Genomic DNA, 118,351 nt, shown 5'->3' with positions numbered 1-118,351 from the left:
CTATTTTTTTGTTGCAGTTCGGCCGGGGCCGGGTTTGAACCCGCCACTCTCGGTATATGGGGCCAGCGCCTTACCTACTGAGCCACAGGCACCGCCCATTTCAAACTTTTTCATCATTAGTATATATATTGTGTAGATCTGTGATCAGTTATCTTTGATGCTACTACTGTAATTGTTTGGGGGTGCCACTAAACACACCCTTACATATAAGACAACAAACATAATAAATGTTGTGTGTGTTCTCACCATTCCACAGACTGGCCATTCCCCCCTCTCTCTCCCTCTCCTCAGGCCTCCCTATTTCCTGAGACACAACAATATTGGAATTAGACAAATAACCCTGTGACGACTTCTGAGTATTCAAGAGAAAGGAAGAGTCCTAGGTCCTTTACTTTAAATCAAAAGTTAGATATGAACAGGCTTAGTGCAGAAGGCGCGTCGAAAGAGAGGATGTAACTCATTCTCTGTGCCAGTTAACTAAAGTTGTAAATGTAAAGGAAAAGTTCTTGAAGGAAATTAAAAGTGCTGCTCCAGTGACCCACATGAATGATTAGGAAGCAAAACAGCCTCATTGCTGATATGAAGAAAGTTTTAGTGATCTGGATAGAAGATCAAACCAGCCACAACATTTTCTTAAGCCAAAGGCTAAACCAAAGCAAGGCAACTCTCCTCAATTCTTTGAAGGCTGAGAGATGTAAGGAAGCTGCAGAGGTTGGTTCATGAGATTTAAGGAAATAAGTTGCCTCTGTTACACAGAAGTGCAAGACGGAGCAGTAAGAGCTGATATAGAAGCTGTGGCCAGCTATCCAGAAAATCTAGTTCAGATCACCAGGGAAGGTGGCTAACTAAACGAGAGAGCTGCCGTGTAGAAGGAACAGCCTTCTGTTGGAGGAAGATACCATCTGAGACTTTCACAACTGGAGAGAAGTTGATGCCTGGCTTCAAAGCTCCAAAGGACAAGACTCTGTCACTAGAGGCTAATGCAGAGTTGAAGCCAGTGTTCATTTACCATTCAAAAAAAAACCAAACAAACAAAAATTGGCTCAGTGCCCATGGCACAATGGTTAAGGCGCCAGCCACATGCACTGAGACTGGTGGGTTGGAACCTGGCCCAGGCCAGCTACACAAGGACAACTGCAACAAAAAATAGCTGGGTGTTGTGGTGGGTACCTGTAGTCCCAGCTACTTGGGAGGCTGAGGCAAAAGAACTATGAAGGCCAAGAGTTTGAGGTTGCTGTGAGCTGTGACACCACAGCACTCTACCAAGGGTGACATAGTGAGACTTTGTCTCAAAAAAAAAAAAAAAAATCCTAAGGCCCTTACTAATTGTGCTAAATCTACTCTGCCTGTAAATGGAACAACAAAACCCAAATGATAGCACATCTGTTTACAGTATGGTTTACTGAAAATTTTAAGCCCATTGTTCAGACCTACTTCTCAGGAAAAAAGATTTCTTTCAAAATATTACAGTATAGTTCAGTAGTGTTAAGTATATGCACATTGTTGTGCAACCATCACCACCATCCATCTCCTGGACTTTTTTGTCTTGTTAAAACTGAGAGTCGGGGCGGCGCCTGTGGCTCAAGGAGTAGGACGCCAGTCCCATATGCCAGAGGTGGCGGGTTCAAACCCAGTCCTGGCCAAAAACCACAAAAAAAAAAAAAAAAAAAAAAAACTGAGAGTCTATGCCCATTAAAAAAATAACTCCCCATTCCCCCTCCCTTCAGCCCCTGGAAGCCACCATTCTACTGCTGCCTTTATAAATTTGCCGCTAAGTACCTCACATAGGTGGAATCATATAGTATTTGTCATCTGTGAATGGCTTATTTCACTGAACACAATGTCCTCTTCAAGATTCATCCATCCCTTTCTCAGGCTGAATTATACTCCGCTGTGTGGTTCTGCCATACTTTATTTATGATACATCCATTGATGGATACACAGGTCGCTTACACCTTCTGGCTATTGTGAATAATGCTGTTACAAACATGAGTGTCCAAATAGCTCCCTACTTTAGAGAGAGTGCTACAGAGCTCACCCTCTGGACCCTCTGGACAGAGACCCTACTTTTTTTTTTCTTTTGGATATATACCCAGAGGAAAAATTTCTGGATCATATGGCCATTCTATTTTCATTTTTTTTAGCAAGTGCCACACTGTTTTCCACAGGGACTGCACCATTTCACATTATTCCATCTACGTTTTAGACATCTGCTGATTAGTGAAATTTCCCACAGACTAGCTTATGGCTCTGAGTGTTCCACTTCCCTTGGCCTTGGACTTTCATGTTTGAAACACCAGTAAATTGTCATGGAGAGTAGTACACAGCGTGCACACTCCTGAAACCACCCTACATGTCTGGCCAGCAAGAACTTGACTACACACGGAAACAGCTGCCAACCACACACACATACTCAATTCAATCCAAACTAAATTTGACCCCATTGCAACTCCCTCTTAGTCAAATCTCCCAAATCCCTGTGACTGCTTCTGACTGAGAGCAGGTCTTATGAGAAAAAAACACAAGTCTTAACCACAGTTAAAATATCTCAATTTTCCAGTTTATAAAAACATATGCCTATGTGAATATCAGATAAGGTACCTCCCAGACCTTCAAAACAGGTACATGAAATTGAGGGGCCATGCCGCTTAAAGTTTAGTAGCTTTATTATAAATTCGCTACTGTGTGGCATGTTTTTGAAAATATTTAACTTGGAAACATAAGCTTTATGAACAAACTTTGAAATTCCATTCTGTATGCATTTGATTTAATTTGCTTTGGAATGGGCCAGGCGTGGTGGTTCACGCCTATACTCGTAGTACTCCCGGAGGCCAAGGTGGGTGGATTTCCTTAGCTCACAGGTTCCAGACCAGCCTGAGCCAGTGAGACCCCCGTCTCTAAAGAAATAGCCAGGCATTGTGGCAGGCGCCTGTAGTCCCAGCTACTTGAGAGGCTTAGGCAAGAGAATCGCTTAAGCCCAGGAGTTTGAAGTTGCTGTGAGCTGTGATGTCACAGCACTCTACCGAGGGTGACAGTGTGAGACTCTGCCTCAAAAAAAAAAAAAAAAAGTTAAAGCCCTAACCTTCATGTGATCCTTTAGGGAGTGGGACCCTTATGATGAGATTGGTGCCCTAAAAAAAAAGATGGGGTATAGATGTTGACTCTACTGTGTGAAGACACAGCAAGCTCGGAAGCAAGGGATCACCAGATGCTGTGTCTGCCGGCACCTGGGCCTGAGGCTTCCCAGCCTCCTGATCTGCAAGAAGTAACTTCAAGTTGTATAAACCACACAGGCTGTGGCTTTCTGTTACAGCAGCCCAAACGGACTGAAACATGTCATTTGACAGCATCCTCTCAAGTGCTGTTTAACACGGGCTCCCTGCCATTTGCCAGACCTGTGCTAGGCTCAGACATTGAAGCAGAGGGAAGATGCCAATCCTGGCCCCAGCAGAGCTCACATTTGATTAGTGGGGACAGACAGCAGGTGAATAAAAGAAATCCTCACGTAGTGTGATACCAGGTAATGAGGGTGGTGAGGAAGAGCAAAGCCAGGTGAGTCTTCACAATTTCCCAACACGCCAGGCCCAGGAAGTCACAAGTAGGTGAGTTCTCACCTGGGTCCACATAGGCTCACATCCTCCCTGGCAGCTGGGGCATGGGTCCAGCCCTCTGTGGTCCCAGTGTCCAGCTGAATCGTAGCCACTGCTGCCTGACGCCTTGACCTGGGGGAGAGCACACAGCTGTCCTGCTGCTAAGGTGTCCCACGGGGAAACGGGGACACTGGCTGATTGGCAGGGCTGAATCCCAAGGGGTGGGGTGGGGGGAGGCGTTCTGACGCTCTGGCTAGGCCACCACTCCTCATCTGACTCCTGCCCAGAGTTTTGAGTACTAAGTGCTGTCTGAGGAGCCCCTCCTATGCGGGGACCGAGGGTAAGAAGAGCTTTGGAATACGTTTTCTTTGGGCCTGGAAATCTGAATATTCCTGGGCAGAGCCGCTTCCTGGGTAGCTGGGAACCCCTAGCCGGCCCTGAACAGGGGAAAGGTGTAGTGTTGATTGTTGGCCACGAGATGACGGCCAAGCGGCCCTCGGGCAGCACTGCCACCTGGTGGTCATCGGTGCTCACGACATCCTGGAGGAAAGTAAGATGTGGCCCAGGAGCCCGTCCGAAGGCCTACGCTCCGGTTAGGTCTGACCACACTGTCTCCTGCAGGTCGAGGAATATTACTGCACAGTCCTGCCGCTGGGTGACAGGTGGTGGGGACCCGGGGATGGGGTTCATACAGAAGAATCACAATTTTCTTTCTTTCACTTCTGAGATGAACTGTTCCAAAGAACATTCGCCTTCCTAATCAACTTATTCCAAAGCCAAAAAAAAATTGTTTTTACAGTCTTACTTTGTGGCCTTCGGTAGAGTGCCCTGGCGTCACAGCAACCTCAAACTCTTGGGCTTAAGTGATTCTCTTGCCTCTCTTGTAGTCCCAAGTAGCTGGTTGTAGTTGTCATTGTTGTTTGGCAGGCCCGGGCTGGGTTTGAACCTGCCAGCTCTGGTGTATGTGGCTGGAGCACTAGCCACTGAGCTACAGGCTCCAAGCCAGGGCTTTAACATTTTTACATCAATTTGGAGGAGGGGAGCATAAATATTAAGTCCACAGAATCACCTTTGCTGCAATTCAGACATCCAGCCTGGGCTGTGGCATTTTATACTCTGTGCCCCTAGTAATAGTCACGCATAGTGTCTTGGAGGGTCACCCAGCCTGGAAATGGGTGTCCTTTGGCCCCAGGAAAGGGATGACCTGATTGGCAGTGCCTAAACTCCAGTAACTTGAGAGAAGAAAAACTGCCCCACTACGATTGGTAATTTCATAACCAAACTGGATCCTGAAATGTTTTGAAACTCAAAGATTCTTTGTCCTCCTGTATTAGTTTCCTAAGGTGGCTGTAAAAAAAAAAAAAAAATGCCACAAACTATGTAGCTTAAGACCCAACAGAGGGCCAGACTCAATGGCTCACATCTGTTATCCTAGCACTCTGGGAGGCTGAGGCAGGTGGATTGCTTGAACTCAGGTATTCGAGACCAGCCTGAACAAAAGAGAGCCCCATCTCTACTAAAAATAGAAAAACTGAGGTAAGAGGATCTCTTGAGTCCAAAGAGTTGGAGGCTGCTGTGAGTTATGACATCACAGCACTCTACCCAGGGTGACAGCTTGAGACTCTGTCTCAAACAAACCCAGAAACTTATTCCTACAGTTCTGGAAGCCAGAAGTCCAAAATCAAGGTAACAGTAGGATTAAGCTCTCCTCCATCCTCCCCCTACCCCATGTCACATGAAATAAAAGATCTAAGAATGCATAAATGTTCAAACCAATGAGGCCAGTGCCCACATATAGAAATAAGCATCAGTGAGTGACACTGGCTCATCTTCACCACTTGATGCGGACGTCTCAAAGCTTCTTGATGGCAAAGCCTCTGCCAGGTCCTAAGGCCAAGATTTTCAGCCTGAAACCTCTCAGGGGGGGGAGTCTTCAAGTCTGGGAAGAGGAGCTCGGCCTAAGAATGGGTGTGGAAGGCTCCCCCTCCATGTCTTCTGCCAGGGATCCCCACCTTTTCCCAGGGCAGCAAACAGCCTAGGGGCCGTACTGAACTAAAGGTTCAAATGAGTAGAGTGGCCTTGTTTATTCATTCAGTAAATATCTCCTGAGCACCTGCTGGCCTGGGAAGACAGCAGCAGGGACTACCAAGTCCTCCTGTGCAGCTCCCTGTAGAAATATGTGGTTCTTCTGGCTCACCCATCATTTGCTGCTGGTTGATTCCTCATGGTACTCTCAGAGGAGTGCTTTCTTCTAAAGATTTAAGGCTCCTGCCTGGGCCTTAAATTATAATATAGTAACATATATTTCACATTCAGGTTATACTTTTTTCTTATTAAAATGTATTCAGTGTGTTGGCTTGGCGCCTGTAGCTCAGTGGCTAGAGTGCCAGCCACATACACCGGAGCTGGCGAGTTCGAATCCAGCCCGGGGCTGTCAAACAACAAGGACAACTACAACCAAAAAATAGCTGGGCAGTGTGGCAGGCGCCTGTAGTCCCAGCCAGCTACTTGGGAGGCTGAGGCAAGAGAATCGCTTAAGCCCAGAGATCGCTTAATTGTTTAAGTTACATAGTGAGACTGTATTCAGTGTGTTTTGCAACCATGTATTAAGATCGCTTCATCGTTTAAGCGACATAGTGAGACTGTATTCAGTGTGCTTTGCAGCCATGTATTTTGCCTTTGTAGAATCACTTAGATAGAACAGTGAGGTTATCCTTCAGTTCAGAAATCACTTCAGAAACATGGGATACCCAGACCCCAATGTCACATGCTTTGACATTTATCTGCTAATATTCTCTTTTTTTTTGAGACAGAGCCTCAAGCTGTCACCCTGGGTAGAGTGCTGTGGCATCATAGCTCACAGCAACCTTCAACTCCTGGGCTTAAGCGATTCTCTTGCCTCAGCCTCCCAAGTAGCTGGGACTACAGGCGCCCGCCACAACGCCCGGCTATTTTTTGGTTGTTGTTGTCATTTTTGTTTGGCAGGCCCAGGTTGGATTCGAACCCGCCAGCTCCCGGGGTATGTGGCTACCACCTTTGCCGCTTGAGCTACAGGCGCCAAGCCTATCTCCCAGTATTCTCAAACCCAGTCCCTTCTTTCCCTCTACCACTTCCCTGACCTGGGCCACATCCCTTGCCTTGATTATGCAGCCTCTGAGTTGATTTACTTGAATCCAGTTTTGCACTCTCTGATCTCTTCTCCCATCAGCCAGGGAGGTCTTTTAAAAGCATTTAGCCTTCCAAGGGCTCTCGATTGCACTCAGAAACAAGCGTCAGGTCCTCCTTTTCATGACCTATCTGGCCTATGTTGGCCTCTGACCCTTCACCTCCTCCACTTTGCTCTCTACGTTCTCCTTTCTGTCGTTTCTAGAAGGGCCCACGCTCCTCGCTTCAGGGCTTCGCATCAACCGTCCGTTCGGCGCCTCCACACAGCCGCTTCTCACTGCTCTTCTCCCCGATTGGGTTCCGAGTAGCGCCCAGCACACAGTAGGCGCCCGAGACCTGCCGCACAAACGAACAAAGGCCCCCACAACCCGCCCAAGCGCAGGAGATCGCACTTCAGGGTTTTCTAGGCGGACATGGAGCACTTGTTTGCCATTTCCGCATCGAGCTCCCCGCAGCCATCCCGCAGGAGTCATCAGAAATCTCTTTCTGGGGCGGCGCCTGTGGCTCAAGGAGTAGGGCGCCGGTCCCATATGCCAGAGGTGGCGGGTTCAAACCCAGCCCTGGCCAAAAACCAAAAAAAAAAAAAAGAAATCTCTTTCTGGGAAGCTTGGAGACAGGACAAAGCTACCGGAAACCTCAGCCAGGCTCCCGACCCGGAAGTCAATTCACTGCAGGGTCCTCTCTTAGAGCGGGAGACGCACGGAAGTTCGTATAGCCCCGCCCCCGAGCTGTCATTGGCCGAGATTTCCGGAAAAGGGCGGGAAGTGGCCAAGTCCTGGTTCCGTATTGGATAAAATCTACGGCACTGGCGATGAAACTTGTATTCCTCCGGAAATTTCATTGGCGAAAAGCTTAACTCTACCCTCGGGTTCTGGTTGGCTAAAGTCGTGGTGTCCTACTGTCCTTCCGCGTTCTCCTCTGGCAGGTGGGAGACTCAGGTTCTTGCCCTGCCATTCGGACTCACCAGGTTGATTTTAAACAAAACCCCAAGGACATAGGAATCGTTTACCGCGAAGCCCTGGGACATCCCCTCGAGTGTTTGTCCTCTAGGAGGGTGGAGTCTCGCTAAGCCCTGGGCGTTGGGGGGACCAGCAGAGAGAGAGCCCGGAACAAATCCTTCGCGGAACCATTAAAGCGAGGCCTCCGGGGCATTTTGAGAGACGGACCGTGGCGGGCAGGGATGGCGGCGGAGGCGGCGGATGCGAGGCTGGGGACGGCGGTCCCCGTGGAGTTGCGGCGGGAGCGGAACATGGTGTGCGTGGAGTACCCGGGCGTGGTGCGCGACGTGACTAAGATGGTGTCGACTCTGGGCGGCGAGGAAGGAGTCTCCCGCGTAAGAAACTGGGAATCTCTGGACCCTCGGGGGAGGGACCAAATGGCTGGGCAGCGGCCGAAGGGGCGGACCATTGTGTGTGTGTGTTGGGGGGGAGTGCAATTTCCTTGGCAACGGAGAGTGTAGCTGGCGTGGGGAGGCGGGTTGGCCTCGGCTTTGCTTTCCGCGAAGGCGGCAATTGCGGGAACGTAAGGAAAGGACTGTAGGGGAGATTCTTGGAGCTCGTTTCCATCCCATGTGCAAATAGGAGCCTCAGCCTCAGCATTTGTGCCTTGGGCACAGTTCCAGGTTGCTTCCCTTACATTCTCTCCTCTTTAGAACCCTACCAGATAGGAACTGCCAATGTCTGCCTTTTACAAGGGAGTGGAGACGGCTTGTAGGGTAACTGGGACGAGGTTCTGTGTTAAGTTCTTTACATGTACCAAATCTTGAAATGTGTCTTCTTTATTTTATTTATTTATCTTGAGACAGAGTCTCATTTTGTCGCCCTCGGTAGAGTGCCGTGGGTCATAGGTCACAGCAACCTCAAACTCTTGGGCTTGGGACTACAGGCGCCCGCCAGAACGCCCGGCTACTTTTAGAGACGGCGTCGTGCTCTTGCTCAGGCTCGTCTCAAACTTGTGAGCTGAGGCAATCCATCCGCCTCGGCCTCCCAGGGTGCAAGGATTACAGGGTGAGGCACCGCGCCTGGCTTTGAAATGTGTCTTCTTTAGAGAGATTTTCCCTGATTGCCTTAACTAGAGTGTTGTCTTATCAGTATATGTCTCTTCATCCCGTTAATTCCTACCTGACACTATGTTTTAACTAATTTATAGTCTGTCTTGTTCCCTTAGCCCTGAGATTGTAAACTCCCTAAGAGCAGAGACCTTTCTTGTTCACTTCGTACTCCTATTGCCTAGTTCTATAAAATTTGTCGAATATACTACTGAATCTTCACAGCATTGTAGTGAGTTACATTCTGGTTTTGCTCCCATTTTTCAGATAAATGCACAGGTAAGAAAGATTAGGTCAAACGACTCCTACACTGTACGGTGGGTATTTGACCACATCTTTGTCTTCTGAGTTTTTAACTGCTGCTTCCTTGTCCTTTATGAATATTGAAAAGCTTTGAAGTCATATTTAAGGACAAGATGTCAGTAAATCCCTAGGCATTCATGGTTTTTTTCTTTTATACTGATTGATCCACTTGTGGCATTGATAGAATACTTACTTTCACAAACTACCCAACTGCCTTGTGCAACTAGGCAGCAATTGTGAGCCCAGGAAGGGACTTTCATCGTTCATTCATTCTACTCGGGTTTCTTGAGCACCTCCTTTGTGCCAGGCTCATGGCTGGGTTCAATTCCTACCCTATCAGGTCTCAGGTGTGTGTTTCATGATAAGGGTGAATTCCAGATGACCTCCATTTTTTCCTTAGCTCCTGAGCATTTCCTAAAGGCCCCACCCCATCCTGGGTTTTGGGGAGCCAACAGACTAGCACATTTTGTCCAGTGCACATTGGTGGCTCCTTCATACTTACACATCTGACAGTAATTTCATCTGTCTTAGTGCAAGGCAAGCATTCATTCATAAGTAAGTGCCATGTGTTGAGTATTTGCTATAAGTTAAGTACCAGGCTGAGTGATTTATGTGTAATCATTGTAACAATCCTAGGAGGTAGGTACCATTCTTAGGGTGTTTTTTTTTTTTGGGACAGAATCTTACTTTGTCACCCTCAGTAGAGTGCTGTGGCATCACAGCTCACAGCAACCTCCAGCTCTTGGACTTAGGAGATTCTCTTGCCTCAGCCTCCTGAGTAGCTGGTATTACAGGTGCCCACCACAACACCCAGCTATTTTTTTGTTGTTGTTGCAGTTTGGCTGGGGCTGGGTTTGAACCCGCCACCCTCGGTATATGGCGTCAGCACCCTACTCACTGAGCCACAGGTGCCACCCCATTCTTAGGGTTTTTACGCTGGATAGAGTGCCATGGCATTGCAGCTCACATCAACCTCCAACTCCTGGGTTCAAGTGATTCTCCTGCCTCCACCTCCCAAGTAGTTGGGATTACAGGCACTCTCCATAATGCCCGGCTATTTTTTGGTTGCAGTTGTCATTGTTGTTTGGCGGGCCAGGGCTGGATTCGAACCCGCCAGCTCAGATATATGTGGCTGGCATCTTAGCTGATTGAGCCACAGGGGCCGAGCCATTCTTAGGGTTTTTAAAGAGAGGGACCCAAAATGGTCTTTGGCATTCAGCCTCATATGCTTGAAAAGCTGTAGGTAACAGCTAGAGCCAAAATGGTTATGAATGATGGATTTACTCTCCCTTGGACCTAGAAACATTTGCATATGGGACTGAATACCAAGATCCTTTGGGGTGAGTAGTTTCTAGAGTAGGTAGCCCTAGACAAGTTTCTCAACTGGTCCCCTCCCAGCCTCAGTTACCTCAAAGTAGACTTGAGTGAAAACACCTACCATGAGTGTTGCCAGAAGACTCAAATGAGGCCCCATACTGAACAGGCACTTGAAAATGGGTCTTTTATTGCCTTGGAGTTGGTTATCTTCAACTTTATAACCTGTATTTGTCCTTGTTTTCTCTACTACATAAAAACTGAGATATTTGAGTTTTTTAATTAAAAGGAATTAAAAGTTCAGAATGAAAATTAAGCCTCCTGGCTCTTCCTGGGTCACCTGGTTTGCCAACAGGCTTTTGGTAAGAGAATATCAGCTCTTTGCTGGCTGCTTAGCTGATCACTGTCTTAATTCTGTCTTCTTTCGTCTTGACAGATCTACGCAGACCCCTCTAAGAGGCTAGAGCTGTACTTCCGGCCCAAGGACCCTTATTGCCACCCCGTGTGTGCCAACCGCTTCAGTACCAGCAGCTTGCTGCTCCGGATCAAGAAGAAGACGAGGCGGCGGCAGGGGGTGCTAGGCACTGAGGCCCACCCCGAGGTCACGTTTGGCGTGGAGATTCTGGGCATCATCTCCACCGTTTATAAGTTTCAGGGTAACGGTGAAGTCTGCTCTTGCAGCATCTGGTTATTTCATGGCTTGGAGCCATGTAGGTCATTTATATCCATGAAGTTGGGCCAGGCTATGCCCAGGCTTGAGGAGCAGGGACTGTGGGTAGCAGCAGAGCAGAGGCCCCAGCCAGGAGGCAGCCTTTCCTCCTCCACCTCCAGTCGTGGGCTCACTGATTTTCGAGAAGCTAGGAAATCTATGAGAAATCTCTTACTTGTTAATAAAACTGGTCAGTAGACCTCCAGTTTTTTCCTCTCCTGTTTTAAAACCTTCTCTTTGTCTTAGCCATCACTGGTTTTGCTAGCCCTCTCCCAGCTCACCTGAGCTCCTCAGGAACTCATGCTCCTTTGAAGTCTTAGCAGACTGGACATCTCCCGTGTGCTGTTCAGTCAAGTTTGCCACCTACAGGGAACCCTGGTGAGGAGGCCGTTAGGTGGAGAGGGGCTATTAGATGGCAGTGTGTGTACCTGAGCTGTCCAATTCCTCTAGGTAGCTAGCCTGGCACCCTCAGCCTCAGTCTCTGTGTCTGCACAGTCGGGACTGTGGAGTCCAGAGTCTGTCAGGCCCTGGGGAGATGCAGGGAGATGATGCCTGTTAAGGCCCAGGCCCAGGTGGTTGGTGAATTACTCACCTTAGAAACGCCTGCAGTTCTGAGGCAGGATCTAAAGGGAATATGATTGAAAAAGGAAAAGGGGGAGCGGTGCCTGTGGCTCAAAGGAGTAGGGTGCTGGCCCCATATGCCGGAGGTGGTGGGTTCAAGCCCAGCCCTGGCCAAAACCACAAAAAAAAAAAAAGAGAGAGAGAGAGAGGAATGAAAAGGGGACCTAGAGGAAAAGGGGGAAAAGAAAGTGAAAAGAAGGAAAGATAGGACTTGGGGTCCCACAGGGTAGGCATTTAAATGTCCATCATTCTGATGGGACATGGTGTTCACCAAAGAGGGTGGTTCTTTGTGGGACAAGGGACAAGTTTTTCCAAGTGAATGATAAAATTTCCTCTAGCCAAGGCAACAGAGTGAGACTCTGTCTCAAAGGAAAAAAAAGCAACCCCACACTTGGTATCATATTTCCATCTGAGTGAGCTAGTTACCTTGCTACTCCCTGTGTCCCTGGGTATCAGCCTCAGCCTCACCTGGGAGCTTGTTAGCAATGTGGAATCTCAGCACCTGCGTTCAGCAAGATCCCAGGTGATTCCTGTGCATGTTATGTCTTCAGAGGCAAGGACCCAGACTTCATCCTCACCTATAACATGGCTCCCTCACCCCCCAAAATAGTTTCTGTATAAATAACGTGGAGTGTGCTGAGCCAGGTTCACAGAAGCATTTGGAAGGGTGTAGTTCCAGCACTTGCCTGGCACCCTCCAATGTAAGGCCCAATGAGCAGGTCCATAAGGGGATGTGGGCATTGGTGCGTGGCAGCTGCCCATTCATGGATGGGCCTTCCTGGTCACAGCATCTGTCTTCCCACCTCTCTTTCCAGGGATGTCTGATTTCCAGTACTTGGCCATGCACACAGAAGCCGGTGGCAAGCACACATCGATGTATGACAAGGTACTCATGCTGCGACCTGAGAAGGAGGGCTTCTTCCACCAGGAGCTGCCACTCTACATCCCTCCACCCATCTTCTCCCGGCTAGACACCCCAGTGGACTACTACTACCGCCCAGAGACACAACATCGGTGAGGCCCCCTTTCACGCTTGTGGCATTAAGGTCAGAGCGAGGGCCCTTTTGTCAGAGGGCCTGAGTCCAAGGCTGGACTCTGCCACTCACTGGCTGGGCAGCCTTACACATGCCACTTAGCTTCTCAGCCTCGGGTTCTCCATCCTGAAAACGTGGTGGCAGCAGCAGTGCCTACTGAATAGAAGTGTTAGGATTGAATTTATTTTTTATCTTTGTATTTAGAGACAAAGTCTCTCTGTTACCCAAGCTAGAGTGCAATAGCATGGTCATAGCTCACTGCACCTTTGAACTCCGAGGCTCAAGGGATCCTCCTGCCTAAGCTTCCCGAGTAGCTGGGACTTACAGATATGTGCCATCACACCCAGCTACTTTTTCTGTTTTTTGTAGAGATGGAGTCTAAATGAGACTAAGACTCAAACTCCTGGCTTTAAGCGATCTTCCCATCTTGGCCTCCCAAAGTGCGGGGACTATAGGTGTGAGCTACTGTGCCCCACCAGGATTGAATTTAAAAAGCACACGTAGTTCTCAGCACAGGGCCAAGTGCAGAACAGCCCCTTCATAGGTGGTGGCCTGCGATCACCAAATCAGCTCTGTTCCCAACGACTCTTAAGGTGCAGAGGATGTGGCTGTCGGACTTGAGGGTTCTTGCAGAAAAATGTCCTTTTGGTTTAGTCCCCTTGTCATTGCTGACCAGTGACTCTGCCTGTTGTTTTGTTTGTTTGGGGTTTTTTTTGTTTGTTTTTTTGAGACAAAGTTTCACTATATCACCCTCAATAGAGTGCCATGATGTCACAACTCACAGGAACCTCCAATTCCTGGGCTTAGGTGATTCTCTTGCCTCAGCCTCCCAAGTAGCTAGGACTACAGGCACCCACCACAATGCCCGGCTATTTTTTCTTTTTTTTTTTATTGTTGTTTGGCAGGCCCTGGGCCAGATTTGAACCCACCAGCTCTGGTGTATGTAGCCTGCGCCCTAGCTGCTGAGCTATGGGCACTGAGCCAACAACTGTGCCTATTACCAGACATTACTTAAGAAAGGCCTCCTGTAAATATCCCCCTCTGACCCCAGGCCTTTCCCACTTCCTGTGCCCCCTCCTGGACTGACCATCCCCAAGCCTGGCAGAGATTTCATGGCCATCTTTTTTTTTTTTTTTTTTTTTTTTTGAGACAGAGTCTCATTACGTCACCCTTGGTAGAGTGCTGTGGCGTCACAGCTCACAGCAACCTCAAACTCTTAGGCTTAAGTAATTCTCTTGCCTCAGCCTCCCAAGTAGCGGGCACTACAGGCGCCTATCACAATGCCTGGCTATTTTTTGTTGTTGTTGCAGTTGTCGTTGTTTAGCTGGCCTAGGCCAGATTCAAACTGCCAACATATGGCTAGCACCGTAACCACTGTGCTATGGGTGCTGAGCCTCGTGGCCATCTTTGTAATCCACCCTGCCTCAGCCTGTCTCCTTTTGCCTCACTCAGCTGCAAAACCTCAGACCCAGTTAACCTCAACAGCAGAAGGCTATTGCTGTCTCCTGCTCTGCCCTGTGTGGCTGGAGGTGGCTTCAGAGAACCCGATGTCATGCGCCTCAGGGTGTCTGTGACTTGCTGCACAGATCTGGCCTGTTGTGTTTGTTTCGGTCTCTGCTCCCTCTTGTGTATAAGCACTAAGGACAGGCACTCAATAGCTCTTGAATCAGTCTTCGTTTCTTCTCCACTAAGGGTTGTGAGAAGCCAGATGGATGTGACTCATGGCCCGTTCCCCTCCCAAGTGCACATCCCTACCAAGACCACGTGTAATTCAGATGAAACCAGTTCTTTAATTTAGAAGCTCTTGATATAATTAGAGCCCCCAGTGCCTGTGGGAAAGGCAGGCCTGGGCATTGTCAAATGCTGGCTTTATGCTGGAGACCAGCCACATGCTGACATGAAGGAATAGGATTCCCTTTGTGTAAAAGCCAAGACTGAATAGTGGGGAAAAAATGAAGAAAATGAGTTTGGAAGTACCCAACCTGAGACCAGTGGTGTGCACAGCGTCACTGCCCAGTGTCCCGCACCCCATGGGTCTCCACCCTGCCGGCAGTGCACACACGAGGAAGTGCCCGCACTGCCCCCCACCACCTTCCCCACTCCATGGCCTTGGTCAGTGCTGCACTGTTCTCTTTATGTGTTTTACTTTTTTAAATTATGTGCAAGGAGACAATTTTTAAAAAATTTTCTCATTTTGATGTACACTCCCCAAAGGTAGTGACTGGGCCTATTTTGGCGTCTGTCATACCCCAGTGCCCAGAGCAGGGCTGGCCTGTGAGAGGCAGTCAGCATCTGTGGGCCCAGAGAGGTTTGGGGGTGCAAGACTAATAGGCACAGATGAGTATAACGAAAAGACTTTGAAAGTCAGGTGGCGGTGTTTGTTGAAGAATTGTTCTGTAGCACATTTTAAGTTTCCAAAAATGCAGCCTTTGGGCAAGTGGGCTCTGTGGCCTGCCACAGCACACGTCCAGGATGCCTGCCTTGCTGTGAGGAAAAGGCAGGTATTAGACTAGATTTTGTAGAATAAAAATAAATTGTGGTTTGATAACAGAAGCCTAGAAAAGTGCAGAAGATTGGGCTCAAAACATTTATCTCTGAGTGGGTGGGAGGACTTTCTCATTCCTCATTAAATATTTCTTCAAGTCCCAACCAAGTGTCTATTTTGGCCCAGGGCACTCTCAGGACCTTTGTGTCTGTGGACCACACAGCAGGTGAGGTGCTGCTCAGGGTCCAGGCAGCCGGACAGAGCACAGGAAAGAGGCAGGTGGACAGGGCTGAGGGCAGCCATTGGAGGAGCTGACATCCAAAACAGACCTGAGTGGGAACGGAGCTGGGCTGGAGAAGATCCTGGGAGAACGTTCCAGACCAGGGGACCTGCAGGTACAGAGGAAGCATCAGGAGGCTGGTCCCCCCAGAGCAGAGGGGGCCAGTGAGAGTGGTAGGGTGAAGGTCTCACAGACCATGGTAAAGGGCTTAGATTTCTCCTTGGGAGAAAGCATATTGTTCTCTGCCCTTCAGCAACGTTCTGGAGCATTCAAAAACATGCCTTGAAGTGTGGCCTCCGTGCGCCCCCTCACGTGCTTCTGCCTCAAGCACCGTTCTGCTCTCATTCTCTCCCTGCTGGGCTCAGTGGCCTGTAGAGACCAGCAGTGTGCACCTCTAGCAGGGCAGGCCCGTGATCCCAATGCACCTGTGACACCAGTGTCATTCTGAACAGATTGGATGGGACTCCTTAGTGTCGCCCAGACCCTGTCCTTGTTCATTGTTTCCTGGTTGTCTCAAAAGCATCGTATGTGCCAAACAGGGTCTCCACATGTTTTTGTTTTTTGTTTGTTTGTTTGTTTGTTTGCAGTTTTTGGCCGGGGCTGGGTTTGAACCCGCCACCTCTGGCATATGTGGCTGGCACCCTACTCCGTTGATCCACAGGCACTGCCCACCACATGTTGTTTTTGATTGATGTTTCCTCGGTCTGTTTAGTGTGTAAATTCCCTACCATCCCAACCCCCTTTTGTTTCTGATTATAAGAGTAAGTTAATGGCCATATGTGACTAAAGAGTCAAGTCATGTCACTGCCACGCTGAAAATCCTTGCTTGCAGAGCTTTTCTGTAGCACATTATGCTTAGTGCGTGTTTTAAGCAGGGGGCTGATAATTCCTTTTTTAAGTTACTTTTTTTTTTTTTTTTTTTTTGAGACAGTCTCACTTTGTCACCCTGGACCCTGGGTTGAGTTCTATGGTGTCACAGCTCACAGCAACTTCAAACTCCTGGGCTCAAATGACCCTCTTACCTCAGCCTGCTGAGTAGCTGGGACTACAGGCGCCCGCCACAACACCTGGCTATTTTTAGAGATGGGGTCTCACTCTTGCTCAGGCTGTTTAAAGTTACATATTTATAAAATGTTTTGATTTCCACCTCCACAAGAAATTTACTTTTGTCAGAAGCAAACAGAAATACATAGAAAAAAGAAACAGCACCCTTGGCACCGCTGCGTCTGGCACTGGTGACAGCATCTGAGTCCCCTGCTGTGTCCCGGGGCCAGCAGACACCTGTTCCCAAGGCTCTGGGGTGGGAATGAAGGGAGGGCAGCTCCCCTTGGCCCTCCTCCTCCCCAGGTGGGTTATTGGCTTCCCAGCATGTGGAAAGAACCTGCCTTTTCTCCCAGAGCTGCTGTCTGCTGCCTTCCTGGCTGCCTCCTGAGCCTCCATCTGGGGAGGGCGAATGTACCCAGTAGGCAGAAGAGAAGCTGGGAGGCTGGCCTGAGGGTGTCCTTCTGCGTGAGAACATTGAGCCCTTCCTGTTCCTTAGGAGAGCCCTCAGGGTGGGCCCGCTGACTTGGCTGCTAGCACCTGTGGTCCCTGCCAGCAGTTCTCTGAATGCTTAGAGCCACAGTGACGCACGGGGGCCTCAGCCCAAAGCTGCCAGCAGTGGGGGTGCAACAGAGGGGTTGTGGGCCTTTCCGTCAGGGGCAGATATCAGTAGGCTCCCTGGCTGTCCTCGAGGGTGTCTTTGGAAACAGCATGGCATTGCCTTGTCTTGAGCGGTATTCATACAGGCACATTAAAAAGGGCACTTGATCCCATCTTTTGAATTTTGTTTCCCTTTGTGAAAAATCACCTTATTATTCTCCAGAGGATTGCAGAGGGAATATGCACTCATGTGGAAAATCAAGGACTAATTTAAAAAATACTAATCACCTGGGTCGAGTTGTGTCCTGTCCAGGTCATACTTTAAATGTACTTCAGAAGGACTTGGGGGCTGGGGGTAGAGTGGGGAAACGGATCTGCCTCTGGGTGGGAGTTGTTGGCGCTGATGACCAGCTGCGGTTTCTCTGTCCCAGTCTCCTGCTTTCTATGTCTGTTGACTGATGTTCAGTGGTAAAGAGGGGCCATTGCAAGTGTTTTGGGAGACAGCTGCCCAAGTGTATTCTGTGCCAACACAGAGCTAGGGTGCTAGAACCCTTGCTTTATGTGTTTGTTTTCTTAAGATTTTTTTTTTAGTACATTTTTACATTCACAGCAAAATAAGACGAAGGTACAGAGAATCCCACGTACCCCTCCCACGTGTATGCCCCACCAGAAGGGTGCACTTATTACAATGACACACCCACAGTGAAGTGGCTCTGGGCAGGTTCCCTCATCCCTGTGGCTGCCGTTCCTTTATCAAAAATTATTCCTTCTCCAGAGGAGCATTCTGAGGGTTAAATGCGTTGAGTCATGTGAAAGTTAACATCAGCAAGTGTAGTTGTCCTATCTTGTTAGCCACTCATGTTCTTTGTGTGGCAGTGATGTGAGTGACTTCCCATCTCTGGCTGATGGACATTTAGATTGTGTCCAGCTTCTCACTGGCTACACAATGTTGCGTGTGGCTTAGTGCAGTTCTGAGGCCATCAGCTTCCTGACAAGTGCTCTTTTCCATGCCCCAGCTTCTGGCACCTTTGGCCTTGCCTTGGTTTCTTAGCTGCCATTGGCAGTCACATGTCGTCCCTTCCTTGGTCGTCAGCCTGGGAATTACGGGTTCCTTCAGCAGCTAGCTCTGTAATCCTTTCCCTCACCCAGATTTCCAGGGAGAAAGCACATAAACTTGGGCCACTGGGCACCCTGCCTGGTCTGGCCCGGCCTGTGCCTAGGATCGTCCTCAGTGGTCCTGTTCTTACCAGCGCTTCTGGCCCTCAGGGAAGGCTACAACAATCCCCCCATCTCAGGAGAGAATCTTATTGGCTTGAGCAGGGCCCGGCGCCCCCACAATGCTATCTTTGTCAACTTTGAGGAGGATGAGGTACCCTCGAAACCTCTAGAAGCTGCAGTGCACACGTGGAAGAGAGTCTGCACCAACCCCATGGACCGGAAGGTGGAGGAGGAGCTGAGGAAGGTGAGTCTGGGTCAGTACCCACCTCGCCAATACCTCCCCAGCACGAATCACTGGTGTTTACCCAGCTGCTCCCCGTCGCAGGCTGTGGGTTAACTGTGCTTAAAGTTTTCAAACTCTTTCCTCAGTATGTAGGAAATTTTCATCCCCAGATGTTACATCCGAAAGCCCTGTCAGCATAACCCCTGCTTTCCCAAGCTTGAAAATACTACTTAGAATTCTCAAGTCCCTTTGGTGGTAGGTAAATAAAATGAGTGCATTGTTCAAATGTGACTTAAGGGTGGCACTCTGGGATCTGCCACGCTTTTGTTTGTCCATTCGCTGTTGGCAGCAGACCTGGCAGGGCACCTGCTGTGTGCCAGCCCCAGCTTGGTCTTCCCCGTTGTTGGAGGAGCTGGACTGCCGGCACCTGCCTGCCCCTCTGGCTTGCAGGTGCTTTGAAGTCTGAGGCTGGGACCTCTGGTAGTTGTGTCCCCTCAGGCATGGATAACAAGTTCACAGGTCGTGTCACTGCCAGCTAAGTCTCAGGCTCAGGCTCTTTCCTGGCTTAAGCTGAATTGTGCACTGTTCCTGTGGGGAAGCTCATTTCTGCCAGAGACTGTGGATATCTTGCTGAATTTCTACAGTCACTGGTGGGCACTCTCTGGACACAGTCCACATTCCTAAACTGACTCACAAGTCCCCTTTTGTCCTGGCCTCCATACTCTGGCCATGCTGGCCTGCAGTCCTTCTGGGCCAGTCTGTCCCCTTCAGCCTTGGTCCCACCTCAGGCACCTGCCCTCTAGTTTGGGGGTCTTGGAGCTCTGGCATGCCCCCCTCAGCCCCGCTTGCCTACTCTAGTGTGAGCTGTGTCAGGATAGGTACCATGTCCATTGTGGTCATTGTAAGGCCCCCAGGCCCCACACTTGAATGTGCTTGGCATCAGCCCAGGCCTCAGAGGGCAGGAAGAGGGGAATCTGAGTATAGCAAGTCCTGGGGGCTGGGCCCTCCCTGCTCAGACCCTGCCCACCACCCACTCCTCACATGCTGCGGAGTCTGGGGCAGGAGAGCAGAAACTGCTGGTCTCAGCTCAGCCTCTGCTGTTGGCTCTCCCCAGCTGTTTGACATCCGTCCTGTCTGGTCCCGGAATGCCGTCAAGGCCAACATCAGCGTCCACCCTGACAAGCTCAAGGTCTTGCTTCCCTACTTGGCCTATTACATGGTAAGTGTTGGCTGCCCACTCACCTTGGTTCCCACCAGTGTGGGCCTTGATTCCTGATGTGACGTCTTAGAATGCAGTGAGAGCAGAGGTCCCCTATCCTACCCCCATCCTAGTACCCCAAGATAGCTTGTTAAAGTCAACTACAAGATTTTCAGCTCCCTGAGTCCCAACCTCCTAATAACATATTAGATGATTTTAGGATAAAGGATTAATTATCTGATTTGTAGTAAAGGGATTATTTTGTAGAGGATGGGCTGGTAGTGAGAACTTTTTAAGACCAGCACTGGGTAAGCACTGGTGCACATCAGATCCTTTATTCCTACCTGGAGGGAGTCACAGGGGTTCCTTTTAACACTGAGGACAAGCCCAGGCTTAGAGAGGGGGCATGACATGCCATGCCTTACAGCTGTGAGTGGCAGAACCCAGGCCCTGCCCACAGTAGCCACCCCAGCTCCTCCCACCTATGTTGAGTGAGTTTGGAGGGCCCAGAAGTGGGATAAAGAGGGAATGTTGTTACTAGGGTTCCCAGCGGAGCTGACAGGAAAGGAATCCTACCTGCGAAGGGGCCTGCACGGGGCATCCAGGGAGGCCAGCATACAATGTGGCCATGAGGGCTGGCGGTGGGTTTTGGGCACGAGAATCAGTCCTCCCACCCTATTGGACTCCAGACTCTGGAGGGCCTCCTCTGTCACTTACCATTTGGTTTTTAGACATAAGTACTTTAGAAGCACCAATTGGAGATGAAGACCATCCAACAGGATGGTAGTAACACTAGGCACTTACTGTGTGCCAGGCACCATGGGCATCATCTCATGTAATCCCCCCAAGACTGTGGGATAGCATTCACTTGTCACCTCCATCTGACATGATACCCAGGATTAGAAAGGCCAAGTGACCTCGTGGCAAAAGCCTGAGCATGGCAGAGCCGGGTGGGTATCCTGAGCATGTCTATGCTCTCAGGCTGTCCTGCTGCTCCAGCATAGGGCTCTGCTCCCACCTGGGGCCTGGGCTTTGATGTCACTTCATGCTCCCACCTGCTCTGTCCCCAGATCACAGGGCCCTGGCGAAGCCTATGGATTCGATTTGGGTATGACCCCCGAAAAAACCCAGAGGCCAAGATTTACCAAGTCCTTGATTTCCGAATCCGTTGTGGACTGAAATACGGTAAAAACTACTGAAAATTTTGCCTTCATCTTTCTCTCTTTATATTTTTCCATTCCTAGCACAATCTTTTGTCATAACGACCTATTTATTTGGGGAGAATAAAGCCTCTCCCCCAGGATGAGAACATGTTGGATGCAGGATAGTGCTGAAACAAAGGCTCAGCTCTGTCCCGGCCCCAATGCTGACGCTCCGTTTCTGAGCCACTTTTTGGGTCAGGTGCCTCACAGTGACCTGTGGTCCTGTGATGTGAGCTGGCACTAGTGAGCATCTTAGCCAGGAGAGCAACGTACTCCACAACCAGCCCTGCCCTGTGTGGGCATTGCTGGCCCGCCTTGGTGACTTTTGCCCCAGGGGTGTGCTTGGTGGCTGGAGTCACCTTTCTCAGGAGCTGGCCCCAAGAACACAGCTCTTACCCTCAACATGAAGCCAGGGCTGTCTGCAGACGGGCCCTGTGCTCACCTGCCTGCCCGACATGCCCAACCTCATCTGCAGGTTATGCCCCCAATGAGTTGCCTGTCAAAGCAAAGCGCAGCACCTACAACTACAGCCTCCCCATCACCATCAAAAAGACTAGTAAGTGCCCCAGGACTATTCAGGGTCAGGAGTGATTTGCCCTCATGCTGTTGCCAGGGAAGGGGGCATCTGACAGCAGGTGGGGAGGCTCTTCCTGGGGTCCCTCCCTCCAGGACACTGCCAGAGGAGGGTGGGAAGGTGGGAGGGCAGAGTGGGGTGGTCGACAGAGATACCCCCATCCCCACCTCTATGTGCCAAAGCACTGCCATTGTCCCCATGCAGCCAGCCAGCTCGTCACCATGCATGACCTGAAACAGGGTCTGGGCCCATCCGGGACAGCTGGAGCTCAGAAATTGGCCCCCAGCAAGTACAAGCTCAAGGTGGGTGCCCCTGAGCCCCAGGAGGGAGCAGTCTCTGCCTGGTTGAGGGAGAAGGCTGAGGGTGGATGCGAGGCTCCTCCCTCTTGAGTCTGGGTGCCCTGTGGGTGACATCTGGGGAGCTCTGAGGCTGCTTCACACATGCCGTGCCTTGGCCCCACCCCCACCTTTGGGAGGGTGAGAACCTGGGGTACAAGCCACCCGGCGCCATGGGTGTTAAGGACCATCTGGGCAAAGAAATGGTGACACGTCTCTGAGAGAAACCTGACACCAGCAGCTGCATGTGGCTGCCTTTCATGAACCTGGGCCCCACCAGCCGCATGACATCCCTCTAGAATGATGGGACTCAGGCAATCGCACAAACAGACCAGCTGGGCATGGGCTGGGCTGGGCAGGAGCCTTGCAGGCTTTCTCCACACTCGGGCTCCTGTGAGCCCACCACAGTCCTGGGAAAGGCCAGGAAGAGTGTGTCCCCCAGCCTGGAATCACCTGCTTGGGGTAGTGGGTGGCGTACAGCAGAGACAGGCTGAATGAGGGCTGCACTGTTCCCCACACCATCAGTGCTCCTGGGCCTGTGCCTGCACTCTCAGGAGTTACAGACCTTTGCTGTCTTTGCAGTGTGGGGTGATCATGTCACAGCTTGCACAGCCTCCCTTCTCAAGGACTCTCACACTAGAGGCTGTCACCCCTGCCTCTAGAACGCCTGCCTAGGTTGGGAGAGGAGAAAGCCGACCCCGTTAAACCAGATGTCAAGGCAGCATGGCGGTGGGTGTATAGGATGACCCATAGTGGCAGTCGGTGAGGAGTGAGCAGGTCAGACCCTGCAGGAAGGTGCCGAGCAGAGCCTGGCACAGGGCTAGTGCCAGCCCAGCTGTGAGCGCTGTGGTTTGTCATGCAGGTAGCACCAGGTCCCTGGTGTCTCTGGGAGGGCCCGGCTGCTTCCTCCACCCCTCCCAGAACCTCCTGGGGAGTCAGAGCTTGTTTTCTTCACATCTGTTCACCAGCTTTCTGGCCTGTCTGCCCAGCCTGGTGCTGGCGACCAGCCAAGTCCTTGGAGAAACCCCATGGGAGCCTACAGTGTGGGGTCTCCAGCACAGCCTGCCGCCAAGAGCTCCTGCAACTGTCCTTGTCTGTCTCCCTCCGTTCTCCAGGACACTGTCTACATCTTCCGGGAGGGGGGCCTGCCACCCTATCGACAGATGTTCTACCAGCTGTGCGATTTGAACGTGGAAGAGTATGTACGGGAGGCCTGAGACACTGGGCGGCCCTGGGGACTCTGGGGACTGCTAGGACATCGCCAGATCAAATTGTTTTCTGCGACTCTTCCACTTCACGTCAGCCTTCATCTGTCTGCCAGAAGGCTCAGTTTCTGGGAGGCTGGTGCTGCCAAGAGCCCTGCACGGTGGCCCTGACCGTGGGCTACACTCTTGACAGCGACTCTGCCCAGCAGAGGCCATTCCTGCTGTTGTATCTTTGCCCCTACCCCGCACTGCCCACATGAAGGTCTATGAGGCAGGTCCTAATCCCAGGGCTGATCAGATCCCAGAAACCTTTTCTCTGCTTGTTCTTAGTTGAGTTTAAAAAGCTGCAGGGGTTTGGCATGGGAGGAGGGCAGGAGCCTTTAACCAGGGCTTGAAACCTGGTGAAAACCATGACACGGCAGAAGCACATGAGCTCTGCCCAGTGCAAGAGGTCCCAGGACCACGCATGCTCAGGAGCCCAGCCAGGAGCTCCCAGCTCTCACATTGTGTCCTGTGCTCAGCCTGACAAACATCACGTTCAGTGCTGTTTTTCTCAGCACAACTCCCTGCCTGGACCAGATCCAGCATACCCAGGCTTTCTACCTGTCCCTCTCTCTACGAGTCCCTCTCCTTCCCCAGGTTGCAGAAGATCATTCACCGCAATGATGGGGCAGAGACTGTGTGCACAGAACGGGATGGATGGTGCCTCCCCAAGACCAGCGATGACCTGAGGGATGCCATGTCCCTCATGACCCTACAGACCATTCGCTCCAACAGGCCTGGTGAGAACCACTCGGGACCCACTCTGGTGACAGCAGGTGTCCCTAATGGAGCTATTTTCAATAAATTGTGCCCAGATGGGTTCATCTTGCCCCTGCCCTGGTGTGAGGGAAGCCTGTGAGTTAGGGCCCAGGCCTGAGGTCTATAGCAAGAGCTGTAGGGGCAGGCGCTGGCCGCCGAGGAAGTGAGAAGGGTGGACACTGGCTGGGCTGTGGTGCCGGTGAGGTTGGGCAGAGCTACGGCCCTCTTGGGTTCCACCCAGGCTAGGGCTGGGAGCTTGGACCAGCGACACACACGGATCCAACCAGAGCAGGGGCTCTCAGCCTTGTTTGGGACAGAGCCTGGGCTGCCTTTTGATCATCAACATTAAGGCCCCAATTGAGGCAATGAACCTTCTTCCCAGGAGTAGTAGTGTGTATAGTCTTGGGGAATCCATGGGCCCTGAAGCTGCCATGGCTCCTTTGGGAGAGCGGTTGTCAAACTGCAGCTGAAGTACTTGTTAGACTACAGACCCCCACCTGTCCCTGGCCGACACTCCCCAGATAGCTGTGGCGGCGAGCAGGCCCCTGACAGCTAGAGGCCTGCGTCGGTCACCCCAGCTTGTTTCCTGTGCCCCAGCTCTTTTCTCTAGCCCAACCAAGGCTGATGGTGGGAAAGAGCCGCTAACATACGAGTCTGGGGAAGATGAGGAAGATGAAGAAGAGGAGGAGGAAGAGGACTTCAAGCCGTCGGACGGCAGTGAGAATGAGATGGAGACAGAGATTTTGGATTATGTGTGACAGGGCCTTGGGACAGAGGCCAGGCCTCCCTGACCAGGCCAGACAGGTGACCAGCCTAATGAGGAAGCCATGGCTCTCCTCTGCCACCACAGAAGCCACAGTGACCTAGGAGGCCCTCTGAGGAGAGCTGGGGTCTCAGCAAAGGGTACCTCTGACCCGGCCCTGGCCATGACCCTCTACCCCGTGCTGCCTTCCCATCCTGGGGACATCACTGAAGTTGTGCCCTGGCTCTGTGCACAGGTGAACCAACCCAGTATCCAGTGGCTGAGCCAGAGATCAGCTTGGGTGGGGGGGTGGGTTTGGGGCAGGGCCGGTTTCAGGTTGTGTCTCCTGATGCTGGTGGCAGAGATGGTTTGAGGAACCTGGTCTGTGGTCACAGTGGCCAAAGACAATCTTTGTCTTCAGATCTCATCTATTTGGGGTCTCTTTGGCAAAGGCCATGCCCCACTGGAACTATCCTTATTAAATCAGTGTTCCTGAGGCCTCTTGGTTTCTCATTGGGAGCGTTCAAGCCACAGGGAATGTCCCCCCACAAGGTTGGGCTCCTTAATGCCTTCATTTGCTCCTTGATGCAAGCAGTGGTCTCTTGCTGGCCCATGCCCCCCACCTCCAGTAGGGCAGGGTGAGGGCAGTCCGAAGTACCTCAGGCCTAGACTCGGTTTTTCTTTGAATGGATACATTTTCTGCAGGTTCTGGGGAAGCCCTGCTATCTCACAGCCTTGGGTTTCACACCCACAGAGGCTGCTGGAGCCCAGCCTGTCTCCTCGCACACCCTCGGGGCAGCACTGCTTTTTGGGGGTCACCCCATCACTCAGTGTGACCCCAGGTCCTTTCAGCAGCTTGGCAGACATCAATCCTCAAACCAACTGTCTCGGGCAAGCCTTGGCTTGCTGACCGGCTCCTGGGCAGTCCCCTCCCCAAACAAAATTGGAAAACCCAGTGGCCCAGTCAGCCTGAAGTGGCCAGTCCAGGCTACTGAGGACCCACATTGCCCTTGGCTGCTGTGTCCTTGAGTCTATGGCCAAACACTCACCCCAGCCCTGTGTGCAGTTTGATTTTTTTTTAAAGACTAGTCAAATGCAATAGAAGAAAGGGACAGTGGGACAAGAGGTCTGCTCTGTAGCTGATTGAACATTCAGTGGAGGGAACTCGCTGCCTTGGGACCAGCCATGTCATTCATTTGTTGGGCAGGTCATTTGTCCGATGGAACGTTCCCACTCCAGATTGGCTGGCTGCCTCCACATTGGTGGTGGTGAATGTGCTTCTGTCTCCCCTACATTTACTGTGACCTGGAGGAGGCTCTGTCAGATTCAGGTTCAAGGCCTCTTCCTAGGCGGTATATCCGGTCGGGAGGCACAGGATGTCTGCTGTGTCCCTTCGGTCTAAAACTTTGACACTTCTAGCCTTTGTGGAAGGCCATGCCCTGCACTTATCCAGTGCTAGCTGCCGCTAATAATTACCCCTACTGCTTCCTTAGGGGTCGCAAAATGCTGGTTGTTAGAATTCTGCTGTTCCTTCTGCATTTGTTAGCTGGAATTCTATAAAGGACTCTTCCTCATCATCTGTTTGGTGACCCTGAAATATCATTCGGACAGGAAAGGTGGGGAAATGCCTATTTCTCCCTTTATCTGTTTCCAGAATAATGAGTTGGTGCCCTTTTAAGTGGGTTGGGGCCCTGGGTGGTGAACTCTCAGATCTGTACCTCTCTGTCACAGGTTTTGTGGTGCCCAACTTGTCCATCTTTGGCCAGACAGCAGCCTCGTGTCAGCTCCTACAGTCCTTTGACACCACCCTTGGGCTTTTGGTGCCTTGAGTTATGGCCGCCAGGATGGCCCAGTCTCTTGCTCTCCCCAGGCAAGATCCCTGACTCCTCCTTTCTAGCTGTGAAAATAGCATGTGGGGACCCCAGTCTGGGTGGGTTTTCTTTACTGCCAGGGCTTTTTTTTTTTTGGTTTTTGGCCAGGGCTGGGTTTGAACTCGCCACCTCCAGCATATGGGACTGGCGCTTTACTCCTTGAGCCACAGGTGCCGCCCACTGCTAGGGCTTTTGAATAGAGCTAGGAAATATGTACTCTTCTACAAAGAGAAAAATAAACTAAAAATTCATACAGATGTTTTCCAATTAAAGTGTAAGAGTATAGGATTTTATTTCTCCGATTTTCCACTTGTTTTCTTTTTTCACCTATGCTGAAAATCTCTGTTCCTGACAGCACCAGTATCACTGCTTATTTTCTTTTTCTTATACATTCATATACTAGTTTTAAAAATGAAAGGTATTGTAATAAATCATAACTATTTAAATAAAGCATGTGAATTTAAATAAATTATAAATTATATAATGTAATGTATGCTAAAATCATCAGACGGTACTAAGGACAGATTGCCTTGCTCTTTCTTCTGAGGTAGATTTGCTGCAGTTACACCACTGTGCCTCCTTGTCACTGAAGTCCCCATTTTCTCTGTGTGGTTAGGCTGTCTGTCTACACAGACAGCAACTTATAAATGGATGTTTCTTTATCTGACAGTGAAGTTCAAGTGTTCCTTCTAGAGTGGTAAACAGAAATGTAGCCTCTGACACTTGCTGTGCACACTTTTCCTGTGGGAAGGCACTAGGCAAATAGGAATTAGGCCCAGGCGCACAGCTGGGGTGCCGGCCCTGGGGCTGGGACTTTGATTTGCAGCTCTGCTTTGTGTGACATCAACACATGTGCATTTGCCCTCATAGAAAAACTTTCCTTTAGCAAAACTTTTTTTCTAGCCCCCTAAAACCAATTTTTTAAAAAGATTTGCCTAAGCTCTATGTGCTGTTTTATCCATTGAGCTAGTTTCTCCTTAATCATATTGATCTAAAACTTCAACACTTCCAGCCCTTGCGGAAGGCCATGCTCTCCACATATCCAGTGCTAGCCGTGGAATCTGTCCGCAGAATATTTGCATACCACAAATGCGTCCCAGGCCCCTACAGCCTATCCGAACATCTAACTGCTCCATGAACCGAGATTCAGGGCTTCAGCCTAGACTTTCAGATTAGACTTTGTCTAACCAAATCACGACAGGAGAGTTGGCATGTGACAACTGCACACTGCTGCTAGTTTTGCTTGTTTTCCCATCTCTGCCTTTTGTGAGATATGAGGAGTCAGCCTGAGGCTGTAGTGGAACAGGTGCCCCACGTTCCCCACCAAGATGGGACTGGGGCCACGGGTCAGCCATATGGACGGACAGGCTCCATGAAGGTCCTGAGACCTCACATATTCGCCAAATCCTTTTTGGTTGAAATCAATGCCCCCAAAAGTCGGTTCTCAAAAGCACGATCCACTAATGGAGACATGAAACAAATGCATCTGGGGAGCCGGCTGGTGACTTTCCTTACTGGATGAACAATGTTGGTATCTCTGGAGTGTCTGTGGGAACGGCCATTCACTCTTCATTTAGTGCTCGTTGACCACGCCCTCTGTGCAGGGCCATGTGGCGTCCCTTGTTAAATAAGTAGCCACCCGTATTGTTAAAATGTTGGCCTCAGTGGTGCTGGAATGACTGGAGCACACATAACAAAATGAATCACAAAAATTAACTCGAGAGATCATGGACTCTCTTGAGTCCCTGTAAAACGCAAAACTATGTAAGTTGCTCTTGTGTTTTCTTACAGAAGATAACATAAGATAATATGCCTATGGCCTCAGTCATGTGGCAATGCCTTTTTAGACACAACCCCAAAGGCCCTATCCATGAAAGAATTGATAAACTGCATGTCATCAAAATTAAAAATTTCTGTTCTCGGGCGGCACCTGTGGCTCAGTCGGTAAGGCGCCGGCCCCATATACCAAGGGTGGCAGGTTCAAACCCGGCCCCGGAAAAACCGCAACCAAAAAAAAAAAAAAATAGCCAGGCGTTGTGGCAGGCGCCTGTAGTCCCAGCTACTTGGGAGGCTGAGGCAGGAGAGTCGCTTAAGCCCAGGAGTTGGAGGTTGCTGTGAGCTGTGTGAGGCCACGGCACTCTACCGAGGGCCATAAAGTGAGACTCTGTCTCCACAAAAAAAAAATTTCTGTTCTAGCTCAGTGAGTAGGGCACCAGCCCCACATACCAAGGGTGGCAGGTTCGAACCCGGCCCCAGCCAAACTGCAACAAAAAAATAGCCGGGCGTTGTGGCAGGCACCCGTAGTCCCAGTTAACTCGGTAGGCTGAGGCAAGAGAATTGCTCAGCTGTGTGCTGTGAGCTGTGTGATGCCACGGCACTCTACCGAGGGCGATAAAGTAAGACTCTGTCAAAAAAAAATTCTGTTCTGCCAAAAACGCCATCAAGAGACTAAAATGCCACAGACTGGGAGAAAATACCTGCAGAAGACAAAGCCAATAAAGGGCTGCTATCCAAAATACATGAATTCTTAACATTCAACAATAGAGAAACCTGATTACAGTGGGGCAGTGGCTCACCCCTGTAATCCCAGCACTCTGAGAGGCCAAGGCAGGTGGATTGCCTGAGCTCACAAGTTCAAGACCAGCCTGAGCAAGAGTGAGACGTGTCTTTACTAAAAATAGGAAAACTAGCCAGGCATTGCGGCAGGCGCCTATTATTAGTAGTCCCAGCTATTCAGGAGGCTGAGGCAGTAGGATCACTTGAGTCCAAGAGTTTGTGGTTTGAGCTATGATGCCATGGCACTCTACCCAGGGCGACTCTGTCTAGAAGAAAGAAGAAGAAGAAGAAAAAAACAAAACCTGGATTACAGAATGAGTCAAAGATCTTAACAGACATCAAAGAAGATAACACTAGTAAGCATATAAGAAGATGCCTCGCATCATATGTCATCAGGGAGATGCAAATTAAAGCACTGAGCCGCTGCACACGTAAGCATGGCCCAAATCCAGAAAACGAACAGCACCAAATGCCAGTGAGGATGTGTAGCAACTGAGCTCATTCACTGCTGTTGGGAATGAAAAAAATGGCACAGTCTCTTCGGAAGACAGTTGGCAGCTTCTTAACAAATAAAACATACTCTTACCTTATGATCCAGTAACCACACTCCTTAGTATTTACCCAAAGGAGTTGAAAGCTTGTGTCTACACAAATAGATGTTTATAGCAGCTTTTTTTAGAGGTAGGGTCTTGCTGTGTTGCCCAGGCTGGAGAGCAGTGGCCCAATCATAGCTCACTATAACCTCAATCTCCTGGGCTCAAGCAATCTGCCTGCCTCAGCCTCCCAAAGAGCTGGGATTAAAGGTGTGAGCCACTGCTCCCAGCATTACAGCAGCTTTATTTATTTAGAGACAGAATCTCACTTTCTCACCCTGGGTAGAGTGCTGTGGCATCATAGCTCACAGCAATCTCAAACTGTTGGGCTCAAGTGATCCTTTTGCCTCAGCCACCCGAGTAGCTGGGACTACAGGTGCCCATCACAATACCCAGCTATTTTTAGAGATGGGGTCTTATTCTTGCTCAGTCTGGTCTCAAACTCCTGAGCTCAGGCTATCTAGCCACCTTGGCCTCCCGGAGTGCTGAGATTATAGCTGTGAGCCACAGCACCTGACCCTAGCAGCTTTATTTATAATTGCTGAGACCTGGAAGTAATCAAGATGCCCTTCAGTAGATTAACGGAAAAGTAAACTCTGGTATACCAGACAATTGAATTTTATTTTTAAGACAAGAGTTTCAGTCTATCGCCCTCAGTGGTGTGCTGTGACATCACTGCTCACAGCAACCTCCAACTCCAGGGCCTAGGTGATTCTCTTGCCTCAGCCTCCCAAGTAGTTGGGACTACAGGCGCCCACCACAACACCCAACTATATTTTTGCTGCAGTTTGGCCGGGTTCAAACCCGCTACCTTCAGTATATGGGGCCGGAGCCCTACCCACTGAGCTACAAACGCTGCCCAAAAATTGAATATTTTTTAGTACTAAAAGGAAATGAACTGTCAAGCCAAGAAAAGACCTAGAGGAAGCTTAAATGCCTGTTACTAAGTCAAGAAGCCAGTCTGGAAAGCCTGCATACTATACAATTCCAACTATACGGCATTCCCAAAAAGCAAAACTGTGGCGATAGTAAGGAGATTGGTGGAGGTCAGGGGTCAGAGCTGGGAAGGGATGAATGGGTGGAGAACAGGAATTTCCAGCAGTGACACTGTTACAGTCATGGCAGGTGCATATTTTATTTTCATCCATACCCATAGAATATCCCAAGCCAAGAGGAAACCTAATGTAATCTGTGGGCTGGGTGATGACGATGTGTCAATGCAGATCCATCACGTGTGACAAGTGTCCCACTCTGGTGAGGGATGCTGGTCCTCATGGGGGCTGTGCATGTATGGGAGCAGGGAGTATACACGAAATCTCTGTACCTTCCTCTTATTTTGCTGTGAACTTTAAACTGTTCTAAAAAAGCACATATTAAAAAAGTAGGGCCATGGGGCAGCACCTGTGTCTCAGTAAGTAGGGCGCCAGCCCCATATACCGAGGGTGACGGGTTCAAACCCAGCCCTGGCCAAACTGCAAAAAAAAAAAAGCCAGGCATTGTGGCAGGCGCCTGTAGTCCCAGCTACTTGGGAGGCTGAGGCAAGAGAATCGCTTAAGCCCAAGAGTTTGATGTTGCTGTGAGCTGTGACACCACAGCACCCTACCAAGGGTGACAGCTTGAGACTCTGTCTCAAAAAAAATAGGGAGGGGGAGGAGGATGGGCCGAGGGAGGGTAATTGGTGGGACCACACCTACGGTGCATCTTACAGGGTACATGTGAAACTTACTAAATGTAGAATATAAATGTCTTAGCATAATAACTAAGAAAATGCCAGGAAGGCTATGTTAACCAGTGTGATGAAAATATGTCAAATGGTCTATAAAACCAGTGTGTGGTGCCTCATGATTGCATTAATGTACACAGCTATGATTTAATAATAAATAAATTAAAAAAAAAAAAGGTAGGGCTAGGTGGGGTGGCTCACACCTGTAATCTCAGCACTTTGGGAGGCCCAGGGAGGTGGATCACTTGAGGCCAGGAGTTTGAGACCAGACTGGGCAACATCACAACGGCGGCAAACCCTATCTTGAAAAATAAAACACAACAAAAAAGTAGGCCGCCTTTCCTTCTCCCCTGCCCCAGGCCTCTCCCTAACCTCCTCTTCCCCCTTTCCTTGCCAGTCACTGTAAATAACACTGCAGTGACTATCCTGGAGCATAAAAGTTCCTCTGCCCACCCCGCCCCAGTTCAGAATTACTGCCTTTATTAGGAACAGGTTCTCAGAATTAGAATAGTTGGGCAAAGGTGGCTTTCAATGCATTTCCTCCTGGGCAGCACCCCCTGAAGCTACTCCTGCAGGACCCCTTCTCCCTAGCTTCTCCCTCCTACCCTACCCCTCGCTTCTCCCCTTTCTGCTCTACCCGCTAAGCCCAGAGCAAGTCTGGGCACAGACCAAGGGGCAGCTATGGGTCTGTAGGTCCAGGTAGCCTTCGAGACAGCTGAAGGGGTGGTGTGGGTGGACTGAGTCCAGAGTGGGAAGCATGGGCTCCAGGTCGGAAAGAGGCTGCCAGGGTAATCCATGTTCACAGAAAATGCTTGTGGCCTCCTGTGCTCCGACCTCAGACCTCTGTGTGCACTTCTCTCTCTCCCTCCCTTCTCCCCTCACCCCAGACCTCCTGCCCTCTCCATGTCTCTCTCTCCCCGAGTGTGCCCCAGGGCCTTTGCTTGGGCCCTTTCTTTCCTTCCGGAAGCCCTAGAATCTGGGCTAGAGTTTCTCACCCTCCGACCACCTCCATGCACCCTCAGAGCTTCTTGTCCTCCCTGCCCAAGACTCATCACGCTGTGGTGATATCTCCCCCACGCCCTTCCAGCAGGACTGCAGTGGCCCTCAGAGAAAGCCCATAGGGATAAGAAGGGCCAACCACACTGGTGCCCAGCAGCATGTAGCCCTCTCTGTCCCAGAGGTCACATGCTCGGTCCCCTATAAACTGCCACTGCTGAGCTGGGGACAGGCAGGGCCTAGAGAGGGAGCATGGCTAAGGGTCACAGCAAGTCCTTGTAAGTGAGCCAAGCCCAGCCAGGCCCTGGCCCTGGCCCTGGCAGTTCCCCTACCCGTGCCACCTGCCCCTGCTCCCAGGAAGGCAGTAACCCGCACAGGTGCACTGTGGGAACCAGGCGCTCAGGAGCAGCCGGCCCTGGGAAAAATGGACCATCCCTGCAATGGGTGGCACGTGTGTCCCAGAGCACATGTAACACGCGCGTGACCTTGGCTCTGGCTCCATAAATACCTGTGGCCTGGAGGGAGGGCCACCCGGAGGCAGACACACACCATGGGGCGCCTGGAGTTGGTCGTCTTGGGCCTCACCTGCTGCTTGGCAGTGGTGAGCACAGCAAAGGTAAGTGAGACCTGGACAGAGGGGGCAGAGGCCCCTCTCTCTCCCACAGAACCAGAGCGGTCATTGTGTAGCTGGGGCCTAGAGGCAGGAGGGACACAGATAGAGCCACCGGCCTAAGCGAGAGAACCCAGCACCATCCCACCACGACTCTGTGCAGCCCTGGGCTCTGCTTATTCTCATCCATGGTGGCCAGATAAAATACAGGGTGCTGAATTAAACTGAGTTTCAGTTAAACTACCAATTGTTGGTATAAGTTTGCCCTTATATTTAAAACTATATTTTAATACAATATATTGTATGCCCAATATTTAAAACATACTAAAACCCATTTTAGTCACCATTTATCTGAAATACAAGTAAGACTGGTTGGGTAGCACCTGTGGCTCAGTGAGCAGGACACTGGCCCCCTATACAGAAGGTGGCGGGTTCAAACCCAGCCCCGGCCAAACTGCAACAAAAAAAATAGCTGGGTGCTGTGGTGGGTGCCTGTAGTCCCAGCTACTCGGGAGGTTGAGGCAAGCTGGAGGTTGCTGTGAGTTGATGCCACAGCACTCTACCGAGGGCCACAAAGTGAGACTCTGTCTCTTAAAAAAATAAATAAATAAACAAGACGGGGCCTCTTGGATTTTTATTTGCTAAGCCTGTGATTCCACCAGTAGCTTACAGCCCTCTCTATCCCCTAAGTCACATGCTCAGGCTCCAGTGAACTCCCTCTGCTAGGCACCCCCTGGTGTCCATGTCCCCACATGGTGTCCACGTCCCCATTTTACAGAAGGGGAAAATGGGCCCAACACAGACAAGCATCACATCCCCACCCTTTCCCTTCCTGAGCAGAAGCCTGAGACCTGGACTATTGCCCACCGGGGTTTGAGACGAGCTTCCCATCTCCCCCGCCCCCAGAGGGAGTTAACCCCACCTACCTGGGGCATCTGTAAAATCTGCCCTTCTGCCCTGCGAGGGACACAGCACACAGTGCCCAGTGGGACTCGCACAGGGGCCCCCAGCCCTCACCATGCTGTTCTCCAACCTGCTATCTCTCTGGCCGGGGGCCCCCTCTGCCCAGCCAGACTCTGGTCTTGCCACCTAGCCATTGAACCTGGGCTCCTTCTGCCATTCAGGGGAGGTCACTCTCCTCAGATGAGTTCTTTCTGGGGTGCTGCTCATCTCGATCACACAGAGACACTTCTGGGTGACTTCCCTGTCCTCTAAAGGCTGACCTGGCCCTCTGCCCCTTTGGAGGATGGGGGACTGGATCAAAGAGGCTCAGATGCCCTGCAGGTGCTGCCTGAGGCACCTGTCCAGTTACTTCTGGCTGTGTCCTCACTCCAGTTCCGCTGCCCCACACTCCTACCCTCCTAGGAACACAGGGACTTGGGCTCTATGTGGGGAGACGGGGAAGGAGAAAGGAAGAAGGCCACTCGGGCGGGGTGTGAAGTGCCCAGGACACACTGGGTGGCCACTACTGCCAGCAGTTGGACAGGCCTTGCATCCGATGCCAATAGGCCACAAGGGAGACACTGTTGTCACACACCTTACAGGCAGGGAAACTGAGGCTTAATGTCACAGACAGTCATAACCAGCACCCAAAACTCCACCACTTACAGAAGGACTCCTGGATGGTAACATTAGCAATTGAACCACTCCCTCTGAGATTCAGGAGACAGACACCCCTGGGGGTTGAGTGGGGCTAGTAACCAGCTCCTTAAGCCCGAGGACAAGTGGCAGGGGGTCCTGCCTTGGTCCCAGGGGAAGATTTGTCCCCTTTGAAGTCTGTTCAGGTCGCCCCTCTGGATTTAGGTTGACAGGCCCGAGTCTACCCCGCCCTTCTCTCTCCCAGCTGGGCGCTGTGTACACAGAAGGGGGTTTTGTGGAAGGCGTCAACAAGAAGCTCAGCCTCTTGGGTGACTCTGTGGACATCTTCAGGGGCATCCCCTTTGCTGCCCCCACCAAGGCCCTGGAGAACCCCCAGCGACACCCTGGATGGCAAGGTGGGTGCCATGGGTGCTGGGCCTGCCCTGAGCTAGAGGTGGTGTGAGGGTCTTCACTCCAGCCCTTCTTGACACATGCCACAGGGACCCTGAAGGCCAAGGAATTCAAGAAGCGATGCCTGCAGGCCACTATCACCCAGGACGACACTTACGGGGATGAAGACTGCCTCTACCTCAACATCTGGGTCCCCCAGGGCAGGAAGCAAGGTCTGTTGCCCCCTCTTCCCAGGAGAACCCAACCCTGCTCCTGACTTGTGTCTGAGGCCAGCAAAGCTGAATTTGCTGGAAACCCCCCCAAGATGGAGGGGCCCCATCTTGGTAGCACCCCACGTGCCACCCCACCAGCCACGGTCCCAGCAGGTGGGGGTTGCAGGGTGCTCCCGAGAGGGCCGGGTGTTGGGGGTCATTGGCTGCTCCCCCATCTCAGTCTCCCAGGGCCTGCCCGTTATGGTCTGGATCTATGGTGGTGCCTTCCTCATGGGGGCTGGCCACGGGGCCAACTTCCTCCAGAACTACCTGTACGATGGGGAGGAGATTGCCACCCGCGGCAATGTCATCGTGGTCACCTTCAACTATCGTGTTGGCCCTCTCGGCTTCCTCAGCACTGGGGACGCCAACCTGCCAGGTGTGTGGCACCTGGGCACTGGGGGTGGAGGGGGACAGCAAACTTCTAGACCCTGAGAGCTGAGAGTGCTGAGCCCAGCTGGAGGATGCTCCTCGGCCCCTGGACCCCAAACAACGCCCGACAGTCCCACAGAAAGGTCAGGAGGCTGGAGGCTGGAGTTGAGACCTGAGGCACAGGAGCCCCTCGGCAGCTATAGTGAAATCAAAGAGGCTGTGGAACAGACAGTGGACAGACGGAGGCAGACACTGCAGGCACAGAGAACAGGAGATTCTGCAGCAGGGAGGGGACACTAGGGGGCCTGGCCTCCCCCTCCCCTACCCTGCCCCAGACCCCTGGGGGTCTGCCATTCACCATCATGGGCTCTGCCGGGCTGTCCACTCTGTTGAGGACCTTTCCATCCCTCCCTCGTGGACTTGTGCCCACTGTGCACAAGCCCCAGGCCACAGGTCTCCAGCACCCTCCAGCCCTCTCCCATGAAAGTCCTGGATGAAGGGCCATCTCCCTGCTCTCAGGTAACTACGGCCTTCGGGATCAGCACATGGCCATTGCTTGGGTGAAGAGGAACATTGCAGCCTTTGGGGGTGACCCCAACAGCATCACTCTCTTTGGGGAATCGGCTGGAGGTGCCAGTGTCTCTCTGCAGGTCTGGGGACCCCTGGAAGGGAGGGCCTGCCCCAAGGGTTTGTGAGGGAGCTTCTAGGGTGGGGTGGAAGGAAGGAGGGAGGGTGGGGCTGTCAGAGTGTCCTCAGCTGAGCCCGGTGTGGGCTGCAGCCTTGGTGACAGGACTTTTGGGTGTTGCAGACCCTCTCCCCATACAACAAAGGCCTCATCCGGCGAGCCATCAGCCAGAGCGGTGTGGCGCTGAGCCCCTGGGTCATCCAGAAGAACCCACTCTTCTGGGCCAAAAAGGTAAGTGGAAGAGAACAGGGAGGGTGGGGGGATTCACTTTAGATGCCAGAGAGGGGGCCTTCCTCATCCCCTTTCTCCACCCCGGACCCTTCCTTCTTGCCCCCACATTGTTCTGTGCCCTGCCTACCTTGTACCCGCTCCCAGGTTGCTGAGAAGGTGGGCTGCCCCGTGGACAATACCACCAGGATGGCCAAGTGTCTGAAGGTTACTGACCCCCGAGCCCTGACGCTGGCCTATAAGATGCCCCTGGCAGGCATGGAGTGTGAGTAGGCACTGCCAGGGGGGCATACGGGGTCTCAAGGGGTGGGAAGGGCACTGTCACCCACTTGCCAGCATCTGCAAGCAACTCACTGCCACCTTCCCCCAGGCCTCAGTGGACGCATCTGTAAGAGGGAGGGTCATTCTTTTCTTCTTATCCTCCCTGAGTCATGGACATCTGCCTTTGGGGAGCTGCTGAGTGTCTGGAGCCATGCCCCCCATCAATGCGCGCGCGCACACACATACAGTAAACGGTACATAGTTTCTGGGAGAGTCATAGACCCCAGGCCAAGAGGGAGCCCGTGTGCTACACGGCTGCTCATGCACTCACTCAGCAAACACCGGCTGAGCCTCTGCCCTTCCTGCCTGGCAGGCTGCAGTGATCTCTTGCTTGTTCTTCTAAGGCGACGTGCAGGGAAGGCCCAACACCTGACTCCTGACCTACTAGAAACTAACCTGTAAGAGCTATGAGAGCTGACAGCCCACAGTACAGGCCAGGGGAAAGAAAAAGAAACCGGGCTGTGGCCTAAGGAGAGCCAGAGTGCCCCCTGGGTCAGGCAGCCACCTGGGCCTGCGGGCCAGTCCATGGGACGGGAGGCAATGCAGGCCTCACACCGTCTTCAGCCAGAGACTAGAACCGGCTCTGAGAGAGCACCTCCTTCTCAGTTCCCTCGCTTGCTTCTGGGTCTTCCTCCATCCTGATTTCAGTCCAGCAAGAAAGGGAGAACAGAAAGGGGTGACACTGAAGCAAAGGGACAGACCTGGCCCCTAGACAGTGGCTCTCTACTTGGGGGCTTGTGGTAGAGTCTGGAGACACTGTTGATTGTCACAAACTGGGGAAGCACCCAGGCTGAGAAACGCTGGTCTGGGTCAGAGAAGGGAGGAGGTCTCCACCTGCAGTCCAGGAGGCCAAGGGGAAGGCCCCAGGTGGACACTGGGATATGCGAGAACCTTCTGGCTCTCCCCCCAGACCCCATGCTGCACTATCTGGGCTTTGTCCCTGTCATCGATGGAGACTTCATCCCCGACGACCCTGTCAACCTGTACGCCAACACTGCGGACATCGACTACATAGCAGGCACCAACAACATGGATGGTCACATCTTTGCCAGCATTGACATGCCAGCCATCAACAAGGACAACAAGGATGTCACGGAGTGAGCAGGGTCATAGGACCCGGGGCAGTGTGTGGTGCAGGGCTGCTGGGAAGGACTGGGCCCGGAGGTGGAAGGCATCAGCAGGGGATGGGGTTGAGGAAAGTCACACTGGCTGGGGAGGGTGTGTGGGCACCATAGCTCTAACTATGGGGAGAGTGTCAGCGCCCACCTGGTCCCTGCAGGGAGGACTTCTACAAGCTAGTCACCGGGCTCACCATCACCAAAGGGCTCGCAGGCGCCAGGTCCACCTTTGATGTCTACACCAAGTCCTGGGCCCAGGACCCATCCCAGGAGAACAAGAAGAAGACTGTGGTGGACTTCGAGACGGATATCCTTTTCCTGGTGCCCACAGAGATTGCTTTGGCCCAGCACAGAGCCAACGCCAGGTGAGGGTCTGTGAAGGGGTGGCTTCCTGGGGACTGCCTGGGAATACTTCAGCTCCCTGCTGTGGCCTCATTGTGGGCAGCTCATGGGTGGCTGGGTTGCCTGGGAAAGTGGTGCTCAAGTCCCCACCATGCCTGCACCACCCACGTTGCTGAGGCCTGGAGAGACTGAGGAGGCCCTCTCTGCACCTGCCACTCTCCCATGATCCCACCCCCGTCTGGCCCCGCAGCCTTGGTCCTTCCCAGTGGGCAGTCTTGGATCTACCTCCTACCTCTCATACTGTGTAGATGGAGAGGAGACTGGGTGACAGTCTCTGTCCAGTGACTCTTTTGGGCCTCAATTTTGCCAACTTACAAAAATAATTTAAGCCCATAACCCACATTAAAGACCTCCATATAATAATAGCCAGTTAAAGTAAAAAAATTAAAAAAAAAGGCAATTAGAAATGCTTGACACATACACTGTTGTACCTGCAGGGAGTGGAGTTATAGGAAATGCCGGCACACTGAGTTCAAATTAAGGGGCCTTTATTGGGCTGGCCAGTCAAGAGCAGCCTCACACTGCAAAGTCTCTTGACCACCTCGAAGCAGGGGTGCAAGGCTTTCATATGGCACATCAAGTGGAGGATGGGAAGCCCTAGCATAAGCAGAATTTTACAGAAGCTAATATCTGCAAGGTTAGAGCTATGGGGAAAGGGCTTACGGGGGGGGGGGGGTGGCTAAAAACTGCACACAGATCAGACAGACTTGTGACAGGATTGTGGTTTTCACAAGACTTTTTTCCAGCTGTCACAGGATTTTGCCGCTCTCAGCTAAATTTCCTTCCTGTTTTTGCAGGGTCACTGCTTGCTCAAGGGGCTATTTTGGTTACTAAAGGGCGGGGGGCGGGGGGGTTGGTAAGCCCCTTAACAAAATGGAGTAAGTCTGGTTCACTTGCTCAAAATGGATGGAATTAGGGCATCACAATAGGAAGTTAAAATTATACCCAGAAGTCTAGGATGAAAGTTTTTCAGCAACTAAATAAGAAATTTAGCTTTGAGCTTCCTATCAGTCAAGGTGAAAAGAGAAACAGGTGAGGGCATATACCTTGTCCAATCAAATGAAGAATGCAAATTCATTTGGAGAGAAAAATACCTTCTTGATGCTGAATTATAGGAGGAAGATGCCTCAAAATGTTTCATAGAGGTGAGGTGCAAATACAATAGAAATCTTAGGTCCCACAAGTGCATACATTTGGCCCATGGCTTCCCCAGACCTTTCCCTGCTCCTCCCCCCCCCCAGGCCTCCCTGCAGGGTTCCTCTCTGAGAGAGGCAGCCCCAGGTGAGCACCCTGCCTACTTGGGTGGTCTCTCCCTGCCCCTTCAGGAGTGCCAAGACCTACACCTACCTGTTTTCCCATCCCTCTCGGATGCCTGTCTACCCCAAGTGGGTGGGGGCAGACCACGCCGATGACATCCAGTATGTCTTCGGGAAGCCCTTGACCACCCCCCTGGGCTACCGGACCCAAGACAGGACTGTCTCCAAGAACATGATCGCCTACTGGACCAACTTTGCCAGAACTGGGTAAGGCTGGGGTCAAGCCCAGGGCCGAGGGTCCAGTGCCACCAGGTCCTGAGGCCTGGGTTCTAGTCCATGTTCCCTCATTTGCCAGCTGGGAGACTCTGGACCTTCCTGAGTCTTGGGATCCCTGTCGGCCTATGAGGATGAGAGCTCTGGCCTGAGCCCCATCACTGTGAGGGGCTGTGATGCCCCAGGTTAGCACAGAGCTGGGCCAAGGGCATAGGTCTCCAGCCTCTTCTTATTCTGCAGGGACCCCAACATGGGCCACTTGGCTGTGCCCACCCACTGGGATGCCTACACCGTGGAGAAGGGCAGCTACCTGGAAATCACCAAGAAGATGGATGGCAGCTCTATGAAGCAGAACCTGAGAACAAGCTACCTGCGGTACTGGACCCTCGACTACCTAACGCTGCCCACAGTGACAGGCAACGGGGCCGCCCCCGTCCCCCCCTCGGGTGACTCTGAGGCCGCCCCCGTCCCCCCCTCGGGTGACTCCGAGGTCGCCCCTGCCCCCCCCTCGGGTGACTCCGAGGCCGCCCCCGTCCCCCCCTCGGGTGACCCTGAGGTTGCCCCCGCCCCCCCCTCGGGTGACTCCGAGGCCGCCCCCGTCCCCTCTTTGGGTGACTCCGAGGCCGCCCCCATCCCCCCCTCGGGTGACTCCGATGGGGCTCAGATGCCTATAGTTGTTGGCTTCTAGTGTCCTATAAGCCTCAGCCCCAAGAGGGTACAGGGAGGGCGCCCAGGGGCCCTCCTCCCCTCCTGAGTTCTTGCTTAATAAAACTTCATCTCTCTGTCTGGTATTTTTCTTTGCTCCCAAGAGGGAGCTGGAGGCAGGAGGGGCTCTCAGTCATCCTCATGGCACCAGGCACTGCTCCCAACATATTACCCCATCACCTAGGTCAACCCCCAACCTCCAGGAGGCAGAAAGCACTATCCTCATTTGAGAGAGGTGAAAGCAGCTTCAGAGAAGTTCAGTGGCAGAGCCAGGACCCTAAAGTGACCTCCGCCCTGGGCTGCTGGCTGTTCCCAAATGGTGGGCAGGGCTGTGGAACTGCATTCAAGAGAGACAGGCGAGGAGTAACATCCGTGTTCCATCTGGCCTGGGGAAACTGGAAGGGACACAGAATCTGCTCCTCCAGCTGGACCCAAGTCTAAGACAGGCTAACATGTCACACCCGAAGGTCAGAGACAGAGGACGTCCCAGGAGCAGGGCACTGGGTGCCTGGCCCCAGCTGGCCAGTGGGGCCCTGAGCACTGCCCAATAGCTCTGTCAGAGTTGATGTGGCAGGTGACAGAGGTCAGAGCCAGGGCTCAGGTGCCCAGAGGTCAGGCACGGCACCAGCTTGACCTCTCCGGGCCTGTGAGGAGGGGCACTGTGAACACCCTCATTTTAGATATTTATAGGTATTTATGGAAATGTAGGCCTGAGAGGGGTTCACACTCCCAAGGTCCCTAGAACAAGGATTCAAACCTCAGGTCTGCAGCTCCAAATCCCATGCTCAGAATAAAACTGGGGGTCCTACCTGCTCCTTACTCACTTTCCAAACAGTCCTGTGGGGGTGGGGTAGGGCTCAGAGATGACAGAGAAGATTCTAGAATCCTGAGTAGCTTGGCCTGGTTTGTGTGGTGGGGACAGTAGCACTGAGCCACTCACTCTGCCCCTCTAGCTTACAGAGGCCTAAAGGTCAAGTGCTGGGGCCCACACAGCAGAGCTGAGCCAGGCCAGACACTGCCCCCCAAGGAGGCGGTTGTAGAGGCTGAAAAGTCCAAGGTCACGGGCTACATCTGATAAGGGTAGCTGGTGGGGCTACATCTGGTGAGGGTAGCTTCTTGCTGGTGGGGACCCCCTGCAGTGTCCCCAGGTGGTGCAGGGCATTACACACAGTAAGGGGGCTGAGTGTGATAGCTCAGGTCTCTCTTTCTCTCATAAAGCCACCAGTTCCCCTCCCAAGACAGCCCTGGGATGCCATGGGCTTCCTGGTTTTGTCATAGGGTGTCTGGTGTAAACAGGGGACTCCCTGTCAAAGACAGACTGAGACAAAGTCTCTTTGCAACATGGGTCTCTCCTGGTGACTGTCCCTGTTCTTTTGGGATCTCAAGCATGCAATAATGTGTCCCTCGCTTCCTCTGCTACACTGGGACTCTAAAACCTACGCAGTGTTTCCCTCTGCCGGTCTGGTCTCAGGGCCACCAGCATTGTGGGGAACCTGGGGCTTTTCCTCCCTGCCCTGGACCAGCCCTGGGAACTGGCATTCTCTCTTGCTCGGGGAACACACAGTACAGAAAACTGCATCTCCGGAGGCTGGGTCACATCAGAGGGCCGGGCTGTAGGTATCCAGAGTGTGCTCAGACTCTGGGCTGCCCCCAGAAGGTCTCTGCTACGGTTAGAATAGCCCCCTACCCCCTCCAAACTCTCTCTGAACTTTAATTTTTTTGAGACAGAGTTTCACCTTGTTGCCAACGGTAGGGTGCTGTGACATCATGCTCGCAGCAACTTCAAATTTTTGGACTTAAGCAATCCTCTTGCTTCAGCCTCCTGAGTAGCTGGGACTACAAGTGACTGTCACAACGCCCAGCTATTTTTTTTTTTTTTTTTGTGATTTTTGGCCGGGGCTGGGTTTGAACCCGCCACCTCCGGCTTATGGGACCGGCGCCCTACTCCTTGAGCCACAGGCGCCGTCCATCGCCCGGCTATTTTTTTGAGACAGGGACTTACTCTTGCTCAGGCTCTTGATGAACTTTAATTCCCAATGCAGCAATGTGGAGAGGTGGGACCTGTAGGAGGTGACTGGTTGGTGAGGGATGTGTCCTCGTAAATGGGTGAATCCACTCATGATTAATGGGTTAATGGATTAATAGGTGAATGGATTCAGCTGCTATCTTGGGAAAAGAACTGGTGGCTCTATGAGAGAAAGAGAGACCTGAGCTGTCACACTCGGCCCACTCACCATGTGATGCCCTATACCACCTCGGGACACTACAGGGGTCCCCACCAGCAAGAAGACCCTCACCAGATGTAGCCCACGACCTTGGACTTTACAGCCTCTACACTGTAAGAAATAAATTCCTTTTCTTTATAAATTACTCAGTTTCAGGTATTCTGTCATGGGCCACAGAAATGGACTAAAACAGCTCTCTGGCAGAGGTGAGCCTTGCTGTGTGTCTGGGTGACACCTACAGTCTTCAGAACAGAGGGACAGCTCAGAGTGGACCTGTCATGCTTCTGGCTCTTGTGTTTACAGACTGTATCCAGGGTGTAATGTCATGAGAACTCACAGAAGACGTTAGAGGTTGTTCAGGGTCCTGAGGGCCAGGTGCTGGGCCTAGAGCACTCCATCCAGGGAAGCCCAGATGGGCACTCAGTGGGCTCAGGGCAATGGCTGTCTGCCACCCAGCCGGGACATATCTCAAACCTTGTTGGCAAAGCTGTGGGCTGTGTGCCCGTGGCCCAGAAGTCTTGGTGGCCTCCTACTCTGCCCCATGCTGTGTTTCTAACTCCCCACCATGTCAGAACAAAGCCTAGGCTGTGGACAGAGAGAACACAGTCGCCCCAGGTGGGTCGCGACCTCTTTGTAACAATGAAAATACATCCTGCATATCAGATATTTACATTATGATTCATAACACTAGCAAAATTACAGTTATGAAGTAGCAACGAAAGTAATTTTACAGTTGGGGGTCACCACGACATGAGGAACTGTATTAAAGAATCGTGGCATTAGAAAGGTTAAGAACCACTGCCTAGGGGCTCAGGCCCAATATCCTTCTAGGACAAGTTGGTACCAACATGCCCTGTAAACTGGTAATCTCCTGCGACAGTGGACCTCAGAACCATACAACCCCAGACGTCACTGTGGCTGTCAAGGGGGGTGGTCTTTTGGCATCTATCCTGGCACACCAGCACTCATGAGGCCCTGGCCAGGGTGAGTGACCACAACATGCCCAGCACAGGGGTTGGGGCCTTTGGGGGCATTTCCTGGTGAAATCAGTCATACAAGAGGTGGCAAGGTGATGGGAATTCTGATTTATAGGTAACAGGGCTGCTTCTGGAATGATCTACCCACTGCAGCCTGAAACATAGCATCACAAATCTTTCCCTAGACACAGGGCAAGCAGGAAAAGGAAGTCTGGGTCAGGAGCAAGGATTCTAGGATCCCAAGCTGAGGGAGAGGGCCCTGAAGAGATGGAGGCCAAGGTCCTGCCTCTCCACTGGCTAATAATCTTTCTCCGGCCTTCTCTTCTCCACACTGTACATTTTATCTGTTTATAATCTTATTTATTTATTTTTATAGAGACAGAGTCTCACTTTATCGCCCTCAGTAGAGTGCCGTAGCATCACAGCTCACAGCAACCTCCAACTCCTGGGCTTAGGCATTCTCTTGCCTCAGCCTCCCGAGTAGCTGGGACTACAGGCGCCCGCCACAATGCCTGGCTATTTTTTTTGTTGCAGTTTGGCTGGGGCTGGGTTTGAACCCATCACCCTTGGTATAAGGGGCCGGCGCCCTACTCACTGAGCCACAGGCACTGCCCTATAATCTCTTTTGGTCCTGACTAAATTTCAGAGCTTGACTTCTTGAAATCTAGAAGTTCCTATGCGGGGGTCAAAAGAAACCCCAGCAAGACAAGCAGAAGCCATTCCTCTTGCTCCACAGCTGTAGTAAGGCAGCCTTCAACTTGGGTTGGGAAATGGTCCTTGCAAATGTCATTTTAAAAAAATTATGGCTGGGTGGCGCCTGTGGCTCAGTGAGCAGGGCGCCGGCCCCATATAGTGAGAGTGGCGGGTTCAAACCCAGCCCCCGCCAAACTGCAACAAAAAAAAATAGCTGGGTGTTGTGGCGGGCGCCTGTAGTCCCAGCTACTCGGGAGGCTGAGGCGGGAGAATGGCCTAAGCCCAGGTGTTGGAGGTTGCTGTGAGCTGTGTGACGCCACGGCACTCTACCGAGGGCCATAAAGTGAGACTCTGTCTCTACAAAAAAAAAAAAAAATTATGGTAAACTATATATAGCTTTTGTCTAATTTAACTTTTTTTTTTTTTTGAGACAGAGTCTCACTTTGGGCTGTGGCATCACAGCCCACAGCAACCTCAAACTCATGGGCTCAAGTGATCCTCTTGCCTCAGCCTCCCAAGTAGCTGGGACTACAGGTGCCCGCACAACACCCAGCTATTTTTCTAGAGACAGAGTCTCTCTCACTCTTGCTCAGGCTAGTCTTGAACTCCCGAGCTCAAGCAAGCCACCTGCCTCAGTCTCCTAGAATACTGGGATTACAGGCACAAGCCACCTTGCCCAGCCTAATTTAACTATTTTTATGAGTAGAATTAAGTGGCATTAATTCCATTCTCTGTTATGCAACCATCACCACTATTTCCAAAATGCTTTAATCACCCCAAACAGAAACTCTGCAACCATTAAACAATAACTCATCCCCACACCGTCCTGCCACTGATAACTTCTATTCTACTGTTTCCATGAATTTTCCATGAATTTTCCTATTCAAAATGCTTCTTAGAAGTGGAATTAAACATTTCCAAGGTTCATGCCTGTTGCCACATGGATCAGCTCCCTATCCCTTTCTATGGCTGAATGAATGTAAGTTGCCAGTATACAGTGGAGCATAGCATTATCTCAGAGTCCTTTTTACTGTGAAATTGGTAGTAATGTTTTCACTTTTCTGCCCTCGGTAGAGTGCCATGGCATCACACAGCTCACAGCAACCTCCAACTCCTGGCTTAGGCGATTCTCTTGCGTCAGCCTCCTGAGTAGCTGGGACTACAGGTGCCCGCCACAACGTGCAGCTATTTTTTTGTTGTTGTTGCAGTTTGGCCGGGCCGGGTTTGAACCCCCCACCCTCGGTATATGGGGCCTGCGCCCTACTCACTGAGCCACAGGCACTGCCCATAATGTTTTCACTTTCATTTCAAATTTTAGTAATGTGATTCTTTTTTTGTGTGTGTGTGGTTTTTTTTTTTTTGGCCGGGGCTGGGTTTGAACCCACCACCTCCGGCATATGGGACCGGCGCCCTACTCCTTGAGCCACAGGCGCCGCCCCTTTTTTTCTTTATCTTTGACCTTGGCTAAAGGTTTGTCAATTTTGTTGATCATTTTAAAGAACCAATTTTTGGTTTTGCTGCTTGTATTGCTTTTCTATTCTGTCATTTATCTCTGCTAAAATCTTTATCATTGCCTTCCTTCTGTTACCTTTTGGTTTAGTTTGCTCTTGATCTTTCTGCCTTTTTTTTTGCAGTTTTTAGCCGGGGCTGTGTTTGAACCTGTCACCTCCGGCATAGGGGGCTGGCGCCCTACTCCTTTGAGCCACAGGTGCTGCCCCTCTTTCTGCTTTTTTAACGTAAGCGTTGGCAGCTATAAATAGCTGAGACTGCTTTTATTTATTTATTTATTTTTGAGACAGAGTCTCAAGCTGTCGCCCTGGGTAGAGCGCTGTGACGTCACAGCTCACAGCAACCTCAAGCTCTTGGGCTTCAGAGATTCTCTTGCCTCAGCCTCCCGAGTAGCTGGGACTACAGGCACCCACCACGACACCCGGATATTTTTCAGTTGTGTTGTTCTTTGACAGGCCTGGGCTGGATTCAAACCCGCCAGCTCCTGGTATGTGGCCAGCGCCCCAGCTGCTGAGCTGCAGGTGCCAAGCCCAAGACTACTTTTAATCTCATTGTAGGCCGCTGCGTTTTGGTGTGTTGTGCGTCAGTTTCATTTTCTCGAGGTATCTTCTGATTTCCCGTGACTTCTTTTTTGATGCATTAAGAGTGTGTTAAGCGCAATGCAGTTTGCCTTCTGCTGTTGATTTCTGATTTCATTCCCTTATAGTTGCACATACTTTGTATTTTAATCTTTGAAGATTAAAACTTGGTTTATGGGGCGGCGCTTGTGGCTCAGTGAGTAGGGCGCCGGCCCCATATGCCGAGGGTGGCGGGTTCAAACCCAGCCCCGGCCAAACTGCAACAACAACAACAACAAAAAAATAGCCGGGCGTTGTGGCAGGCACCTGTAGTCCCAGCTGCTCGGGAGGCTGAGGCAAGAGAATCGCGTAAGCCCAAGAGTTAGAGGTTGCTGTGAGCCGTGTGACGCCACGGCACTCTACCCGAGGGCGGTACAGTGAGACTCTGTCTCTACAAAAAAAAAAAAAAAGACTTGGTTTATGGTTTAACATATGGTGTATGTATCCTGGAGAATGTTCTGTGTATTCTGCTGTGGCTGGTTTAAGTGTCCAAGTCCTCTACTTCCTTTTGGACCTTGTTTGGTTATTCTATCCATCCTTGGAAGTGAGGTAGGAACGTCTCTGTATAATTCTTCAATTATGTTGATGCTTGCCTTACATATCTGGAGGTTATTAGGCATGTCTGTGTTTACAATTGTATCTTCTTGATAAATCTTTTATCAATATACAGTATGTTACCTTTTTGACTTAAAATCTATTTTGTCTGATAACATAACCATTATTAAAAATACATCATTTTCATGGAATAATTTTTTCCAACATTTTACTTTCGACTTTTCCCTATCTTTGTATTAAAAATGAGTAGGGCTGAGAACAGGGGCTCCCGCCCGTAATCCTAGAACTCTGGGAGGCCAAGGCAGGACGATCACTTGAGCTCAGGAGTTTGAGACCAGCCTAAGCAAAGCAAGACCTCGTTGATACTAAAAGTAAACTAGCTGGGCATCCTGGCAAGTGGCTATAGTCCCAGCTACTCGAGAGGCTGAGGCAGGAGGCTGGCTTGAGCCCAGGAGTTTAAGGTTGCTGTGAGCTATGAAGCCACTGTACTCTAGCCTGGGCAGGAGAGTGAGACTATCTTAAAAAAAAAAACAAAAACACCAAGTATCAGAGGATGTTGCTGTGCCCTGTGAAAGCACCTTCCCAGGGGTTCTCTGAGGGACTTCCTCAGTGCTTTAACCAGTTTGATGACACTGGAAGGGACATGTGCCCTGTGGAAGGGGGACTTGTCTGCTCCCTGAGTGCGCCCAAGGAGGGCGGCTGGCACTTAGTCCCTTCTTCTGCACTAATAAAAGTCCTGATTATCCTGCCAGATTCCTCACTTGAACATGGGATGTGAGAGTCTCTATCTCATTTAAATTATGATAGACAATCAAAGAACCACAATGACCCGGTTGTAGTAGAAACAGAATTTAATATAATATTCAAGTCTAGCATTTGCTATTTACAACAAATAAATATTGCCCCTCCCCAATCAGTAAACATTTTTTTCTTTTTAAATTTTATACAAATATTCAATCGCCCTCCTACCCCAAACCCTCCTTCCCCAATAACCCCCGTCTCGCGTGGTCTTGTGAAGCCCAGGATGCAGCGGGGATGGCACTTGCAGTGGCATGAGAGTCAACATGGAGGGGACTCAGCCGGGGCTGTCCTCACTCACTGGGTGAAGAGCGTGGTCCATGAAGAGGGCTGCTCTCTCCTCTCCTGGGGGAGGGCTGGGCTGAGTGTGGGCACAGCCCCCTCACTCTCAGCTGGCCCTGATGATGGAATCTTTGGTGCAGCCTGAGAAAGGCTAGAGTGGTGGGAGGAGCGGCCGGGACGCGGCAGAGGTCACAGGCCAGTGCCCGAGGGCACGAGGAGAGAACTGCAGTGGTCAGACCTGGTGGGTGAGTGGGTGCTCTGGGGTGCCTGTGGCACAGGTGGCAGTGACCTGCACCTGTAAGGTGTCAGGGAAGTGTACAGAGGCAGTGCCCGGGGCAGGGATCATGGTACCAGGGCACCGTGCCCGTCGGCACCACTCCTTGGCAACAGTCAGCTAGTCCTCTGGTTCCAGAGAGCAGAAGGCACCTAAGGCAGCGAGGGGTCCACGGGAGGCCAGGTCAGCCTGACAGTGGCAGGCGTCAATCCCAGCAGCAGGTGGGGTTCAGGATGAAGGTGGAATCCAGGGGTGCCCTGGGCTGGCGGGTGGGCGGAAGGTGCCCAGCTGGCCTGGGTGGCTCTAGTCTATAAATTCTTAGCTCCCGGCCAGCCAGACCCCGGGGAGATGTCCTCAGAAGATGCCCTTGGCAATCTTGAGTCCTTTCTGCTTCATGCGAGGGAGCGTTGAGCTGGCTCCATGCTTGACCTTTGCCCCTTTGGTGAAGGTCCGCTTCTTCAAGACAAAGTTATAGTTGGCAGCAGAGTTCATGGCGTAGAACACGTTGGCGTTTTCAGGGATCTTCAGCTCTGGTGGGGAAGGGGTAAGGGTGGTCAGTGCTGTCCCAGGGGCCCCGGCCCCACAGGCCACTCCCACCACCTGAGAGTCCCTATGAGGACAGACCTGAGTCCCAGGACCAGCTCAGGACCAAGAACCCCCCTTGGTGACTCCCACCTGAGGACAGGGCTGCTAAGGCCCTGATAAGACTAATGACTCTTGTTTAAAAAGGGCTCTGACTCCAGAGCTCTCCACTTGGTCTGCAGCTGGCAGTGAGTCATCCTACGCTGCCCACACTGCTGTCCAGCTGGAACAGACTTTCTAGAGTCTAGACTGCCTCCCCTCAGTCCAGGGCAGCCTGCACACCTCGTGGGGACTAGGCACCCGGCCAGCAGGTCCTCCTGGTACCTGCTTCCCACCAGCCGCCTCGAGCCTGCTGGGCAGTGGTGCTGGACTGTTGCCGTGCATCGTATGGCCCTCATTCCTTAACTTCTCTAGGCCTTAGTCCTCCTCTACCCTCTCTACCTAACCAAACTGGTGTAGGACACTGCAAGATGACTTAAAATACAACTTCTACGCAGGCAAGAGTCACTGCTAACTGTCTGGGCCAATGGCCGGGAGTGGTGTTCAGTCTGTTGGAAAGAATGCAGAGGGTGGTGCCCGTAGCTCAGTGAGTAGGGTGCTGGCCACATACATCCAGGCTGGTGGGTTTGAACCCAGCCAGGGCTAGCTAAACAACAACCACAACAAAAAAATAGCTGGGCATTGTGGCAGGTGCCTGTGGTCCCAGCTACTTGGGAGGCTAAGGCAAGAGAATCACTTAAGCCCAAGAGTTTGAGGTTGTTGTGAGCTGTGACGCCACAGCACTCTACTGAAGGCAACATAGCGAGACGCTATCTCAAAACAAAAAAAATGCAGAGCGATGACCATATCATAGTTAACTTTTACGGTGCACATTTACCTTGTGCTTCTCTGTTACATGTACAGGACTGAGCCACTGGCTATTTTATCTCCATCTTGGGGATGAGAAAACAGGCACAGAGGACATCTGCTGAGCACGCCCTCCCTCTGGGACGCCTTCCTGTTCCCTGGGTCTAGAATACTGAGCTGGCTCCCTTGCAGGCTCTGCTTTGTTCTCAGCATCACACACTCATGGATTTTCACATTTGGTGCTTTAGTCCATGGTAGTTGCAATTCTTTCCAAAGCACATTTTTGCTGTCTCAGCCAGAAAAATGTACTTTCCCTTCTGCCATCTGGCTACCCTGCCCCAATGATGCCTTCTCTTTTTGCTCCTTACTGATGTTAGCTTATGTGTGTGTGTGTGTGTGTGTGAGAAAGAGAGAGACAGACAGAGAGCGCATCTGTTGCCTAGGCTGGAGTGCAGTGATGCAAAGGTCCAGGGCTTACGCGATCCTGCTGCCTCAGCCTCCCTTGTAGCTAGCTGGGGCTATAGATATGCTCCATCGGCTATGGGTATGTATCATCACACCTGACTAATTTTTTTGTAGAGGGTCTCACTATGGTGCCCAGGTTGGTCTCGAACTCCTGGCTTCAAGTGATTCTCCCACCTGAGCCTGCCAAAGTGCTGAGATGGAAGGCATGAGCTGCTGCACCCAGCCTGATGTTATCTTTGAACTGCTTGTTCATGGAAGGCCATACCCAGGGAGGTCCAGCAGCCACTGAAGCAGTGAGGAGACACCAGGTCCACTCAGGGCTGCTCTGTCACCATGCCCACCTGCCCCTGCGGGTAGGTTTTCTGGGGCCAGGGCTGCAGTGTTGGTGACGCGCCCCTCCCCATCACCTGTCAGGTTCCCCAACTTACTCCGATCATCTGAAATAATTTGCACCAGCTCGTAGTCTTCTGGCTCATCCTCATCCAGGTTGTGTTTGTCCATGGCCTTGCGGATCACGGCTGGAGCCTTATCTTGGCTGGTCACCTGGATTGGGGCCGGGGACAGGCCACGAGTGGTCAAGGACTCTCTGGAGACCCCCCAGCACTGAGCACAGAGCATCACAGCCTCTGGCTGGGTGCTGGGCCCAGGGCCTCTTCATCACCTTCCCACCCTCCCTGAGAGAGGCTTCTACAAAATGAGAAGGTCTCTCCCAGGGGATTCCTCTAAGAGCCTACTGTCCCCTCCCACACCACCTTGGGAAGCCGCTTGGCCCCAGGGGCAGAGTAATAGCCCCAGTGAGCCTAGGGGACAGACAGGGACTGGTCTGTGCCCTGGGGGTAAGAGAGGAGGTGGCCGGGTGCCCCCTGATGGTCAGCACAGGCTGGACCCTAGTTGCTTCAGCCTTGAGGACAAGAGCACACATGGGACTTAGACCTGGGGTCACAGAGGTGACAGGTTAATGACAATGATGCTAGCTTCTGGCAGTGTGAGGCTCAGAGTAGGATCCTATGTGATGGGGCATCTGACCCAGTGAGTATGTGGGAGGGGGCACAACTGGCTCACCTACAGTAGAAGACGTGGAGGATGGGGAGACCCCCACCCAACACCCACCCACACTGTAATCCCCACTGGCTCCATCCCCGGATTCTGTGCAGATACCAGTGCTACTGGTCAACTCCAGGCCTCCAGCCTGCTGCGGACACTACTGTTGGGGCTGGGATTGCTCCAGCAGCCTCCTACCCACCCTCTCTGCATCTCTGACACCAGCTTTGCCCCCTCAGAGAAGCCACCTCTGCTCTACCCTGCAGCGGCTCCTGTCTCCCTCTGTGTGAAGGTCAAGGTCCTCACAGTAGCCACGCAGCCACCCAGCCCAGGCCCCAGACTTGTCCCTGAACGCATCACTTTGCCACTCCTTCACCTCCTGGGCATGGGGACCACTACCCCCTCCCTCCCTGACGGCCAGCCTCCCTGCTGACTGCCATCTCTTTCATCTCTGCATCTGGTTGACATTTGTCCTTCCCACCCACTGTAAGGTCGAGCTCAGCATGGTGAGGACGGCGCGGCGCCCTCCCGCTTACCAGGATGCTCTTGTACATGTTGCCATTGTCCACATCCAGGCTGACACGGATAATGCAGCAGTCGCCCACCTGCTGGTTGTAGAGCGGCAGTGAGGAGCCGTGGCCGCACACCCCGGAGACGGAGCGCTTGTGGGTGCGTGTGGTGGCCACGGGGGTGGTGGAGGCCGAAGAGGACGAGGTGCTGCTGGAGGCAGAGCTGATGCCTGAGGTCTCCGGGGACGACTGGGAGGCTGACTCCCAAAACTGTGGGGGATGGCGAGTCAGCAGAGGCCTGGAGCCAGCTTAGGGGGCTCCTAGAAACTGAGTTCAGGAGGCAGGCGATGCGTGGGGACCTGGCGCTGGGCTGGGGAAGGGTGTTGGGAGGAAGGGTGGGCAGTCACCTTCTTTTCCTGGCCGTCGGGGGACTCCGGGACAAAGCTCATGTTGATCTCCTCCACGTCGGAGCTGGAGGAGCCGGCCGAGTGCACGCTGAGCGCATCGGCAAGGTCTCCGCTGCTGAGGTAGGGGCCGCACCTGAGCTGGTCACAGGACTTGGAGTGGGAGCTGCCACTGGTACTGAGCTCTGTGCTGGGCACCTGGCGGCTGGATGAAGGGCCTGTTTACTGGAGAGGCCTCCCCAAGGACACCCCACCTCTATGCTCTGTGCTCAAGGCACTGCGACTAATACTTGCTTGGTCCCCAGACCCTCTTTGCCCTAAACAAGAGATCACTCAGTATCACCCCATTTCACAGAGGGAGAAACCAAGGCCCCGAGAGGTGAGTGATGCACCCCCCTTACAAGGCTGGTCAGCAGTGGGGTGGGACCCCAGGGCCAGCCTGCTTAACCCCCCAATCCTGTGATCAGCCCTGCAGCTTCTGAGCCTATGGTAGTTGCCCACCCGCCCCAGCCAGGGGCTTACTCGCTCCACCGTTTGACAATGGCCGCGTTCTTCTTGGTCTTAAGGGTGTTGCTGGCTGACTCAGACGGGGGCTCCAGCTCACACGACAGGTTGTAGCTACAGGCAGAGGGCAGCTTTGTCTACCAGGAGCTATGCTCTGCTCCTCCCAGCACCTGCCCAGAAGCTGGTGTCTGGGTGCTCCAGCTGACCTCGCATGGCTGCAAGCTCTCTGGAGCTGCTCCAGGGAGGGCCCATCCCTGCCATCCCAGTCCCTGCCGCGGCCCCACCTCTCAGCCTCGCTGAGCCGCGCCACGGCCCGGAACCAGGTCCGGAAGTGCTCATCAGGTGCGATGCTGTAGTTGTTGCAGGCCGACTGCAGCAGCTTGATCTGGGCAATCACTTCGAACTCCTGGGACCAGAGAGGAGGTCAGATGGTGACAGGGTTAGGACAGGGTACCGGGCAGGGCAGGGGCCAGTCTCAAGATCTGTGCTTAGGCAACACTGGGGTCCCTGCTCCTCTCATTTGGGCCTTCTTGTTCTCAGAGCTGGGTTCCAACAGTTACCCCCACGAAGAGTCTTAGATGGCAACCTCCTAAGCTTGCCTTCCCCTTCTCTCTGTATCCTAAAGGCCCCAAAAACCTAAGAGGGAGGTAGGGAGCTAAGCGTCCTGCCCAGGTAGGTCTGACTCCCACCCCTCCCCATAGCGAGGGCTACAGAGCTGCTTACTTTCCTCCTCTTCTCGAAGTTGATCAGTCTCCCCTGGAAGGCAGATAACCAGCATCCATCAGAAAGCGCCCTGACCTTCCCCCTTTGCCCTTCCCAATGCACTAGGAGTGCTGCAGGGGGTGGGGTGCACGCGCTCCTGGGCACAGGGCGGGACCTGGGCCAGAGGGTCAGGGACCTTGTGGTCAAACCCTCTCTGAGGATGGAGAGACTGAGGCTTCAGACAGGAAGGCACTATTTCCTTTGCTGCCTGAGCACCCTCCTGCCCACGGCCTGGGGCTGTGTCCCACTGGCCAAACCCCCCTGCACTCTGCTCAGGCAGCTCTGGGCATCACCAGCACACAGGGTTCAGTAAGGGCTTCCTCCCCCAGCCCCTCAGGCTCACTCACATACAGATAGTCCTTCATGGCAGTATCCAGCATCACCAGGTCAGTGAGGAACGTGCCCAGATAGGGAACAGTGCCCTGGATGACACCCTGTAGAACAGGGGCGGAAGATACCTAAGTTCCAGCCCCCTCCCTTGGAAGCTTCCTGGCCTCAGACCACAGCCCCCACCCCTCCATCAGAGCAGCCTGGGAACCTGCACCCTTGTCCCTGAGGTCCCATCTGGCCTCCATGGGTCCTGGACTCCCACCAGCTGCTTCCCAGTCTGGCTCTGAGATGAAAGGCCTGCTGCACCTTGAGCCTGCTTGCCAGGGCCCTGCTTGGGGGTTGCAGCTGGTACCCCAGGACATAAGCTAGTCAGGGCAATCCTGTCAGGGGTGGAGGCCTCATAGGGTATGCCAGGCATGGTAGCAGGGAGGGCTATGCCCCTCCCTGGCCTCAGGCACACTCACCGTCTCCTTTGGTCGCTTCTGGGCTCTCTTGGGGTTCATCTCCAGGGTGGCAAACTTGGAGGTCCCCTCCTGCCAGGTTGAGGACAGGGTCAGAGAAGCCCTCTTCTCCTCAGCCCTCACCCCTGCACACCCTGACCTTGGGCCCATCAGTGCCTGCCTCACCAGGGCTCTGTTCCAGGGGCCTCATTAAGGCTGTAGCTCTACCCTCACCCCTGTGCAGCAGAGTTCTGTACAAAGCACAGGCACCTTCCTTTTCTCCCTTGAACTTCATCACTTCTGCCAGGTCAGCACGCAGGGTCATCTGTCCTCCATTGGTCAGATAAGGAAACTGAGGCCCAGAGAGGCCAGTGACTTGTCCAGGGCCCCATGGGGTCCAAAGGGGTTGGAGCTCCTCCCTCCTGGCCAGAGACCCTGCTCCAGCTGCCCCTACCCCTATTGGCCACTGACCAGGGTCTGGTGCTCTGGCCTCTCAATTTGTGCCAGGGCCCTGGCCAGGCTGAGCCGTGGAGGGAGTGACCAGGAGCCTCCGCAGCCCAAGATGGGCCCATGGCCAAGTTGCAGGACTCCTAGCCCCACTCAGCCCCTGAGCTGCACCCCTGCAGAGAGCTGTATTTTTCCACGCAGGAGGGGCAGTGGGTGGTGACCTTTTGCTCTAGCTTTCATGTGGAAGCTTCTGAGGTTGGGTCACCATGAATTCATTAGTCCCTGATATTTCCCTCAAGCTACCTGAGACATCTATAGTGGTGAAAGAGGCACCATGGTGAGGACCCTACACGGTCCTCTGTGCGTGGTCAGCGTCTGCTCTAGGGGCAAGGGAGGCATCAAGTGTCCCCACATCTACCTCCCAGGTCCAGCCCTTCCCCTTGGGTGTGCAGTGTGGACAGAGCAGCGCCGGGAGCCTGGCTTCCCAGGGACAGGTTGTGGGGTGTGGGGAGGGAAGCTGGGTCCCCTTCCACCCATCCCACAGGCTGCCGGGTGCTGACGTCCCAGCAGGAAGGGAACCGGGGTCCCACTGGCCCTCCAGCTCACCTGCCTCTCCTGGAACCCTGGCCACCCAACACTGCCCCCACTGGCCCACGGCCCAAACAGATGAGGAGGGCCTGGAACCTTTCAGAGAAACTCGCAGGGAGACACTCATGCTGCCCACCTTGATGAGTAGCTCTCTGCTCAGCGAGTAGTTGTTGTCATCCGAGAAAATCTCTGACAGTTTCTGAAAAATCCGGAAGCTGTCCCTGCAGGAAGGGCAAAGGAGAAAGATGGGAATGGGGGAGGGGTGTGAGTGCAAAGAACGCAAAGCCCCCAAACGGCCTGGATGATCGGCTGTCAAATGGGCTTTATGGGTGACTGAGGGGCCTTCACGTTGACGCAACAGGGTCCCATTCCCATCCCTACTGAGAGGCTCCTTTCACCAGCATTGACTATAGCTGGGCAAAGAGTTCTGCAGTTATGTCAATACCAGAAAGTCTGTGGTGTGGCTCAAGCCAGTATCTGACACATGAGGCACAACAGGCCCTGGAGGGGTCCCTGCACTGGGGGGTGATGCCGGCAGTGGGAGGCCCCGGGGCTGTCTGGAACCCTGTGCCCACCTGGAAACCTCCTCCCACATCTTCTTCAGCCGGTGGATGGAGTTGCTCTGCAGAGCAGACAGGATGGCGTAGAGTGAGGAGAAGTTCTTGAGGACCCGGCACTCCTGGGCAGGGAAGAGAAGCAGCTGTGGCCTCCCTTGCTACTCTCCTCACTGCAGGTCAGACGGACCCCCTGGAAGCCCCGCCCACCACAGGGGATGCCTGGGACCCACGAGGCTCCAGAGGGTTTTATCTCAACCCAAGGGAAGAATGTGAGGGGGAGGCGGCCTCCAGCTGGTGGGAGACGAGAGTCAAGGCCAGTGCGGCCCTGGGGCCTCCTGGGGGCTTGGACTATAGACACGCCCCAAGGGCAGACACGGGGTCACTGGGTCCCTCCTGCAGCATACCCTGGCCACCTCGATCCAGTGCTCCACCACCCGGGCCCTGTCTGAGGCCTTCATGCTCCGGTCCCCGAGGCAGGTGGTAATGACACAGTTGGCTACATTGTTGAACTGGGTGACAGTGGCACGGATGGTGGGTGCCAGGTGCTCTTTGCCCTTCTTGTCCCTCTGGGACCAGATGGAGCCCAGGCAGTGGTAGGGCACCACCTTCTTGAACAGCTCCTAATGGGGAGGGTAAGTGTCACTGGCCCTGCTACAGTGGGCTGGGCAGTACTCAGGAAGTTGAGCCCTGTGGGGGGGTCTCTGGGTTGTGCCCCCTGTCTATGAAGGGTGCCCAGCACGTGAGTGATCTAGGCTGAAATGCTGGCAGGAATGCGAGGTGACATTCCCCTGCCTATCCTCACCAAGCCCCAACACTGAGAGGTGGCTGACATCTGCATGTAGCAGGCGGCACCTTCTGCCCTGCGCCTCAGGCCTATGTCCCCATCCTGACGCATATTTGCTGCGTTTGCTACAACTAGGACCTCTGTCTGGTGTCTGCCATGGGCTCCAGTACACACCCAAGCCTAGTGAGTGCTGAGGCTGGTGAGGCCTCCTGAGCATGTGGGGCTGACCCTGGGGCCTGGGTGCCTCAGTGAGCACCCACCACCCCTGACGGGACAGGCTGCCAAGTTTCCTGTCTGTTCTCTCTCTGTGAATCTCCACAGTCGTGCTGTGGAGGACAGGAGGTGATCCTATCTGTCCCTCCAGAGAGGAGCTGGGGCTTCGTGGTCACTGGTTTGTAGTGCTGGAGCTGGGATTTGAAGCAGAATTCCAGTTCAAGACCAAGGAATGGCAAGTGTGGGCAGTACGCCAAAGGAAGGCCCGCCCTGCCCTGCCACGCTGAGCTGCTCACCGCGTCCATCAGTGTAAACTGCTCGGCCACCAGGTCAGGAGGGAACACCAAGAGGCGAGGCTTCTCCTCACTCAGCCCATTCTCTGTGACCACAGGTGGAGGCCAGGCAGGCTCTAATGACAGTGCTGGCACTGGATCTGGCTCAAGGGTCTGTGATAGAGCTGGCTCTAGCTCTGGGGCTGGCATGAGAGCTGACACCAAAACTGGCTCTAGCTCGAGAGGGGGTGCCTGAGATTCCTCCAGCTCTGGGGCTGGCTCTGGCTCCGGACTCGGTGCTAGAGCTGGCACTGGAACTGGCTCCAGCTCCAGGGTTGGTTTTAGAGCTGGCACTGAAGCTGGAGCTGGTGACAGAGCTGTCAGAGGAGAAAAGTTCATCAACACAGAGCCTTTCCTAAAGACACAGAGCACACTCCACCTTTAGAAAGCCCACACCACGATACCTTCCCAGCTATGGCCCAAATAGGCCGAGGCCCCTCTGTGATCCTGCCCAGCTAGGGCCCCTGGAGCCTTGTCCCTGTGCGGCCAGCACCGAACCCCTCTCATGTGTTCTTAGGCACCTGCCCTGTCCTCCTCACCCTCAGCCTCTGCCTCAAGAGGCTCTGCATGCTCCAGCTGGGCCAGAAGGAGGTGGGCACGGCGCTCCAGGTCTGAGCCAGGCATGTTGAGCTGTACATAGGCCACCAGCTGCTTCAGACAGGGAAAGTCTGGGGGCTGAAAGAAATCCTCCGAGTACTGGTCCAGCCAGGTGCCCAGGATGGAGGAGATGGCACTGGGGGCAGGTAGGCAGTAGCAGAGTCAGAGGCCTGGCCTCCCCTCCCCCAGACCACCCACAGCTCCCAAGCAGGGTGGACTCCATATAAAGGCCACCCCCCACTCCAGCCCAAGTCCTCTTGGGTGTTTGTAGAGGGGCTGCAAAGAGTCTCCAGCAGAGGGAGCCATCACTCAGTGGTGTGACCACATCTCCCCTTCCCAGAAGGCCACATACTCTTCCAGTCTCCCGGGTCCCTCCCCACTGGAATACAAACTCCACGAGGGACCTGCCTTCCTGCCCCTCATTCACAGCTCCCTGGGGGCACTTCAACCTGCAGCCCTCTTCTGTAAGCTGGGCGTAGGTCATCTTTCCAAAGGGTGGAATGTGGCCTGCCCCCGAGACTCACGGAGTCCCTTAGAGCACTGCTGGACAGGTGCGCCTGGAGCCGGGGCACGTGGCCCAGCCCAGGAGTGATGGGACCATGGTGCCTGCAGTCTAAGCCTTCCCTCTCTCCCTAGGGCACAGGGACCCTGCCCCCATCTCACTGTTTTCTTTCCTCCTGTCGGTGAAGCCCCAGACAACCCTTTAGCAGGAACTACAAGACTTGTGGGAATCAGGGTTCTCTGCTCAGCCCGGCCCCAGATGTCCTAACATGGAGACAGGAACCTCCCTCCTGACCAGAGGCCTACTCACTTTTTAAGTTGGTCCTGGGGTCCGCCGTCCTCATGGGAGTAAGGGAGGATGCATCCGTATCTAGAGGGGGCCGTGAGGGCATCACGTCTACCGTACCTGCTCACGATGCCTAGTGTTACTGTCTGACTCTCCAAGGAGAGTGGTAGCCCAGGAAGGCTGCTGTGTTTGCTTTTCTCAACAAATTGCGCTAAGGGCGTAGGAAAGTGCCGCACACAGTAGGTGCTTCATATGTGTTTGTGGAATGAATGAGCCCCACCACCTCCTTCCCAGATGTCATGGCTCCCAGGCCCTCTAGACAGCCGTGCTCTGCCTGGGCCACACGCAGCGAGGCTAAACTGCAGGCAGACAGTGTCTTCATGGGGGAGGGGAAGCCACATGAACTCCCAGCCCCAGGCAGCCTTCTTCCCAGGACCAGGTGCAGGAAAGCACTTTCCGGGGCTCACCCACCCAGCCCTTATAGCAGCACTGGCAGGCCCTCTCCTAACATGGACAGAGGGTCAGGGAGGTGACCTGGTATTCCTGAGACCCACAGCCAGGGTGTGGCAGAGTCGCCACAGTGCCATGCAGGGGCGGGTACTCACCTTTTGAACAGCAGGTCCAGCACCTGCTGGGTGGTGGTGAAAGCTCTGTAGGTACACAGGAAGATGGTGACGTAGGAGAGGTCACTGCCCTGGAAGGCGGGCACAAGGTGCTCCACGAGCTTCTCCAGCGTGCCTGCCTTCACGGTCCGCACCTTGCAGGTCTCATAGAGGTTGAGGGCCGCCTCGTTCTCATACTGGGTGGGGGGGACAGAGTGGGGATGTTCCGTTGGTGGCAGCATCACAGATCTCTAGCAGGGTTGGAGGCCGAGCTCAGAACTAACTCCCAACCTCTGACTGGCTCGTGACAAGAGGCAGGACATGAGTGACTCTAGTGGGAAAAGCTTCTCTGCTTTAAAAGTAGAATTTGAAGTGCAGCAATGATTCGGGTTAGCGTGTTGGCTGAGGAACGGACGCTGCCCTGTATTCACAGCATTATCTGAGTGAGTCCCCAAACATCCTCGTTCTAGGGATGAGGAAACAAGAGCCTCATCTGTGAAGGTGGGAGGCACAGGCTGTCCCCACAGCACTGCTGGAATGGCCTCAGAGAGGACAGCAACGGGCCCATGGCAGGGAAGGGCTCGACTAAAGAGGTAGCTGGCCTCCCTGCTGCAGTATCAGTATCTGAGTCAGCCCTGGGAAGGTGTTCTGTGAGACAGCAGTTGCAGAGAAGAGTGTGTCAGAGCCTTAGTCCCCCCCTTTTTTGGATAAAGACAGCCCTTCTAGGCAACAGGATGGATAAGACTGAGAGAACGCTTAGGGCAGGCAGGCTGATGGCTGCATGTACACCTGGGACAGGAGTTAAAACAAAACCCGCAGCAGACCATGAAATCATGCATGGCCCGTCATGGAGTGAGACTGTGGGAAAGTCTCTTCTGACACTCATGCACATGAGACAACAGTGCCTTTGCAGCCGGCCAGGCCTAGGCTGGGGTAGAGGTCTGGGACAAGGGCCCAGATCCTTTGGGAAAGCACTGTGAGTCCTGGGAAGAGCCTAGTGGAGTTGCCAGGACGGTGCCGGGTGCCTGGCCTGTAGGAGCCCTGAGCTGCACTCACCCCGAGCCAGCGCTGGCCCTTGCTGGCTCCGTGGTGCAACTGTACCCGGCGCAGGGAGATGGAGTAGACAACCCCGTTGATCAGCTCCTCGCCGATCTCCTGTGTGGAGCTCTGCAAAGACAGTGCCCGGCAGCCGGGCAGTTTGTCAGGGGGCATGCTGCAGGGGGACACCCCTGGACAACCTTCTGTGGTCTGGACAAGGCATGAAAGGGTGCCTGCATAGACCTCCAGCCTGGGGTAGAAGCAGACAGCAGCTAGAGGGCTTAGGTTTAACCTCAGGGCAGAAGGCTGCTGTTCCAGAACTGCCTTCCTCACCCAGCCAGCTGCCACCCTGAGATGTTAGTATGAATGCCCCCCCCATGCTTCCAGGCCCCCACTGACTTGCTCCTGTCCAGAACTGACCTGCTCCTCAAGCCTCAAGTCTCCCCCCAAAATGGGTATTGTTATTCAGTAAGTGGAGGCCCAGCATCGCACTGCCTCTGGTGATGGTTAACAGTGTGGTCCCCTGAAACACTGGCAAAGTCAACTGCATCTGGGCGGCTACACCCCTGAGAAGGCATCTCCTCTGGGACCTGAGACCCAGGGCTGTGCTCATACTCAACCCCACTCTGCCCAGCCCTGGAGTCAGCATCACGGGTCTGGGGCATCCCTGACAGCCGCATCAGAGGCCACTTCCTTCCCTTTCTGCTCATTCATGCCTCGTGCCTGCTTGGGCAACAGAGGAGTTCCCAGTTCCCCGTCCATTGTTACACGAGGGGGGCGTGTGAATGGTGACAGTGCCAGTGTCCAGGCAGACACCGGCTTTCACAGAACCCCAAACCCACAGGGCCTTGGCTAGGACAGGAAGGGGTCATGTGGCTGCTATCTAGAGCTCAGAGCACAAAGAAAAGGTCCTTGTTTTAGGAGACAAGGACACCCACGGCCAGGCACGCTGACCAGGGAGCTGCCAAAGCCAAGGCCACTTAGCTACAGCTGCCTAGGCCTCACAGCTCCCTCTCCCACCTGCCCTGTCCAGGGGAGGGGTGAGCGTGCAGTGGATAGGGGAGTCTGGGGTAAAGATATAATCCACGAGCCTTTAGGGAGGCACAGGGTCCCGTCACATGGGCAGTCAGTGCCCCAACCCGGCTGTGCCTGGAGCTCAGGGAAAGTTACTGACTCAGCTGTGGCCCCACGGCCAGACCCTTCCCTAAAGCCTGGGTAGCAGCCAGGTGCCCAGCGTGTGTGGGCTGTAGCCACCCTAGGGGGGTTCTGGGAGGCCCTGGAGCCCTCCTCTGGAAGTCCACTTCCCCTGACCTGAGGTCACCCTCCCACTCTGGGCTTTATACTAACAGAAGGCCATGGACATCACCCTGCTGCCTCTCCTGCAGGGAGAGCCAGCCCTATTTCTTGGAAGTTAGCAGGGAACCCGCAGGCACACACTCTCCCCTGAACAGTCCTGCCCAGGATGTTGAGCCCTTCTACTGACAGAAAACCGAGACAAGGCTCACTCTCCTGCCTCACCCCTCTCCCCCATGCCTAGAAAATCGCCCCTGTGGCTTCAGAGGCCACGGTGACCAGGACCCCTGAGCACCCTGGTCTCCTCAGGGGTCTGAGACTGCCTCCTACAAAGGCTAGTAGTTCAGGCTTGGCACCCATAGCACAGTGGTTACGGTGCCAGCCACATACACCGAGGCTGGTGGGTTCGAATCCGGCCCGGGCCAGCTAAACAATGACAACTGCAACAACATAGCCGGGCATTGTGGCGGGCGGCTATAGTTCCAGCTACTTGGGAGGCTAAGGCAAGAGAATCAATGGAGCCCAAGAGTTTGAGGTTGCTGTAAGCTGTGATGCCAGAGCACTCTACCAAGGGTGACATAGTGAGTCTCAAAAAAAAAAAAAAAGCCAGTAGTTCACCTCCCTCCCTCCCTTGGGGATTTTGCCAGTCAGGTAGCAGACAGTATCCTAAGGCCCAAGTCACCAGCAGCAGTTCCGAAGTCTCACACAGGCCCCTCCTGCCACAAGACTGGTCTTTAATCAGAAGGGTGGGCAGCAGAGCAAACAGCTCCCACCTGGGTTCCATCAGAGCTTGCTGGACAGGAATATGTCCCCAGCCAGACCCACCTACATGTGTGGTTAGAGACAGAAGTTCTTGGACACCCCTACACAGGCCCAAATGGCAGCTCACAACCCTGGGCCTCTGCTGGTGGCCAGCAGCTGGCCTGGCCCTGTAGTGTCATGTGATCCCTGCGCCCTGCCCCCCCGACCGGGGGCCCTAGTCTGCCAGCCAGGTGGTGGGGAGGGGTGCCGGCAGCACTCTAACAGCCATGTAGGCCTGCAGTGGTGGAGTCACCACCCTGTCGTACAGACAGGGAGATGCTCCAGCCCATGGAAGCTGACCCTGTCTTCTCTGGCTCCTTCCTGGCCTGGCAGCAGCAGGCATGATGCTGGATGTTAGGTGGCAGCTGAGCACAGGCACAATTTCATTTGTCTACGCAGGGACTACAGAGGCACATGCTCCACTGCCCGGGGGCCCAGGCCGCAATCAGCTAGCCCCTCTTCCAGGGGCAGAGGAAGAAAGCAGCTGGAAGCCCTGGCATCTGCCCCTGGTAGAAAGGGCAGAGCCTGGCCCCCTAGGTCACCCTCTGCTAGCATAGCAGACAGCCCTTGTGGGCAGCGCCAGGCCCCCCAGGGCTATGCAGACAGGGCTGGGAGCTAGTCTAGCAAACAGCTGATGTAGAGAAAACGGCTGCCCTGAGGGCAGGTGTCCAGGCAGCCACCCTGAGCAGACTGTTGGGAGAAAAGAATGCCACATGCTTGGCTGTGTCTCAGGGGATGATGCTCCTGTCCCCCGCCCCCAGCAGGCCTGCTCATGTCTCTGGGGCCATGGGACCCTGTCGGCAGCTGTGCTTTGCAACTCTGGGGTCAGTGCAGAAAGGATATACAGTATCCCTAGGGCCCCCACCCCTCATGTCCCTCGCACACAGCCTGGAGCCTTGAGGATGAGGCAGGGAAATGGCCTGGTGGCATCTGGTTAGGGTGTCACTTGATCAGCCTTCTTAGGGTGACAGGCCAGCAGGATGCCATGTCCCTGGCCAGCAGAGAGAAAAAGCTGCTGCCAAGCCCAGACACCCTCAAAGTAGAATGGGGGTCTCAGGTGCCAGTGCTAGCCCAGCCCCTCCCCAGAGGGCAGCCCATGCCAGCCCATGCCTGCCTACACCAGCGGCACCTTCTTCCCCCCTTCACCCCTCTGGTCTGGCTCCCTGCTCACAGGCACATCTCCTTAGAAACCACGACTAGGAGTCCCGGCTCCGCACTGGCTCCTCCTCAGGAGACCTGGCCGAGGGTCCTCCAGCTTGCACATGGAGGACTTGATGTTTGTGTCCCACCCTGCCAGGGCCTGCAGGGCACTGGGGTGGAATGGGGCTGGCTCTCATGGCAGTCCTGTCATGTGAATGACATTACCCGTGAGGACCTCATTGCACCTCTATGAGCTGCTGCCCAGGTCCAGTGAGTCACCAAAGATCACCCTGCAGCTCTGGACACATGAGGGCATCTCCAGGGCCCACCAGACCACAGTGCACCAACTCCCGTGAAGGGGTCAGGTTTCCAGTTCTGCTGAGCCCCTCGGCCTTAGTGAGCTGGTCTGTGTGCTGGGAAGATGGCAGCAGGTCTCCAGCAGGCAATGGTGGGGGTCAGGCGAGAACACATGCTCTTCAGCGACTGGCCCTGGGACTAGGGGGCAGTGTTGAATGGCAGCACCTGACACGTGCTGGCCCCAGGAGCTGGTAGTGACACTGGCAAGAAGAGCCTCCAGGGAACCTCTGAGACCTGCCCGAGGCTTGCTGACCTGGAAGGCCACATTAAAGACAGGGTGGGTCACCCTAAAATCCTATAGGTGGGAGAGGCTTCTAACTTTTTAGCTTTTTGCTTCAATACGAAAGTTAAGACATGAATAAGAACAGAACCCTGGGCTCCCAGAACAGTGTGAATACTATGGCTGCTGTGCACCCTACCTATGTACAGAGGTGGTATCAGAATCCCAGGGAAGAGGTCAGGGAGACAGTGTCCAGGCTAGGCAAGAACCCACAACTTCTCAGTCCACATCCTGGCTGAACTCTTGGAGACCCTCCTGCCTGCAGCCTGCCCCCAACTCTAGTGGGTGTCATGTACCCTGGTCCCAAAGGCATGGACAGGGCCCAATAGGGACATAAGGTCTGTCCTGGGTGCGGGTGGACCATGCCGCTGGTCCCCAGGCAGTGCAGTCCAGAGGCGGTCTTCCAGGTCTACCCGAAGTGCCTGGTTGCCAGGGCAACCAGAGAGCTCCATGACCCCAGAAAGTGGTGTCTGGGGACCCACCATTCCTTTTCTCTAGAAACCTTCCCTGCCAGCGGAGCCTGCTACTGGGTAAGGGAAAAACATGCCTCGAGTTGGGGAGGGGAAACCAGGCCCTCCAGGGCAGTCACAAGCTTCATCTACTCCTGGCCTCCTGTCTGTTCACAATGGGTTCCTGGCAGGCAAGCAGGCCACCAGGCCTGGGAGGGATGTGCCTGCTGGTGGCTAAGGAAGAAGGTGGCCTGGTCCAAAGGGGGTACAGGGTGGGGCAGGCTGAAGACCCAGACCCAACACTGATACCGATGGCCACAGGTAGGCAGCCATGTGTGGCAGCTCCTGGGTGTGGGCCCTTCCCACACTCACTATATTTAATGTTTGTAGCACTGCCTGCTGGGTAAGTAAACACTAGGAACTTGTCCAGTAAGAAGCCTGGAGAGGGATTTGAACCCTGGCCTGTCGAGACACACCCAGGCCTGGCTGAGGCCTCTGTCATGGGCACAGCCCCAAAGCAGAGTCACACCCCCACACGGAGGAGGAGCCAGAGACAGAGGAAAGACTTCAAGTGGCCTGGAGCGTCGAGGGAGTGACTGAAAGACACCATGCACCTTGGTGTCAGCTGTAAGGACCACACCTGGGAAGTCCAATGCTTATGGAGCAACGTGCCCCAGGAGCCCAGGGCATAGGCACTTAGAAGGCTCAGGTCACTATGGCACCTAGTCAAAAAAATATTAATGGCGGCAGCTTGTCCAGCTCTGACACCATGCCGGGAACCATGCAAACTGCTTCTGAGGCCTCCTGTCTCACTTGGTCCTCCCCAGATCCCCACAGGGAGGAACCGTCAGCATCAGCACGTCCATTCTACACATGATGAAACCAAGGCTCAGAGAGCAGGAGCTGATCTAGCCAGGGCTGTATCCTAGGGCAGCTCTCTTCCCTCCGGCCCGAGCTGTTTGCCCTTTGGTTCAATGGATGATATAGCTCACATGGACAACATTGCTCTGGGTGTGACTGAGGCATGGGCTGCAAAAGCCTCAGTGAGGAGAGAAAAACACCAAGAACCCTCCCACACCGTCTTCTCCACATTCCCCTGCCCTGCTCACTACAACCCTTAGGCTGTCATCCCACTCCCTCCCTGGCCCAAGGGCAGCCCAGGTGTGCAGAGGTGGGGAACTGGGTCTGCACAGAGGTCACTTCTGCCCAAGGCTGCAGGCAGAACTTCTACCTCTTCAGCCGCTTTACTGGGGCTATGTGTCTGGGAACACAGTGTTTCTGGGCCTCAAAGGCTGGAGGCCTAACCATAGGTCAGGATGGTCACAGCACGTGGTGCCACGCTGTGGGAGCTGTCTGGGCAACCAGCCAGCAACTCCTGGGAGCTAGCCCTCAATTGCCTGGGCACAGCCTCCTGAAACAATCCCCACAGCTTCCTTTAGAGCCACCCCCTGACGGCCCATGATATATTTCCCTGACACCCTCTTTTTTTCCTTTTTTTTGAGACAGAATCTCACTTTGTTGACCTCGATAGAGGGGTGCAGTGCCACAGCTCACAGTAACCTCAAACTCTTGGGCTTAAGCAATTCTCTTGCCTCAGCCACCCAAGTAGCTGGGACTACAGGCGCCCACCACAATGCCCGGCTATATTTTTAGAGACGGGGTCTCATTCTGGGTCAGGCTGGTCTTGAACTCCTGAGCCCAGGCAATCCACCTGCCTCAGCCTCCCAGAGTGGTAGGATTATAGGCGTGAGTCACCATGCCCGGCCTTCCTCAACGCCTTCTCACCAGCAGAGCAGACAGGGCCTGCAAGTATTGAACACTGGGTTGAAGATGGGACCCCAGCTCTGTCTATGGGCAGTTAAAAATCTCCCAGGGCTGTCACCCAATCCTGCTCTAGAGCCATCCCTGAGCTTTCAGGGAAACAGGCCAGCATACCCAAGTGTCCCCCACCTAGAAAAGGAATAAGAAGCTAGTACCAGCCAGCCTGGCCCCTCCCTCCTCTCCTCCGGGGGCACTCAAGGAATAAAACAGGAGGGGAACTCTAGGGTCTTGGGGGCTGCCTCCTCTGGAGTCAGCTGGGAAGCTCTCCTGAAAGCTTATAGCACTGGAACACAAGCACGAACTTGGGCTGAGCACAGCTATTGCCCACGCCAAGGCCATGCAAAGGACAAGTCCCTTAGGGCGTGCCTCTGGGCCTCCAGTGTCAAAGGCACCAACAAGCCCTGGGAGTTAAACATAAGACAGGCACACACTTTAAGAAAGAGACCAGAGTGGGCAGAAGGCTGGAGGAAGAGTGTCCAGGGAAGCTTTTACCCACACACTGCCCTCAGGCCTCAGTACACTGCTGCCTCTGCCACTGAACAGCCTGTGCAATCTCATTAACCTCTAGTGCCTCAGTAGCGCCGACTGTCAAATGGCTAAGAATATTTGACCTCAAAAGGATATAATGCATCACATAATGCATGCACAGGGCCCCCCGAAACACTCTGGCTCCTATTAGCTAGGTACAGATGTGGTGGCCTTGCTTCCTCTGGGAAGTTGTCTGCTGTGTCCTCAGGCCCAAAGCACTTTGCCTTTCCTCTGGACTAGAAGCATCCCTATAGCCCCATCTAACCACGGGGCTTCTAGGCTGCCCTGTGGGCTCTCAGTGGACTCTGCCCTGTCTTTCTCTGACCCCTGATGGCTCCTGCACACAGTGAGTACTCCATAGAGAGCACAGCCCAGGTTCACATCCTGGATGTGACCTGTCTTAGTTGTGTGGGTTATTAGGTCAGGGACTTTACCTCTCTGACCCTCAGTTTCCTAGAAGGCAGGGTTGGTGCCTACTCTGTAGGCTGGTCTAAGCCAGTGGAATGAAGAAGTGGTATCCACGGCCAGAATGTGCTACAGACTGGAAAACTCCTTTTGCTTGGGTGAAGTAATGGCCTGTCTGGAGACCATGTGACCTCCAGAAAGCACAGAATTGCACAGGCCAAGCTGGGTCAGTGGTGGCTTAGCTTAGAATGGAGATGATGAGCAGAGGCCCAGATGTTCAAGGACATCTGGCAGCCCAGAGAGGGAAGGACTGGGTGGAGGCTCAGGAGGGAAATAGGGATGGGGGAGGAAAGTAGAAACTGCCTGGTGGTTTCCAGGACAGGGAGCAGAAATGGGCTGTTTCAGCTCTGGCATGCTTCAGCCACCAGGAAATCAGCCCAGGATGGGGCAGGGGTGTGTGTGTGTGGGGTGCTGGCAGGAGGGACAGGGACTTCCCCGCCCCCTCCCACAGGCCCTTGGTAAATGGTCATTGTGTTTGGTTTCCGGCAGTGGCCTCCTCTCCGGCCAGGACTCTGGTTTTCCTGCCCTAGCCAGAAGCTTCCCTTTTGATTTCTAAATAGTGGCCATAAGCTAGATCGCAGAGCCCCTTCCTAGCTCCCTGGCAGGGCTGGACCTCAGCTCTGCTTCTCCCTGGACTCCTCAGGGATGCAGATAGACAGAGATTGGAGAGAAGCGCCACACCCCAGCCAGGAACCTGCGCGGCCCCTGTCAGCTCTCCGCCAGGACCCTCCCAGCACACAAAGCTCGAGTTGCTGCCAGGCATAATGAAAGCCAGATGAGCGCTGGGCTGGTGTCAGGCCTCCCCCACCCCAGCCCCAGGGATCCTTCTCCAGCTGAGTGCATGAGGGCTGGGGGAACACTCCTGGTCCAGCCACCTGCCTCACCCAGGAGGAAATGGTCTCTCAGGCCTGGGGTTCCCCCATCAAGAGCTGGGCAGAGAAACACTTTTTATCCAGGCCCTGACCAAGTACTGGGACTTGAAGAGGCACAAGACGCAGGCTGACAAGGCCGATGATTACCACACCAGCAATCACAACAAACCACGGCTGAAAGTGCTGAAGGGGCGAAAGGTGCTCCAAGGGGACCCTAAACAGCATGGGGGGCCAGCAATCTTCACTGCTAAGGCTTTGACATGCCCTGAGACCCCCAGCCTCTGACCAGGCCCCACACCCAGTCAGCAGGGTGAGCTTCTATCTCAGGGTCCCACCACCTCCACTGCCTGGAGTCAGGCGCAGTCAGGTGGAAGACAGAGGCACTACTCAGTGAGTCATGGCAGAGACCACGCATCCTCTAGTCATCCCTGCCTTCACCTGTGACAGATACACTGTTCCCCTCTCTGAATCCTCCCAAACCCCTACAGATTCAGGGTGCTGCCATGTTTCTAATCAAGCAGAAACAAGTCACACCCCAGGCTTGTAAAGCCCTGTCCCCTTACCATCTGGACAACTGGCCACGTGTTGGAGGCCCACTTCCCTGCATCACCACTCCCCACCCTCCCTGGTCATGGGACCATTCTGCTCCAAGGGAGATGTGCTGGAAGCTCCCTGGAGTCCCAATCACCTCTGAGGGCTCTAGGATTTTGGTACCCTAAACCACTTGTCCACACCCACACCGTAAGGCCTAACAGTGCCATGCAGGCCCTAGGCTGGCAACGGAGATGGGACCCAGCCTCCGCAGGGCAGAGCTTCACAGACCACAGATGAACAGCGCAGGGCCTGCGGGAAAGGGTCTACCGTGTGGTGGGCTCAGGGAGACAGAGCTGGGAGCAAAAAACCCCCAGCTGTGGTCCTTAAACTGTCGTTCGGGGCGTGCTGGCAGTCCCCATGCCCACTGTGCTGGCTTGAAGCTGGAGCAAGGAGGGGGACTGCCGCGGAAGGACCCTCGTGCGAAGCGAGGTGGCCCGCCAACACAGGGGGCCCCCATGCAGAGCCTCAAGCCCGCCTAGCTGGGTCCGGCTGGGCCGCCCCCGCTCACCCACCTCCAGGCGCGGCAGGTCCGGGTCGAGCTGCGTGAAGCTGTGCAGCACCACCGGGCAGCTGTCGGGTGCGCCCACCTCCAACCGCACGGCGTCCCACACGCTGCGGCTCCTCCGAGAGCCTGGGAAGAGCGGCTCGGCGCCGCCCGCAGGCCCAGCCGCCTCGGCCCACATGCGCTGCACCATGGACGGCTCGCGGGGGCCGGCCGGGCCGGAGGACCCGGGGCGGCGCAGCCGCGGGGCCGGCCCGGCGCGCGGCGGGGGCGGCTGCGCGGCCCGGGCGGCTCGGTGCTGCCTGCGCTCTGCGCCCGCGCCCCGGCCCCGCTGAGGTCAGTCCGGGGGCGGGGCCGAGGCAGCAAAGGGGCGTGTTGAAGAGCGCCGGCCGCTGTCAGACAGGGGGCGGGGCGACGACGCGTGGGGGCGGGGCCGGCGGACGGAGGGGCGTCGCTTTGGGTCCCCAGCAGTACCCGAGCCGCGGTGCCGCGCTCGTGCGGTGTGTGCAGTGTGTTTAGGGAGAAGCCGTCCTGCAGTCAGCTCCCCCTGATTCCGGTTAAGCCCCTCCCAGCTCTGGGGCATTCCACTAGTTGCTTAACCTCTCTGAGCCTCAGATTCTTCACTGGGAAAATCTGGGTAATGCAAATGACTTCCTCAAAGAGTTGTTGGGAGGATGAGAGAAGGTGACTGACATAAAACACTCAGCAAAGCCTTTGCTTGGCGGTGGGCTCAGACCTGAGAACTACTGGTGACCAGTGAGTGCGTAGGTCCCACGACCTAGTGCTAGGCTGTGTATGCTGGTGGTGGTGCGTCCTACTATCCTCTCTCAACCTTACACCCAAAAAGGAGGTCCAGGCTAAAGAAAGGCAATTAGGGAATGGGGGAGGACCAGACAGCAGGGTCAGCTGGGCTGGAGCCTACAGACATTCAAAGAGGGAGCTGTCAGCGATGGGCAGGGCGCCTAGTCTCTGGCCTGGACAGCTGGGGCCACTGGAGGCTTGAGCATCTGAGGTCTCAAGGCAGCAGTCAGGCTGGAAATGAGGCTGTTGAGGCTGAGGGAACCTCAGCTACTGTCTCCAGAAGCCCGTGAAGAAGACAGAGCCAGGAGATTAATGCAGGGTGAGGAGAAGGGATGAATGAAGGGACCTTCCACACACCTAGCCCATGGGGAGCCTGCTGGCAGCAGACCTGGTGATGCCACCAAGCTCCCTAGATCTGGTCCCATACCATTGGCCTCAGTTTCTCCCTCTGTAACAAAGGGCAGGGCCAGACCACATGCTCCACAAGCATACCTTTTGCTCCTGCGGTGTGCCAAGCCCCAAGTACCCACGGATGGTGCTTCCACTGTAACTGAGACGTCAGAAAGCTGGGGTGCCGGATGCGCCCCCAGAAACAGACCCCTGCACGGGTTCACCAATGGGCCTGCTTCACAAAAGCCACAGTGGTTACTGCTAGTTGAGCTGTGCATTTCTTCATTTTGTCTGAATTTTCCCATTTTTCTAAAATCACTATCTTTAGAGTCAGACGTGCATAACAAATGCTGTTTTGTTTCTGTTTTTAAAGCAAGATGGGTAGATTTGGTGTGGGGTAGAGATCCCTAGAGGCTGTTTAGGAAAGCTCCAAGCTCTGCCACCAGGGAGGGTGCGGTGGGCGGGGCACACACAGAGGAAGGAGGTCCCCACAGGGCCACAAAGGGGTGACTTGGACATTGCCCTCAGGCTCTAAGCTTCTCCTCCCATCCTTTCTCCTGGGCCAAGCTCTTGGTGCCTCCAGGAATTCAAAATCCAGCACCACCCAGTCTGCCACTGACTTTATCTCCTTTCTCTGCTCTCTTTATCTCTTTCTCAGAGAGATGGGCCTGGGAGCAGGCTTTACAGCCAGAGGAAGCCCATGGAGGGCAAGTGGGTCTTGAGAACACAGACGAGTCACTGCCTCTTGACCTTGAAGGTCTAGGGTACTGGGGTGGTTGTGGGGGGCCCAAGGAGGCTGGAAAGGTGAAGAGGCACTCCCACCAACTACCTCCCATCTGACTTCCTAGATGGCACCCAGATGGCAGGGGGTCCCTATCATTTACTTGTCCCTCTGGTGGAAGTTTTACAAAGTCCCCCTTCCTGCTTATTCTCCTGACTTTGGGACTTCCCTCCAGGCTCCTGCTGAGCCTGCTCCCCACTTTCTCCACACGCATAACGCACACTCACGTGCACATGCATTCCCTAGTTACCGGAGAAGCCCAGACCTACCCCTTTCTTCCTCTGGGGCTCCCTCCCTTCCCCCCAGGCCACACAGTGTGTAAGGCATAGTTTTCTTCTTTGTATAGGTGAAAGCTAACGAGCCAGCACAGGCAAAGCACCCTGCAAAGGTCACAGGGCTTGGTGTCCCCAGATCAGGTGCGCCTGAGACTCTGCACACACCATCAACAAGAAGGGTTGAGGTTCACCTGACACCACCTGTAGGCAAGGCCCCCTCCTGAGGCCTTGAAATTCTGCCCTCAAGCTGTGGGGGAGATCTCTTACTCAAGGTAAGACCATCCCAGGGGACAAGATCAGCATGTGTCACTTGCTGGAAGAATGTAGCGCCACTCACAAAACCCAAACCTAAATCCAACCAGGCCTCTGCACATAATTACCATCTGGGGGAACACCAGGGGACAGAGAGACATGCTCAGCACACCACGAGGATGCAATCCAGAGACTTCAGGCTGTGGGAACCTCTGCAGGCAAACAACAGCTTCTTCAACAAATACATCTCAAGGGGAAAGATAAAGGGAAGCTACACATTAAAAGAAGGATAAGAGCATCACCCAAGTGTAGTGTGTGGGTTTCAGATTATGACTTGATCAAGGCAATGGAAAAAATAACACCCCTGGGTGTTTGATGACCTTAGACATCATTTTGGGGTGTGTGACAATGGTGTTGTGCTTACTATTAGAGTTACATATTGGCTATTTGTGGACAGAACAATATGCCTGGGATATGTGTACACACCAAACCCTGGAGGAGGCTCGGAAGTGGGATAGTCAGAGGTGAAACGAGAGTGGCCCTGTGTGATGATCCTTAAAGCTGGGGATTTGTATGCCATGTTTTCTATTTTTATGTCTATTTAGAATTATCCATGATAAAATTTATAGCAAAAGGGCACAACACAGTTTGAGACCCATTGTGGGAGGCAGTCCTCGAGGGAAGGCAGTGACACCTGGCCAGCTTCACCATTTCCCTGTTCTGTGCTTATGCGGCCATCCTTACAACAAAAGGGACTAGAGGCTCCACGGAGGTGATGGGCTGCTGGGAAGCTGAGTCCCAATGCCCTGACAGGGCTGTCAGAAGAGGCTGGGGCAGCACCAGTGACTGGGAGCCAGTCTGAAGCTCAAGGCAAATGAATACCCTGTGCGTAGCACTCAGAACGTCACTGGAGGAAGAGAGGTGCTACATTCTTCCAGGACCCTTCCACAGGGCAACCCCTGGGAGGAGCAGTTATTATGACTTGGTGTCTCTCCCTTCCTCCCTCTGCCTGTCCCCAGCTCTACCGGGTTCCTAACCTCCCCCTGAAAAGTGCATCTGCCCTTCCCTGAGGCTACAACAAGCCCCATGAACAACCCTGTACAGACGTCTGGGAAGTGGGGATGTGCTTGCAGAGGAACTTTAAAAGGCAGGCTGCGATCTGACAGCTAGAAGCCAAAATCCGGCCCACACATGTGTTTTGTTTGGCTTGCAAAGTGTTTTTAAATTTTTGAGCTAGTAAAAGGTCAGGTGATTTCATATAAAAATCTACATTTCCGGCTTCTCCTGTAACTTTGGATGACCTGACTACACTGGGTCCGTGTTCCCGCGTGTGTCCAGAGGTTAGGTGGGAGCTGACTGGCAGCTGTCCCCACTAGCTGGGTCATGTGCTCCAGGGTTTGCCACCGATCCCCTGGGGACCTTACATCACTTGTTAGCCCTGCTCAGCAGCCCTCTTTGGTTCAAGGAGAAGGTGTGCTCAGGCCGAATCTCCCCGGTACCTTTTCTCCCTGCTCCTACACCATCACTGGTCCCCAGATTCACAGCGGCATTCTAGGCGCCTCTCACCAGCGCTGGCACTGGCCTTCAGAGCCTCCAGCCTTCCCTTCTCTGGGCCTTTGTTCATGTTGTTCCTTCTATCCGGCCAGTGCTTTCCCCCCTTTCACCTGCCCCTTGCCAGGTACATAAGCAGGGTCTCATACATGTTGTCCCAATGGATGTTCAAATAAGGACCTAGGCCTGCCTCTGTGCAGGGTCCCAGGGAATGAGCTTTGGGCCGAGGGTGCCGTTCTGGGGACTTCTGGACACACCTGAGCTCAAAGAAAGAACTAGGTACAAGGCCAGGTGTGGCGGCTCACACCTGTACTCCTAGCACTCTGGGAGGCGGAGACAGGCGGATTGCCTGAGCTCAGGTTTTTGAGACCAGCCTGAGCAAGGTGAGACCCTGTCTCTACTAAAAACAGAAAAACTGAGGCAAGAGGATTACTTGAGCCTGGGAGTTTGACGTTGCTATGAGTTATGATGCCATGGCACTCTACCTAGGGCAGCAAAGTGAGACTCTATCTCAAAAAAAAAAAAAAAAAAGAATTAGGTACAAAGCAATATCTGGGCCACCACAGACCTGGCCATCATCTCCAGGCCAGAAGGAGCAGCAGCCAAGCACCCAGGCCAGGTCAGCCCTGGCAGAGAGCTTCTCACCTTCTGATGGCCAGGTGGACGTCACTCTAGCTGTGTGTTGTGATCTATATTTAGAGCACAGGAGGACATGAAGAGGGCGTGGGTGGCCTGGCCGTGCTCCTCAGTCATTTCCTGACACTGACGCCACAATTCCTAGCCTGCCTAAGTCCTGGATGGCCCCCTGTGGGCAGATGAGCACACACCTTCTTGGCAGAAGGTGAAGCACTTGGACCCAGCCTGGGAGCTCCCAGCACAGAGGGCGGGCCTGGCTTAGTCCCACCCCCTGGCTGCTGGGCTTCTGGGAACCTCCAGTGGCGGCTTCATCCCTCCTCCTCCTCCTGGCATGTGTTGTGTGTGTGTGTGTGTGTGTGTGTGGGGGGTGTCCTTAGGGGCTGTGGCTAAACTCAGAGTTGGTCAGGAGGCAAGAAATGAAGCATCACAGTCTCCAGAAGACCACGCTGGAGGTGACATCATCATCACGCCAAACCTTTGACCTCACAGGGTGTTCCTGTCCCAGGGCAACCAGGACCGAAGGCCCGATGCCTGTGCAGTGGCAACGTCCTGGCTGGGGATGTGCGGGGCTCCCGTCAGCCCAGTGCTCTCCCCTTCAGACATGTGCGCTCACACCGACTCAAACCCCTGGGACGCTGAAGAGGAGGTACTCAGGGAAGCAGTCATCGAGATAAACGCCGTCCACAGAGGCAACTGGGGCCACTCTGACAACCATCTCTCTCCCAGGGTATTTGGTACCTGACACTCCAAGGAGTCACTGCCACCCCAGGTGGCCACCAATTCCACATGTGACAGCCCAAGGTGCAGAGACACAGAGGAGAAAGGAAGACAGGGGAACACTCCAGAGGAAGAAAATAGACACCAAGAAATGAAAGTGACCCTGAATGCAGAGGGTAACATTGAGGGAGTGTCAGAGAGAGAGCAGGTGCAGAGATGGAGATGATAGACAGCCCTATCCCCTGGAGCCCATGCCAAGGGAGTGCTGGGCACCTATGGCAGAATAAGGGACTGATGGCCTGGTGGGTCCCACAGTCTCAGCCCTGAATGTGTCCCCAAGCCCAGGGGCCTGTCAGGAGGCAGGAACATCTGTCCCACAGCTGTGCCAGCACCCCCTCCCATCATCCACCTTCCCTGGAGGGTGGCAGCTACCAGTCCTAAGCTCCTCTGAAATGGCTAGCCAAGTGCAGGTGGAAAGCAGCGCAGCGCAGCACAGCACAGTGGGACCCGGGATGACCAGCCTAAGGGGACAGTCCTTCCTACAGGTTTGAGAGACTCTGTCTTAAGATGTGGAGCCTGGATTGGGGTACAAGTCCCTGCTCTGTGTCTTCTCAGCCTCAGTTTCTGTATCAGTAAAACAAGAGGAACAACAATAATAATAATAATAATACCACCAAGCTCTTGGGATTCTCAGGCAAGCAGACCCTGAAGCCACTGCAGAAGCCCTGGGAGAGCGAGGAAGCTCCTGTGAATGCAGCTGCTGTGACACCCACAGCCATAGTGCCCCAGGGCCAGGGGCAGGTGACGAGGCCAGCCAGAGTGGGCCTACACGGCCCGGGAGACCTCCAGCCTCCTCTCTCACACTGGGACAGGAGACCAGGTTCCCCTGTGGCCCCAGCCAAACTCCTTTAACCAGTTCTGACGAGGAAGGAGGGGAGGGGAGAGCAAGGAAACCAGCTCCGGAGCCTGAGGCACTGACCCAGCCGGGCTTCCGGCAGAGGAACCGGCTGGAAACCTACCTCAGTGGTGGGCGCTGAAAGTGGTGCCAGCCACGCTGGCGGGCATCGGAGAGCGGTGCGACGGGCAATGGCCCACCGCCTGGCAGTCACCACAGAGACACAGGCAGAGAACACGGAGACCTTCCTCTCCCTAGGCACAGCGGGCCTGACACAGGCCTGGACGGCTTCCCGGGCCATAGTGGGGTGGGAGCCCGGCAGAGAGCGGGCTCTGAGAGAGGCCCTCTGCCAGTGTGCCCATCGCCTGCCTGCCCTGATGGGGTTGAGCATCTGAGTGCCTAGGCCTGGTGTCACCTGCATGGCTGTCATACCTGCTCCTGTGACGGGCAGGGCCAGGAATTCCCGCTTGTATTAGGACATGAGCCAGCTGAGGACAAATGGAGGGCTCAGCCCCAGGACCTGGGTGGGCCCAGCTCGCCTCTCATCTACCCTAGGCCCCATTCCCTTTCCCTTGCCTTGGGGGCCTAGAAGTCACTAGACAGAGCCAAAAGATGAGTATGTACAAGCACCGAAGATCCAAACAGGGCTCGGCCAGCAGCAGGCATGAGTCCGGCTGCAGTAGGAGGGCAGGAGAACCCAGCTTACTCATTGTAGAAGCTTCTCTGCCCCCTTGAACCTCAGAGCTCCTAGCACCCAGGTACAGAATTGCACTTTATTTATTTTTTGAGACAGAGCCTCAAGCTGTCACCCTGGGTAGAGTGCTGTGGCATCACAGCTCACAGCAACCTCCAACTCCTGGGCTCAAGCGATTCTCCTGCCTCTGCCTCTGCCTCCCAAGTAGCTGGGCGTCATTGTTGTTTGGAGGGCCCAGGCTGGATTCCAACCCGCCAGCTCAGGTGTATGTGGCTGGCACCTTAGGTGCTTGAGGCACAGGCGCCGAGCCAAAATTGCACTTTAAATCAGGATCTGACTGAGGGTTGCCAATTCTTTATTTCACCCTACAGGGTGGTCAAAAATATAATACCATGACTACCACCATTCTTGTCATCTTAGAAAAGACATCACCAAAACTAGGAAGGACTGCTGTCAGAAAGAAGGGCTGTCGTGAAATGACGATGTTTGGCTTTATGAGTAACTTACTGTTTTGTCCCTGTTTTTCTCATTTTGTTACAAACCAGACATTGGAAGTCAAACCAGTCCAACACACCCATTGACAAGTGGAAAAACTGAGGCCCAGAAAGAGCAGGGATTGACCCAAGATCTTTCAGGGAGAACCCAGGACAGGTGTCTGCCACGCTGCTCTGTAGAGCCCACAGACTCTCCTGCCCACACATTCAGAGCTCTGACCCCAAAGTCCAGAGATCTTGGGAGGAATCAGAGGCCAAAAGGCCTAGCCGCTTCCTCACCCTCCTAGGTCTCTGGCCAGGTGGAGGGCAGTAGTCTGGGCATGCAGGACAGAGGTGGGCAGAGGGAGTAGGCAGGGGCTCCAGAGTGCCCTGCAGGCCCATGGACCCTCCCACTCACACAGTGCCCTGCCAGCACCTTGCTCCCTGGCCTGCTCCTCCGAGCATTTCATATCCTCCTTCTGTGGCTTTGTGGGCCACAGGGTGCAGGGCTGAGCAGGCAGCTCAGAGCCTGGGAGCAGAGAGCTGGTTCCTGCCTCATGTGTGCTGCTTCCCTGCAGGGTCCATAGGTTCTTCTTCTCCCTGGGCTTCAGTTTCCTGATGTGCTATAGGGGGATGGGAAGGTGGGGAGGGCACAGGGGCTTTCAGATTCAAATCCAAACTCTGGCCTCCTCCCCTCCCCTGTCCTAGCCAGCCTTGCCCAGAGCTCTCAACCTTGAACCTGCACCTGCTGGGCTCCTGTGGGAATATCTCAATGGGGACTGTCTGGGTTGAGAGTGGGTATCGGGCAAGGGGTCAGGGTGAGTGGGGCAGGCATCGGGGAAGCAGCCCAAGGGTTTCAGGTGGGCCCTGCAGCTGTCCCCTTCCAGCCTACCTGTACCCACTCCTGTCCCACAGCCAGGACAAGTCTACCTTCTACTAAAATCCCTCAGAATACCCAAGTCCTCATCTGCCCCCAGTCCTGGCACCTGCCACTAACTCTAACCTTGGGCCTTGAGCTGGGCCTCCCTGCTGTACCTATGGCCTCAGGACTTCCACTTGAGTGTCCTCTGGTGGGGACCACCAGCTTCCCCTGTGTTCTCAGCCTTGACACCCCCCACCACTCAGCATGGCCTTCTCCGACTTTGTGAATGCAGCAGCACCATCCCTGATTATCCCTGCCACCAGCCATCCCATCCCCTTCCCTCTTCCACTTAGCAGACTTCTGCTCTGTGCCAGGCTCCAAGGCCCTGTCCCCTGTAAAGTCCGGCATCATCTCAGACCTCTTGCACACAGTGACACTCGACCCTGACCTTCAAGAAACAGGAGAGCCAACCAGGCTATGAATAAGCCAGGCCAGGATTTAAATCCCGACTTTCATATGCTCCCTGGTACCTCAGTTTCCAATCTGTACAATGGGCACAAGGGTGCTAGAGGATTCAGTAAGAGCTCAGCATGGGACTGGCTCGTGGTCACACTCAGCAGACAGGATTGTTTCCCATGGTCACTAGAGCTGGTAAAGGGTTGCACGTAACATTCAGAAAATGTTGCTGGCTATCGTCCCTGTGCCAGGAGTACTGCACCGTGGCTCTGTACCTGAGTGTGGTCTCATAGGGAACTCAGTAGACAACTCAGAAATGTTTGTCGATATGAGTGAACATAGAAAGGGGTGCTGCAAGGCAACCCTGGCCCTAGGAGAGAGGGGTGGCATGGAAGGCTGGCAGGTATGCCCAGATTCTGTCCCCTCCTTCCTTGAGACCAGGCCTGGGCCCCCTTCTGGGTCAGTCTTATAGGGGGAGAAGTCCTGTGCCAACAGGCAGGCTGCAGGGGTGGGTGGGGTGGAGGAGGGAGGAATTCCTGGGGTGCTTGGTCCTCTCACCCCTGCACTGCCATGTGACCGAGGCATTGCCTGGTGGTTACCTGCAGGTTTAGGAGGGAGCTCCCCAGATGACATGGGGGAGGGGAGGGCCTTCCCAGAGCCTTGCTTTCCTTGTCTGCTGAGTATGCCTCCTCTGCCCTGTGAAATGGTCAGTAGAAAAATGTTTCTTACAGCATGAACATTGGGAGGGGTGGGGTTAGATCCCTACCCCCACCCCAGCCTCCAGCACAGGTCGGCCTGGCCTCAGGGCATCCTGGGGCTACCCCTTTCCTGGCCAGGCTGGGCTGCCCTGGGGCAGCAGGCATTCTGTTCCGTGGGAGGGGCCTAGAGGGACTGAGTCAGCCAGAAGGCAGGAGCAAGGCCAGCTGCCACTCAGAAATGCAGGAGCCCCGGGGGTGGGGCTAGCGGAGAGGAGGAGCAGGGCCGCACCCCTCCCCACCACATGGTCCCACCGCCCCCTGTGGGGTAAAGCAGGGCCTTTGTTCCCTGCCGGCCTGGCCGTGGCCACATGATGTACCAAATCACTGTCACTGCCTGGAACGAAGACCAGCCACAGACAGTGAGGGCTCTGGGGGCTGGATGTGCAGACAGGGAGGCCACTTGCAGCCAGCCTCCCCCACCCCCACTCCCCACCTGGGCTGCCTGTAGGGGTGGCCACTGAGACAGCGTGACCATTTCCTGTGCATGAAGCTCACACAGCCCTGACCCCACGCTTCTCCTAGGATACCAGTACCTGGGATAAATACCTGGCCAGCTATACATGAGCAAAATTCAACCTGGGCGCAGAGTGAGCAAAGGTGTGAACACACAGCCTCTGCACCTGCCCCCCCCCCCACCAAGCCCTTTGGTGGAGGAGGGGCCCCCGAGGGAGCTTGCTGTATCCCTCTTTTGACAGGGGTGGGGGTCCTCTCATCCTTTCTAGGTGGGGGCAGGCCCTGGCTGGTGCGAGGCCCATTGTTTATAAACGTGTGTGGCTGTCGCTAGGAGCTGTGACTCAGAGCTGGAGTGGTGACTCCTCTTGAAGCTGTTTACTCGGCACAACATCCTGTCCAGGAAACAGATAGGAGAGGCTGTGGCCCTCTTTCCTGCTGCTGACCTGACTCTGGTCCTGCTGGGGGGACAGCCCAGCTCCCCTGCCCATTGTTTCTGGGAACCTGAGGCCCATCAAGTCACTCAACACGCATTCGTGGCCATGCTGGCTCTGCTAGGTAGAGAGTCGGTGCGGCCCTGGAGCCTGGGAGAGCGGACAGGCCTGGGTCTGTCATGCATCTGTGCCTGGCATCCCTTGGCTCTGACTAGGGGATTCCCACCGACTGGGGCCTTGTAAACACCTGCCACCCTGTAGCCCAACGGCAAATGCTTGCCCACATTTAGAAGCCTGGGAGGCAGGAGCAGCTCCTTATGTCCCTTTATCCCCCACAGCCCCATCCAGCCCTACCTTCAGCACCCCTCAGTGGGCACAAAGCATCTGCCAGACGGATGAAGAGACGAAGCCACAGTTAAAATCTCTGTTGCAAAACAACATCAAGGCCCAGGGAGGGCAAACAACTTGCCCAAGATCACACAGCATGTCAGTACCAAGGCCAAGTGCACACCCAGGTCCACCTTGCCCACAGGGCTGCTTGCTTTCTCCTACTCTGTTCCAGGTTAAAGATCACAAGTAGATTTAGGGAACAGACTATCCACCCCTGTGACCAGGACCTGGCAGCACAGGCAGATTTGAAGCTGCCAGGTCCTGGTCACAGGGGTGGGTAGTCTGTTCCCTAAATGGGACCTAGGCTGGGGATTCTGAGGTCCGTTTCCCTGATCACTGTTGCCCCTAATCCGGTGGTTAATCTGGAGAGCAATACCACCATATTTCCACTATTCACTGACGTGCCAGTGAGGGTGTCCTTTCATCAGCATGATGTGAGAAGCAGGTTTTATAGGTGGGCTTAGGGACAGAAGGTCAGAGATGGCACAAAACTCATCAATACCACACAGCAGAGCAGGACTTCCAACCCTGTCTGGCTTTGAGGCTGCTGTTTCCAGCTATTCCTTCCTGAAAACTCCCAGGTTTTTGCAGAATCAGGGGTGATTTTATGCTTGTGTGCCCCTCACTGGCCAAGGCAAGTATCTCAGTGGCCCCTGGTTTACAGAGGGCCAATGGAGGGAGTGGGCAGAGACTATGAGTGACTTGCAGAAGGTAACACTCCCCAGTGGGGAGGCCCAGGGATGCCTGGGAGCAGCAGAGCCACAGGATGCACCTGCCAAGGCAGTGGGAGGTGGGAGAGAAAGGCAAAGAGGGTCTGAGCTTATTTTGGCAGAAGAGGCTTGGCCCCGCCCCAAGCAGCCCAGTAACTCAGCGGGTAGCTGATTCACCCACCGCAGGGCTCCCCTGCACTGGCTGCCTGCCCGCTGCCCCTTTTACCAGCCCACTGAGTCATGCAGGTTGCCAAGAAGCTGAGGATCCCAGTATCCAGGCCCTGCCCCAGCCACTCCCACTGGCTTTGAGCCCAGCAGGATCCAGCACAGCCAAGGGTGTGGGGAGCTCCCCTTCTCACTACAGCAGAAGACAGCTCCTCCTCCCCCACCCTGGGCCTAACCCCCCAGCTCCAGCTCCACAAGGAACCCAACTTCCAACTATAGGATCAGAGCTGCAGCTGCGAGCTGGGGCCAGATCCTCAGCCTGCCACTTTCTGGCTAGGTGACAGTGGATAAATCTGGGCAGGTTCCTTTTCTTTACTGAGCTTTGGTCCAGGCTCATAAATGAAGATAATCTGGGTCTCAGAAAGGCTGCGTGGTAAATGAAGTATTTATGGGAAGATCTGGCTCAAACATGTGTTCAGAATGGTATCTCAAGGTAGACTAGGCCACTCTGTGGGGAAGAATCAGTGGTTTTCAGTTTTATTAATAATTCAGGGCTGGCCGATATTTTTGTAAAATGCAACCAAAGAGTCGCAACAATGACACATTGCCACAGATTTCTGAACAATGTGGACTTCTCTCAGATGAGGATAGTGACCGGGTTTGCAGACTTCTCTGCCTGCAGACCACGGAGGGGCCCCAGGGCACAACCATAGCATTCACGTAACCAGCCCACATGGATTTACTGAGCACTTAGGTGCCAGGCGCTGCTCAGGAGCCTGAGACAATCTAGGGGGCAAAACAGACAAGAATCGACCTCCAGTCTTGGGGCAAAATAAGTAAAGTATGTGTTTATTTATTTATTCTTTTTGAAACAGTGTCTTGCTCTGTTGCCCTTGGTAGACAGCTATGGAATCATAGCTCACAGCAACCTCAAACTCTTGGGCTCAAGAGATCCTCTTGCCTCAGTTTTTCATTTTTAGTAGAGGCAGGGTTTCACTCTTGCTCAGGATGGTCTTGAACTGGTGAGCTTAAGCAATCCACCTCGGCCTCCCAAGTGCTGGGATTACAGGCATGAGCCACCGCACCCAGCCTAAAGTATGTGTTCAAAGGTGAAAAGGTACAGAAGGAAAGAAAACAGAATAGAACAAGGGAGAAAGGGTGTCCTGGGGGTCAGAGGCTGCATGGTGAGGAGGGGCACTGAAACCATTCCCCTACCATGCCCCTCCATGGACTTTAAGCGTGGGGGCGGACAGTAGGAGTCACGACTATCCTGTTCACCCTTCTTTACCAAGTGCCTGGAATGATGCCTGGTCTGTTGAGAGTCCTGCCAACTGCTAACAGGTAAATGGGTAGACATTCCACTCAGACATGCAAACACGTTGCACGTACACACACTGTCACACAAGAAAGACCACTGGCATTCTAACCCAGGCATCCTTTAAAATTGCGAGGAGAGGGGAAATGGAACCTAAGCTCCTGAGAGCAGGGACTCTGTTCTCTGATGGCACCTGGCACGGGGCTCTCCATAAACACCTGGATAAACAAGTGGACTCAACCGTCCAGACTGTTCCTGCAGCTTCCACGTTTCTGTGCTCTAAAATGTTCAGAGTTCCGTGTGGGCAGATTGCCAGGAAAGCTTCCTTCCTCCTGGAGAGGAGGCTGAGGGATGCCATCTCTGCTCATCCGGCTCCCACCAGGGTACTTTCCAGAGAGGGAGTCTGAGCAGAGGCAGAGGCAAGCCCAGGCAGGGGGAGCCGGAGGAAGTAGGCAGCCAGGCTTTCTGGGAAGCAGGGCCTGGAGTTCCCAGAAGCCAGTCTGCCCTGGGATATCAGAGGGTATCCTTTCTCTTTCCTAAATTTCTACTCCAGGAACAATTCTTGGGAATGGGTCTCTGCTCACCAGGTAGAGAGGTTACGCTGGTATAGCAAAGAAGCCCCTCCCTAAGGCACAACCAGGCCTGGTGAGGCTGGGGGATGGGGCTGAGCCCACAGTCAGCCCCTGTGCCCAGCAGGCCCTGGTCACCCGGTGCTCTGGGCCAGGGGAATCAGAACAAATGGGCCCTTGTGATGCAGAAGGCTGCCAATAGTGCCAGGGACACTGTGTGCTCCGTGCTGCTGCCACTGGCCTCTGACTGCCTGAGCAGGCTGAGGTCCTGGGCAGTAGGGCTGCCGTTTCAGAGGGGCCCTCCTGAGCTGCCCGGGCCTTTGGGGAGGGCACAGTGCTCTTGCTGGCTGGTGGTGGGGCTGGCACCCCTCCCTCTTTCAGACAGTCCTTTTCCTGCAAGGACATTCCCTCAGACTCCAGGGCCCTAGGGTCAAGTGACACTATTGTGTATCATCCTTCTGCCAACCACTGTCCCCGTCAACACCTGAACTTTGCTCCTTCCTTAGTTTCTCTCTCAGAAATAAGGCTCAAAGGCCTCTCCTCTCTGCCTCCAGCTGCTCTCACTGGGAATGTGTGACAAGGGGACAGCAAGGCAGCAAGTGTCTTCCTTTGCTCGGGGACCCTCCAAGAGCTGTTCAGATCTCCATACTACCATTAAGCAATAGAGCAACTGGGTGTGCCCATGCCAGCCACCAGAAGCCCAGGAGCTAGGCACGATTACCTACTCAGTGACAGATGAGAAAAATGACACTCTGAGGTTGACAGCTAGACCCTGAACATCAGACCTCCTCAAGGTCAAGGCCTGGGGCTGGTGCTTCAGAAAGACAAATGCAAACACACATGTGCATGCCTTGTGACAATGCACTCTCCCTCTCCAGGTACCAGTCACAGGTCTACACAGGCAGCTACATGAATCCCTTCACATGCATGCTTGCTTAGCCAAATTCAGGCTTGCCACACCCACTGGCATAGAAGGTCGCCCAAAGGCAGGGAGATGCTCCCAAGACACACACACATAAAACTGCACACGTGATATCACATCACAGGACAGCAGATACAGCCCCCACGTGTGCCCTCCGCTCTGTGTATCTGACAGACAGCCATGGCCACCCTGTGTCCACAGACCTAGTGAGCACACTCTCTCAGGGTCAGCATGCCTAGGCCTGCAGGGCTATTAGGAGGTGGCGGCTCGTGCTCTGAGTAAGGTTTTCCTGGCCCCAGCAGTTGGGAAGGAAGAATTCCAAGCGTCTGCTGCAGGGAGCTGGGCCAGGGGGCCAGGGATGCAGAGCTGCCAGCTCAGCCCTTCCACGCAGGGCACTGTCTGCTGCTTGCCAGGTCCAGCACCCGCTGGGCAACTTACTCAACATCTCTGGGCCCTAGATTTCTCATCTGGAAAAATTGGATTCAACTCAGGGCCTACAGGTGCTTTTGATCCCCACCTGCACACAAGGTCCCCAAGGACAGTGATGGTGGGTAGGCCACGCAGCCACCTGCTGTCCTTAGAGAAGAGCAGACATTTGCAGCCACCTGTGTAAGGCCTGCTGTGTGGTGCTGTAGAACTACCTCTTATGATGGACCTGTACATCCATGGGTCCACATGTGAGGCCAAGGAAGCACAGAGAAGTTAAGGAACCTTGAGGCCTGGGCTCTCACCAGCCCCAGGCTTCTTTCTTGACCTTGACCTCTAGGCAGGCAGCCCTGACCCCTTCAGTGCCAAGGTTCTCAGTGATCATCATGGCAGATGATCAAGCTAATCAGGTGTGTAATCAGCTCATCACAGGGTCTCTGGGACAGATGCTCAGGGCTGGGTCCCCCTCCCTCCAGCCACAGCCCAGCAGCAGCAGGGTGAGGCCAAGAATCTCAGAAAGGACTGGGCTCCTTTCTCCTTTTAGATGCTGCAAACCCAAATATCCACCCACCCCCAACACACACTCTCATAGCCTCCTAGTTTTGAACTTACCATTTATAGGGTGTCCATACCACAAGCTAGGGGTCCAGATGCAGTCCCCAGAGGGGTGGGGAGGGAAAGGTGGTGAAGTTTCTAGACCCAGGGCCACCCACTAGCCAAGGGTCTTTTCTCTCAGCTGGACAGCCCTACCCCCACCCAGTACACGAAGGTCAGATGGGGACACCTGGCCTCACAGAGAAGAGGCCTTATAGTTCTCGACCCCATCCCAGAAAGAAGGCCAGATCCAGGGTGTACTCCAGCCAGTGGTGGACCCTGGTCCCTTCTAATCCCGCTTGGGAGGGCTGAGCAGCCTCAATCGGTCAATCACGCACCCACCAGGCAGGGAGAAGAGGCCGCAGATGGCTGGAGGTGGGAGTGGGCTGTGTTCCTGAATCTTTGTTTCCTTCCCACCGGCCCTCCTTCACTCATCTGCCCACAGACTCAGAGTCCCAGCAGGGTCCACCAAATCCTGGCTGCTCTGCAAATGAATCCAGTGCCCAAGACAGGAAAGGGGGTGCCGCGGGAGCTTCTCCCCACTGAGGAGGAGGGCGCACCCCTTCCCTATGTGACAGGTGGGGTAAGGGGGAGGGTTTATGGTCACAGTGAGCAAATGATCCTGGTTAGACTAAAATCCTGGCTCCCTGGGGGCACTGGAAAACCCCTGGAGGGTAGTCACCAAAAGTCTCACCCCTCACTGCCATCCCCAGAGAGAACATCTGAGAGCAGCTGGGCCTGCACCCATGGAGTAGTCTGACCTGCACCTGCCCTCCCCTCCATCCTGCCACTCCGTTGGCTCGCTCACTCCTGGCTGGACACCCTCCCCTGTGTCCTTATCACTGCTCCCCGCAGCTCTGGGTGCAGCAGGGGCACCCACAAACTAAAAGCAGCCCTGAAGGGGGCCAAGAGGGCAGGGTTTTCTTATATCCACACAGCAACTGGGGATGTGTGGGGGACATGGCCAGCTCAGAGGGGTTTCATGAACATTCTAGGAGACTCAGCAATAAGTGCTAAGCTGGTATTCAAACCTAGGTGTCCTGCTCTGAAGTCACCACACATGGTCAGGAGATGGATGCAGGTGGTGGAGGGAGCTGCTGGGAAGCAGCTGGCCAGTTCCTGGCCCCCTCACCCTCCTGCTCCAGGCCCCAGGAACCCTCCAATTCACAGGGCAATGTTTATACACTGAATGTGAACACGCACAGGCTGAGGGGTAGATGGGCCACAGAACGGGGAAAGCGAGGCCAATGAGAAAGGCCAGGCTAAGGTCACGCAGCTAGTCAGTATCCAAGTTGGCCCAGAAGCACAGCCTCATTCCAGGGGCTCCATCCACTTTAGGTGCACCCAGGGGTGCCATCTTGCTCCAGGCCCAAGGAGCCCATGGCTGCAGGGTCAGGTGGGCAGAAGACCTTATGTCTTCTGACATTCTGCCACCGTGAACTCTCATTCAGGTATCCAGGAAGTGGCCTCTGTTGCTAAGCGACTGGCCTGATGCCAGCTGGCTGGCAGGGTGCAGTGCCGGAGGTGGGGAGTACACTGGGGCTTCCCTCAGGAAGGGTCCAGGAGGTGGAGCCGCTGGGTTCTGAGTAGACCTACATGAGGGGGACCAGAGCCAACTCAGCAGCTCAGGCCCATTCCTCTCCTTGCTCTGATAAGGACCTAGGACCTGGGACTCTGCATTTTCTGAGTTCTTGGTTTTTGAACTTCTAAGAGTCTTCTCTTAGGGCCAAGGTAGGTGGGTACCTTTGGGGATGAGGGGGTTGAGCCATTGGAAAGCCCCAGCTTTGAGCATTCTTGCAGGCAAATATTTTGGGGGCCTGTAGTTGCCAAGCAACTACTCTGAGTTGCCATGGAAACTCCTCTTCAGAGGCTTGTCATTTTTAGGGGGATGCCACAATGCTTCCCATGCCCTCTCCTCTCCACCTGCTTACCTTGGCTTGGCCGCCCTGGGAGGGAACATGGATGGTTCTAAGCTCATCCCCAACCTCCAAGAGGGAGCCCACACACCTCTGCCCCTGGTATACATAGAAGACTGAAGCTCAAAAACCAAGAACCCCGCCAAATGCAGACACCAGAGTCCAAGGCCTTCATTACAGTGGGGAGACACGAAAGGGGCTCATTAGCTCTGTTTATGTCTCCTTCCCGTTTTAACCACTGCCAGGGGCCTCAACCCTGCCCAACCCAGGCCCGCCCAGCCCTGACTATTGGAAGCCACCATAATTGAAAGGAATTTGGTTCCAGACCTGGGGCTGGGCCCTCTCAGGCTTATGTGCACACAGAGTTGTGTCTCTGCTACATTTGCTACTACCTAGCTAAAGGAGTCTCTTCCTCATCCAGTGCCTCACCTGGACTCGGGGATGGCAGTGGCACCTGTCTGGCTGGGCGCATAGAAGGCCTTCCACAGCACATGCAGGCCTGTGACTGGTATGCACTAGTGACTGACCAGGCAACACTGCTGATGGCACGGTGATCACTGAATCTAGGTCCCAAGGTCCCCAAGCTCCCAGCCTCAGCCTTCTCCATAAGATCCGCTGCCCGCTCCACACCCTTCCTCCTGCGTTCTTTCTTTCTTTCTTTTTGAGACAGAGTGTCACTATGTCTCCCTTGGTAGAGTGCTGTGGCTTCACAGCTTACAGCAACCTCAAACTCTTGGGCTTAAGCGATTCTCTTGCCTCAGTCTCCCAAGTAGCTGGGACTACAGGCGCCCACCACAAGGCTTGGCTATTTTTTGTTGTAGTTCTCGTTGTTTAGCAGGCTCCGGCCAGGTTCGAACCCACCAGCCCGGCATATGTGGCCAGTGCTGTAATCACTGAGCTATGGGTGCCAAGCCTCCTGTGTTTTTTCTAACAGTCCTGTCTCCTTAGAGAGGAGCTGGGGAGCTCCACACAGGCCAGGCACCCAGCACAGGATGGGTGTACAGTGGCCTAGAGGAACATCTGCTGGGCAAATCTGTCCTTGAACTGGTTGTTGAGGACCAGAGGCCACAGGGGTAGCCCTGGCAGCTCTATGGCTGAGGTGGTGAAAGAGGCCTTGTGTGATTCAGAAGTGCAGGGGGTGGGGGTGGGGGGCAGGGAGGAGGTGAAAGGGTGAGAAATGCCCTCCACTCCCCCTCACTGACTCTGTGGTGGGGAAGCAGGACTCCTGCTCCTCAGCCCCACACTGCCCTACCCCCCTTGGGGAGTATCTAAGGGACCATTCTGAGCCTGCAAGGTATAGCAAGGCGAGCTGGGGCTGCACTGATTCCCCTCTGGGCAAAGTCTCTTTCAGGAAAGGACCACTAAAGTCATGACCTGCACGGCTGCCTTCCCTGCACCCCAGACCTAAGCTGCCCTGCAGTAACGGGAGAGGGGTTTGGAAGCCACAGGTGTAATGTAGCCGCAGTGCACAGGGCAGGGCTGAGAAAAGCCAGCTTGGTTTGCAGATGAGGAATGAAATCAGATGCAAAGTCCTAACCCCTGTTGGTCTGGACCCTCCCAGACTCCTGGGCCCCTACCACTTACCTCTGCCTTCCCCTCTGCTCCTTCCCCTTACACCCACTTCACAATGCAAGGTCCTCCTCAGCCAGTACCCTCACCTGTCACCCTGTCACCACCCCTCGGTCCCACCTAGTCTGATTTCCTTCAGTGTATGTGCGTGTCACCTATGAAATGAGTGTGCTCCTGGCCTGTTTACAGTCCTGTGTGTGTGTCATCTCCCAACTAGATGAGACCTTTGTCTGCTGGCTCAGGCAGAGCAGAGCAGAGCTCACAGGAAGACACAGCGCCACCTGCTGGTGCTGCCTCCAGAACGCGCTAAAGTCGGAGGCTGACATACCCCAGCATCCTGGGATTCCCAACTGCTCCCCCAGTCCCAGTGGACACCTTGGGTACTTGGCCTTCGGGAGGCAAATAATTCTCAATACTCTTGTTATGAGTCGAAATCTGTTCCCCCCAAAGACCCCTGGCACCTGTGAATGAGACCTTATTTGGAAATAGGGTCTTGTAGAGGTGGTCAAGATGAGGTAGTGGATTACGGTGAACTCTAATGACTGGTGTCCTTAAACAACAGGGAAGATTGGACGTGGGCACACAGAAGTGGCCACATGAAGATGAAGGTAGGGTTTGGAGTGATATGTCTACTAGACAAGCTAAGATGGGCTGCCGGCAACCACCAGAAGCTGGTGTCAAACTCCTGGCCGCAAGCGACCCCCCTGCCCCAGCCTCCCAGACTGCTAGGATTACAGGTGTGAGCCATGTTCCAGGCCAACCACCAGAGGTGGAAGAAGCAAGGAAAAATCTCCTAGAGCCTTCAGAGAGAACTTGGCCAACTTGAGTTTGGACTTTTGGCCTCTAAAACAGTGAAAGAATAAATTTCTGTTGTGTCGAGTCACTTGGTTTGGGGTACTGTTACAGCAGCACTAGGACACTCAAAAGCTTGATACTGGCCCCAAACACCACCTTCTTTGCCTCCTCTAATCACCCCAGCAGAGGACACCTCCTGCCAGAATCCGTGTCTGCACCCACTCACTCCCCAGTGAACACCCTCCCCCTCCCTTTCCCTGACAACTTTCTAGACTGTCAAAATTGTCTCCTCTGGCATGGCCAGGGCCTGGGAAATGTATACAAACTGCATATATGGACACATCCCCTCCTTTGCTACTTTGCCATATTTAGACATTTGTGAAAATCAAGGGGGTTAAGGGAAGTGGGGAGGGTGATAGCAGGTTGTGGAGGGCAAAGCAGGAGCTTCCAAGTGCTTGCAGCCACCCTGTGAGGTGGGATCACCAACCTCTGGGTCCCCACATTTTGTGCCCCTGAGGCTCAGAGAGGTAAAGTGGTTTGGGTCATGTGTCTCCTCCTCATTCCAGGCCAGTGACCCTGGATGGGTCAGCATGCCTCTCAGGACACCACCATTGCCCCACATGCACAATGGGGAGCAAGCTAGCATCTCCTTCCTAGGGACAGAGTGAGGTACCTGCAAGGTCTGCTCCTAGAACAGTCACAAGGGGTAAGATATAGCTATGGAAACAGGCCCAGGCTCTGGGGCTGTGAGTAGGGAAAAATCACTTCCCCTCCTGGCCTCGCGTTCTCATCTGCACCATGAGGGCTTTCAAAATCAAGCAAAAACTAGGTATTGGCCCCACTGGCATAACCCTTCCAATGGCTTCCTGTTGTGTTTAGAATCAGACCCCTGTGCCTCCGCCTCCTGCAGCTTCCAGAGAACCTTGCCTCCCCCAGGGATGGACTGGATTTACTGACTGAGAGCTAACCTAGAGAATACCTTAAAAATGATGTGAGGTCACTACCCAGATTCACAGCAAACTGTGACTTCTGTCTTGCTTCTTTGCTGTGTCCCTCCACACCATCCCTCACTCTGGGGAAGCAGGTTCTCAGTTGCCCCACAGAGGCCTTTGTGGCAGAGAAGCAGCAGATGGCCTGGCCGATGGTCATAGAGGAACTGAGACCCTCAGTCAAAACAGAACCCTGCCATGGATGTGAGTGACTCAGAGGTGGGTCCTGTCCAGGCCAGCCTCAGAGGAGACCACAGTGCCAGCCTCCAAGAAACCTGGGAACAGAGGCCCCAGCTGAGCTGGGTCACAAGATCTGTGTGACAGTCCTCGACTGTTGGAAGCTTTGAGTTGAGATGATGCCACCACGAAGCCATGGTGACCTGCACAGTGCCCGGGCCCCAGGGTCTACCCACCTACCCCCAGCTCTCTCTGGCCACACCAGCCTCTTTTCTCACCTCCTCTCTATCTCTCCCATCCTGAGCCTTCCCCAGACATGCTGTCCCCAGATTTTGCAGGGCTGGTTCTCCTTGTCCTTCTGGTCACAGCACACATGTCACCTTAGGGTTGCCTCGGAGACCCCATAGAGGGACCGCAGCCCTGTCCCAGCACGTGGATCCAGCTTCACGACGGCACTCACTCTTTCCTGCATGTGTTTGCTTTTGTGCTTGTCCCTGTCCCCTCGCGCCTATGAGCCCCTGGAGGGCAGGGCCCACACAGAAGCCCCCCAAGGGCGAGTGCTCGGCACATTTGCTGAATGGAAAGACCACAGGATCTGAGTGCCCTCCCTGCGTCTGAGCAGCTCATGGTGTGCCGAGGGATGCTAGCAACTGGGTGGGGGCACGTTGGGTGGAGGCAAGGCACCCCCAGGGTGACCCCGGGGCTCTCCCAGGCTCCAGTCCTCCACAGAGCACAGCAGGCACCTCTGCCCCCTGGTGGCCAGAGCTAGCACCGCAGCCCAGGAAGCCGAAAACAAAACACACACCTTTGTTTGGTGTTGTCAAGGTAGCAGCTCTCCCGGGCCCCAGGGGTGGGCAAAGGAGCAGGACCTGCGGGTTCCAGGGAAATTCAAGCCCCTCTTCCTCTCTCTCTCTCTCTGAGGGCCCTGGGGTGTCCAGTTCACCCAGGAGACTCCTCACCCCAACCAGGGCGATGACTGCCACTCGGCTTCAAATGAGGACCCCTAGGCTTCAAGGTGGACAATCTTTTCCTGGACCCCAGAGTAGTCGTCCTGTGCTCTGCTAGGCTCTGCACCACTCCAGGTCCTCAGTCCCCCAAACCCTAGGCTGCTCTGTGCTTAGAAGGCCCTCCAGGGAGCAGAAAGCATTTCCAAGGCCTCTAGTGGCAGTAGGTCATCGACTGAGAACCAAGGCCAACACACACATCAACCAGCCTGGGGGACCCTTGGGGTCACCAAGGGCAAGCACCCCAATTCGCAGAGAAGGAAGCTGAGGCCTTCTAACCTGTAGCGCCCTCTGTGCTAAAGAGAGGAGCTCGTCCTAGTTCCAGATGCCCAGAGTGCTGGATGCAAGGCCCTCCAACCCTGTCCTCTTGAGGGAGCCTTGGGGACAGCCCCAAGGAGATCCTGGGGCCTTGGGGCTCCCCTGCCCATCAGCCTGGCATGTCTCCCCCTCCCAGCTGTGGGCCCTGGGCACGTTGCTAGTTGCTAGGAGACTGGATCCCCCACGCCATGGAAAGGTGTCTCTACCCTCTCTTCTTTCCCGCTTGTCACTTCCCTACTCTCCGGTTCTCTTATCTTCAGGAAGTGTGTGGTGCGTAAGCGCCTGTACGTGCGTGGGGGATGCCCAAAGAGCCCTAGATGAGAGCCCGCTGGTGGGCTGGGCTCCCAGGATTAAGCCCTGGCCTGGAAGGCTGGACCCCTCCTTTCTCCTCTGGACTCTGCCCACCTCGTGTGGCCGGTGACAGTCGTTGCTTCTCTCCTGGCCTCAGTTTCCCAATTGTACCAGGACGGGTCGGACACGGAACTGCGTAATCGCACGTTCAGCGTGGACCAGGCGCCAGGCGCGCTCCCCGCTGGGTGGGGTGTGGGCGGGGGCGTACGGTCTTCCCTCCACCCGCACTGGCGGGCAGGGCTCCGGGGCCGAGGGGGGCGCTCACCTGGCAATCCACCATCATCCTCAGCCTCGGCAGCTCATCGCCGGCCCCAGGGCGGGGCCCGGGGCTCGCAGAGGCCGCTCGCCTCGGCCCGCGCGCGGCGCAGGGGGGCGCCCGGCAGCGGGGCTCATGGCGCGACCTCCTGTCCCTGCCGGGCCCGGGGCTCTGCGGCCCACGCCGCCGTCGCCGCCGCCCGCGCCGCTCCCATTGTCTGCGCAGCGCAGCCGGCCGCTGCGGCCCAGCCGCTCAGTTCCGCCCCGGCTCCCGCGGCTCGGGCCGGGGGGCGGGGACAGCGGCAGCCCCGCCCCAGCCCGCCCGCAGGTGTGTGGGGCGGGCGGGCCGCGCGAGCTCCCGGGCGCGCTGGGTCTTTCTGCCGCTGCCGCAGGCGGGCGGACCTCGCGGGCCTGAAGTTCACCGCCCGGAGCACACACGAGGCCTGCGCGGCCCGCGGGCAGCGCGTGCACGTGACCCCCCCCTCACCGCGCTCACGCGCCAAGTGCTCGGCGCGGCCCTTCTCACGTGTCCCTCCCCCTCTGCTTTGTGCTCCCCTAGGGCCACCCTCACTCTAGCTAGGCCCAGACTGCCGGGCGTCGTGGGTATGAAGAGACGTGGGCGTCACCGCATATGTACTGTCACCCTATGGCTTAGGTATCCCGATGGCACCTGCAGGACTTGGGTGGATGGCTGGGCTCAGGGGACGGGAGGCAACAGAGGACAGTCCTGGGTAGGGAGGTCAGATAGATCCTCCCCCTCCTTCACCCGCCTTGTCTTTCTGGCAACGCTGGAACCTCAAGGTCCAGTTTGTCCCAGGCTGCAGCCTCGCCTGGTACAGGAGGACTGGAGGGAGCCTGGGGGCCCCACAACAGGGGCTAACCCGATGTTGGGTGGTCACTGTTACTAGGGAGCCCCCAGTGCTCAGAGATTTTGCCACATTTTATGCCTGAGGTGAGGCACCACCCCGCAGGCCAGGACTGCAAAGTGACCAGGCCCCGCGGAGGGTGGCGCCTCAGTATCGTTGCTCCTCCCAACCCGCGTCATCAGAAGCCTTGTCCTGTATTGGGACCTCTCCAGCCCGGGGAACTCCTGAGTCCAGCACTTTAGGTGCCATCTTCTCCCTGCTTGGACAGTCCTGCAGTGACACCCTGACACCTTGCCTGACATCTAGAACCCACCGTGATGATCTGTCCCCGACATCTTCCTTGTTGTGTACCCTACACCTCAACTCCAGCCTCCTGGAGCCCCCTCACCCAGGTACCCGGCCAGGCCCTGGAGCAGTGCTCCTCCCCACACTCCACCATGGATTCACCTTCTGGGCTGGGTTCAGAGGGCCTGTCTTTGGGGCTCCTGTGCAAAGCAGTTTCTTGGGTTAATAGCTTTTGCAACCTGGGTTGCATGTGATGACATGTCAGAGCCTCAGTGCCCTGAGTTGGAAATGGGTCAGCAACCACAACCTCACAAGTGTGTACTGGGGAGGAAAGCTGAGAGGTGGGAGAGGCCTCAGAGGCAGGGGCTTCTCTGCTCCACATGGAAGCTCCTTGAAGGCAGCACCCTCCCTCTTCAGGGGCAGGTGCTCCCCACTAAGGACACAGGCCATGGGCCATTCTTGCCCCTCTGCCTAGGAGCACAGAACCTCTTCCTGACTATAGTCTACCTCCTCAAACTGGTCACTCTTGGGATCTGTCCCTGCTCACTAGCCAAATTACAGGTTGTAAGAATGGATTCAGGGCCAACTCCAGCTTTGCTAGGGGTGACGAGGTGGGTGTGTGCCTGTTCAGTGTGATCACAGAGTACACCCCAACCTATGCTGTGTCCCTTCCTTACACAGAAAAGGTGCTGTTGCCTCCAGGGGAGTGGGCATCAGGCCACCCAGCTTTGAGCCCACATCCCAACCCACCTGTGCGTGGCCAGCAGACAGAACCACCATGGGCCTCTAAAGTCCCTCTGGTCCAGGCTGGACAGGACGCCCGTGTAGACTCTCTAATCCTGGCACCTACAAGAGGCTTCACAGGGCTGAGGTGACCCTGGACACACGGTGGCCATTGGTCACACCCTTTATGCCCATGCAGCCCTCCAGCCTATGGCTCTGCTTCCCTCTGCTCAGGTGGCAGCTCCCACTTGGCCCAGGCTCCCTGGAGATGTGGAATGAAATCTTGTCTGCTGCAGCAGCAGCTCTAGCCCAGCTTTTCCAGAGGGGGCCCCACAACAGGGGCTAACCCAGTGTTGGGTGGCACTCCCACACTGCCCACAGTGGATTATGTTTGAATCCAGTCTGCCTGTGTCCCCAGCACCTAGCAGAAGACACTCAGACGTGAAGGTAAAAAAATCCCTGACTTGTGGTTAGGGCCTGACACGAGATCACCTTTATTAAAAACTGCCCCAAACCCTCTTGCAAGGCAGGTGACTAGTCCCAGGGAATGTGGCCTACCTTGGGGTACAGGGAACAGGAGGGAGCTGAGGCCTGGCCCATTTCAAAGGCTCAGTCAGGGATCCTGAGTGAGGAACACAGTACCTGGGACACCTGAAGACAGAGAAAAGAGGTCTGGGGTGCCTACACACAAGGGTGTTAGAAGTGCAACCTTCAGGGTGCCATGCAAAAGGGGCCCAGCAGTGGGATTTCAGGCACTTTGAATCGGGCGGAGACTAACAGAGCTCACCTGCTGAGGGGCTGCCTGGGCCTGCCCGTGTGCCCTCTAGTCTCCCCTTGTTTTGTACCTCATTATTGTTTGATCTTTGTGTTCTCTTGTGAGAACAGCCTTTTACTGTGTACAAGGGCCTTTCCATTTCCATTTTGTCAAATCCACCTGACAGGCCGAGAGGCTTGGCAAATTGAAGCTTTGCTGCAGTGGCCAGAGGGCTATGGGTCCCCGTCCCCAGTGGCCTGGCTCTGATGTTAGCTCCTCAGCCAGCTGATGGAGTCCTTATCCAGTGCAGAAAAGCGGATGAGCTTCAAGTTGGGTGGCTGGGGCTTCCTGCCATCCCAGAGGTACTCGGGGGATAGAACCTTGGAAGGCTTGTGTGAGATGAAGCGGCGGTTCAGGTGGCTCTCCTCCTGCCAGGCTGCCATGATACCGTTGGCCTTGTCTGCCAGGATGGCCATGTGGCAGCCACTGGTAAACTCGTATACGCTGGCCACCTGTCCCCCGAAGACACCCACACCGTAATAGAAGTCCCCTTCGCTGTCTGCCACAAAGGCGGTAGAAATATGCCTGCGCTCATAGGGGAACTGCTGGCGGGGTACAGCATAGTAGGCTGGGTGAATGGCAGCCACCAGGTCCCCCAAGGTCTCAGGGCCCCATGGGTTCTGGAACACCATGTCCACGTTGAAGCAGAAGAGGTAGTCCACCTCCCTGTGCGCCCTCTGGGCGATGTGTTTGCTGATGGTCTCCATGCGGCGCATAGAGATCTCCTCCCAGTGGGAGTGCCCCAGGATGGGGATGACACTGAGGAGCCGGCTGGGGCCCAGCATCACCCTAGGGATGGCTGCAGGGTTGTGGGTGAAGACATAATAGTGCACCTGGTACCCACGCATGAAGAACTCCTCAGCCGACTCCAGGAAGTGCTGGACGAATTGAGTGTACCTGCTGATGAGAACCTTGTCATCCACTGCTGTCCTGGAAGAGCCACTGCCTGGGTCCCCACTATGTGCTGACACCATGCAGGGCATGTGGTCTGGGGTCCGCTTCCCAACTCCCCAACTTAAGAAGTCACTGTCGTCCGACCCTCTAGGTGCTCATCTGTCAAATCCCTCAAATCCTGGTACTGACCTCTTTTTTTTTTTGTGGTAGAGACAGTCTCACTTTATGGCCCTCGGTAGAGTGCCATGGCCTCACACAGCTCACAGCAACCTCCAACTCCTGGGCTTAAGCGATTCTCTTGCCTCAGCCTCCAGAGTAGCTGGGACTATAGGCGCCCGCCACAATGCCCAGCTATTTTTTGGTTGCAGTTCAGCCGGGGCTAGGTTTGAACTCGCCACCCTCGGTATATGGGTCCGGCGCCTTACCGACTGAGCCACAGGCACCGCCCGGTACTGACCTCTTAAGACCATTGTGAGAATGCTGCTTAATGGTGATTGTTGTTCATAAACCAAGCTAATGTCTAGCGAGCACTTACTGAGCACAAGGCAGCATTCTGGGGAATTCCTATTGTCTTTGCTGTTAATAGGCTGCCTGTGATTTGCCCATTTTGCAGGCAGGAACACTAAGGATCAGAGAGAAGAGAGTAGCCAGGAAGCAGGTGAGGGGCTAAATCAAGGGAAGGCCAGCTGTGCTGGATGCTGAGGACACGGGGTGGGAATTGGACAGTGTGGGCCTGCTCCAGGTAACCAACGACTGGACAAAGGTGTCACCTGACCCCAGGTGGGCCATTCATCACTTGGCAAGTGCTTTGGGCCTAGGGGCCCTATCATGGCCTCTTTCTCACAAGCCCCAGGAAGCGACCTGGAGGGAAGCTTCCAGATCACAGTTCCTAAAGGAAAGGCTATGTGGGTTCAGGGAAGAGAGGAGGCAGAGAAGGGGATGGGAGAAGCAGGGAGGGGACATGGGGGATAAGGGTCTCCTATGGTTCCCTTACCTGGGCTTGATCCATCTTCTTTTCCATGCCAGGGCCAGCCTGCTTTCCCCTGGAAGACCCCCTCTCACAAGCACACTCTACTCCCTTCTATCTGCTCAGTACGTGGTGCAGGGCCTCCCTGGTGCCCAGTCAGGGTCCCTTGGGCAGGCCCTGTCTCTCCCCTAGATTCTAAGCTCCCATGGCTCAGGAAGACAGCCCTTTCCCCCCACCTAGCCCCCTACTCACTTCCCCACGGCAAACACTGTGATCCCAATGGTCAAGTTCAATGGCTGGTAGATGTGCTGCAGAAGCTCCAGGTTGAAAGTTCCCTCGGAGACGATGGGCGCCAACCAGGGCGTTAGCGTCAGCAGCTGGGTGGGCCTGGCAGCAGGTAGGGCGTGGGCACTGAGACTTTCGCTTGTGGAAGCCTATGTCTCTGCCTTCCATACTATGTGAGCTGGGGCAACTTCATCCCTGTCTCTGGGCCTCAGTTTCCTCACATGCAGAGTGGGGATAATGATAGCTGCTGGGAGGCCCAGGATTTAGTGCTACCAGGTGTCTACAGCAGCCTGGTGCTGTTCTGTGTGCTAAGTGTTTAATAAACAAGGGTATTATCCTCATGGACAGGTAAGCACCTGCTGTGTGCAAACTCAGCATGTGTTACAAACCTCATCTCATCCTGTCCTCCAACCTCCTACAGTAGGTACTATCATCAACCACCTGTGCAGAGAAAGCTCAGAGCAGTAGAGCACCCCACCCAAGGTCATGCAACCCAGGTCCCTGACTCCCAGCCTGTGTCTTTCCACAGTCCCAGGCTACCTGGGCCCCAAGGCCATGTTGACATTGGTACCTCCATCACCCCAACTCAGAAATCAGAGCTCTCCCGGCCCTCTCCCTCACCCCCTCCAGGTCTCCATGGTAACTACCTGGGCTCCAGCAGCTTGGGCTGAGGGTACCGAAACCTGTAATCCAGAGAAGCAAGTGGTGAGGGGAGGCGGCCCCCACCCTGAAGGCTGCAAACGGGGACGTGAGTGTCCTTACTGTGCCACGGGTTGGGATGTCTTCTCTCCCTTGTACTGCAGCTTTATGTTGCTGGTGGCAGAGGCAAGAAAGAGCTGTCAGTGCAGGGCAGAGGGCAGAAGTGCAGGGTACAGGAAGGAGGAAATGGATGCCCCCATGTTCTCGGCAGACACCCCTCACCTCACCCACACACAGGTCCACCCCCGCCAGGAGTGGTCTGTCCAGATCACTGAGTGCACAGGGGCTGGGATTCGAACTGAGTGCTGTTTGGTTCCAAAGCGGGTGCTTTTCCTTTCTTTCCTTTCTTTTTTTGAGACAGAGACTTACTCTGTCAGCTGGGTTAGAGTGCTGTGACGTCATAGCTCATAGCAACCTCAAACTACTGGATTCGAGGGATCTTCCTGCCTCAGCCTCCCGAGTAGCTGGGACTATAGGTGCCTGCCATATAACACCCAGCTAGCTTTTCTATTTTTACTAGAGACAAGGTGTTGCTCTTGCTCACTAGTCTCAAACTCCTGAGCTCAGGCAATCCACCTGCCTTGGCCTCCCAGAGTGCTAGGATCACAGGCTTGAGACTCGGCGTCCAGCCCAAATCAAGTGCTTTTCCAGAACGGGTTACTCTGTAGGATATTGGTGTTGGATAGAAGGTCTGAGAGGCTGCAAAGACCTGGTGACCTAGGGACCTCGGGGAGTCAGTTAACCTGAGTGAGCCCACTGTGAGGGTTACTTATGTGTCATCTTGGCTAGGTCATGGTACTCACTCTAGTTGCTGTGCAACTATTTTGTGGGTGTGATTAACATCTCTACCAGCTGATTTAATGTAAAGGGAGCTGTCCAGGATAATGTGGGTGGGCTTGAGTCACTCAGCTGAAGGCCCTAAGAGCAGAACTGGGGGTTCCCCAAGGAAGAAGTTTCCCTGTGGACTACAGCATCAGCTCCCACCTAAAAGGCCCAGCCGGCCTCAGGATCACATATGCAGAACTCTCATGGAATATCTGTCTTTATCTCTCTACTGCCCACCTTTCTCTTACTGGTTCTGTTTCTCCAGGGAAGCTCAGATTGATACATTCACTTTTCCTCATCTGTAAAGTGACCACCCTGAATCCAGAATCACCATGAGAATTGTAGGAGGTGAGGGGCTACCAGCCCATGCCCAGCGTGAAGCAAGCACACAGCAGGTGTCCCAGCTAGGAGTTGGGCAGCAGCCTGCGCGCTCAGCGTCTGCTCCTTTCAACAAAGGTCAGGCCAAGCATGGTGGCTCACACCTATAAACCCTGGGGGGGCTGAGATGGGCAGATCCCTTGAGCTTAGGAGTTCGAGACCAGCCCAAGCAAAAGCAAGAGCCTATCTCTATTAAAAACAGAAAAACTAGCCAGGTATTATGGTGGGTGTCTATAGTCCCGGCCACTTGGGAGGTTGAGGGCAAGAGGATTGCTGGAGCTTAAGAGTTTAAAGTTGCTGTGAGTTATGATGTTACAGCACTCTAGCCAGGGTGACAGAGTGAGTCTCTGTCTCAAAAAGAAAAACAAAGGTCAGACTGGGTGGAGAAATAAGAAGGGGTTCTTTGAAGAATGATGTGGCAGGGCTGTGGGGTCAGACTCCTGGGCATATCACCAATGGATGACACCTGGGGCCAGACATTTGACCCCATGGGCTTTATTTCCCTCATCCATAAAACTATAGACAATAAAACCATCTTCTAGAGTCCAGAGTGTTTCTACAGGAGGTGGAAGTGAGGCCCAGGAAAGGCCCACCCAGCATCAGAGGCAGCTTCAGAAGAGGCCTGAGGTTGACTGTCCCAAAGCGTGAACTGTCAAGGATCCCCTCACCTCGTGACACAGTTGTCTGCCAGTTACTTTTGTGTTTCACCATGTCGTCTATGATGGTATGGCTGAAACTTCCTCAAGTTTTCCCAACTTTCCTCTATGCTATTTTTTGCATAAAATGTTAAGTTTTACCATTTTACCTATTTTTCAATACACAGTTCTATTGCAGTAAGTGCACCTACATTGTCGTGTAATCAGCACTACTATCTGCGTCCAGAACATGTCACCATCCCAAATGGAAACCTGGTCCCCCTTAAACAGCAGCTCTCGGAAGGCCCTCTCACAGCCCCTGGGAACCACTCTTCCACCTGCCTAGGTGAATTCGACCCCTGTAGCTACCTTATATAAGTGAAATCATGCAATTTTTATCCTTTTGTGAGTAGTCTCTATTCTTGAATCAATAAAATTTTGAAGTCAATCCATTGAATTGGCCCTCTGCCCTTGTTCCTTACAAGCAAGTGTATTTCAGGTCCCTGCTCAGACAGTGGTGGGAGTCCAGGCAGGTGGTCAGAGGTAGGAAGAGGATTCAGCCCTAGGAAGCTGGCACCAGCCAACTCAGCATTCTGCTTCCCTGGCAATGAATACTTCTCTCCTCTCCAAAAGCCCAAACTCGCTCCAGCTGCACTAAAGAGTTAAACCCAAGCTACAAAAGCCACAGGAAAGCCATAGCCAAAAAGAACAAAAAACAGACTTTCACAAACTTTGAAGATAAAACTAAAAGTGAAAGTAAAGTCGAAGAAATCCAAAGGAAAAGAGGGGAAGATTTCACCATCTGAAACAAAGATTTGCAACTTCAATCAGTAAAAATACAATTCAGTAGAATCAAAAGACAGAAAAACTGGGTGGCTCCTGTGGCTCAAAGGAGTAGGGTGCTGGCCACATATACCAGAGGTGGTGGGTTCAAACCTGGCTCTGGCCAAAAAAAAAAAAAAAAACAGACAGAAAAACTGGGGGAAAAAACGTAGCAGATATGCTGGGCCAAGGGTTATGCCAGAGAACACAGGAACAGACCAGGGAGGGAAGCGTCAGAGTAAGCTTTTTTTTTTTTTTTTGAGACACAAGCTGTTGCCAGGGGTAGAGTGCCGTGGCATCACAGCTCACAGCAACCTCCAACCCCTGGGCTTAAGCGATTCTCTTGCCTCAGCCTCCCGAGTAGCTGGGACTACAGGCGCCCGCCACAACGCCCGGCTATTTTTTTTGGTTGCAGCCGTCATTGTTTGGCGGCCCAGGCTGGATTTGAACCTGCCAGCTCAGGTGTATGTGGCTGGCACCTTAGCCGCTTAAGCCATAGGCGCGGAGCCCAGAGTAAGCTTTTCACAGCAGGGGGAACTCAATTAGTGGGAAGACACAGGAACAAGGGTCCTCCTAGTAATCACGCCTGTGGCTCAAAGGGTTAGGGCACTGGTCCCATATGCCGGGGGTGGCGGGTTCAAACCCAGCCCTGGCCAAAAACCACAAAAATAAATTAAATAAATAAATACAATAAAATCTAAAAAAAAAAAAAGAAATTAGAATTCAACCAGAGACAGCATTTCCAGTCTCTCAAATCAGCAAGGTAGGTTCACTTTTGTTTTTCATGACAGCTAGTATTCCCAGCCCTGGCCCAGGTGCAAGCTGGGGGTGGTCATGCTGAGCGTGGTCACGCTGAGCATCACACAAGCACAGGTACATGTGTGAGGGAGAGCGTTTGATGTGCTGTGGCTCCTCTGGAAACATCCCGATGAGGTGGATCACAACCTGTCTATGCCCGCTGGACCAGGAAAGGGACAAATCTGAATGAAATTTTTTTTTTTTTTTTTTTAGGCAAAGTCTTACTTTGTTACGCTCGGTAGAGTGCCATGATGTCATAGCTTACAGCAACCCCAAACTCCTGGGCTTAATTGATTCTCTTGCCTCAGCCTCTGTAGTAGCTGGGACTACAGGCACCTGTCATAACACTCAGCTATTTTTAGAGACGAGGTCTCGCTCTGGCTCAGGCTGGTCTCGAACCTGTGAGCTCAGGCAGTCCACCTGCCTGGGCCTCCCACAGTGCTGGGATTACAGGCATGAGCCACCACGCCTGGCCTGAAATGATCTTTAAAATGGAAAAAGCATCATGCCCCTGGGAAATCGAGAATAACCTAAGTGCCCAGCAGTTGTTGGCAAGAAAAGGAGGGGGGGCTTTCCTACCCAGTCTTGGGGTGGAATAAGATGCTGAAGACCATGGAGAGAAGGGACACACTGAGAAGTAAAGTCCTGTCTGGGAAAACAGGATAAAAATTGCCAAAACAGTTGATTACACCATTTTCAATAGCAAGTGATCTATGTGCTTTTAGAACCATGTAAATGCAGAATCTATTCAATTAGAAATAACAGCAAACAAGCAATCTATCAACTAGCTTTGGAATCAGAGTATAACCTAAACAGTTGGGACCTGAGAGAATTTTCTATTTATTTGGTCTTTTCCATTTTCTGGTTTCCTACTTTGCTATATTCTGTGTTTATAATAATAAAACACGCTTGTTAATCAGCAGTCTATGATCTAGATACCTAACTCTCCTTTAGCTGAACAAAAAACCCCCAAAAGACCAAGGGGCAGATGCCCCTTTGAGTCTGTTCCAACCCATTTTTTCACTCTTTTTTCTGAGACAGAGTCTCACTATGTCACCCTCGGTAGAGTGCCGTGCTGTCACAACTCACAGCAACCTCAAACTCTTGGGCTTAAGCGATTCTCCTGCTTCAGCCTCCCAAGCAGCTGGGACCATAGGCATCTGCCACAACGTCCGGCTATTTTTTGTTGCGGTCGTCATCGTTGTTTAGCTGGCCCAGGCCCAGTTTGAACCCACCAGCCTCGGTGTATGTGGCTGGCACCGAAATCAGTGTTAGGGGTGCCAAACCCATTTTTTCACTCTTAACTGTCAAAAAGTCAGATTCATTATATGAAGAAGTCTTTGGTCACATGTTAAATTGTTCTTTGAATCCATATAAAACACAAAATTGAGCAAAAAGGTCAAATCCTAAAAAGCACTGTCTCCTGAATGCCTACAATGCACCCGGGGCAACACCAGGCCATTTCTAGGCATCAGCACGCTCCACACTCCCTGTGGCCTGTGAGAGGCTTCTCTACCACCCCTTTTTACAGATGCAGCAAGAGAGACTCGGAGCTGTGCAACTTGTCTAAGGTCAAACCATGCAGGGGCTGCAAGCATGCTCAAAGACTGAAACAGGAATTTCACTCCACATTTCTGGCAGTCCTTAAATTACCTAACCCCTATGGCATTTATCAGAATCATGAGCTTATCACTAAGGACCCACAGACTGTGCCCTTAAAAACTCCTGTTTCCACAGCAGTGAGCAGCCCCAGTTCCCCAATTCTCTCTCTCTTTTTTTTTTTTTTGACAAGCTGTCACCCTGGGTAGAGTGCCATGGCATCACTGCTTATAGCAACCTCAAACTCTCAGGCTTAAGCAATCCTCTTGCCTCAGCCTCCCAAGTAGCTGGGACCACAGGCACCTGCCACAAAGCCTGGCTTTTTATTTTTGCAGTTTTTGGCCAGGGCTGGGTTTTAAACCTGCCACCTCTGGGATATGGGGCCAGCACCCTATTCCTTTGAGCCATAGGCACCGCCCCTATTTTTGATTATAGTTGTCATTGTTGTCTGGCGGGCCCCGGTTGGATTTGAACCCGCCAGCTCTGGTGTACGTGGCTGGTGCCTTAGCCGCTTGAGCTACAGGCACCAAGCCAGTCCCCCAATTCTCCTAGCCCCAGCTGTACTTACAAGATCTCTGGGCAGGGGAGGTAGTAGGGGATATAAGAGACTGGCATCCAGTTTGCGACAGAAACCCTGGGAAGGAAAAAGACGTGTTGACTCCACTCCAAAGGCTGAAAATTCACTTAGTGCACGTCTTTGGGAGTGATGGTTCCCACATCATGGTAACCCAATGATGGCTACTGGGGGGTGGCGTCCCTTGTCATTCTGTGGGTCTGGCTGACCTTGGAGTCTCCTGGAATACCCTGTATCACAGGGCCGGCATGCAGTCATTCACTCACCTATGCAATCATTCATTTCTGGGGTATGTATATTCTTGATGCCAGCCCCCCCATACATATCCCCACAAACTGTAGGGTGAGGGGCAACCCCAGGAGCTTCACAGGACACAGGAGGTGAATTTGGGAGCATGAACACGAGTTCCTCATCAACACCAAATGAACAATGGTCCAGGCAGAGGAAAGCGCAGGCCAAAAGCCAGGAGGCCAGCACAAGGCAGAATTTAGAAGCTGAAACTAGTGTGGCGTGGCTGGGGTTGGGGAACAGGTGAGCTAGGAGAGGTTGGTGGGACCTGGAAATCCCATGAAGGGATCAAGGTTTGGGGGTTGACAGGTGAAGACAGGAAGAAATCTAGGGTGGGGAGGGAGGGAGAGCTCCACAGGGCAGACTTACCACAGGACGTAGAGGCTTGTGCCTGCCAGCAGGCAGGACCCCAGGCTCAAGGCCAGTTTCCGGCAGTGCATTGCTGAGAGCTGCACCAGAGCCTGGACACCTGCCGACACCCTGTAAACCTGGGTGAATCCAATCAGGTTCTCTCTTAGCAGGTTGTCAGGCTCTGAGCCTCAGTCTCCGAGTTCTGGGGAACACCTGCAAAGGAATCCTGCTTATCCTGGGACAGTGGCCCTACTCCAGCACCCTGGGCTCCCCTAGGTTGCCCACCAGGGTAAAATGTAGAACCCAGGTCTCTCCCAGGCCAGCTGCACCTTAGGCCCAGTTCTGGCAGCTCTGGGAGGCAGATGGGTGGCAGTGCCTCAGTGCTGTGCTGGAGCTTCCAGTTATCCTTCGGGAGAGGTGCTGGGGCCTATTTCGACGTGCCCAGGCCAGCCAGCCCTGGGGCTGGGACAGCAACAGGGTGGTGAGACGCTTTTAGTGGAGTGTGCAGGGCCACAGCACTTACACCATCAAGTCCTGAGGCACAGCCGAGACACGCCCAGTCCCGCCGGGGCTCGCGCAGGGAGGGGCGAGGTGGCGGCAGTACACTCTCTGGGAGGCGGGCCCGTGTTCCGCCCGGGATGGCGGGAACGTGCTTCAACACTTTGGCTCGGTGGCCTTGGCAGTCATACCCCGCTTTTCCCCAGCTTCCGTGTTCTTTCTCGTCGGCTAGAGGGGGCTGGAGCCAGGTGGGAGCACAGTACGCGGCACCTTGAAGACGACGTGCGCACGTGGCTCCGGGGACCACGGGACGCCGGCAGACCTGCCGCGATGGGCCCGAGGTCAGAGAACCGCCTCAGGACCAAGGTCCTGGGCCCCTGCTCCCTCAGGAGTCTCCGGCAAGCCCGCTCCCTGTCCCTCCCTTTCGAACCAGTTCCCCCACCTGGGCTTCGGCGCGCAGCGTCCTCCAAGCCTCGCCAGCCCCAGCCTCCGCGGAGCTCGGGCTTCTGGGGCCACTCCGCCGACGCAGAGTCTAGGCCCGAGCCCCGGGCACCCCAGCCTGGAGTCCGGACTCGGGAACCCGGACGCGCGCCGCCTGCGCTGGCAGCGATTCTCCCGCGCGGCGCGGGCACAGGGCGAGGCGAGGGTGCAGGTTCGCTCACTGCTGCCGCCCTGACGGAAGGATGGACAGAGGGACGCACCTCGGTCAAGAATCAGAGGCCGGGCTCTCTTGGATCACCGCGATGCCCCGGTGCCTAGCGGTGCGCGGGGTGGAGCCTGGAGCAGAGCATGCCCAGAACCGGCTTGGGGGGGCCCCAGCAACTCCATAAAAGCAATACGAGACCCACTCGCCCCGCCCACTGGCCGCCACGGCCCCGCCCGCCCGCGGCCCCGCCCCGGGTCCCGGTCAGTGACCCTGGGCTGGGCCTCTCCAACCGCCGGACCACAGCCTGGGATGCAGGCGACCCAGATCAGAACCCAGAAGCGCGGGCGGGAGTGCTCAGGGCGGGTTTGCTGTGTTTGGAAGAGCTTCGAAGCAGCCAGGAAGAGGAAAAATAAGCTGCACGTGGTGCCTGTCCTTTGATGATCTGCCCTTCCTGGCTCAGCGCCTCTGGGCTCCGGAATCTTCCGGAGCCTGAGCCCCCTCCTTGTAAAATGGGCTTGGCCATACTTTTGTCCCAGGCCCATCTGGGCAGCTTGGACCCTTCCACCAAGGGCTTCCCAGTTCACTCTGTGGACCCCCGGAACCCCCGCGGAGGGGCACCTCCTGCAGCTCGCTAGGAATCTGCGGAGCTCATAGGGTGGGATTTGGAGGAGAGGCCTCTGCTGGGGGGTGGGGGGCGGCAAATGAAGGGGCCCTACGGAAAATAAAGGAGAGAGTAGAAACCAGAGAGGCAGACCGAGTGAGAAGTGGGCAACCACGCGCTCAGAGATGTCAGGGGTTTGCTCCAGGTTACAACATAGTTTGAACTTGGATATCCAGATCTGCCTGGCGTCTGGGCACAGCCTTCCAGGTCCCTCAGGGGTGTGATTAACTTTGTCCTCGGTTTCTTGAGAGGCCCTCAGATTCCCTTAAGGCCCTGGCAGCTGGTGAGTGCTGGCTGAAGGGTCACACTTCCATTGTTTGTCTGTAAACACCGGTTCCCTGGGACTGTGATGCCCTAACTCCATTTTGTACATAGAGCCATACTTAATCCATTTTGCTAAGGGCTTTCAACACTCCTCTTTTAAGCTCACTTGAAAGTTGCAGAGTTTAGCAAAAACTGCAAAATCCTGTGAAACCACACTTTCCCTTGTAAGCACTCCCCTTACCTGTATCTAGCCCTGCAGGTGTTGGCTTTTATGAAACTCCCCCTCCCCCACTGAAAGCACCTTATGAAAAGCTTGTACCCTTGCTTCTGGTGGTCAAGAGACTTTGTGGCATAGGCCTGCTCACGCCTGCTTTAATTTGGACTTGGTGTGTTGGTGTTTCTCTATTCCACTCGCTTCAGGTATGACAGGACCTGGGTTGGGACCTACTGATTCATTTTCCATACTTAGTTTATGTTTAAGGAGTTCCCTGATCTGCTTTCCAAACGCCTTGCCTTCCTGGCAACTGTCCTCTAATAAAGAGGCGAGCAAGGCAGGGCAGACCTAGCCTGGTGGCCCTGCAGTCAAGCCCAGGACCTCTGTTAGGGCTACAGCCCTCTTCTGGTCCAACTAGCTCTCTCTCCATCCCTCTCCCACACCCCTAGAGGAGGACAGAGGAAGCCTAGTGACAGCCCTGGCCTGGAAGAGGCTGACAAAAGAGGCCATAATGACTTGGGAGGCAGAGGTGGGTGGATCGCTTGAGCTCACAGGTTCAAGACCAGCTTAAGCCAGAATAAGACCTTGTCTCAAAAAATAGCTGGGCATTGTGGCGGGCGCCTGTAGTCCCAGCTGCTTGGAAGGCTGAGGCAAGAGAATTGCGTAAGTCCAGGAGTTTGAGGTTGCTGTGAGCTATGATGCCATGGCACTCTACCGAGGGTGACAAAGTAAGACTCTGTCTCCAAAAAAAAAAGCCATAATGATTTAAAAATATAACAATCAAAAACTGGGAGGGGAAAGCAAGATAAAGAGAAGGCATAGATACCTTTCTTGGTGCAGAGTGGTCTGAACCAGTAACTCAGGCACAGACTGAAGTGTTCAGGGAACCAGCAAGGACACTGGGAAAGACAAGTCCTCCCAGTACAGGGGGAGAGGGGCAGTTTTCCAGTTCTGTTTCTTTCTTTTTTTTCTTTTCAAGAGATGGAGTCTCACTTTGTCACCCTTGGTAGAGTGCCGTGGCATCGCAACTCATAGCAACCTCCAGCTCTTGGGCTTAGGTGATTCTCTTGCCTCAGCCTCCCAAATAGCTGGGACTACAGGCGCCCGCCACAACGCCCGGCTATTTTTTGTTGCAGTTTGGCCGGGGCCGGGTTTGAACCCGCCACCCTTGGTATATGGGGCCGGCACCCTACTCACTAAGCCACAGGCACCACCCATCAGTTCTGTTTCTTTCTCTGCCTGTCTGCCTATGTGTGTATATATGTGACTTTTAAAAACTCTTATTAAATACTATTAACTGAATGTCTTTGGAGGAGGAGCCAGGTTACCAAAGCTGGGCCCTATCTTCCCACGAGGCTGTGAGCTCAGAGGGCGGGATGTTGGCTGGGTTTCACCGCTGTATTCTAGGTGCCTGCTAGAGGCATGCGTGAATGAACAAACCCAAGGCTTCTTTTTTAGAGACAGGGTCTGCTTCTGTTGCCCAGACTGGAGTGCTGTGGCACAAGTGGAGTTCTGGCCTCAAGATTTGTCTCAGCATTCTCATGGGTAAAATAAGAGCCCCCCACCCCCCATAGGGCTGCTGGGAGATTGCACTGATTCACCTGTCTACTCATCCAAAAGATGTGTCTCCATGTGCCAGCCTCTGTCTTAGAGGCTGGGGTTACAGTGGTGAACAAGCACAGTCCCTGATTATTAAATCCCTAAGCAGGTTTTAAATAGGGGAATGTGGGTCTCAGGTATGTGGTCTGAGCTCAGTGGGAGCAGCTGCAGTGATTGGCAGTTTACACATGAGCTCTTGTCCAGCAGCCAGGACTGGCTGGGGGGGGTCTTGTGGTAGAGGGGACGCACGATCCTTGGTCTGAACATTACCCTACATCCCTAAGTGGCCCTTCCCTCACTGTCCTCAGTTTTTCATCTGTAAAATGGGCATGTGAGGAAACCCATCCTTTGGTTCCTCCATGAAGTTGGTCTTGATCCTCCAAGGCAGAAAACGAAGGGCTGAGGTTTGAGTTCCTGAAGGGAACTGAGCAGTGTCCTCCCAGGGAACCGGCTAAGGTCTTCCTTCTGTTAGTGGCAGAGCCAGGCTGGGAGCCCTTGACTCCAAACCCAGCCTTCAGGTTCCCTACCATGCACAGACCTTGCACAACTGGTCCCCAGCTGTGACCTACCTCTGGGATGTCAGAGAATACCCCAGAGAATTTCCCAGAAATAAGGGCCTCCATGTCCCGGTAAGTCTGAGAGCCCTGGAGTGTGCAGGTGTGCCAGGACGCTCCAGACTTTCATCCTTGGGGGGGTGGGAGAACGTGCTGAATAGCCTTGGAGCAGGGGTTGAGGGGGCTGGGCAGGGTAGAACAGGCCCCACAGCCCACCTTGTGGGCCTCACCCTCCTTTCCTTAGGGAGAAACTTCCATCTGGAAGAGCTGGCATTCTCCCAGGTGACATGCAGATGTCTCTGCAAAGCTCAATTTGGACCCAGACACTAATTTTAGCTCTCTTGGGCCTTTGGCACCTGGGGGTGGGCAGTAACATAGGAACTCTGAGGATAGACTGCAAGTTCCAGCCCATACGCCCAGGGTTCTGCCCCTGATTTGCTCAGTGACCTTGGACAAAGCCTTAGTTTTCCCACTATGATAAGAAGCAATACCTTCCTTCAGTGCCCGTGAAGCTATGCCTCCTGGAGCCCCTGGGGAAAGTCCCTAGGGTGTGTGGGTATGGGGGGCCCAGGACTCATCCCTGAGCAGCTCTGTGCTGTGTTTGACACACTGGGAGTCTGCATCACGTATCATCAGAAAATGTATAACTGCCCCCCAAAAGTGAGATTTAGAGACAACAGACCTTGGTAGGCTCTGGGCCCCCTGTACTCTCTTCCTCTTTGACCTGGTTGTTCCAGAGGACAAGTGGGGCCACAGCCCACATGCCTGACCCAGCCGGAGCCCAGCAGGATCCAGGATTCAGTCTCTAATCCAAGCTCATTGTCCTACCTAGCCAAGGCCCGCCTGGACACAGGTGGAACCCACAGACTCCCTACCCCAGCATGTGCCCGGTGCTGGGGAGCAAACTTGCCAAGGAAGCTCCAGGAGTAGATCAGGGCTGCCGATACCTGGGGAGAGGAGGGAGTCCTGCAGGTGGGGACCTGAGCTTCCTGGCTGTGCTGGAGCCAGACCCCCAACCTTGACCCTGGATGCCCAGAGACAGCATGTCCAGCAGGCCTACCCCAGGGCAGGAGAAAGAGCTATACTTTGGAAAGGGCTGGAGGGTAAAAATGTAGCCTCCTTCCTCAGTAGGTCAATGAAACTAGATGAGAATGGGACCCTATACCTAGACTAGACATCATACTTCACCTGCCAAGCCCAGAGTGACCCCCCAACCCCTTGAATGAAAACAAACATACTTAAAGGTTCTATCTATTCTCTCAACAACGATCAACGCAGAAGACTTCTTTGACCAAAGGCGTTAAAGAGTCCCCCCCATACCAGGTGGCAGCCACCAGCAGAGTGCCCTCTAATTTGATTCAATTCTGATGCCATGTACCTGGAGATGGCCTCAGGTCCCACCAGGTGAAGGCTTGGTTCCACAAGACTGCCCCCACTTAGACACCAGTCACAAGCCTCTGGAACTTCTGACCAAGCAGCATTAAACTGAGTTCCCACGACCCCCTCTTTGGGTTCCATTAATTTGCTAGTGTGCTCACAGAACTCAGGGACACTAACTTACCTTTACTGGCTTTTTATAAAGGACATTACAAAAGATGCAGGTGAGGAGTGGCAGAGGAGAGGTGTGGTGAGGGCTGCGGAGCTTCCACGCAGGGCACTGGATAGGCGTGATTGACGGGAGGATGCGGCAGCCTCGGTGGATCGCACACCACAGGCAGAGGGGAAACCCAGCAAGACCTGTCTGTTCAGATTCTTCTCGGCCTCTCTGTGCAGCCTTCCTCTTGGGTGTGGGGCGGGGAAAATTGGAACCTACAACCAAAGTGGGTCAGAGAATTTCCTTACAGCCAGAGGCAGGGGGTAATTGTATTTTTAGTGTTTAAGGCTTGCCTTGGGGAGGAAAAGGAGCAGGTAAGAGGAGGGTGGGAGAAAGTTGAGAGAGGTTCTACTTTCTAAGGTCTGCCCCATGCCTGTCTCCGACACCCTTGCTCAGTGAAGCCTTGTGCCTATGGGTTAGATGGACGTGGTGTAAACCCCAGCACTGCTGCTTACCAAGAGGGAGTCTGGCATCCCCACTTACCACTGAGAGCCTCAGAGATTCCTGTGCAGGGCAATCTTCACTTGCTCTGCAGCCCCGGTACCCGTGAATGGCAGCTGGTAGATGACTATATCCTTGTCCAGCGCCTGGTTGTGCCAGGCAGTGACTTCACCTGGTTGGCTGTTCCAAGGTTGGCCTGGGACTATGGTTACCTCTCACTCAGGCACCAGGTGTCCTCCCAGCTGAGCTTTCCTGGCCCCAGCAGGCCATGTTCTCCTGCCTCTCACGAGGGGGATGCCTGTGGAGACCCCGAGGTCAGAGGGGCAGCCCTTGACGGTGTGGGTTTTTTGCCAAGCTCCCAATGTCTCTGTGCCAGGCCCTGTGTTGGGGGTAACCCAAGCTGGGTAGGAAGGTCGCTGTACTAATCTCTGGCTGAGTGACTCTGGAGATGACTCTGGTCATCTCTGAGCTTCAGAGGAGCTATGCCAGTTGGAAAGAATGGCCAGGGAAACTGGGGCAAATGGCCCTGGCCTTGGATCTGAGAAGCCTGGGGTAGCATGCTCCCATCACATGCGTTATGTCTCCTTGGCCCACCTGAGTCCATCATAGCTGGGAGAGCTAGTTCCCTGCAGGCCACAATGTCCCCTGGAATACCCACACCCTTCTTCTCTGTCTGAGGACTCTCCCAGGCACCCGGGCAGCTTCCTCTCCTGCATATGGGCACCAGCCACCCATGGAAGAGTGTTAATGCCCCAGAGACAACCCTCCTCCCAGGAGGACAGAGCCATCCAGGTGGGGTGCCATTCCCAGGGAGCCTGAGCCCAGATACCCATTTGGGGGCACTCATCAAGGCCCCATGCTGACTTTCCTCCTCTGGGCTCACTTCCCTACAGCCTCCCTTGGGCACCTGGGATCTTCTGCAACAAACGATGTGCCCCTAAGTTCTTGGCTCCACCCTGCTGTGTGACGTGAGTTGGTCATCCCAACCTTCTTAAGAGTCAACACCTGTAAAATAGAGACAAAGAGTGGGCCTCAGACAGTCGTTACAGGAGACACAGTGTGTGAACATGTAGAGTGACACACTGTTAAAATGCAGACACACTGTCAGGTCAAAACAAAAGCTGTGGGAAGAGACAGGAGTCCAGCCCCTTGGTGAAGGACAGCAGGCAACCTGTCCACACTCCATGGAAAGCAGACCCGGGAGGGTTAGGTCACATAACAATCAGGGAAAAGACAATATACAAAGAAGGGGTGGGGGCAGGGTGTCCTTAACAAGGCCCTAGGAGATTTTTGTGATCTTCTTTAATATGTGGAGAAAGATTATTGCACAAATACCCAATCACATTAGATGTATTCTTTTAATTTATTTTTATTTTTTGTAGAGATGGAGTCTTACTATGTTGCCCAGGCTGGTCCCAAACTCCTGGCCTAAAGCAACCCTCCTGCCTTGCTCTCCCAAAGTGCTGGTGTCCGTGTGAGCTATCCACCTGGCCTGGACTTGCTGGTACAGGTGTGAGCTATCCACCTGGCCTGGACTTGCTGGTACAGGTGTGAGCTCTCCACCTGGCCTGGACTTATTCTTTGTTGGTTCTAGGAGTGAGGGTGTATTTGAAATCGTGATTCATATTTTGTTAAATAGAAGACACATTTCTTCATAACTTTTTTAAAAAATTATTTATTTATTTATTTGTTGTTGCAGTTTGGTCAGGGCTGGGTTTGAACCCGCCACCCTCAGTATATGGGGCCGGTGTCCTATTCACTGAGCCACAGGCGCTGCCCCTATTCTTCATAACTTTTATTTCTCCAGGTGAAGTTCCAAGCAATCCTTTTCTCTATTATTTCTTTCAAACACAAGCCTCTTTTTTTTTTTTTTTGACAGAGTCTCACTTTGTCAGTGCCGTGGCGTCACAGCTCACAGTAACCTCCAGCTCTTGGCCTTAGGTGATTCTCTTGCCTCAGCCTCCTGAGTGATTCTCTTGCCTCAGCTGGGACTACAGGTGCCCGCCAGAATGCCTGGCTATTTTTTTGTTGCAGTTTGGCCGGGTTTGGGTTTGAACCCGCCACCCTTGGTATATGGGGCCAGCGCCTTACCCATTGAGCCACAGGCACTGCCCAAGCCTCTCTTTGAATAAAGTAGCTGTTTCCTAGGGCCTCTCATCCCTGCTAACCCCGCTTTTAAGCCAGAGTGGATATGAGCTTCATGTGGGCAGGGCCACGTCAGGCTGTGCTTGCTGAGGTAGCTGTAGTTCTGGGCACAGGGCAGGTAGCAGTGGATATCTGCTGAATGAGTGAACCAATGAATGAGGGGGGATGGGGAGGCCTGGGGAAATCCCAGACACTGCCCCAACCAGGTGCCCAGGATGGAGGAGGCAGAGCCGTGGTGGCAGAGTCAGAGGCCTGGCATCGCCTTCCCTGGCCCTCCCACGGCTCCTGTGGGACCAGGACCTCCATCCAGCCCCTGGCCCACATGCAGCTGGGCAGGACTTCAGGTGAGGCAGATGGTGAGCATGCTGCCCACACACCTCCTCCCAGTCTGGATGTAAGATAGGGAGGGGTGCCTGACTGGGCTGGGGTTCTCATGGGGACAGCTGGGACCCCATCCCTAGCTCTCGGCTTCCTTTCCTCCTGCAGGTGAAGCCCCTGACCTCAGGCCTCTAATGGGAACCACAGCTCTGTCCAGCCCAGCCCAGCCCTAGGTACCCCCACCGTGGAGACAGGAGCCTCCCTCCGGACCACTCTCCTCTTCAGGCCTCACAGTCAGGACAGAACAACCCACACGTGGAGGGGCCAGGAGGGCAGCACATTCTGCCAGGGTGTCTGGTGGGCCAGGCGGACCCCCCACTAGACTAAAGCCAGGAGGGCAGGGATTTTCCTCTGCTCTGTTAGGCCGATTTATGCTAAGTGCCTGCATATAGCAGGGGCTTCATATGTTTGCTGGTATCTGAGTGGGCCTGGGCCCTTCAGACTCCCCAGGGAGCCGTGCTCTGGCTATACCCGGGATGGGGACCCTAGAACCTCCTTCATCAATGTAGAACAGCCAGAGGCACAGAGCCTCTTCCTGGGGGAGAAGAAAGTCATTATGCTAACCACCAACCAGGGCAGCGCCTTCTCCAGGGCCGCGCAGGGGAAGCGCTTTCTGTGGATCACCACACCTGGGCCTAACGCCCCCCAGTGGCCGGCGCGTTTCCTGAATGGAAAGACGACAGGATCTCAGAGCCTTCTCCCCACCTCTGAGCAGCTCACACAGTGCAGACGGATGCTAGCAATGGGGAGTGCACGTAGGGTAGAGGCAGGGCACCCCCGGAGTGACCCTGGGGCGCTTCCTGGCTCTAGTAGCTCTATCGAGTACAGCGGGCACCGCCGCCCCCTGGTGACCAGAGCTAGCACTGCAGCCTAGACAGGAAACCCGGAAGCAAAACCTTAAGTTAAGAGGGGGTGGTCAGGGCAGTGGGACTCCCAGGGCCCAGGGGGGCAAAGGTTCAGGACCTGCAGGCTATAAGCTACAAGGGTAATTTGAGGAATGTCAGAAGCGTCTCTTGTTCCCCTCTTTTTCTCTTCTGGCCCTGCTGGCAGTGACTGCCACTCCACTTCAAATGAGGACCCTGAGCCTCAGAGGAGTGATCCAGGGCTCTCCAGGCTCTGCACCACCCTGTGTCCTCAGTCCCCCAAACTCTAGGCTGCTGTCTGCTCAGAAGGCCCTCCAGGGAGGAGAAAGCATTTCCAAGGCCTTTAGTGGCAGTGGGTCATCGATGGAGAACCAAGGCCAACACACACATCCACCAGCCTGGGGGACCCTTAGGGTCATCAAGGGCAAGCACCCCAATTCACAGAGGAGGAAGCTGAGGCCTTCTCTCCTGTAGCGCCCTCTGTGCTAAAGAGGGGAGCTTGTCCTAGTTCCAGGTGCCCAGAGTGCTGGATGCAGGGACCCCAACTCTGCCCTCTTGAGGCTGCCCTAGGCATGGCCCTGGGGAGACCCTGGGACCTTGGGGCTCCCCCTCCCAGCTGTGAGCCCTGGGCACATTGCTAGGAGACTGGATGCCCCACCCTATGGAGAGGCATCTCTACCCTCTCTTCTTTTCCCCTTGTCACCTCCCTACTGTCCTGTCCTCCTCTTATCTCCAGGGAGTGTGTGGTGTGTGCGCGCATGAACCTGTGTGTGCCCGGGATGTGCAGAGAAAAAAGCTCCCTATTGGGGGGGCTGGGTCCCCAGGACCTTAGGGACTCTCATTCCCCAAGCAAACTCAACAGGAGGCCAGGAAACTCCCTTCTGGGGACTCTGCCCACCTCGTCACCCCAGCAGGTCCCTGCCTCTCTCCTGCCTCAGTTTACCAATTGACCAAAGAGGGGCTAGATGCCTGCCTTCCCTGTGCTCTTTCCACGAGCATTTGTGTGAGACGCTGCGCAGGGCAGTGGGGCTCTGTCCACCCTGGGCACGTGCACACGGGGCCTGCGTGGGATGGAGGACGGCGCAATCACGTGACCGCCTCGCGGTGCACCTGTAACCGTGCCAACGGCTCTCAGTCCAGCGGGTCTTGCATGTCCCCTGTACCCTCCCCCTGCTCTGAGGACATGAGGCGACAGGAGACGCCAGTCTTGGGTAGGGTGGTCAGATCACCCCTACTCTCCTCCTCTCCACCGGCCCACAAGGTCCAGCCTGTTGGCGGCTGCAGCCCCGCCTGGTGTAGGAGGGGCTGTAGGGAGCCTGGGGGCCCCACGACAGGGGCTGAGCTGGTGTTGGGTGGTCACTGTTACTAGGGAGCCCACAGCGCTCAGGGATTTCGCCACATTTTATCCCCGAGCGAGGCTGCTGCAAGTGACTAGACCAACCGTGGGTGCGGCCTCAGCATCATTGGTCTGGTGCAGGTTGTCAGAGGCCTTGTCCTGTGTTGGGGCTATCCTGTCTTGGGACCCCGGAGTCCAGCATTTGGGCACCTTCACGTGCAGGTTGGACCCTAGCACACCCTCACAGGGTCTGAGTCACTGTTCCCCTTTTCAGTCAAGGAAACTGAAGCTTTGAGAAGTCACTGCTTTAGTTTGCCTGTCACAGGGCTGTGACATGGCCCAGCTGTGAGTTTGAATTCACCTGAGCTGAGCCCAAAGGCTATGCTTTGCGTAGGGGCCCCAAGGAGGTGACCTCTGAACCCAACCCTGAAGGTGAGTCTATCTTGGAAGGGGTGTGGGGAGGGGTGCTGCTGCAGGGGCCCTGAGGGGACAGAGGCTGGAGTTGGGCGTGGGGCAGCATATCACACAGGGCTCTGAATGCCGGACAAGGAGTTGAGGGCCACTGGGGGAAGGGGGAGGGGACTGAATCCAAGTGGTCTTATCAGAGACAGCAGCCAGCGAGGAGCCTGCCCCTGTGTGCTCCCAGGCTGGGCCAGCTGCCTGGATGGCCCAGAGCTGTCAAAGTAGCCCTTCTGGTAAGGTCTGTGCCTAGAGAGGCCTGAGTGCGGGGGCCAAGGGGTGCCCCGCCTGCCCAACTCACCAGGATGCTCATGTACATGTTGCTGTTTCTTTGTCAGGCTGACTTAGACGGCAGTGTCACCCGTCTGCTGGATGTGGTTCCGTCACGAGGAGCCAAGGTTGCAGAGGCCAAGAGGAGTGTGGCTATCACTGTCCTGGGGGGCGCTGAGGAGGAAGAGGGGGTGCTGCTGGAGGCAGAGCTGGTGCAGGAGATTCAGCGGGATGGGAAGGAGATGGATGGACTCTCACATCTGTGGGACTGTTAAGGTCAACAGAAGTCCTGTACCCTGCAGGGCACTGAGGACAGCAACCGGCTTCCGAGGCTTCTCGGGACTGGGGCTTCTTGGATTCTGTATGGGTGCAGAGTGGGGAGCTGGTGCCAGGAATGGAGGGGCAGGGGAAGGGTGTCGAGGGAAAGGGCAGGTAGTCACCTTCTTTACTGGACATCAGGCACCCAGGGACAGAGCTCAGGGGGATCTCTTCCATGTCAGCTGGGTGAGCCATCTGAGTGCACGCTGAGCATGTGAGGGAAGGTCTATACCGAAGGTGGTCCCAGTCCTGGGCTCCATGCTGGGGTCCTGGAAGCCAGAAGGAGGAGTCAGTTTTGCAGTGTTCAGACCAGTGGGTGAGTGGGAGCTCTGGGGTGCCCATGGGCATGGATGGCAGTGACTAGTATCTGAGGAGGCATGAAGGCAGTGTCCAGAAGGCAGTGCCCTGTGGTGAGCAGAGCTCTGACCCCAAGGGTGAGTTCCTTGGTAAAGTCAGCTAGTCAGCTAGTCATTTGGTTCCCAGAGCACAGAAGTCACCTATGGCTGTGAGTGGACTGGTGGCAGGAGAGGTTCAGATGACACTGGGCTGGGGTGGCCTTGGCTGACAGATAGGTGGAGGGTGCCCTGCTGGCCTGGTTTCCTCCAGTCTGTAAGAGCTTGGCCCCCAGTCAGCCAGACCCTGGGGAGGATGGCCCTCAGGCTGGCCTGTGTTAGGGCTGGTGGGAAGATGCTCTTGGTGAACCAGAGAAAGAAGAGCCAGATAAACTGCAAGCATCGGGCAGTGTCACCAGAGACAGACCAGCACTCACCACCTCGCTGCGTCCCGTCTGCTCTGACCCTCCTCTTCTACACACGTCTGTGAAAGTCTCCTCCTCTCTCACCGCTCACTCCGACCTCCCTCCGCCTCCACACAGCAGTGACGTCAGGACTCCGCCTAACGTCACTGGTTGCTAGACGCCAGTCAGGCGGCCCTAGCAACCAGTTTATGGTAAATTAATTTTCATTCTGAGACTGAGCCTGGGGGGGCCTTATTTTCGGGGGTATGCCTTATATTTCACCCAGAAGGAAACCTGTAAGTAAGTCTTATTTTCGGAGGATGTTTTATTTTCAGGGAAACACGGTAGTTAGCAGAGGGAGGGGTAATAAAGATGGGGGCAGAGAGGAACGGAATTCAGAACACTAACGTTTCTTCTTTTAAAGATTTGCAAAATTGGCAAGCCCTTATCTAGATTTACTAAGAAGAAAAGAAGGCTGAAAGTACTAAATTCGAAGCATCAGTGGCACATCACTAATGATACCTCAGAAGGAAACAAGGTTGAAGAGAACCAGTTGGGTAGCTAGATGGAACAGTTCCCCAGAAGCATACAGAACCACGCTGGCTCAAGAAAAACTGGAAACTCTAAGTGGACCTGTAATAAGGAAAGAGATAGACTTCGTAATCCGGAACCTCCCAATGACTTCACTGGGGAATTCCCCTAAACATGTAAGAACACATAACACAAAGCTTTCTGAAACTCTTCAAAAATAAAAAAATACAAGAGGAGATAACACTTCTTATCTCATTTCAAGAGATTAACTACAGACCTACCAATGACAGAAAAAGACCTCAGAAGAAAAGAAAATGACACTTCAAAATCTATTATGAATATAGATGTAAAATACCTCAACAAGATGCTAACAAACGGAATCTAGCAGTGTATTGAGGGGACTATGCATGAGAATGGTGATTTGTCCCAGGAATGCAAGAGATATTTGACTTTGGAAAATCAACTAGTGTAGCGTAACATATCATAACATGGAAACCCCCCCACGTGATCATCTTAATTGATGCAGGAGAATTGTGTGACAAAATCCAGCACCTTTTCGCAGTAAGAGCCTCAACAGCGCTAAGGATGTTTATGAGACAGAGACACCATCACCCTCAGGGGTGAAAGTGGAAACCTTTTCCCAAAGGCCAGGAGC

At 54.2% G+C, this 118,351-nt stretch overlaps 4 protein-coding genes across 19 annotated transcripts; 2 read left to right on the top strand and 2 right to left on the bottom strand.

Moving 5' to 3' along the window:
- The first annotated feature begins 7,637 nt into the window (after window positions 1–7,637).
- On the top strand, window positions 7,638–27,141 carry GTF3C5 (general transcription factor IIIC subunit 5). 2 transcript variants are annotated; one of them, XM_053558993.1, is made up of 11 exons: window positions 7,638–8,088; window positions 10,856–11,075; window positions 12,565–12,763; window positions 18,456–18,651; window positions 19,745–19,849; window positions 20,899–21,013; window positions 21,506–21,586; window positions 21,809–21,906; window positions 23,055–23,137; window positions 23,784–23,926; window positions 24,543–27,132. In XM_053558993.1, exons 1-11 carry the CDS (start codon window positions 7,936–7,938, stop codon window positions 24,701–24,703), a joined length of 1,554 nt encoding a protein of 517 aa, XP_053414968.1. In that variant the 5' UTR covers window positions 7,638–7,935; the 3' UTR covers window positions 24,704–27,132. The 2 variants fall into 2 exon arrangements, with proteins under 2 accessions (XP_053414968.1, XP_053414977.1); XM_053559002.1 differs by lacking the exon at window positions 7,638–8,088 and having other exon boundaries at window positions 10,934–11,506; window positions 24,543–27,141.
- A 5,813-nt stretch (window positions 27,142–32,954) lies between these two features.
- CEL (carboxyl ester lipase) lies at window positions 32,955–40,619 on the top strand. The gene is made up of 11 exons (XM_053556519.1): window positions 32,955–33,042; window positions 34,880–35,030; window positions 35,115–35,237; window positions 35,458–35,655; window positions 36,168–36,298; window positions 36,457–36,564; window positions 36,709–36,826; window positions 37,793–37,979; window positions 38,162–38,365; window positions 39,728–39,925; window positions 40,172–40,619. The coding sequence occupies exons 1-11, from the start codon at window positions 32,977–32,979 to the stop codon at window positions 40,617–40,619; spliced, it is 1,932 nt and encodes a 643-aa protein (XP_053412494.1). The 5' UTR covers window positions 32,955–32,976.
- A 7,429-nt stretch (window positions 40,620–48,048) lies between these two features.
- Window positions 48,049–92,646, bottom strand: RALGDS (ral guanine nucleotide dissociation stimulator). Of its 7 annotated transcripts, none has more exons than XM_053558900.1 (18): window positions 92,397–92,646; window positions 60,413–60,523; window positions 59,360–59,553; window positions 58,779–58,874; window positions 57,910–58,103; window positions 57,335–57,687; window positions 56,446–56,661; window positions 56,060–56,163; window positions 55,621–55,705; window positions 54,474–54,542; window positions 54,027–54,113; window positions 53,641–53,673; window positions 53,202–53,323; window positions 52,936–53,031; window positions 52,417–52,618; window positions 52,037–52,279; window positions 50,888–51,002; window positions 48,049–49,096 (listed from the first exon to the last, which is right to left on the bottom strand). In XM_053558900.1, the coding sequence occupies exons 1-18, from the start codon at window positions 92,412–92,414 to the stop codon at window positions 48,921–48,923; spliced, it is 2,514 nt and encodes an 837-aa protein (XP_053414875.1). In that variant the 5' UTR covers window positions 92,415–92,646; the 3' UTR covers window positions 48,049–48,920. The 7 variants fall into 7 exon arrangements, with proteins under 7 accessions (XP_053414875.1, XP_053414899.1, XP_053414909.1 ...); XM_053558924.1 differs by having other exon boundaries at window positions 58,779–58,838; XM_053558934.1 differs by lacking the exon at window positions 92,397–92,646 and adding an exon at window positions 75,919–76,095.
- Window positions 92,647–94,735: 2,089 nt separating this feature from the next.
- Window positions 94,736–104,340, bottom strand: GBGT1 (globoside alpha-1,3-N-acetylgalactosaminyltransferase 1 (FORS blood group)). 9 transcript variants are annotated; one of them, XM_053558946.1, is made up of 6 exons: window positions 104,208–104,340; window positions 103,545–103,610; window positions 97,983–98,033; window positions 97,868–97,903; window positions 97,188–97,322; window positions 94,736–95,974 (listed from the first exon to the last, which is right to left on the bottom strand). In XM_053558946.1, exons 1-6 carry the CDS (start codon window positions 104,276–104,278, stop codon window positions 95,284–95,286), a joined length of 1,050 nt encoding a protein of 349 aa, XP_053414921.1. In that variant the 5' UTR covers window positions 104,279–104,340; the 3' UTR covers window positions 94,736–95,283. The 9 variants fall into 9 exon arrangements, with proteins under 9 accessions (XP_053414921.1, XP_053414923.1, XP_053414938.1 ...); XM_053558948.1 differs by having other exon boundaries at window positions 94,736–95,971; XM_053558963.1 differs by lacking the exon at window positions 97,188–97,322.
- Window positions 104,341–118,351: the final 14,011 nt, after the last annotated feature.

Source organism: Nycticebus coucang, chromosome 2 (assembly GCF_027406575.1).
Source record: "Nycticebus coucang isolate mNycCou1 chromosome 2, mNycCou1.pri, whole genome shotgun sequence".
Lineage (NCBI taxonomy): Eukaryota > Metazoa > Chordata > Mammalia > Primates > Lorisidae > Nycticebus > Nycticebus coucang.
This window is presented reverse-complemented; position numbering and strand designations above follow the sequence as displayed.

Excerpts from the sequence above, each read along its gene's own strand:
- GTF3C5 (XM_053558993.1), top strand. The coding sequence starts at position 7,936 with ATGGCGGCGGAGGCGGCGGATGCGAGGCTGGGGACGGCGGTCCCCGTG. Across the intron at positions 19,850-20,898 it reads CCTACTTGGCCTATTACATG|ATCACAGGGCCCTGGCGAAG; the intron begins GTAAGTGTTGGC and ends CTCTGTCCCCAG. Across the intron at positions 23,927-24,542 it reads CATTCGCTCCAACAGGCCTG|CTCTTTTCTCTAGCCCAACC; the intron begins GTGAGAACCACT and ends CCTGTGCCCCAG.
- CEL (XM_053556519.1), top strand. The coding sequence starts at position 32,977 with ATGGGGCGCCTGGAGTTGGTCGTCTTGGGCCTCACCTGCTGCTTGGCA. Across the intron at positions 33,043-34,879 it reads CAGTGGTGAGCACAGCAAAG|CTGGGCGCTGTGTACACAGA; the intron begins GTAAGTGAGACC and ends TCTCTCTCCCAG. Across the intron at positions 39,926-40,171 it reads ACCAACTTTGCCAGAACTGG|GGACCCCAACATGGGCCACT; the intron begins GTAAGGCTGGGG and ends CTTATTCTGCAG.
- RALGDS (XM_053558890.1), bottom strand. The coding sequence starts at position 69,689 with ATGGTGCAGCGCATGTGGGCCGAGGCGGCTGGGCCTGCGGGCGGCGCC. Across the intron at positions 56,662-57,334 it reads AGTTTACACTGATGGACGCG|GAGCTGTTCAAGAAGGTGGT; the intron begins GTGAGCAGCTCA and ends CCTCCCCATTAG. Across the intron at positions 49,097-50,887 it reads AATTATTTCAGATGATCGGA|AGCTGAAGATCCCTGAAAAC; the intron begins GTAAGTTGGGGA and ends CTTCCCCACCAG.
- GBGT1 (XM_053558946.1), bottom strand. The coding sequence starts at position 104,278 with ATGCACTGCCGGAAACTGGCCTTGAGCCTGGGGTCCTGCCTGCTGGCA. Across the intron at positions 98,034-103,544 it reads CTCCCCTGCCCAGAGATCTT|CAACATAAAGCTGCAGTACA; the intron begins GTAAGTACAGCT and ends CTCTGCCACCAG. Across the intron at positions 97,904-97,982 it reads ACATCCCAACCCGTGGCACA|GTTTCGGTACCCTCAGCCCA; the intron begins GTAAGGACACTC and ends TCTGGATTACAG.